Source organism: Neolamprologus multifasciatus, chromosome 11, assembly GCF_963576455.1.
Source record: "Neolamprologus multifasciatus chromosome 11, fNeoMul1.2, whole genome shotgun sequence".
Lineage (NCBI taxonomy): Eukaryota > Metazoa > Chordata > Actinopteri > Cichliformes > Cichlidae > Neolamprologus > Neolamprologus multifasciatus.
This window is the reverse complement of record NC_140449.1, coordinates 24,839,680-24,966,866: the sequence shown is the minus strand read 5'-3', so window position 1 is coordinate 24,966,866 and position 127,187 is coordinate 24,839,680. Positions and strand designations below refer to the sequence as shown.

At 40.1% G+C, this 127,187-nt stretch overlaps 2 protein-coding genes and 2 long non-coding RNA genes across 9 annotated transcripts; 2 read left to right on the top strand and 2 right to left on the bottom strand.

Annotated features, from left to right (window-relative positions):
* Positions 1-59,374: 59,374 nt before the first annotated feature.
* LOC146508583 (polycomb protein SCMH1) lies at positions 59,375-90,896 on the top strand. 6 transcript variants are annotated; one of them, XM_085177164.1, is made up of 17 exons: positions 59,375-59,509; positions 60,092-60,224; positions 61,765-61,833; positions 62,073-62,150; positions 62,407-62,477; positions 62,575-62,809; positions 64,484-64,572; positions 64,726-64,972; positions 76,168-76,412; positions 77,548-77,760; positions 79,000-79,126; positions 79,234-79,434; positions 80,558-80,728; positions 81,331-81,453; positions 83,559-83,690; positions 89,761-89,894; positions 90,039-90,896. In XM_085177164.1, the coding sequence occupies exons 3-17, from the start codon at positions 61,809-61,811 to the stop codon at positions 90,156-90,158; spliced, it is 2,211 nt and encodes a 736-aa protein (XP_085033290.1). In that variant the 5' UTR covers positions 59,375-59,509; positions 60,092-60,224; positions 61,765-61,808; the 3' UTR covers positions 90,159-90,896. The 6 variants fall into 6 exon arrangements, with proteins under 6 accessions (XP_085033290.1, XP_085033295.1, XP_085033289.1 ...); XM_085177169.1 differs by having other exon boundaries at positions 59,377-59,601; positions 64,729-64,972; XM_085177163.1 differs by having other exon boundaries at positions 59,377-59,601.
* Positions 83,697-88,683, top strand: LOC146508584 (uncharacterized). Its single transcript, XR_014876839.1, has 2 exons — positions 83,697-86,262; positions 86,768-88,683. It is a non-coding gene; the product is annotated as an uncharacterized LOC146508584 (long non-coding RNA).
* Positions 90,897-97,755: 6,859 nt separating the features above from the next.
* On the bottom strand, positions 97,756-102,382 carry cited4b (Cbp/p300 interacting transactivator with ED-rich tail 4b). The gene is made up of 2 exons (XM_085177171.1): positions 102,144-102,382; positions 97,756-101,199 (listed from the first exon to the last, which is right to left on the bottom strand). The coding sequence occupies exons 1-2, from the start codon at positions 102,147-102,149 to the stop codon at positions 100,426-100,428; spliced, it is 780 nt and encodes a 259-aa protein (XP_085033297.1). The 5' UTR covers positions 102,150-102,382; the 3' UTR covers positions 97,756-100,425.
* A 23,505-nt stretch (positions 102,383-125,887) lies between these two features.
* Positions 125,888-126,880, bottom strand: LOC146508581 (uncharacterized). Its single transcript, XR_014877032.1, has 2 exons — positions 126,545-126,880; positions 125,888-125,962 (listed from the first exon to the last, which is right to left on the bottom strand). It is a non-coding gene; the product is annotated as an uncharacterized LOC146508581 (long non-coding RNA).
* Between the last annotated feature and the right edge of the window lie 307 nt (positions 126,881-127,187).

Below are 127,187 nucleotides of genomic sequence, written 5' to 3'. Positions count from 1 at the left end.
TATCTTTAATGAGAAACAAATGACATCTCATTCTAAAACAGGATATTGTCTTTTCTAAATTCATTTTGGCAGTGTGCAAACTACTTCAACCGTTGCTTGAAGGCTTGTATAAGAAGTCGGCTGCAGTTTGGATTAAATCCAAAAGGATGAATATGAAACATTGTGTGCATAAGGGGTTCCAAAAGTCTTCAAGTAAAGGTTTAATGTGTGGCTTAGAGAGCTGGCAATCTGCATTAAACTTCAAAGTCTAAGATTCCCCTCGCAAGAGTGTCCATAACTAAGATCCTGACTTCCTAAAAGCTACAGGATCCCTATCAAGACTTGCTCACCTCTCTATGATTGCTGTAGGGCATGGGTTCAATGATCAGTAAAAAAAAAATAGTTTAACAGCAACTTTCCAAGTATACTCTTAAAGACCAATCAAACACACTTGTACACTCATTTCAGGAACACTTACACAAGTTGTCCCATATCGTCATCAAGCTGGATGATCTGTGTTTCCTTGTTTCTGTGCTAATAGACCTTTTAACACAGCAGATACTTTATTTTGTCTTGTCACAGTACGAAAAGAAATAAATTACAGGCGTAATTAATTATGGCTCAGTTTCATTAAGGTTCCCTGTAAGCCATGATAGTGATGCACAAAACCAGAACCGCCACTAAGTCGAGTGCAGCCATTATACTATATACTTCTCTACTTTCGCTATTGTGATTAAAAAGGGAACGTCAGTCTAGTCTGTTGAAATTCTCTTCCAGTCACTTTCATCATTGGAAATGTGTTTAGTTTGTTGCATGGCCATTCATCTAAAGCTGTATCCATCGTGTAAGCAGAAGACCTACAATCTTACTAAAAAGTGCAAATCACTCAGTTCTCAGCACAGCAGCAGTTCTCCACTTTGACTCCAATCTCTCTCAAAGGCCACATTGCCATTAGTTATATCTCAAAAATAGCCTCCATAAATTAATTTCAAAGTGCCTTTAAAAATAAAACTGATTATGTAACACGTCAAACATCCCTTGGGTGTCTTAGACTACAGATTTTTTTGTGTGTGTGATGAAAGGAAAATGACCTACCAGGAAATCCTCCTGTCGCTCTCCTTCACACATTATTAAACCTATCACCGTCCTTAAAACTCCCAACCATCACCCTCCTAACTCTTAGCTCTTGTCCCCATTTTACCCTCTTCCAAGTGCAGAGACAGACAAGACAGATTTAATCAGATGTTTTCTCTTCCCCTCTGCCGTGATCCACTCATCAGGAGTGGGAGACAAGGAGAGCTGTGCGTGTGCAGCAGGGGGGTGACCCAAAGCGATGATGACATAATTAATGGCAAATTAATGCTCCACCTGAGCGCCAACATCACCTCATCTCCCTCTTGTATTTCTTCTCACCTTCACCTCACTATCTCTGGCTTTCCTTCCTCTCTTACTTCGTTATTTCCTGCCAACACACATCGAGCCTGATTCATCCATCCTCCCTCTTCTTCTCCTATCTAACCGCATGCGGCCTAATCTTACACATGGGGGAGCTCATTGCAGCATTGTGCTACTGCGCAGCAACTAGCTTAACTCACTTGCACACAGTAAGGTGTGGAGTGCTAATAGGGAATGGGAGGCGTTGGGGGTGGGGGGTGGGGGGAGGTCTGGCAGAGCGGGGGCCTGATTGGTGTCTCTAATTATGGCTTGATACTAAAGAGTAATTAATGAGTTTGTGGCTGATGGCAGCAGCTTTAGAGCATCAGACTCGATCGCAGGAGATAAGCGCTGTTTCTGCTGAGGCCATGCGAGATCCCGGGGGACAAGCATAGATACAGGCACACAGTCATGCACAGATGCAAACTGCTAATGTATTCATGGAGCATGATGCTGAGGTGATTTCTGGATAAATAACATATCTTTCGATGTCCTTTTCTAAACCAATCGCCAAGGAGGAGTGAAAAATGAATGTATGGTACAGCCCTGCTTTTGAGTGGTGGATAGTTGATAGCCTGTAGTTCAAACCAGATGTTGGAAAGCATTTCCAGTGTGCGAAGAACCTCACCACCTGAAGGTCACAAGTTGTAGCCTACCATTTTTATACCATACCATTGCCATTTTAAGCTTATTTTGGCACTATTTGCAAGTGAACATCACATGCAGTACTTTGGGCAAAAAAAAGTACAATAAAAACATGGATGGAAGAATCCGCTATAGTTTATGAGGTTTTGGACTGCTTTTGAATGTTTTTCTGTCTTTTACTTTAAGGCTATAGCGGCATAAACCTGCCCAGATAAAAACTGAATATAAGACTTTACATTTATTTCAGACTGAATGTGGTGAATAAAAAAGTGTTTATCCAGATACGTAAAACCTGGACTTCAACATCAAATGGACCATTCACACATAGAGGACACCCCAGTAGTTCAATGCAGCCCTCAATGCAGTTTGTGTACAAAACACATTCTTGAACTTAAGCTAGAAAACCCCCTCAAGACAAACAAGTCTATTAAATAACTTAGAAGACAAGAAAACTAAGCCATAAGAATACTAAGACTGGTCTAATAATCATCACATATATTTAGCATGGTTTGCTATGGTAGCTGTGGAGTCTGTGATGTTATGCCTGTTGAAAAATTGCTTTACTACTATTTATTTCCATCAAATTGATTTGAAGATTTTATTTGTGGTTAACAATTTCCCACCATTATTGAAACTTGGAAGCATTTTGTTTAGAGCACGTATTTTGTTTTTCTTCCGATAATCTGAAAATCTGCAGCAAAACTAAAATCATGAATTTTGTTATTACTGTTATTCGTTATCCTACTTGTAGCTTTGTGAGAGAAAGTTGAGCGATGCTGTGAGGGACAATATCTGTGCTTTTGGCAGTGTGTGTGTGTATTTAGCTGCAGGAGACAAAGACAGAGGAAGCTTAAATATGTGTGTGGTTGTGGGAGACAGGGATAGAGAGAGAGGGAGGGAGAGAGAGAGAGACAGCGTGCTGAGGAGCGTCTCTAAAACAGGGGCAGCTGTAGTGTAGTTAATGAGCCCTGCAGTCGAAAGCCCAGTGAGCGAGCATGTTGTGTGTGTATGTGTGTCTCGCAGAGAGATAGAGACAGTAAATGTGTGTGTTCTTATGTGAGCTAGGTGAGTTACCCAATGTGCAGTCTTGCTTGACCCTCAGTCATCCTGTCACCTGGAACCAACGGGCCTTGGAGAAGAGAGGGCGGGAGGGAGGGTGTGGGGATACAACAGAGACAGTGAGGAAGAGTTTTTGGCGAAAAAAAAAAAAAGGCGGCGCCTCCCAGTCAGCTGAATAACTGGAGCAGACTTTCAGCATGGCTGCTAACAAGCTCTCTGTCTCTCTTCCACTCTCTCCCTTTCTCACCCACAGTTCTCTTTCATTTCTCTCTGTCTCGTTACCCCTTAGTTTCTTTGACCTTTCCAAAGTGGCACTTTAATGAACAGAGAGTGTGCATTCAGTGACCAGGTTACCATAAGAGATGCCTGACAAGAGCTCCTTATTATAAAACCTATGTAAAGAGACAAAGAAAGAGTAAGAGGAAGGCCTCTGGTGAGATAAGCTACTGCTTTTCACAGTTCAACCCCACAGGGAACCGAGCTGACAGGCGATATGAAGCCCGCTACCTTCATAGGAGCATGCTAGAGGCTAACAGCTGCCCCTTCAGTGGCTCCTTAACCTGTGAACGCCAAGTGTATCATAGTCGATACATGAGTTTTTATAAGTTTTTGAGACTTCTACATCATCAGTGTGATTTGTTTTCCCCTAAAAAACTCAAATAAATTGCAGAAAGTATTTTTAAGCTATAAACTGCAAAAAAAGGCCTCACCTTACTAGCAAACATGATACGATTAAAATATGACACAATTTATTTATTTTTAACAGTGACACTGGGAAAAAATAAATCTACTTCATGTTATGTGGAGACGCAACTGAGCATTCGCAAAAATATGCTAATTCACGACATGGTTACATGTTTTAACTTATGTTGTTATCGTGAATGGAAGCTACTGAGTCTGTCTGCTGAATTCTATCAAGCTGTCTTGTTGACAATGCATCTTTTTTTATATATTCATTGTGAATATGGGTTTAAGGGCACTATTCATCACAGAATTATTATTTTCTTTACCAAAAAAAAGGAAGAAAAAAAAAGAAGAAACACAAACTATGCCCTGAGCTGTAGTTCACTAGAAGACTGTAACTGACACTGGCAACAACAAACAAAAAAAATACAAATAATACATTTAAAAAAATGTTTTTAGAGTATACTTGTACAGATTTAAACAGTGACGGTCTTTAAGCTGATCTATAATAAGCTCTATACAAATAAATCGCTCATTTATCCATCCATTTCATTGAAATGATTGAACTAATTTTCAGTGTGGAAACTTGGCGAGTCACATAAGGATATCTAACATGCGTAGTTGGTGGATGTTTACTTTTAATTCGGGAAATGTTGAAACATCCTATAGAATAACTAAACATAGTGGAAATGCATATTAGCAAACACACAAACTGGGTATTTCTAGTGACTTTGCCAATGGAGAGGTCTCTTCAAAACAACAGCGGGCCCCCTGGTGTTAGAGGTTCCTGTGTTGGAGATCTGCCATAGGCCTGCCTATCAGGACATGAAATGGGGCCTCTGCAAGCAGAGTGGGTATTCTTGTGGATTTGGAGGGCAGATTTTTTTTTCAGTCTGTGAGAGTAGAGCCCTAACAGGCAATCACAGCAGAGGAGGGTGTGTGTATGAGGGCATCCATCATAATATTGTCTACCTAAGGGCCAGTTTCTCACACACTTGAATTACAGGGATAGCACACTGACAGCGGCACACACTGTCACTCACAAACAGGAGAAACACACAGTCATTCCCCACAAGTACCCCTCAGAAACACATATACCAGTGGGTATACCAATGCCTTTCCACACTGCTTCCACACACCTCCTAGACACACTGCCTCATATGCACCCCTCAGTCACATGCTGTCCGCACACACAAACCTTGCCTTTTGCTATTCCCTGAGCTGGAGCAGCAGCAGCACCACCAGGCAGGCAGACAGGATACGGTGTCTCGTACAGAGGAGTGCGGTGTGGTGGTGGTGGTGATTCTTTGCTGAGAGGATTGGTCCAGTCTAGACGGAGGCGATAGACATCTCATTAGGCTCTCGCTTGCTCTCTCTCCTCTGAAGCACCCGTTGGCTAGCAGCCTGTCCTCACACTGAAGGCCAGAAAAGAGAGGAAAGGAGAGAGAAAGAAGGAGAGGTGAAGGCTTGTATAAGAAGTGGAGGAAAGGAAAGGTTGGAGAGAAAAGGAGACAAGGAGAAAAATTGTAATGGAAAGAAAGGAGGGAGAGGCAGATGAAATGAGGAAGATGGGAGGAGGGAGCAAAGGAGGGGAAATTAGACAATGATAATAGCAATAATAGTCTTGATCCTCCAGGAAGCCCACTCCCAGAGGCTCCTTTTCTCTCTCTCTCTCTCTCTCCTTCTCTTTCTTTCTCATGCTCTTTCTCTCCTTCAATCCCTCTGCTACCCTCCCTCATATCTTCCCTCCTGCTGCTGTTTCACTCTTAATTAATTTCTCACTACTCACCAGAGCCCAAAGCTGTAGCTCTCCTCAGCCGGCCTCGGAGACTGCTCTCAGATCAGCACTTCCATTGCCTTGGAGCTACAGCAGCTCATCTCTGCTTATACTTTGTTGGGCCTCAAATTATTGCTGAAGGTAGACCAACTCTGTGACATTGCCACGAGGTATAGATCTACACTTAGATCAGTTTCAGTTGCATAAATTACTGTTAGATCTGGCGCTGTGGCTTTACGGAGGTCAGCTGACGCTCTGTTTAGTGTGTGGCAAATTCAAATGACCTGAACTCAAATCAGATTGTTTTCCAGGTCTGAACCAGTGCCATCAACCTCATCTGTGTGCCTGACCTGATGCAAAGAAATCCAAACAAATTCCACAAGAAGCAAACTTTTACAAAATGCCTCTTAAACTACCTCACTTAGAAACGAAAGCAACTGAATGTTGGTGGATATTAAAGGATTATTCTGCTTAATTATAACTGGGAAATCCTTCTTTTAAGTTAAAATCAAGATTTTACTGAACAACATTGAAATGAGCACTCAGATGGACATACTTTAAAATATAGCCCACACCATTCATCGTATACATTAATGATCCCTTGCAGCTCTCTCATCCAAGTTTCTAGATTTTATATGAAGAGATGAAAGTGTCAGGTATTTCATAACAAAGAATTTTGTTTTTAAATGAGACAATGACATCCAGGCAGCACCTGAGCTACAGCTGTGTATGAATGAAAGACAAATTATAAGGCGCTTTCTCCAGCTAAGGTTGAGAAGTGTTATCCACGTGCATTTTGCTTTATCATCCCTTTTATCTTTAAGTGCATAAACCCCATGATTAGAATTTGCTAGTGTACTTCTACCACATCTTACAGACTGACTCCAATAATCAACATTGACTGTGTATGGTGTACTAATTATGCACACATTCAGTTTTTATGTGTAATTTGGATGTGGATGTTGTTTGGATGTGCTCATTTACTGTTTTTTTCCCTCTAAATGACGTGGTATAGATAATCTAAGTAAACTGCTGGTTTGTGCGCAGCCTGTCCAATCATATGTTTGTGTCTTTTTCCTGTGTCACTGTTTTCCCAGTTTTAGCAGCAGACTTTATCATGGTTTCACAGTCAATACGAAATGGAATAATATAAAAATACTGCAGTAACAACCAGGTTGTAATAAAATGAATTACTCCTTGAATCCGTTGCACTCTAATGACAAAATACATTTAATCTTTCCTTACATCAGCATCTAAACACAAACACGAGCGCACACACACACACACACACCCATACACACTTAGCCCTCCGACCTTTGCCTTTCTCCCTAATTCCCAGCCCATGGTAATCCTAGCCCAGGGCATACCCTTAAGTGCTCACTGAAGCTATTCCTGCTAGCTTCCTTAAGCATTAAGAAGAGAGAACAGGCCCTGACCCAAGGTTTACCATCATCCACCCACACTCTCTCTCACACACAGTCTATCTTGTACCCCTGAGCACCAGGTCTCTTCCCACAGCAGAAACAGAGATAAAGAGATTCCTTCATTTCTGTTCTTCCTATAGCAGTAATTGTTCAGTGAGTTTGAGGAAGCTTGGTAGGGCCAAAGAAAGCAAAAAAAAAAAAAAGCAAGAAATTCAGCAGGCATTCTCAAGGTCGCTCTACAATGTGTGTAAAAGGGAGACAGAGGAGGAAAAAAAAAGGCCATCCGTGTATTACATCCTTCCTTGGGGAACTAATCACTATTGGCCTTTAGGTCTCACCTTTAACCCCTGTGACCACCAAGTGGGCCACGTAGTAAATCCTATAAGGTATCTACACTCACAATGTTTATCGCTCCCCTTAGAGACCACCTGGCCTATCTATCCCAGTGAGTGCATTTGATTTGCATGGATATTCTGGGCTTTGAGCAGTAACCTGATTATCTTAAATGCCACGTTACGAGAAACCTGCACCGCTAAGGTGGAATGAGCGGTGAAGACAAAGATAGTTAGCGTGTTTTTAACACAAATTTCTAGACTGTGGTTTTGTCTATATTGGACTGGATTTAGACAAAAACCTCAGACACAAAGAATACACGTAGCAGCTCTGTTTGTAGGAAAGGAAGGATCATTAATCAAGGTAATGTGTTCTTCAATTCAAAGACTGAGTAAAAGTGAAAAGTTTATATACGTCTCTTTCCACTGCTTAACAGTAAACCGTTTGTAACATTCACATCCATGCACACAATAACCAGATTTTGCTCTATAATTGGGTTTCCTTTGTGCATGTAAGTGTACTCATTCTCTCCATTTGACCAGATCTTGTCCTATCCAGCTTGCGTTAGACAATTGTGTTTTGATTGGTGGTTGTTTTTTTTAATTTTTTAAGAGAACCTTATACAACCTCCCTTTAATTATTTGTCTATTACTTCAGCCTCTATATCCACTTCTCCTCTCCTCTGCTCTATCCTCTGCTTCCTTCCCTGGTTAAATGAGCCACAGGGGAGCATCAGACAAGCCTTAACCTAGCAGATGGAGCTTCCAGCTGGGTTAGAAGGGGAAAGAGAGAAACCATACCTTGTAATTGTATAGATTGTGCAAAGAAGGGCTCACCAGAAAAGGTCCTTATCTTTAAAGTCAAATATGTTTGTTGAGTTTGTACACATTTCGTAGTATGCATTAGACCCTGTTTTCCAGTTTTCTATACCAGTCTTTCACAGTTTTAGAACACCCTAATATATGAGCTGTAGTACTCTGATATAAACCACAATGCTGTGGAGAGGAAACACATTATCTAGGTGTCTGGTACCTGTCTGAAAAAACAGATTAGTCAGAATCCAGACAGAATTAGACAGAATCTTGTAATAGTAATCTACATGCTGAGGCAAAAGCTTACACTGGAAATACAAAGGATAAGCAGGGTCTCACTTGTTGCATCCTTTACTGGGGAAAAATAAACTAAACCCATCAGTGGGATTAGATGCATCAGTACTAATAAACCTTAAAGCTACAGTCTGTTTGTCTTGTGTAGAAAATACTTCTTCACTGACCGCACGCATTAACAGGGATTATAAAATAGTAAGGTATACGGAGAAGCAAATAATAGACTTATTAATTCGTATTCCGGGAACCTAAATACTCATTGCGGCCTTTTCTGTTATATGTACTTTGTTCTGCTTGTTCACCGGTTCCCTGGAAACTTAAAAAATCACTTCTATTCCCATCAGGGTGTGACCACATGACAAGCAAGGACCATATCCAGGGATTTACTCTGTCTATTATTTTGCACAAATTGTGCACATGTGTCAAAAATACTCCCTTTGATTGCACTTCTTACAAAGCAGTTGCATGAGACAGGTCCCTGAACCACACCAAAGGCATACCTAATACATGTGAACAGACTTTCTCATAGTTCTTGTTGTGTCTCCTAACCTGATGGAAATTAAGCTGATGACAAATTCCCAGATACAATTTCTTAAAGTCATATGTCATCTTATTAGCTTCCAATTACTACTTTAATTTGAAACACATGTGGGCATGGTTATATTTGAAATCACAAAAAGCTATTAACTTCAGCATGATAGCACATCCCTGCATTTCAGTGTAGCCTAAAGCTGTCATTTGCACTATATAACAGTTCTTCAGTAAAAATCTAATAATTGGAAGAAATAATAGAATATGTTAGTCATACGGTATGAACAAATTGTGCAGGACTGAACCAATGAATGAGTCGATCACTCTGCTGGCTAAGTTGGAGAAACTATGTATCTTGTACATGTGATGACATGATGTCTATGGGTATACTTTTAAAGGTTAAGTAGAGGCATGTTGATACAGATAACCAAAAATATGCTGCTTTTTATACCTTGAGATATACATTTGCACACCACTTATGTGTTAAGATGATTCAGTAGCTGAATTCACACAAAAGGGCTAATCTGGTACTGTTATTGTCCATGTAGCTAAGTCTTCAGTGCCATCTGTGCAGAATGAGGCATCCCACTACATCTTTACTTATTCTTCTTGTTCTCACATTTATAATAACACCATTATAACCTACTGTATAAGAAATTTTATTGCATCAAAGTGCTGTCAGCGGTCTACAGCGGCATCTCATTCATTAAGATTTGAAAAGCCCCGAGGTGAACTAAAATCAGAAATCCTATTGTGTACAGGGGGGCTGGGGGAGGGAAAAGGTAAGGGGTTCCACAGTACAGGCTTAGGGTGAGCAGACAAGTGGGCCGAGTAGACAGGGACTGCTCCCTAACCTCTCACCCATGAACACTGACACTAATTGAGAGGTCCATGAAATATAGATCATCTCTACAGTGGCAACCCCTCGGTCTCCCTCTCTATCTCTGTTCCAGTGTTCCTCGTGTCCTCCGTCTGCCCGCTTGAGTGACTCGAGATCAAGATTGCATGCAGACGCCGTGTTGGCATGTGCATGCCTCGCTTCACACTAGGTATATCAGGGATGGTCCAATGGGCATGATCAGCCAGGCTAGATGGTCAGTGTGTGAGACAAAGAAATGGACAGAAAGGAAGAAAGTAGTCTTGCATGACTGCAGTAGACAGTAATAAGGGACTTGAGGAAAGGAGAGAATATTTTTTTAAGTATCTAAGAATATCTGCTTGTGTGTTCCTACTTGGTCAAAATTTCTTTGCATACAATTTTAGATCTAAGTTAAGGTTGTGTGTGTGTGGTTTTTTAAAAAAAATGCATTTATTTATTCTGAATGTTGTCTAACACTGTCCACATCAGAAGGAGCGTCTTTACCACCAAGATGTTATCGTGGGCAAGAATGTGATGGGATGAAATGTAGTAAACTGGAAACATATGACCCAAGAGGATGCGCACCCAAATTCTCATAGTGTTGTTGACAAATTTGGGTGACACTGCACTTGCCACCCACTGTACTAGTGGGTGGCAAAGAAGGCTGTGGGAAAATGTTGAGAAGTTCTGACTTGCAGTCTCAGTTGAGGTCAAATACACCACGTCGTTTTGGTAGTAAATGGATTTTGGATGCACAGAGTGCCGCAGTATACTAAGAATGATTTTGATGTTGAATGAATATGCAATTGTTAATTTTACTGCTGGCACAGAGTTATTTAGCCAAGCAGATAAAAAGTTGAGTTTAGTGGATGGGCATGTAGCCTTTATAACTTCTCTTTCAGACTTTAACTAACAGTGTAACATTTTGAAGATACTGCTTGCTTATTTGGTTTCTTGAAATCTTTATGAGAGCAGCAGCCAGTTATATTAGCACAAACAGCTCAAAACTGGCATATTGCGCTGCTAAGGAGTGCGTATGACTCCACTGGGCCAATTTTACACTTCACTTATGAAACAAATTTAATATAAGGTGTTAATAAGTGAGTTTCAAAGTGCTGGAAGGCAGATGTTACCTTTATTTTGTTCAGAGCCGGCCGAGCTATTTTCCCTGCTTTCAGCCTTTGTCCTTTGTCAAGCTAATCTGCTTTTAGCTGTAACTGTGCTCTACAGTCAGCTTTAGGACAGGTGTCCAGTGAATGTTGATTATTATTATTATTATTTTTTTTGCCAGACAAATTTCTCTTGTGACATTTAGTGCAAAATTCAATCATATTTGCAAAGCATGGTCCAGATTGGGTGGAAATCACATCAAACGGACATTGTCAGAAGCACAAGAGAGCCCGTACACAAACGTTGGTAACAAGTCATGACTCTGTGGATTCACTGGATTCAATGCCTATGTGTGGATTCAGAATGCTTGTGTGGGGTGAGTTTTGTAGTTCAAGGCCCTACAGCTGAGTTTGCTGTGTTACGAGTGGATGTTAGTCTGTAAAGGTGTTTTTATGTATGTGCTTGTCTGAGGACACAGAAGGATGAAGAGTTCACTAACCTACAAAAGAGCTGCTTTAAGGCCAGTGTTAGGATACAGATGGAGGACAGCTTCCACCGTGAACTCCACACAAAACATGCCTACATCACATTTACTGGGCAATTACAATATAACCTTAACTCTTCTGCCCTTTCCTCTGCTCTTTTAATCCATCTGTCTTTCTCAAATAATCAAATTTTCAAATAATTTTCAAATAATTTCCTTTACTTCATTTCAAATAAATTCTGATTGGTTTTATGTATAAAAAAAATCTTTTCAAAAAGTACGATTAAGTATTAGACTTGTAAAGCTGTCCTAAACTGGGTATCTCCAGTGCATACACATAACCTACTGTCCCAGCTTTCGAGCATTCCTGGCAAATGTTGCTTACCATCAGCACTTTGCCTTGGCTGTCAGTCGTCTCCCTGCTCGCTCCGATGGCGGGCTCACACGCAAGTGGGAAATCATGCCTGTGTGTTATTGTGTGCACAAGTGTGTGTTTCGCAGCTCTCATGTGCAGATGTACTTGACTGTTGGAGCACATGTGTGTTTGTGCATGATCAGCTGAAAAAGCTGAGCATCATTGTGGAACCGGTACAATGGAACAATTCTGTGTGTAGCTCGGTGAAAGAGCTCACTCTGTCTGGGAATAAGAGATCTTACTTTAGATGGAATACCCATGCTCAATTTTGCCCTTTTACAGATGATAAGTGACATAAGCTGACACTGAGGCCAGCCATGCAGTCAATTGTGGAGCTGTGGAAAGCCATTCTGGCCCACTCCAGCAGTGTTAAGCCCCTTTAAATCTCATTATCTCCCTCATCGGAATCTGCAGTGCATTTTCCACCAAATGTCACATTATAATTTGTAAGAATCCACATCAGTCATACTTTTCTTTACAGGTAAGTGTGAGAAAATTAATGTAGTGAGCTCCTGGAGAGAGTCGGGCTATGGCCGAAAGGAAACAGATGGATAGTAGCGAGTGCTTGGTGTCACTGTCCAATAACTTCTTCCTTCATCTATTTTTTTTTTTGTATTATCAGCTTTTCTGTATACTGTGTGGAAGCTTCATATGGACTACTGTACATTAAAATGAAATATTCCAAGCCTTTGTACTTTGATCCTCTTTTGCTTTTTAAAAAAATATATTTTATCGTCTCTTTGCTGCATATGTTTCCATATGCTGTAACGCTCTACTGCAATAATGAAAACAAATATAATAAATCTTATGCAAGCCACTATATCATTATCCTCTTTCCTCATTTATTTAGGATCTCAACATGCTTAGGGTGGAAAATACCCAGAGAACAGAGTGTAGAAATTAAACTACATCTGCTTTAAAGGCCATGCACTGCCACACAAGTGTTTTCAATTACCCTGCTGATTAGACCTCTAGTTAGGTCAAAGCTGGGTGGATCTGTGCTGGGAAATACTTCATGTGAAATAAAACTATGAACCATTGGGGATGATAACAGTGTATATGCAGTGTTGGGGAGTAACCGAATACATGTACCGCCATTACGTATTTAAAATACAAAATATGAGTAACTGTATTCCGTTACAGTTACCGTTTAAAAACCGGGTATTCAGAATACAGTTACTTTGTTGAAATAAGTGGATTACACAGCGGTCTTTTCCTGTTTGATATGTTAGGCTATCCCCTCTCTATTTTTGGTAATTCCACGCCGGTGGAAACCCAAACAAAACACGCATTAAGAGGCTCAAATGCTTGTGTCTCAATCTCACGTCACATAATGACGTGAAGAAATATTTTTTAAAATTATTTAATATGAAGGCAATAAGACAGTGTTACAGGCATCGTCCTAAAGAATGTAGCCTCATGGGCAGTCACCGAGCAGAAACGGGAGATGGAAGCATGTAAATATAATAATAACCACTGCAGCCAAAAAGAGTGCCTGACGAGCCCAGTTGTAAATAAGCTATTAAGACTCGACTGTACACTTTTTCGTGTTTTCCTCTGAAACATTAAGTTCAGTTGGAGCAGCCTTTCAATGCCTCTCTCTGTCTCTTGCTAGCAAAGTTGACCCAGACAACAAAGTAAAGCTAGTTTTCGACTACGAGCCCGACACGGAACTCGATGTATTAGCCAGAGGTCCCTTTACGGTTTTACACCTTTACGGTTCGGAGCCGCGGACCTGTTACACGCGGAATAGTTTTCTATGCGAGATCGCTGCAAAAAGTGCAGCGTTACCTAATGTCCACCCTACTGTTACTCATTTTATATTAAGATTTAAATATCTAGTTAGTAATGGTATGGCGAGTAACCTTCAGTAATAGTAATAAATCACAGCAATAGTACATTCATGTAGTTGTAAAAAAGCATGATAATATGTTAAATAATCCAAAGTATTGAGAATACGTTACACTCATTGAGTAAGGTAACAGAATACGTTAAAAAATACACTTTGGGGCATGTATTCTGTATTCTGTGGTGGAATACTTTTTAAAAGTAACCTTCCCAACACTGTGTATATGTGTAAAAAGAAGAAAGAAGTAGAGGCAAATGAAGACCAGTTTTCACATAACAACAACACAATCCAAGATCTAATTAAGTCACAGACAGTTGAAGGGACTATGATTAGACCATATATATTAAATTAGCTAATTACCCTGTAAATGGCCGGATCTGTTAAGTTACCATACATGAATTTAGCACGTACTTTGCACTTGCAATATTCCGAATAACCCTTAAACCTAGCGATATTTCTCTTGTTTTCTTGAGTAAACAGGAGAAATGTGTTTTTTAGTTTTCTTGATATATATGTTTTTTGTTGTTATTTTTTTTACAATGCACTATTAAAGGGTTTTGCAGGCTCTTTGGAGTTCTCCCCATGTTTTTCTGCTAAATGGTCCCTCTGACTTGTCAAAGCATAATAAGCTTTATTATAACTTTTCACCTGCTCATTCTGCCCTTCTGACAGATTCACACCCTTTGCTGCTATTTTCACTAGAAATATTGGATATTTTGCACATCCAAGTCCTGGTGCTGAGCTAGTAGATTGGACAGTTTATATTTTGGCTAACTTCACAGCAAACTTTAGTGTATTTTACCCTTTTTGTGTTAAATCATGCTACGAATATTTTCTTTAACTCAGTCTTTCAATACTAAATTAATTAAACTCTGTCTTATGTTGTAGAATAGGGTATATGTTCTCATCCAAAATGTAAATGTATACAATAAACAGCCATTCTTCTATACTTTTCTGTAATGCCTTCATTCAGATGGTTCACAGTTTAACCCTGCATCACTGAGATTGTCAGTTTTTTCCTTCACCGATCCCCCCTTTCTTTTTCTCTCCGATCCCAGTTCTCCAATTTCCTTCTCTCTCTCTCCCCTCATCCAGGTTTGTCGTCTGCCACTGTGGCATGCTAACACTCTGACAATGCAGGGCGCTGAATAATTGATGTGTGGATGTGAAAGTTTGATGCCTGACTCGCGGGCAGATTGAACCTGCAGGCAGCGTGCCTTTGCCCATCAGCCAACTCTCTGCTCTCTCTCCGACACTCAACACACTTCTCTCCTCTACACACACACACACACACTCACCTCAGCAAAGAGTACACATATCTCCCAGTGGAACCCCTTCACTTCTTCTCACAAACTCATTGTGAAAACTCTCAGATATTTGCTGCAAGATCCTGTAACTGTTACATATAAAAGCTAAACTCGGACATGTTGCACTTTGCCAAATACTTGCCCTATATCCTTATATTGTCCTGATTTATAGCTGGAATAAACAAATGATGGTTCAGTAAACACCACACATGTGAAAGAGCAAAGAAGTCATTTCATAAAAGTAACCAAAAGGATTTCAGAGCAGAAGTCATATAATACAAACCTTATTTCAGGATAATGAAACATGCAAAATCAGACAGTGTTTCACTGGGTGCTTGATATATTACCTCAAGAGTCAGTTCCTCCAGCAACAGCAAACCAGGAAATGTCTTTTAAATATTATTTTCATAACTGGCCTGCAGTGGACACTATATTATTATAGCTAAACAATATATTTCCTCTTGACAGCTTCACGACCTCTGAAAAAGACCTCTGCAGTTTTGTGAAATCAGTTTTGCGATTTCAACAAACTGCAGAAATCACAAAGAGCTGGATATAAACGATTTACTACAGTCTGAGTAAATTTACATTTGACAAAAAGACAGGATGTAAATAACTGAAATTTAAAAGCAACCCATTTATAAATCTATATACTCATATATATACATTAAAGCATTTCATAGATTTGTGAGTTGTTTAGGCTTTTTTCAGATTAGATTATTGTTGAAATCTAGCTGCACACCTTTGCTGTTCTTTAAAAGATATTCAGCTATAACCAAAAGCTGATTAACTCTTGTTATCACAGAAGACAACTAGTGACCGCTTCAGCAAAATCATGAAGCATTTGGTTGGTAATTATATTTGAAGGAGACTTTTCTCTTTTCTTCTAACACTCAGTACGTGCAGAAATTAAAGATGAAACCAGAGCTAAATTTAGGAACACATCTTTTACAGCTAAAAATAACTTGGTTGCCAGCACATTATTATATTTAAATGATTGTTTTCCTGAAGTAGGGTGTATATCTGGGAGGTGTATATTACATACAAACCTTCTCAGGTTACATAGTTCTTCCAGTCACAGGGTTAAAGTTATACAAAGTAATAATTACTGCCTCTGTGAGGAAAGTAGCCATGATGCAACGGATTGGTAGGGAGTTTGTGCTGCTGCTGATTTCCAGGAAACACTATGTGAGGAATGGGTGGGGAAAAAAATACATTTTCCAATTAATGAATTTGTTGATTATTTTGTCTGTTGGTTACTTTATTATTCTATGACATCTTGAAATTGCTTGTCAAGAATTCAGCTCAAGATCATTTAAAACAAAAAAGGCTGAGAAGCTGCAGGGTTTTAAAAAACAACAACAAAAAAAAACAACTATTGGTTATATTTTTGGACTTTACTCCAGACTGCTGACTGCATATATTCCTGCTCAACTGCTCAAATATCAGCCAAACACATGGCAGCAACCCAGTGAATTTAGGCATGCAAGCATGGTCAAGACAACCTGCTGAAGTTCCAACTGAGCAACATCCGAATGGGGAAGAAGTGTGTTTTTAGTGACTTTGAGCGTAGCATATTTGTTGAGTATTTCATAAATTGCTGATCTGCTGGGATTTTTCCACACAATAATCTCCAGGGTTTACAGAGAATGGTCTGAAAAAGAGAAAATATCCAGAAAGCCACAGTTCTCTGGGCAAAAAAACCTTGCTGATGTGAGAGATCGGAGCAGAAAGGCCAGACTGATAGAAAGACGATAGGAAGGGAACAGTAATTCAAATAACAACTTATTACAACCAAGGTATGCATAAGAGCTCAATGCACAACACATCAAGTCTACCTTAGGGATGGACATGCTGACCATGACCACAGTGAACCCAGCTTCTGATGGCTGCTCCAGCAAGGTAATGCACCATCTCACAAAGCTAAGATCATCTCAGACTGGTTTATTGAACATGACAGTGAGTTCACTGTACCCAAACGGCCTCTACAGTCACCAAATCTGAATCCAATAGAGCACTTTTGGCATGTGGTAGCCCCTTATGGATGAGCAGCTGACAAATCTGCAGCAACTGTGTGATGCTATCATGTTAATATGTGCCAACACTTCTGAGAATTGTTTGCTGCACTTTATTTAATCAATGCCATAAAGAATTAAGGCAACTATGAACGTAAAAAAATTGGTCCAACCCATTACTGGAATAATGTACCTAATAAAGTGACAGGTGAGTGTACATCCATAGATAAAGCTTCTAGTCATCTTTGTCAGTTACCACACCTGCTAGATACTAAGAGGAAAAAATAATTTATGATTATCACCAGGAGTTACATACATTTAAAGTGCCTTGATGTGAGCATTAAAAATATCTACCAGGTCTTCTGAGTGCTTGTACTGCTTTAAATATGATGTGAAAATCACAGTTTATGCCCTACGGATTTCTGTCTCATATTGATCCCTCGGGTCAGAACTGAAATGAGTCCAGAACTGAGCTTCATCTTAATGGAATCCAGATGGCTTAAGGCAGCAGGTGACGACTCCAGGTGAGTTTCACCTGCTAATGACGATCCTAATGGTAAACTACACAAAGTGAGTTCTTGCTTTGTTCTGAGGCTTGACTCATAAATGTTTCTCTTTGATATTATACTGTTACTAGTTTTTACTTTACTCTCTTGAATGTAACTATTTTGCCGTACATTATGGGGCAATTTTCTTCTTTGTTCTTTTTTTGGGGGGTTTTGCAGCTTTGCCTTTGTGATATATCATGCTGGGGAATCGTAATGTGTCATGCTCCATCTTCATTGTAAAAATAAGATGGTTATGTATACTGTAAGGCCAAAGTTACTTAGCGTGTCCTTGACACAGTGTTTTTTTTATCCAGCTAAACCAGTGAGTGATGTTGCAACCATATAGTTGAGGTGAGTTTAAACCATGACTGAAATGCATGTAATCATTTTGTTGTCTGATCAATAAATATTTTAATCATCTGTCAGAGTAAATTTTTGAACTATTATTAACATGTAATTGTTTTCTGCTTCTAACGTGTGACAATTTGCTGCTTTTATCACACGCGACAGCAAACTGAACTGAATATCACTGAAGTTTGGACTAAGCAAAAACTTTTTAGACATCTTGGACTTTTATCTTTAAATTTCTAAACAACACAATTAAAAGTAAAGACAAACCCAAGGCGAACAAGGATTCCTGTGGTGCATTTTGATCATGTCTGGTTATCGGCATTAAAATTCTGTTACTGGCAGTACTAAAGCTAGGCAAGAACCATAGATCACAATGTTGAAAACACCCATCCATCCATTTTTTAACCACTTATCCAATTAAGGGTCGCTGTAGCCTATCCCATCTGTCATAGGGTGAACAGTGGGGTACACCATGGACAGGTCACCAATCTATAGCAAGGCTATCACAGCGGGACAGATAGATGTTTGCACTCACATTCACTGATAATTTAAAATCAGCAGTTAAAATAACATCCATGTCTTTGGAATGTAGGGCTAGAGTACCCCGAGAAAACCCACAAGGAGAACATGCAAACTACACACAGACAGGTGAAGACGCATTGAGATTCAAACCAGGAACCTTCTTGCTTTGATGACTGCTTCATCGTGTTGCCTCAGTCTGCTGAATGCACCTAAACACACAGACACAACTTTTATGTGTTAATGAGAGAAGGTCTGCATGTATGCACTGCTACATGTGCATTTACACATACACAAAATGGAAAAAAGGATCGGGCCACACTTCTTAATCTTTGAAATCAGGTGTTTTTGATCCCACTGTGACAGATGTAAATCAAGCACCTACCCGTACAGCTGTCTTTACAAACATTTGTGAAAGAATCAGTTGTTTTAAAGAGCTTATTGAATTTTTGGCGCAGAAATAGGTACCTTTGTGCGTGTCTGTGTGAGACCACATTACGTTACCGGGCAGGGTTGCTGTGTGTTGAGCAATTAAAGGACACAAATGCTCTGGTAACTCAATAACCCCCTCTGACATTAACATCAGCACAAAAAACGTTCACCGGAAGCCTCGTGGCATGGTTTCCAGCAGCAGCTCCTGTAGGCGTATGTGTAGATAACCAGTTACTGTTCATTTAGTGTAGGTGGAAGAACTAATTTCATCACATATCATAAGATGATTATGACATCATGATAGATTATGTTTGTGACATGGTATGTTTGGTGGAATGAAAAGTTGGACCACATGATTTCCTGTGGGAAAGTCTCTGGCTACGTTTACAATTATAATTGGTTTTAAAGTCTAAAGAGAATAACACTGCTCCCAATAAATGCCTTAATCAGAATAAACAGAGCGCAGATTGACTGAAATTTCAACAGGTTGCATTCTGGCATTTTTTTAATTTTTCAATTTAAAATGCCAGAATGATGGCAACTATACAACTAAACAGACAATAGATACCCACCTTCACTGAGATTACCAAACACTTGCCAAAGAGATAAATGGATATCAAACTAAATGCTGAATGAAATATCTTGGCACAAGCAAAAATGCTAAAATCTCACCCCATGTTGACCCTAAACATCTAACTAGACTGATTTAGATGATAAAAATCATGAAAAAAAAATGTGTATTTAACAGCAGCCATTGTGTAATGGGCTAGCACTGGGGGCTGATATCAATCTGTTCAGCAACATAGGGTGTGGAGTGGAATGTAGGAGGAGGTGTCTAGTTTCTATTGTGGGTGACAGTTTTGTTAGCCAACGTGCGTGGTTGCTTTGTGTGTTTTCATTTGATTTATTGCTATGAATTTGTTGTTACACATTTGACAGTTACAGTAGCAAAGCCTAGTTGCCAAGACAAACGTAAACCTGCAGTCAACGTGAAATGAGTTTTGCCCACTGAGTGTGGAAAGTTCTGATGTTATTCACTTAAAGGCCACAGAGACACATTTCACATATATATATATATATATAGGTATATATATAGTTGATTAGCTCTATATGTGTGGGTATTTTTTTTTCTCCTTTTTGTCTAACCATACCTATTAGTGACTATAATTAAGTGATGAGGAATAGGTGGGTGGATGGAACAGGAGGCAGACAGAGAAGGGGGCGGCTGGAAAGCGTGATTTAATTTGGTTATGATCTAATTTGCTTTGATTAAAAATGTATGCAAATCCCTCTTAGCATAAGGGATCAGTGAGGAGAGGCGACACCTCTCCTGCTTTCTCCCTCTCTCTCTCTTCCTCTCTCACTCCCGCTGTCACCCCTCCTCCTCATCCTCTACTTTTAGTCCCCCTTCTCCCTATGTCTGTGGCCACTAAAGTGAGATGTGTGAGTTGAAAACTGCGTACATGTGTGGATGTGTTGTTGGTGTGTGTGTGTGTTTTTTTTCCTTTCTTTCTTTCTTTCTTTTTATTTTTAAGGCAATGAGAGGAGCCCACTCACATTGGGTGTTATTGCACCTCATATCTATTGGCCAGGTGTCTGCTACAAGCTGGATCTGGGTGTCAGGTTGTTCTGTGAGATTATGTGTACTGCATGTTTGTTTGTCCTGACCCCGTCTGCCAGTTAGCCCTGTGTGGGAGTGACTTTGCCAAGCAGCCCATGTCTCCCAGAGGTTGATCCTCCCCACAGCCCAACACTGAAGGTCACATTGCTGAACAGCATCTCCTCTGTTCATGTTCTTTCCCTTTTCTCTGCTTCTTGTTGATCTTTCTTTTTTATCATCCTTAAACACACACGGTGCCATGCCCTCCACCTCTGGCCACCAAAAAAAAGAAGAAACCTCCAACCTAAGAATCAAGCCTCACACATGCCCCATGCACCGTAGATGTTTTCCTCCATGTGTTTGTTTGCCAGCTGCTTTCCATTGTGTGTGCATGTTTGTGATTCTTCTGCTGTATAAGGAGCAGGCCATCTAGGTAACTGCATCTATTTGCATGGGGGCTCAGAGTATTCATGTCACTCTCAATTTCTTCCCGTCTCTGCACTCTCTCTCAGCCTGTCACCGCTGCCTCTCCAAGTTTACTGTAATGAACTCAGGTTTGCCTCTGTGCTCCCCCTTCTTCTCTTCCGCCTCTCTCTTACTCATCGCCTGACTCCAAGCACCAGGCAACCAGCCAATCAGTCATTTAATCAGACACCCATGCAACCACTGTGCAGTGTCAGTTGGCCAACTATCATGCCAGGAGTAAGGGTAGATATTTGGTCAGAAATACCAAGCTGATTAATTCAGTAGATGGCTGTAATTGTTCATTCAGTTATAGATTAAGTCTTGGACTTGGTGTTGACTGTGGGGAAAATAAATACTGCAGTGTATGGTGTTTGAAAAGAAGCATCTTTAATACTACTTAGTGAATACATTTTGCACATTCAAATGTAAGTACTGGAATTGAAATAGCAGTGGGGGGGGGGGGAAATCCCAATTGGAAACAGTAAAAAAATGTTACTTTTCACAAGGGAAAATGTATTATTTTATAATCAGGTAAGGATTTCACTGCAGAGCCATCACTTCATCTGTGCTGTTTTATAAAGTCCTCTCCCCAGTGAGTTTCTCTGCAGAGTTTACCTTAATTTTCTTACCACCTCTTGCAAACATTAGCATAAAGTTGGGCAAAAACTCTTTTTTTCAGAAATGTCCATTTTTTTTTTTTTTTTTTTTTTTTTTTTTTACTGAATCACAAGTTACAGAATTTTGCCTGTAACTTTTTTCCTTACATTCTCTTCATTTTTAGTTGAGAACCGATGATTTTTACAATAAACAAGCAGCAGAAAAAATAGAGGAATAAAATACAGGATTGGTCTGGACTGGAATGAAAACAAACATTGAGTTTACGTCTTAAGCAGCAACAATTAGTTGACTAATAAGAATGATTATTAAGTGACCACATTAATCAGCAGCAGCAGAGTTTGGTAAATGTTCTTAATAATTACTAATTTTTCTTTTTCTTTGTGTTTCTGATGGGACTGAACTGAATACTGAGCATTATCAGAACAACATGCATTTTCACTGTTTTCTGACATTTTACAAATAAAACAGTGAACAGGTTATGAATCTTCTGTGTACCTAAGCTAATGCAGTACAAAGACAGACAAGCTATACAGTCATGTGAAAAAAAAAAGTTTTACCAGGATTCTAAGCAGTCTTATGAAAAACTAAATGGACCTCATGATTCTGGACTTTGACTGCGACATTAGAACTCTACATTACATTAGATTCTTTTCTCTTTCAGTCATTTTATTGTAGATTTACTCCTGTGCATGGGATCATTGTCAAGTTGCACCACCCAGCTGAGCTTTAGCTGTCAGACAGATTACTCTAGAATACTTTGTTACACAAAGAAGTTCATGTTTGACTTAGTGACTACAAGGTGCCCACGTCCTGTGACCTCAAATCATCACCTCTGCACCATTGTGATTAACAGTTGGTATGAGGTGTTTGTGCTCATACGCTGTGTTTGGTTTTCTTTGCGTTATGACCAAATGTCTCCACATTTGTAGTGTAATTTGCTCAGATGCAACTTTGCAAACCTAAACTGTGCTGCCATGTTCTTTCAGAGACAAGAGGCTTCTGCCTGGCCAACAAACTATACTTGTTTGGTCTTCTTCTTATTTTCCTGGTACGAGGTTTAACATTTAACATGCTAGCTGAGGCCTGTAGAGGCTGAGTAGCTCTTTGGTTTTTTGCAGTTTCTCTGATCTTGGCTTGAATTTGCTGGTACATCGCCTCTTGGAATGATTTTGGCTTCTGACACTTTGGCTATTATAGAGGTGCCCACACTTGCTGATGATCAATTAATCAAATACATATGATTAGGAGCACCTGGCTTACTCTCAGTTCCTATGAAGCATTAAAGGTGCACTTAGTTTTTAGTTTTTTTGCAGGATGGCACAGAAAGTAAGGAATTGCTCATGTTTAGATACTCCATTCGACCAGTGTACACTAGCTCTTTATCATTACTGATGTATTTCTGTTATTTCTGTCTAATGTCTCCTTTTAGCATTGGAAAAATAACCAATTTTGCAGTCAAGATAAAACATTTTTACTTCACTTTAACACTGTTCTGAGTGCATTAGTGTCTAATGTAATGGTGCTGCCAAGCTGGTAAAATAAGCCTGAAGTTCTGTCTAAACACATAATAAATCTATCTTGTGTTATTATCTGTACTTTTGTATTCTTAATATGTTTTGCCTACTAACTGTAAAGATTTAAAACTATGTGCTTGTTCAAGTTAAATCTTGACATTTATAACCATCTGAAATCAGACAGGTAGTCAGTCACTTGAGTCAGGGAGTTTTTATAAGTCAGTAAATCAGACAGCTTATTACTGAGTCAGTTGGTCAATCAGTCAATAACTTAGCCATTCATCCAGTCAGTCAGCTAACTTGGCTAGTCAGCCATCCTGGCCGTGTCTGCTCTCTTACATAAGCAGGGCGACAGATGCTGAATCATCAGCTGCCCGCTGGAATGCTTTCTCTACCCAGAGGGTGCCAGGAGGAAAGTCAACGCACACGCACACATGCACTCGTGCACGCACACAGACACACACACACACACACACACACGCTCCTGAAAAATGCACATACATACACTTGGCTATCTGTGCGCATTCATGCAAAAACTGTGCACATAATGGCATGCATGTACAAACACACACACACACATACTGTGTGTCATGCACTATTTCACATGGGAGTCAGTCCTCAACTCCAGAGGGAAGATGTAAAAGAGAGAGAGAGTGAGACGAAGTGAAATAGAGGGACGAGAGAAAGTGATGAAGTGTGAGAGAGGTTGAGAGTGACACAAAAAGAAAGACAGGCTTACAGATAGACTGACAGAGAGTTCAAGAGAAAGGGAGAGAGAAGAAAGAAGAGTGAGATCTTCCCTCAGCTGTCTGTGAAGGTTTAGATGTGGTTTAAAGGGCTTTTCATGTTATGCAACTTTGAAGATGAAGCGTTTGATGTTTAGTTTGCTAGTTTGTTAGCTATTGGATTAATCTCTCTACCATCTACCTCTCTTTCCCTGCAATTTATCTGATTAGTGCTCGGAGCTTGCGTCACCCTCTTTTTGCCTTTGTCTAGAATGATACTCGGAAGGGTGTTTTTCAGTGTCTCTTCAGAAACTTGGCACCTATCATCTATTTATGGGAGAAGCAATTGAAACCGGAATAACGCTGCTATTTGCCCGCCTGTCTAGCCTTTCAAAAACACGACTGAAATGCTGATGGAACAATGACAACTATTTCTCCCTTTTTTCTCCCCCCTTCTCATCTCCCCGTTTCTCTCACTACTTCTTCCAATCTCGCCTGTCCACGTCCCCTCAGCATGGGTGATTCATTTGTCTCCAACACAATATAGCACAACATGGGCTCGCCGCAGTCCATATTGTCACAATACTTATTTGTTGAATGCTGAGGATTTCATAAATGTATTTCCACACTCTCTCCTCCCAGCATTTTCCTCCTTTGCCCTTTGTCTTTTCCCCTCTTTCACTTATTTCCTTTTCTCTATAGATGCAACACACTCTTTCTTAGCTTCTCCCCCATTTCTATCTCCCGCTCCATCTTTTCCATCCCTCTTTTTTCCCCCTCTCTCATCAGAGGAATGTAAGAATAGAACAGGGGAAGCCCTCTCACCTCTCTCTGCACGTCGGCTAATTAGCATATTCATGAGAGGTTCCATAAATTATACATGAGATCCGGAGGGGAAACAGAGGCAGAAGAATGAGACGTGGACACACATTCTTACACATTAACGCACACACATGCACGTGAATTCACTCTCTTATGCAGGTACGCACACACACATTCTCACTTACTCCTCACCTCACACCCTCTCTCAATCACACGCCGCAGACTGTGAGATACAGACAGGTAATTGGTGAGAAAGAGTACAGTACATTGGCAGTGTGCAGGGGAGACGATACACACAATATTGAAAAGGAGAAGTAGAAGTCACTCTTAGTCAAATAGAAAATGCAGCGCACAAACAGCCACAATGCTCAGACTGGCTGTATTTTTCGCCACACTCAAAGGTAAGAGGGTTTAGCCACTAAGTAATGTTAATGCAGCCAGAGTCGGTGCTAAAAGGAAAATGTAAAAAAGATACTGTTAGATTAAGACAAATTCTGAGGCGATAGAGGGAAAACTAAATGGCTTAAATGTCCCAGGGATTATTCCAAAATGTGGTCCCTATATTAGAGGGGGAAAAATACTGCCTGAATAGCTGGAATGCAATTAAAGTTTAGCTGGTTGTTGTCTTTTGCTCAGGAAAGAGCCTTTAAGTTATTTACAATCCTTCACATTGTACCATATTTGTTTTAAATCCAATTAATGTGTTTTTCTCTCTTACATGATAGATTTCCCAATTTGGAGCCAGATTCTGACTCAGCACCCTGACAGAAGACTAGACATCTTTATCCACATTTACATATGGTCCAAAATAAATGCAGTGAGATGAAAGCTGACAGGAGACTGGAAAGCCTCCAAGAAGCGTGCTCTTTTGGATCAAAAGGTTTTTCCATTATATATAACATCATCACTGAAATAAAAAATAATGGTTTTGCTTTATGAGATTACCGAGGGAAAAATTGATCTGGTTAAACTTACAAATACATTAGCACAAAAAAAAGATATTAAGGAATTTTTTTTTGTTTTGACATACCAAGCATGTTGATCTATAAAATTTTACAAAACTATGGCACAATTAAGAGCCTGTTATAGCTCAGATTTCCTCATATTGCTTATTTTCTCTAACCGCAACCTAAAGATATTTACTAGTTACACATATAAAGAAAACTAGGGTTATCATTTGTACTTAATAGTTAATTAATTAATTTAAAAATACAGTACACCTCATTTCTTTATATATATATATATATATATATATATATATATATATATATATATATATATATATATACACATACATATATATATATGTGTGTGTGTGTGTGTGTGTGTGTGTGTGTGTGTGTGTGTGTGTGTGTGTGCGTGTGTGTGTGTGTGTATAAAACACCTTTATTCTTCAACACAGCCTGAACGCTTGTCCTGAGCTCTTGTCATGTCTTTAAATGTCATGTCTTTTTGAAGACGGCTGTAGCACTCTTTGTTGTATCTCTCCTAATCTCCTCCACACATATTGACAATCAAAAAAAGTTCAAATCTAGCCTGTTGCCACTGACTGTCAGTGCAGTTTTGGTATAATTTTCTAAGACCTTTGCATATTACTGTAACACTCTGACAGAAGTTAAATAAATTATGTGGATTCCTACATGATTCTTACGAGATTTCTCCTACTGTATTTTTAAGCCAAAGAATTTTTAACACTTCTTGATTATTACAGCAGAAATCAGAAAGAATTCTGTTCAATCAACTCTTCATCACACATAAAAGGCAGGTATAACTAAAAGGGTAATTAGTCTGTATCTCAGAGGAACACATATTTAGTGGCTATACTAGGCATAGTTTACACATGTGTAAATAAAACCACGTCTAATTTACACATTTCAAAAAGTGAGATCTCCTCCTTTCAATACAGACTCCAGATCAATATCAGCATTTTAATAACCAGACCAGGCATTTATGCTTTCCATGCCAAAATAACTACACTAAATTTAGATTTCAATGCACAGATGTGTTGTCACAGTTTCTTTATTCAGTAGGAATGATCAAATATAAACAAAATCATATTAGAATTGTATATTTGTCACTTCATTTGCACTTTTTTGAAGAACTGCAAACAGGTGACAGTCTGTTCAATAAAATAAACTGAAACCTGCACAGTTACATGACAGTCATCATTCCACTTCATTTGCATTAAGAAAGATGTGCCGAGGAACTAAGTAGATTATATCAGAGCAAGATGTGCTGTTACAGGATAACGCTGTGCATTGCCATTTGTAGATCCATATGGCACTTAAAGCAGACAGCTAGGCATGACTGGATGATGAAATCTCTATTGAAATGGCAATAGAGAACCTGTTGTGGAAAGCAATGATTTTAACCTTGCTGGCATCATAATTGAAAAGGAAAACCATATCATAATCATATATATGTGTGTGTGTGTGTGAGTGTGTGTGTGTGTGTGTGTGTGTGTGTGTGCACTGTAGTGTTCACTTAAAAGCTATTCCTCTTTTCTTTTTCATAAATATGAGTAACTAATTCTAAATGTGTGAGAATGTGCGCCTCTGTGTCTGCCTACAAATGTGTGCACGCCTGTGTACATCTGTGTGCTTATGTGTGTATGTGCTCCCTTAGTGCGGGTGGCAGCAGCTAATATCAGATTACGGATGTAAATTGGCAGAGTGGCTCTCTCTCATTATCACTAATAAGACTATGGCCTTGCTCCCTGCTTCCACCCACCACCAACCCCCCACCCCCGCCCCCATCTCTGAATGGTCGGTTAAATGAGAGAGAGGTGATCAGAGAGAGTGAGAGTGCGCGAGAAGGAGAGAGCGGAAGAGGGAGAGAGCCGGAGAGAGCTCTGCACCTGAATGCAAACGATTAAGAAAAAAGAAAAAAAAAAAGGTCCACATGTGCATGTTGACACATGTTGATACAACACACACTAATGTCAACCGTTAAACACCAATAGCAAAGCTTCACTTCACACTGTCACTCTAAAAATGTCTTAAAAGGAGATTGATTGAATTATGCAGTTTCTCATGTATAGATGATTTTTTTAATAATCACCTCTGTAATTAAGCCTTTCTTTCTTTCTTTCTTTCTTTCTTTCTTTCTCCTTCTTATCACTGTCACACATACAATACTGCACATTAAACGGTGCACTATTATACAAACTTACAATGTGAAATGCATACAAAAAGGTTTGCACGTGTTTGTCTCAGGCAGATACGCATGTATACACACCACCATTCTTCACACATCAATCTCACTACATTACACTTAATGAGACAGAGATTTATATATAGTCACAAAGATATCTGAGGCAGAACTAACGTTTTCCATACAAACCAGCACAATTATTTTCCCTACTTACTGTCAAAAGTGCACTGTGCTTTATAATCCTTTAAGTGGCAAATCACTTTAGTATATGTGTACATCACTGAGCATATGCATTATAATTAACAATGGCAGAAGGAAACTTAAGTTGTTCTAATGACACTGCTGAGTCACCCTCAATGATGTAGCTGATTGGATATAGGGAGCAGTTCAAACAGATCTCTGTAACTCATTCAAACAAGTGCATATGCTTGTTTGGAAATACACAAAGCAGCAGAATGCGTGAGTGTAAATAAATGTTACAGATTTTATGTATGAATACATTAATATATGTATTTCCTAGCACATAAACCTTGAAAATTGGGTTTAACCATGTATTAATAACTTTGTTCTAACAAAGAGACTCACTCACAGACCTAATATACTCAATGAATGCAATTGCATTATTTTTTTTCCTCTGTATTTCTCTCGCTCCCAGTCTCTGCTTTCCTCTGCGTCTTACTCATCTCTCCACGGACCGTATTCACTCAGTAATTACATTTCAGCCATTATTCTCAGCTGACATTTCTGTACAGTTAATCATGCCCATTTTGCCATCACGTACAGGTCAAAGTGTGTGTGAATGAGAAGGGGGCAAGAAAGGGAGAATGAGACAGAGATACAACCTAAAAGGATGTGAATGTGAATTGTGATTGCCAGCCACTATGTCTGCTGTTAGCAGCCTCTTGTATATTATTTGCTGCACTTATCCATTTAAAAAAGAGTGTTGGTGATATATGTAATTCTGCATGTGTGTTTGTACTGTTCATCCCTGCACTTTATCATGACACAATATTAGACCAGGGTAATGATGTGCAAAGTAGTGATGTTCAGCCTTTCACTCTCACCAAGAGGGTCACAACCCTCGGCCTTGGATGCACCCTTGTATACACTTGTTTTTGTGTGTTTATGCGTGTGAGTGTGTTTCAAACCAATCCGACTGGCGTCTGCTCATTCCTCTATCCACTGCAAGCCGTCTGCTGTCTTTTATTTTGTCTTTAATGACCTATAAAGGGACTGTTACTTTTTAAATAAACCATAAAGCAAGGTCATAAAAGGGGAGTGCAATGCTGGGCAATGGCCAAGCGCTGAGAGAATTGTGTGTCTCTCAGTGTACGCATTCTTGGGTGCGTGCGCATGAGCGTGTGTGTGTTGGCATATGTTACCAGTGTGCCACAGTATGTCAAGCTGAATTTCAAACCAAGGTGATATCACAGTCTGAAAGCGCTGTGGATCAACTATGTGTTAAATGCAAGTCTGTAAATTGATAAAGATGCATAAATGTTAACCTTGCTTCACATAGAGATGAGTGGGTGGGTGAGGAGCAGGTCCAAGGCTAGAGCTTTTTTTTTTCCAAGCCACTGTCTTGGAGCTGCTGTAGTGGGTGTAGAAAGAACCGAGCCTGGGGCGGCTTCAGCAGCGCTTCGTACATTGAATAAACCCCTTTACAACAACTTGTATCACGGCGAAATCTTTTATATTCCCACGACTGACACAGGAAGCTTATGAAAGTGCACAGAGATGCTGAGAAGTGGTTGAGGCAGGTTCAACCAAGCACTACTGACAGTAATATATGGGTCTTAATAGGTGCATGCTGGTGAAATCTGCAGGAGGTGTAATTTCAGTAATACTTGTAACAGAAAAAAGCAAAAAAGTTTAGAAAACGGTGAAGTGCCTGTCTTAGAAGAAAGGTCTTTGCACCATGCATATTTACGTCTTAGTTAGAGGAATGTGTGGGTGCAAGTCATCGCTCCCTGTCTCTCTCCTCTACCACCTCCTTATGCGCTGCGATTCCAAAGCCGAACATAAAAAAAGGGGGAAAAAAATAATTGCCCGTTTTAGCAGAGTGTAACGTTGAAAATGTGTGTCGCTCATGCAGAGCTTCAAACGGGCTCGGCGAGGAACAGAGAGCAAATCTTAGCACGCTGCGTTTAGGACATCAAACGGGCCGCAATCAACCGCTTCGCAGTGAGGAGGAGGAATGGGGAGGCAGGAGGGGCTCCGAGGTGGTGCCGGCAGTGGGGGCTCATTTCCTTTGACGTTCATGCACTTCTTCTTCACTCATAAGAAGAAGTTTAGGTACTTTAAGCATCTATTGAGAGAAAAAGAAGCACTGAATGCCAGACAAGGTATTGGGTTATAAAGATATACACAAACGAAACAAAAGCCTGGAGGGGCTACATAGGTTGTGATTGCCGGTAAATTAGAAGGACAGAAGTACGGACTATGCGGGGCAGCAGACTGAAATCCTCAACTTTTTAAGATATTTCCCTGAGATGTCATCATCTCTTTGCAGCATTTTCATAATTAGAAGTCAATCTTATTTTCCGTGCAAGTGACAAGCTAGAGTGATTTTGGTTTTGGATTCAAGCAGCTTTTGTTGCAGCGACCCTGCAAGTGGAGCTGTTCTGGTGGGAAAGCTTCTTGTGCTATTTTGGAATAGTTTCAAATTCAGTGACAAGAAGAAAAAATTTATACACTTAGGAAAAACGTGAAAACACGGTCGCATATCTGGATCTCCTAATAAGTTTTATTATTTTACCATTTAAAAGGTGTGAAAAGCAAGAAGGAAAAACAGCAGAACTCCAATACCTGTGGCACAGTGGGAAGGCTAGAGCTGTTTGTCCAGGTTTGGCAGTTCCATCTATGTGCTGAACAGTCCTTGGGTAAAACACTGAACCCTAAATATCTTCCAGTTTTGTGCATGTACGTGTGAGTGCACACTGTGCAGAAGTTTGTCAGACATAGCAGAGATTAAACAGTCAGGCAGATAGCATAAAATAGAGAAATATAGCAAATCCTGGAACCTGTAAGTACTGCATAGCTCTGGGATTGGCCGTGTTGTTCTGATTCATCCTGAAATGTCTTAAAATTAAGTCTAACAGGCAAAAATAACAAGTTAAGTATTACACCTTTTATAAATCAAAAGGCTACAGTTGTCATTGTGATTATATTCACCTGCTCAGGTTAGCAAACTGCTAACCCAAAGATGCTAGTTTAGTGATACAGTTTTAGGGTCAGGCTTACTAAAGGTCGTGTGCCAGGTCTTCTGTTACAAAAACAAAAACAAAACTGCTGTCGGTAAGAGGCACTAGTCAAATGCACAGTACTTTTGTGGTTGGTGTCATTGTATAAATATTTCTAGTTTCCCTAGAAACCTGGAGTTGCCCTTTCACAGAACAAATTTTGGGGAGGAGAGTATTTGAATAAATTATACATATGTGATTTACTAAGGTTTGCACACAGATACTAGTGCAGAAAAAAAAGGAATGAGAGCGCAAAAGCATCTGTGCAACTTTTCCTCATCAACACACATTCACACAGATCTCTCCACAAATTGACACATCACAAAAAGACTTATAGATATTTGTTGTCTGTAATATTAAAAATATTGCATATTATTACAGCTATCAAATGAACAGACATCTGAAGTGTGGAATATCAATTTCTGAATGTTGCAATATTAAAGATTGACTTAATACAACTTGCAGAAAAAAGAACAAGAGGTATGAGCACATTTAAACACATTGTGCAGTAAAAGTACATTTTTTTAACATGCAGTTGGGTTGGTATCTGATGGTAAATGTCTATTGCACATCCCATAGGATAGCTGTTGTACATAGATTTTAGGTCTGTAATAAGGCAGCCTTCCTCTGGATAAATCTTGCGATCTGTCTTCAATGTTAGGTTTATCCATAGGGCACCTATTCAAGACCCCAGACAATCCCCAGAAATTTTTAAGAGGGGGTTTGCCCTTGTATCAGAAAATATTAATACTCCATGATTTGCCTCCCATTGAGTTGAAATGCCACGCTGATTTCAGAGAGAAACACATGCATAAAACTTACACTGTATTTTTGTTAGCTTATTAGTCATCTAATCTGGTCTGCTTGCTTTTGAACTGCTAATTTACACTGATCATGGTAGATTGCATTGGTCATGATAAAAAATGAACTGGCTTCTGTGTTTATGAATTAACCTATTGTCAGTGGATCATCCCAAAAACCCTGGATTTTTGGAATTGCAATATTACTCCAATTTTAACCCTTGGTAAATCCGGTCCTTGGCCTTATGAATAAAACAGATTTTTAGTTTCATGTTATGCATTTATCACTTATAATTATAATTGTTTTTAGCAAAAATGCAAACATTTGCTTCTGAGAGTATTTGTGCTTTTCCTGAGATTAAATGATAATAATCTAAGTATCTTTGGGTTTAAACCATTCATCAACCTGGAGTACATATTGTATCCATAATACTGGAATGTCACTAGAGATACTTAACCTAAAGGGACAAATTTGTACTTTAAAGGGATGGTTTGACATTATTTGACATTGACATTTTAGACAGACGTTTTCAGCAACAGTTGGCCCAACATGAATAAATGTCTCTGCGTTTGTCCTTGAGCATCATCACGAATTGAGCCTGCTTAAAAAAAAAAAAAAAAAAACCTGTTACAAAAGATTGTATGAATGTTAACAGTGTGAACACCATTTGCAGAAACTGCAGTGTGGTTCCTCAATGTGAAAAATATCTGCTGACAAAAATAACCAAACATATTCAAAATGTCAAGGTATGACTTTAATTGCTTTCCAATGTACCTTTTTCAAACGTTACAAATTTGCCCTTTTATGGGCACTGCCAAAGTGACAAAATGTTTGTTGGAAGTTGCTTTTAAAAAGCAGACAAAACATGTACGGAGAAACCTTTCCTCTGGATGCTTACTTCGGGGTAACAGACTGTTTTTTCATAAACCTGCAAAAGATTGACAGGCTGACAAGCTGCAATAAAGTGTTCTTTGATCCTTCTGCTGCTGCACTCATTTTAGTCATCAACTTGTAACTTTTACATTACAAAGATCCTCGCCTCCAATCGCCTCTTCAAACATATCACCGCTCTGCTGGTTTCACTGTATTTTTTTCTCTCCTTGCCTCATCACTCTTTCCTTTCTTTCTTTCCCTCATTCTCAATGCCTTTCTTTCTTAATGTTAATTCACCTGTGATCTTTCACTGCTCTCTCCGCGCTGTCTTTCTCTCTTTCCCCCCTTTTTTCCTGCATCTCCCCTGCACTTCTTTTGTCCTTGATTACCTCGTAGTGAGCTCCTGGCTGTGTCTCCCTGCCACTGGGTAATGGACTATTTGCATGCAAATGGCAGTGCCTGGAAAGATTAGACAGGGTGGAGTGAATGGTGGAGGAAGCAAGGGAGGAGGAGGAGGAGGAGAATGAAGAAAGCAAGGAGACAGGCAGACTCTACTGAAGGAGAGAAACCACATGAAAGGCAGGGATGAGTGCATTCTTCTTTTTATCGTGGTGGCTGTCTAGAGGTCTAGATGATTGTCTTCGTTAAGACGCTATTATTGACAGTTACTTCCCCGTGTGTGCGCATATATGCATCTCAGCGTGGCTGCATGTTTGTGTGTCTAAATGTACATGATGCTCAAAGACTGAGAGAGAAAAGTTTGAATGTCTGTGCCTCCGTATTTGCATGTTTATGTGCGCCTAACTAGCTTAGCTCTGAACTTGGGGAAGATAGGCCACTGCAGCATCTCCTATTTCTGAAAAATTAAAGCTAGAGACCAAAGGTTTTTTGTCTGGAGAGAGAAGCCCAGGCCTCGCTGCCTCCTCCCCCTCCTCCGACTCCTCCAAATAAATAAGAATTTTTGATTACAGTAATCAGGGCCATTAATAATGCAGACGCTGTGATGATGCAGAGGAGATGAAAGATGGCTCTTCTCAACCTTTCTGTGTTAGGAGCGAGGGGAGATAGCTGCTAGCTAGCCACACATACATTTACACATGCACAAGTGAACACACGCACCCACAAGTATTCAGCATTTGTGTAGACTTGAGACCCAAACCACAACCTAAAAGAGATGTAAAGTTTTAGGGCTATTTTCATCTGACTCCCAATTATATTTGGTACAACAGTCCCTTCTCGTTTTACTGCTTAGAACAAGGGTTACATTAAGGTTGTTTTGAGAGTTGTTGATAGACATTAGATATAATATGCTGCAGCAAGTAGCTCTTTATTTTTTATGTTATTTCGCAGCGAGGACGGGAGACAAAAGAGTTGTGATTTGCAGGGTCGGATTATTCTCTTTAGGACTTTTTGAATGGTCCCTTTTGCACTTATATCTCTCATACTCACACAAAATCAGAACATTAAACATACCTCACCTTCCCCGCTCTGTCTCTGTTGCGTGCACACATACACACACATGTGTGCACGCACTTCTCACAGTGTGTATACCTTTCCTTCCCTGAGGGTGAGTTGGCAGCGGGCCAGCAGTGGGGAGAGAATGCATAAAGAGCTATTGTGGCTGTTGTCGTTAATCAGGGCCGTATGCTTTCTGACAGCAGCATGCAAGGAGGCAAGACTGTCTCTCCTATAGTCTCTCTATACACTCGCTCTTCTCCATTAGCTTATACTAGCCAGACAGTCAGTCTCCAGTTACAAAATGCTGAAGCTTAATGGCACACAATATCGAAAGAGAAAAGGAGACAGAGGGAGAGCGAGTTGTGGGAGAGAGGTGTATAGCACCAGGGTGGCATGTGCTGAATGACTCGCCAGCTCAACAGCGCCATGAAATTCACGGAGTCAAGTTGTAGGTGAGTGAGCTGTGATAAATGAGGGGTTAAAGATGGAGCAGTTTGTGTGTGACTGAGTCTGTCTGCTGTGTGTCTACATGTTGGCTCATGTCTGCAGATCCATCTGTTGGCATGTCTGTGAGAATGTATTTCGGCTGGTCACATGGATGTATTTACATCTGGATTCAGGTCCATAGCCGTGCATATGCGCTCATATACATGTCTGGGTGCTCATCACGCATCCACAGAGATCATGTCAAAGACTGGCTCCTACAGGTGTAAGCCCCGAACATCTGGCTGGCACATTTCAAGCGCTCAGAGAGGCAGGAGGGGTGGGGCAAAGCCACAGTTGAGGGTAGTACCATAGTCATTAAAACGTGGAGGACTCGGGGGTGGGGACTAGAACGGCACCACTATACCATACACCTGCTCCTTGCATGCTTGTCTGCCCACAAACCAGTATTCCTTCCACTATGTGTGTGTGGTGTTCACTGGCCACCCATGGAAACAACAACAAGGCAGACATCTGGAGCCAATCAAAACCACAACAGTTCATCAGGAGCGAAAGGGGAATTCCAGTTTAGAAATTAGGGTGCATTATTTTGATGGCAAAGGCCAATCAGTGATGATGGCATAACAAGCCATTTAATAGTAGAAATTAAAAGAGAAATGTCAATTTTCATCAGTATTGATTAGACCCTGACTAATACTTTGGTCGGCCAGTCATACTGGCCAATATTGTGCAGCAAAAGTTGTTCAGCTAAGTTAGAAATCTTGTTATAGCAGAGTTTGTCCAGCAGAGTGACACTGTTGTTTATCACACTGTCAGAACTATCTGCAGCACATGTAGTGGAGCATGAACCACAGCTAAGCAGATGATGCCAAGTTGCCAAGATCTCTCTACAGTAGTATGCTAGTCTTCTATGACTTTATAATGATGTCACCATTTTTAAAAAAAAAAAAGATATTATAATTAAATCTCCACTTTATTCCTTTTCTGAGACTAACATGCCTCTGACCTCAAATACTGAATACAAAAGTCGTAATTTCAAAGATTTGATAATGGGTTTTCATTTGCCCAGATTTTATGCAACTGTATCAATGACAGTCATGACATGCGGCACTATGCCTTCAAGCTGTTTGTCCCTCTCTCTGTATGTGCATTGATATCACTGGGACACCCTGAAGGCATTTCTTCAAATTTGGCACAAACCTCCACAGAGACTGAAGCATAACGTGATTAGAAATTGGTGGCCAAGTCAAGGCTGTTATACCCCACACAACAGATTTTGGCCATAATTTTAAAATTAACATGCTAGTTATCTAAAATCTTCAACAAATGTCTTCTTCTTTCAGCTGCTCCCTTTGGGGCTCGTCACAGAGGATCAGCTGCCCCCATCTCCCCCTATCCCTATCATACTCCTCTGTCACAGGAACCCTCTGCATATCCTTCACTATATCCAATCTGAATCTCCTATGTTGCCTTCTTCTTTTCCCCGTCTGACAGTTCCATATTCAACATCCTTTGTCCAATATGTCTAATAGAATAAAATGTAATAAATCCAAACTGCCAAAGGTCAGCTTCACTGGGAGATCATGATGGCCTATCAATGCCATACCACAGGAACAGAGAAAAGCATATTTCACACTGGACCTAGTGCTGACTGTGGAAGGAAAGGCAGCCACTGTACAATCTTTGCTAAATCAAAAATGTGGGTAATCGAGAAAGAGATTTCCATACTGGGTCAGTGCTGTTGTTCAACAGGGTGGAAATTGTGCTAATGTTAGCCAAAGACAAAGGAAGAGGAAAGTTGGAAGGCATGTTAAGAGAGAGAACGAGAGAAGTAAATGCAGGAATTTTGAGGTGAGCAGGAGCTTTAAATTTGGCGACTCTGAAGAAGATGGATACACTGGACAAACAATACTGAATAAGGAGCTGCCAGGCAGGAGGAAAAGAGGAAGACCACAGAAAAGGTTCATGGCGGTAGCGAAGGAGGACATGCAGAGGGGTGATGTGACAGGGGGAGAGAAGAGTCTGATGCTAATTTGGTGCTGCTGCTTTTGAGTTGTCATCTTGAGCCTGTTCTGACTGTATAGATCTTCTATGTTACCAGGCAGGAGATGTGTGTGTGAAATTTGTGGCAGGAACATCTACATTTCAAGCCTTGTCTGCCATCATAAATTAACTTAATTTGCCAAGCTTACACTTAATACTTTTTAAAAATCCTTCAAAGGCTTAACTGCATTTATTACATGGATATAAACTGCAACTGGGCTGGTTGGCAGAAGGATATAACTGTGAGGTTGTAATTCTAGTTTGACTTTCAAAAACAGAAAAATTGACAGTCACCTTTTGAGAGTAATTGGCCAGGTGTGGAAGGGTGTGAAAACAGACTGAGCTCCAAGCTTATTTTTCGGTTGGCAGCAATGAAGGCGTTGCACTTTCAAAGAAATGAAAAGTTCTGAGCAACAGCTGTGACTGATATAATCCAACACTTTCCTTGTTTTGCTTTAAAATGCACTCTTCAATTTGAAATTAAAGACATAATAGGAGATAGAGATATCTCTGTGTTACCTGTAAATTCAATATTTTATATTCTACACGTTGTACATTGATCTTTTATTTATTCCCTGACTAATTCTGGCTTGTTTTCTATTCCCTCGATACTACTTTTTGATTCTATATTTGGTATAATGCGTGTTTTGATTCAGCGGTTTCACTTTCGGAACTAGGACCTTTCAAAAAATGTTATCAATGTTTTGTGAAGGTTGCGAGTTTTATTATGGGAGCCTCTGTATATCTTGCAGTGTAAACATCATGTTGATGCTTCGAAGACATTTCTGGAGACTCTGACTCTGTGATGTACCAACAGCACCGCTACTGCAGTATGCAGAGGATTGTAGTTGGCTCTGGACAATATTTGACCTGTGTTAGTTTCCCGTTACATCATCTCCAGCAGGGATTAATGCAAAGTACAGATACACAGCATACAGCTTACACATGGATGACAGAAGCACAGTGCTGGATTTAACATTCACACTATGGGCACTTACATGTCAGCACACATCAGCTGGAGTCAACTATGCTCATGGTGTACGTGATTCACATGACAGAGCGGAGAGTTAAGCTCAGAGCAAAGATTCTCTATGTGGTCTGAAGCTTCGGTCACGTCAGCTTCAATCGAATCTGGGTGAGTCAGGTTGAGAGGGTGATGCATGGCTGGACTTTCAATGCTTGTTCTGTTCGATCTCTCATTGAGCCAGCACGAGTTTTGAGTCGAGCTGGTCCCAATTTACCACCACGCCTGTCTGGATTTGGCTTATAGTTGCTTCTGCCATGATTCACACTGATTCAGACTGGACGTCCACTCACTTTATCATCTGTTTTCATTTGACAGAGAGTCACTTTATATGACAGAGGCGTCTCTCCACCACGACTCAGCATGAATGTGCCGGTCCAATCTACTTCAGTCACAGGCCGTGAATCGTGTAGCATGTCATCTGATGCCTGCTGTGCCTGCAGATGCCAGGGCTGCCACCTCTGTTGTAGGGTAGGGCACAGGTCACCACCCTCTGGCTCTGTCTCCCCTCACCACCCCCTTTAACAAAAAAAATAAATCTTTTACCTTTCCCTCAGTCTTCCTATCGCCCACTTCCTTTCACTTTCCTCCCTCTTCTCCCTTCTGCTTCCTCTCCCCCTCCCTCGCTCCCTCCTCTTTTTCACTCCTCTGCACCGACACGTTAGTCAAATCTGCCCATTATGCGCTTCGTTGGTCATGCATCGCTTTTTATATCTGGCATAAAGCAGTCAATGACACTGAAAAGAGAGAGCACATGAAAAGGAAAATAAAAGTCCACACAGAGAAAGGAGTCTCTTGGTTTGGTAGCCTTTAAATGTGAGCAACTAAGAGTAGGCATCAGTCATCAGTGTCACTGTTTGTTTTTTCTGAATGTCTCCTCGTCATTGGTGTATACAGGGTAAGACAGAAGGCTTGTTACAATAATTATACACTCTGCTGTTCGGCATATCATCGGGCACAAAAGACAGGAGCATGTGTCTCAACAGGACCAGGCCAGAACTGTTTTACATAGAAAACTGTTTGTGTGGATGATTTTGGTTGGTGGTGCTCCAACTATATACAATTATTATACCAATAATAAATCATGTTTACATAGAGTTTTCTCCACAAAGTTATAAATAACAACTAATATCACCCACAAATTAAAGATACAATGAATAGCATAACGTAAAAAAAAAAGACGTTTTACAAAATAAGTTTTTACTGAACCTCCTCACATTAAAAAAACAAAAATTAAATATTACAGTTTTAATATCTATCATATTTTCTGCATCTTGATTTTTTTTTTTGAAATTGCAATGATGCAATGATGAATGAAATCTCAAAAACTCACAAAAACTCCTGTATAAAATATAATACACTAGGCGTTAATGGGTTAAATCACACAAATATTTATTATAATACTTTTTTGAAAATTTAAAAACAATCAAAAATACCACCCAGTTGTACATATTTTATTTACAGTAGGAAGCTTCCCAAATTTAAAGACTCTAATCAAAGTTAAAAATAGACTAGTCCTAGTCCTGTTAAGCATCTTTTGTAGTGTGCACTAAACTGCAGTATCCAGCCTTAGGTGATGGATCTATAAGGCTTTCACAATCATCTCCTCAAAAATTAGACTACACTTCAACATTTAAATTTGCTTTAGAACAGGGTAATCCTCAATCTTGAAATCACAATATGCTATGCACAGTAGTATCAATATATTAGTTCATACAGGTCCCATTGGGGCTGAGTGCTCTATTTTTAGGCCAAGCTGTAGGTTTCAAAGCAATTCTGGATCCTGCACAGTGTTGCAACTTTTTGAAATATAGGGCTTTGGCCGTGGCTATAGTTGCCTGTGATGAGAGTGAGCTGTGAAAACTATAATCAGTGTCAGCTCACACAGCCAGACCTGACACCGCACACTGCGAGATGCAATAGTGCTCTCTCGCTCTCACAGACACACACATATGTAGCCTTCATGCACACATGCTCTCTTTTTCAATCTGTCTCTCCTTCTCCCCGTCTCTGTCTGTCTCAGTCTCACACCCACGCTTTCTCTCCCCCTTTCTCCTCACTGTCTTGCTCTTGCACTCACACACAAACACAGATGGATGCTGGGTACCATTACAGGGACTGACCAAGCACACAGACATGGGGGAAGACTGGACAAAGAGATTGTCACTCCACATTCAAGTGTGTGGAGTGTGTATTGCTCTTACCGGCACCAGAATGGCAGGACTTATGTCTGTCTATGTGACAGTGGATATGATTCCCAATGAAATGTCTGTGTGTGTGTGTATCTGCCTGCGTATGCTTGTGCATCTCCTTTTATCTGGGTATAGCCTCAGAGCAATTCACAGCCTGTCACTCACTCTCTGGGCTTGGAACTAAGCGTAAGAGGGGAGGAAAGATGGATTGGAGAGAGAAAAAGAAAGCAAGGAAAAGGAAGAAAAGAGAGAGACTAACAATTGAGAGAAAGAGAAGGGCAGTGAGGAGCTCGGGGGGTGGGGGGAAGTGGGGGGAGCAAGAGAAGGAACGGAAGGGAGGGTGATATAGAGAGTAGCAGAGCCTGTTTGGTCCCTTGGGTGCATAGGTTAGGGCAGCCCGCAGGCGCAGTTGGCATGCAGCTGGGCACACTGTCGCTCAGTCCCTACGGCAGGCTGTGTGCTCGCAGTGCCCTCCCTTAGAGAGCAGAGGTCGAAGGGAAATAGGAGTGTATGTGAACATGTGTGTGTGAGTGTGGTTGTGTGTTTGTGTGTGTTCATGGCTGCTGCCTCATCAAAAATGCCAACGCTGCTACGCATATCTGTTTATAGGCTCATTGCTCAGTCCTGTTGTTGCTCAGGGGGACCATTTGCAGTCACACTTGCATAATGATAATAATAGGGTGACTTGGAGTGGTTGCAAGTATGTGAGCGTGCGTGCGTGCGTGCATGTGTGTGTGACTGGGCGTACATGTTTATGTGCATATTCTATCCTTCTTTCTTTTGCCCTGACAAATACATTTGTCCATCGTTGTCTGCTCTGCAGTCCTGTTCTCACCTGATCTTATACTTATCTTATTAAATCCTTCTGTCTTCGTCCTTCTTCTCTACTCTATCAGCCCTCTAAGTTTTCTCCACCCTGTTTCTTCCCAGTGCTGTTTCAAGCACCAAGCACCCTACACACATGTCCTGGAGTGACCCCGTTGGCATGCCGCTAACGATCCGGGCACATCCCTCTTTAACAGTACGCCGGACGAAAGGTGAACATCGCATCACATGCATCGCTGGTCTCCTTGCTCTTCCACCGAAACCAGCACCTCACCAACCCATCATTAGTTCACATGCCACATTGGGCGCGCTCATTTTTCTTCTTCCCCTTTTTCTAATTTTACAGGGCTGGGATCATTTTACACCCAGTGCGTTTTTTCTTTTTTTGTTAACCGCAGGGTGGTTTGGGCCTGCAAAGTATTTTACTGAGGGAGAGAAGCGAGTGAAAAACAGAGTGACAGTAAGCAGGAGGGCCTTGTGTATATACTGTAAAATTAAAAATCCTTTTGACTGTCAGCTTTTATACTCTTTTCGTGGGATTATATGTGTTCGCACGGATGGCAATTAATTTTTAAACATACATGAATCACCCAAAAATTACATCCATATTTTTGTTTGTTTCACGTTGCTACAGAGAGTGCGTGTAAATGGTAAATTGACTGGGAGTTTAAAATATCCTCTCATTTTAAGGGTGTAATTTAGGTTTTATCATTTATTTCATACAAACTGAGACAGCGTGTGTTAAGCTTACTTCACATTATTCATTTCAGACGTCAAACCCGAATATGTTTTAGTGGCTTTATTTAAACAGGAAGATTTTTATATTTCCTCCAAAGTAAACTTAAGAGTCTCATAAATATAGTGTGTGATTTGTACGCTGAACACTCCACAGTGGCTGTACAGGTGTCATTGATGCTTACAAGGACTGATTTCCTCTCTCAAGATGCCTCTACTCATTCTCAAGGCTGTTTCCAAAACCCTGCCAGCATAACAAGAACAGGGTTGCTCATCCTGCTAATTCAAAATCCTTCTCTTGAATAGATGAAGGACAAATTTTTTTTAAAGATGGTGTGTTTAATCACATCAAACCTCGTCACACAAGTCTCGCTACGGCACAGTTTGCATGCCTCCTCTTTTACCTAACTTGACCTCGTACCACATGCATTTTCTTTTAGCATGTGTACGCGCCGTCCATATTGTTGGAACATCTGTGCCCACATATGAATCAGAGAGTCCAAAAAATATATGTGTGTCATGGCACATTCCTGCCATCTGACTAACCACATTCCTGCCATAGCCTGGCAATTAAAAGCTGTTACCTCCAAATCCCCACCACATAGTCAAAGCCAGCAGTGAAATAAGAGCACAGAAAGCCCATTAAAATGGGAAGTGCATGCCAGCTTCTTAATCGAAACACATGTAAGCCATTAAGAGTACACTTTGAATTCTTCTCTCTGAGCTAAGGGGGGAAACAAGACACAGGCAGAGAGAGCCAAAGACAGACGTCAACCCACTGAGGAAATTTGGGATTCTCATCTCACTTTAAACAACTTCAAAGTCAGTAACAGACGGAAAGAAAGGGAGATAATAGAAATAGAGACAGTGACGAAAGCACAGACCATGTAAAGAGAAACTAGGAGCTTTGATTAGTGGGCTGGATGCTAGCAGTATATGCACTCTTTAAGCACTGATTCCACACTGCTGGGTCTTAGCATCTTCAAACCCCCCACCCCCTTCCACATCTTTCAAATGGTTTGGCTGGGGGTTCTTTGAATTGGGTCCCTATGGCGACAGCCCGGCTGGCGGCCAGAGCAACACTCTTTCCTGATGCTGTTTGGAAGTGGCAGGGATCACAGAAGGCCACTTCTGAGCACTGACTCTGCAAGGGTTTTTCTGTCTGTCTCACTGGCTTTCTCTGTGTGTGGAGTGATACCTCTGGTAATTCAGTTATGTATAAGATGATTTTCTTTTTTACTTAAAATAAACATGCATATGATATTTTTTTCCGTTTAAAAACTTGAGCAGTTTTAAAGCCCTGTCTTACTTATGCTGTATAAAATGCTCTGTCTGTGGTTCCTTTCTGTCTCATTTTCTCTGCTTTATTCTTGCTCTCTTCCTCAATTTGTAATTCGAATTCAACCTCCCACTGACTATGTCTTGTGGTTGTTACATAAGTGAACCCTGCATCACACGCATATGCACACTCACACAGTAGAGTTTTCATTACTTCAGAGGACATTATTGGCTCGTGTTCATGTTCTTGAGGCAGCTAATACTTACATAAACCTAAATGTAACTCTACAACCGTAAACCGAGATTTCATTGCAAAATACTTACCTTAAGGGAACTGTGAACTGCATGTCACACATGCTTGTTGACTCACCTGTACAAAACTCCATTCATAGACTAAACTGATTGTGAATGGCACACACATTTATAGCATCTCTGTTCAGGTGTATCTGTTATATAAATATATGCACTGCTACGTTACTCTTGCCAATGTTTAGTCGAAAAATGTAACCATTCTCCTGCAAATTAATTTTCAAGTATTTACTAATTTACTGTGCAGGGTTAAAATGTGTCTGATGTAATAATTTCACACTGGCCTGCAGGACATTTTAATTTCTTTATTATGATTATGATTATTATTACTTATTTCCTTTTTTTAACCCTTGGTGTTAATCAGGGTTTTAATAGTTTTGCAATTTTCATTAGTTTTTATTTTTATTTAGTTTTGACTTCAGATTTCCAATTTTATATCAGTTTTAATTAGTTTTTACCAATTGTTTGCTAGTTTAGTTTAGTTTTTATTTTTTTGAAAATCCTTAGTTTCAGTTTAGTTTTGATTAGTTTCAGTTATAGTTTTAGTTGTGTTTGCAATAATTAAGTGTAACAAAATCCCAGTTTCATCATACAGTCATTCTCTTCTGCTTATCCTTGGGTATGTTGCTATTCCAGCTACCATACCCTGCACCCTGGACAGGTCGCCTGTCTGTCGCAGGGCTAACATGCAGAGACAGACAACTCACATTCCCACCTATGGGTTCTTTAAATAAATAAATAAAGGCAGATGAACAACCATTGATACCAGGCAACTATAAAATGTATATCTTGGCCCCAATGAGACTATTAACTCTTGCAGCACCGGGTGTTCGTAATTTTGGTTCAAGTGAATTGATAAACTTTTTGAAGGTAATTGACTCACACAGTTGTGTAGATATCCCAGTCCTGTTGTCTCGGGATGCATCACGCTGCCTTGCCTGGGGTTAGCTTCTGTTTTCTGGGGATGAGGGTTGAGTGTGCTCCCTTACCTTCTCAAGGTAAGCTAGCTTAGCCTTCTTGTGTGAGCTTTTCAAGTGCACTTTAAGGTTTGTGGGATTTTTTTCCCTTTAGAAATGTCCCTCATAATTTGTCTGTTTCCACTACAAGACACTTGCTTTATCCAAAACACAGTCATATTCAAAGTAATCCCAAATTGGACTCTGGCGCTTTCTTCCGACTTTTCCTGACATGATTCTGCGCGTGGATGGAGCAGCAACACAGACGACTCGACTAACGTACTTGCCACCTGCTGGCATAATGAGACACAGCAAGAAAAAAATCTGGAAACTAAACTTCATTTTCACCCTTGACTATTGTATGACACGCACACGTCAATGAAAACTAAACACATTTTTGCTATAAATTCAGTTAATTTTACTTCGTTTTGTGAACACTCATTCCAGTTTTAGTTAGTTTTCCTTTTTTTGTTTTTATTTTTATTTCCGTTAACGAAAATGTTTTTTCACTTCTACTTTTCGTTATTTCATTAGTTTTCGTTAACGATAATAACCTTGGTGTTAATGTTTCCCTCTGTGAAATGTAAAACTTTATTTATTAAAATAATGAAAATCATGAGATTTGTCAGCTGTCCCAGTATTCCAGTACAAAAGTCCATACAAATACATTCTTTTGGGTCCTAAAAAACTCTGCAGGGCATAAATGGTTTCAGCACTGGCAGCTCTGTGGTAAACATACTACATGTGCACAAACACATATGTAATGGGCTGTGGTCAAAGTATTATTCATCCTCCTCTTTTTATTAGATATTTTCTTCACTCCTTGACCTGCTTATCAGTGCTTCTTTCCATTTGTTAGATCCCCTTTTTCCCTCATTCTTTGTCCTCTGTAAGCTCAACTTCTTTCTATCTACCCTCAAACCTATGTTAAAAAAAACACTTGGATGCACCTGTTTTTCTCTATATGGTTCAGCTTACTTTCATTCTTCCTGATTCCCTTCCTTACATCGTCCTCTGCCCATTTGTCCCTCATGTCTTTCCCTCCTGCTAGGCTAACTCACCCCTTAGTGTCTTTGATCCTGCTGGCCTCTGTGTTTGCTGGGCAGGCAGCCCTGCTGTGGGCTTATTGACCAGGGTCACAACAGAGGAATTCCCATTCAACCCTCTCCCTCTCAGTGCAACATAGGCAAGTTTAGCACACTGGCTCAATTACTGACAATGAAAATATCACTTGATTTGCCATCCATAATTACAAGAAAAAGAAAAGAAGTTCAAGGTGAAGTATGTGCCTGTGTGTAAATTTCTTTTTAACAGGGTACATTTGTTTTCTTTTGATCGGGCGTGCATGTACATGCATGGAATTACAGATTCAAACCAATCTTTGTGGGGATGGTGTGATATCCTGCATTTATACAAATAAAATATTCTCATTGTCTGTGGACCTGAATTAAATTTGAATTTCATTCAAATATGTTTTCAGTACAGGCATTTTTCCAGTGTTAGAATTTAATAGTGCCAATGAACCTCAAACATACAGATGCTGCTTAAATTTTTAGCTCTGCTTTGTATCTTCATCCACTTAAGCTGGGCATACACTGTGCGATTTGTGGCCCATTTTGAGCGGATTTTTCAGTCGTGCGACCGTTTTGGTGATTGGCCCGAGTTTGGCCTTCATCGTGCGTCGCAGCGTGTGATCTGGGCACAAGCGACGTAGGCACTTGTAGAACTTTGGAAAGCTCACCTGAGCCTTTTCGATGTGGCCTTACAAAACGATCACGACCACAACAACCGTGAAAATAATTGAATGGACATTGCTGCTCAATCACAGCTGCCTGATCAATGTTTTTCATTAGCAATTTAGCAAAGTTGATGATGGTGGTGCGTGTCTGTGTGAGTGAAAGACAGAGAGGGAGAGCGAGCGACAGATTTTCTGTTATAACCTTCATTTTTATGGACGCACAGTGTGAGCACTCAGGTCGCATCAGAGCATTGTGCCGTATAGTGTGAGACCCTGCATCGTGACCTACGAACTTCTAACCTTTGCGAGTCAATCGTACAGTTTGAGCAGGAGCGGAATCGCGCGACTGAAAAAATCGCACAGTGTATGCCCAGCTTTAAGGCTCAAGCATTCTCCCAACTTGGCTTTCTAGCTCTAATCAATAAATAGATCAACCAGTCAGCTTACTTGACACACGGGCCCACGCAGCACTCTTTTGCCATTTGAATGCCATGTAACCTACAGTCAAATTTAATACCATTAAAGGTAAACCTACAGACATGTCTTGAAGTAAGTGAAGTAATAATCCATTCTTTAGAAATATATTGATGTTTGTGACTGGGGAAAAGAAACACAACCAGTGATCCAGTTGTGAGTTGTTTTGGTACCACCTGGTTGAATTCATATGACACTGAAATTTTTTTGCAGCTCTCTCCTCAGTGTTTCCCTCAATTCTTTAGCTTTTGGTAACTGCATATTTAGTAAAGTCCTGTGTATGCATGTTAACCGTTTGTGTTCTACTGGCATAATATTTGCAGATTTAAAGCTTTTTCTACTTCATCAAAAAATAGCACAATCCTAATTCTCCTTTTGGCCCTACAGGTCTGTTTTGCATGCTGCCTAGAGTTATCGTCTCGTTTCTTTTTTGGGCATTAAGGGGTAAGGGCTTTCTATCCCTTAAAATGGCTCTCTTACATTTTGTTTGGCATGCTTACTGACCACTACCTCAAAATAACCTATTTTACCTTATTTTAAGAGACTGTGCACCACAGGCTTTGTGGTTTGTGGTATCTTTCCACTGAAATCTGAATGTCAGGTGACATGTCCAAATGTCAGGTCAGACAGACAGCCCAAGTTTAGAAATAAGGTAAAAACAAAGGAAGACGCAGATAATAACTGCCCATTGACATACCAGATGTGTAATTGTAGTGACTGGATTCTTCTGGAGCACATATATGGCACATATGCATGCAAACTGTGTTTTGTGCAGTATGCATGTTTGTACAGCATACGTATGCATGCAAGGCTGTGCATGTGTGTACATTGCTCCCACAGGCAGACACATGGGAGCCTGAGGAGCGGTGAATATTACAGAGAAGTGGACCACAGAGGGACCAGACTCGTAGCCAAGAGACAGGCCCCACTCATAAATCCTCTCCACACTGACGCCTTTCCCCTCTGTCTCTCAGTCTCTCTCACTCTCTCTATCACTGTCTTTTCTCTTTTCTCCACTGTGCCTTTCTGTTTTGTCTCAATCCCGTACTTTGTCTGGCTTTGTCTCCATAGCTGGGAAAAGGGAGTTTTCACTTGTGAAATATTCAAAAACCACAAGTCTATCATATGAACAACTTGCAACCCTCTAGGTTTCTGAACACGAGTTCATGGATTAATTTAGGAAGGAACAAGAAAAAAATGGGCCCATTATACTCCACTGGTATCTCAGTTGGAAACCCTACACAACGGCAACAACAGATCAGTGTGCTTAAAATATTTAACATTTCGACCGATTTGAACCCTTTTTACAGTTTTATTAATACTTTTGTTTGTACACAGGTGTCTAACATGCTACATGTATCATAATCAGTCTTTATATGTATTGTTTCTCCATGCTTTAACAACTGGATATACTGGAGAGAGTGCAAGAGACATAAGCCTGGATGCACAAGCTCCAAGCCATAATGAAGCAATGTCTAAATGAAATATCCAAAATGTGAATCTTTCAGAACTGGAGTCATTAGATCTAAATACAATCAATATAGAGAACTAAGCTCTCTGGGATCAATCAAGGTATTCTTATTCTTATTCTTAATCTTAACCTAACTGAGGCCATAAAGGGGTGCAAGAAACAACACTGTGGAAACTCTGAAGAAATTATATTAAATAAGTGCCCTGCAAAACAATACAGAAAAACAACTTCACCACAGAGGACTGCTACACTTTTCTGCTCCAGCCCATTTGTACACCTTGACTTCCTCCCTTTTCTCTCACCAGCTGAGGTGTCAGAGTGGCTCGGATCTTTTCAGCAAGCAAAATGAGTTGTGAATAGCAGACATAAGATTGATTTTAATCAGAGAGCCTATAATTACATTGCTGTTGTTGTCACTGATGCTGACAACAGCCAGCCCTCCTATCTCCCTGTCCTTCACTATGACTATATCTTTTTTGTCTCTTGCCTGAAGCCTGTCTCCTTTTCAGTTGGACTGCATCTCACTCTGCTTTTCAGGGTTCTTCTGCTGCCTCTACCTGTCTTTTGTCTGCTTGACTGTCAGCCAGACTTACAGCATTTTCTCACACCTATTTTTATTTTAAATGCAACAAAATAAAAAAAAATGTTCTTAATTGTTTATGTCGCTTTCATTTCTTTGAGTGTGGGAATATCTTTCGGTGAAGAGGAAAAAGCCTTGAAATGGCAGCTGAGAACAAAATAATCTTGGTGTGACTCAGAACCTTCTCGTGAAGTCAGGCGTCCTGTCTGGTCTCAGTGTTTGCTTCCCCTGTCTTACTTTGTATGAATGTACCGGCTGCTCAGTAAATCAGTGGCCTTATGGACCATAAAAGTTCCTTTTGTACAGCGTCTACCTTCAAGGCTCCCTTTGGGGCTAATCAGTCAGAGAAAAATATTGACAGGAAAATCTATATGGAAAATGCATACAGATGATGTGCATGATTTCTGTCTATTTTTTGAGGGAAGATTGATGAAAAAATCAGAATATAAATTAAACAGTACAAGACTAAGTGGTTAAAACAAATAGTATATTGCTGTACTGCAACACGCGTTAGCATTGCATTATAAAATTTGCAGTGGCAGCAGTTACATGTGGTGGTCATAACTCAGTGGCTGGCTGATCACAATCTCTTTCTACCTTTTACAAAACTAGAGTTTTTAAATTACAGATTCAAAATAGCACTGGGAGTCAATAAGTAATCAACCAAATCCACAAAACATGATGTCACACTGGGTGAAAATTTGGATATATTTATAGAAAAGAAAAACAAACCACGGCATTGTTAGTTTATACAATTTTGTAAGTTCAGTGTTTACTGTAAAGCATAAGAAACATTTTGAGGTCGATGAGTCAGACATATAGTTAAGCTGGATGCTGACAATAAATCAAGTACCTTTAAACTTTTCCACTGCATTTGAAAAATACACAGCAATTCAACATTTAACAGCAGAATTAAGAGAACTGAAATATTAATCAGAAAAATAGTTTTTATTATTAATATTATTGTACTCTAGCTTTGTATAATGCATGAATTAATGCAGATTTAATTAACTCATTGATAACTGCTTTTTTATTTGGTACAGGGTTAGATATTCAGCAGTAAGAGCTGTCTGAGCTAAAAAGGGATATATTTAAAGTAAAACTGTGGCGAACAATTATCTACTTGGTTTCATTTTTCAATGGTTCAGTTTTGACCTTCAGCGTTGGTTGCTCAGTTGGCACTGAACAGTAACACTGGAAAAGTGTTTATAGAAATATTGTTAATTTACCTTATGCACAGCTGGTTTGCTTGATTTCCACCATGTCATAGTGTTACTGTAGGAAAGCCTTTTAATTCTCTCTCTTTCTCTTTTTTCACCCTGGAAAAAAAAATTATCCGATTATCCAAGTAGGACCTGGTCAGGCCGAAAGGTCCTACTTGTTCAGAAGCCTGTCGGTCTGTTGGTCCACTTTTATGTTTGACATGGCAGGAGGCAGTGTGCTAAACTCTGTTGCCTGCTGGCTCAAAGGACTTGTGACACTGCTCGTCCCCACGCGATGCATAACATGACAGGATAGTATAGGTCAACTCCTCTCATCCCCCTCCATCACACTGAGTTCCAGCAGGCAGAGTGGACCCCCAGTTAAGTGACTGTGACTCCTTCATAAACATGGTCAAATGAACTGGAAACAGGGAGGAGGAAGGGGGGGGGGGGGGGGGGGGAGAGATCATGCATGAGAATGGACAAAAGAAGCTAAAGGTGAGAGGATAACCACATACAGGTAGAAATACAGGGATCACGTGAGTATAGGGAGAGGGGCGGGGGGAGAAACTGGAAGGGAAAAAAAGAGAAACAGAAAGAAGGGGAAAAGAGAGGGAGATTTGAGAGACAGAAGGAAAAGGCAGTATTAATATTCACAGACTCCCAGCGCTTCCTAAATATTTTATTACTTCCAGCTGTTTGATGTTAAGGAGACTCACCAGAGAGACCCCCCACCCCCCCCACCCCCAAACAACTAACACACATATACACTCACACACAAACTCACACTAATAAAAGTAGATACATGCACACACCATCACAAAGCCACATCGACAAACCCACATGCAAGTAAATACCAGCACATGCACACAAACAAAAACTCGCCGCCACAAACTCACACACAACACGCACGGAGACACGAACGCCAGCATATGGGTAGACGTACTTGCTAGCATTAAAAAAAAAAGGCACGCTTAACTCCCCAAACTGTCACACACAAAGTACCATGCAGCGTGGATCCCCAAATGTAAAAATTTATTTAGAAAAATTCATGCACATCCACAAATTGCACACTACCTTGTGTGCATCGATCACAGTCTGTCTTTCACGTTTATTCATTTATTTATTGGCTTATTTATTTATCTGCGTATTCATTATTCGTTGGACTGACTTTCATTTTTATTTGCAAGCTCTGTTCCAAAGGGAGAGCGGGAGAACATTCATCTTGTGATGAGAGCAGTCATTAATTCAGAACAGGCCCATCCCTCCTTCTATTCCTCTGTCAGACTGTCTCTTTCTCTCTGTCCATCAGACGGGCTCTCGCTCTCTGTCTCAGCCCATCAGTCCGACTTTCTGCCACCGTCTCTCCCTCTGTGTCAGTCTGTCTTTCCCTCTCTATATTTTCCAGACTCACCCATTCTTGGCCAGTGCCTCTCTCCCTCTCTCTTTCTTTTTTTCAGTTTCCCAGAAATGCTTTCTCCTTATTTTGCACACTCTAGCCACACTGAGCAGACTAATTATGAAATCAATGCGTTTGCAGCTCCACACCATTGTTTTCAGGTCATCTTCAGAAAGATCTCACATGACCACACATCCCTCGCCACCTGATAAAATGTGTGTCAGACACAGTCCCGTGTTTATTCCTACTTTTTGAGTTACATAATATAACTGAACTCAGTATTCAGTTGTTTTCTTATTTTTATATGCAACATAAATTAGAATATTTCCTCATCATTATTATTATTTGTGTGTGGCTCTGCTGAAAATAAAGTGCAATCACTACTAGATGGAAAGAGGAAGTTTTTTTTCTGAAGTTTACTGTTACAAACCAAGATTTTATCATTTCGATTTTTACAAAACCCACATTACTTTTAAGAGGATGTGTGTATATGTTGTGTTAAAATGAAAAAAAAAATATTCAAAGCAGTATCATGGAATGTCAAAAATAAACGTGGAGCTGATTAACAGTTTCTAGAAACTAAAGCTAAAAATTTTGTTTAGCCTTTTCTGTGAAGTTGTACAGCATTAGCATGCAGACTGGATTTGTTTCCCAAAAGCAATAACTTGAGTCTGGAGATTTTAGATTTTAAGTACTTTGGAGAATGTCCATGCTACATTTGTATTTCTCACAAAACAGACCCACAACCACTTAAACAATGCACAATAGCCTGTATTAGTTAGTGTTTTTATTTGTGAGGTGGAATCATGATCAACTCCTCTAGTGTTTATTGATTATTGTAAAATTATGGCCTTTGCATTGTATTTCCAGTTGTAATAACCGCCCTTGGAGTATTAGGGACTGCTTTGAAGTGCACAAAGCTGTGGATTACAGCTTTTGCCCTCTGCACCCACTGTGATAACACATTTATCTCAATGAAATGAGGAGCTGCCAATTTTTTACACATTTCTATTTCGGTTTGAACATAGTCTTACTGTGGACATATTCTAACTCGGATCTTCCCTTTTTCCTTTTTCTTTCCCGCTCTCTCATTTCTCTGCTCTCTCTCTCTACTTCTGATCCATCTACCCCCCGTGTTCCCAAGCCTGTTAATCAGCAGATTGTTAATGAAGGCCCAAGTTCAAAGACACACACAGTGAGAGAGCGCACAAGAGAGAGTGAGAGCGGGCGCAGAGCAGAAAGACAGGGAGGAGTTTTGGACCAACTGTCTGTTTGTCAAAACATGTCCACCCGTCTGTCTCTTTGCCTGTTATCTCTTCTGATGTGAGTCCCTCAATGAGCTTCCCGCAAGGACCACAACACAGCACTCGCTCTTTGGGTTTCCCTTTCATGTTCCATTAAATGTGAGCAAGTAGGAGACAGAGAGACAGCCAGAGAGGGTGAGAAAGAGATTAATTACATGTTTCAATAATGGAGATTAATTAGTATTATTTAAACATTGACAGTATCAACTAGTTGTCAAGCATTTTGCGAGACACACACAAGAGCTGTGGCCTTAATGGGTAAATTCATGTCTCACTGTGGCAGCCTAAAAGTCATCTCTTCACACTTTTTCCCTCCTTCCAAAGCCTTTTCAATACTGTACATCAACTCCACTGGCATCTGAAATTGTTGTTTTTGTGCATATCATTTCATGTTTATTTCTACCTATATTAAGATTCACCAGCTAGACATAATCTTCTTGACATTTATTGTTTGCTGCCTCTCCAGTCCACAGACAAAACACTGCTTTTATGACAGACAGCAGCACAGAGAAAACTCTGAAAGTGAAAATGGTCAAGTTCGGCTAACAAAACATACCCTCCCCCTCTCGACGAACGCTAACACAAAAGTGAAAATCCGGAAAGAGAAAAATCAGACTTAGTGGAAGACTAGTCACTGTCCCTGAAAAACACCAATTTAAATGGGTGAAAGGAAACGGTGAGGGGAGAGGGAACGACGACGGAGAGCGTGAGCTTTCAAACCACATCCCGACACCACAGGCCGACTTCACCCTTTTTAACAGCGCTATATTTCCCCAAAATGTATCAGCACGGGACAGCATGTGAAAGCCAAATGGCAGTGAAATCTCTGATAAATCAAGGGAAGTTTTACTCTAGAGGGAAGTTCTGTCTGCTATAATCATTTACGAGGGAGTGACTGCAAGATCTGCAAATTATCACAAGTAAAATTAACTTGGACTTGTGGGCACAGCTTTATGCTCATGCAACTGCGTACATATTAATGCAAACACGTACATCCACCTACAGCTAAATGGGCAAGAAGTAGCAGCAAAATATGTTATCGTCGTAGATCCCAAAATAAGGATCAGTCGCCGTTTTATTTGGTAAGATGTTACATCTTCTTTTCCTACTTGTTTTTCCAGCTTTGCTCATTCCAGGAGGTAGGCGTGCGTTTCCTCTACACTAACCAACTTCACATTTGTGCTGCATCCATGCTCTAACACCTGGAAACTGTCTGGTATTAGCTTAGGTGTTTTACGGTGAGCGCTGAAAATGAGGCTTATCTCCGTTAGAGCTCATACAGGCTAGGTTTGTGTGAGTGTTTTAGATGTATACTAAAGTAACAACATCTCTGGTTGAACTCTCAGCGAGGGAAGTGAGAAAAACCAAACAGCGGGCATCCGCCTCATACTTAGCTCTACAGGGTGCGTGTGTGCGTATTTCTGCATGTGTGTTTATTAGTGTTTGTGCCTGTATGTTATGAGTGTTTGTGCATCCTTTCTCCAGCAGGACCCCCAGATCAAAACCGCAACCCACTCTCCCTCCCCATGCCTCTCTCTTTCTCTTTCTGTCTCTCTCTCTCTTTCTCCATCTCTCCACCCCCTCTCTCATTAAAAACTGCAGGCCCTGGCTTCTAATTAAATCCCACTTGAAAAGTCTTAAAGTCAGCCTCAGATTGATTCAATTTGCATTTCTGAACAGAGAACATTGCCTAAAAGGATTAATAAATTGGACGAAAAAATGCCTTCTTTCTGCGCCATGCCGTCAGAGCTTGTAAGACAACATCCAAAGAGAAATATCCCCCCTCAACAAACGTCTATCCAACATATGCTCTTGCTCGCTCTCTCTCTCTCTCTTGCATTTCCCTCCCAGGATGCCAGCAGAGTTGGGAAATGTGTATCAGGACTCTGTGAGCGTGTGCGCATGCATGTCCTCGTCTGTGGAAAAAGTGCAGAGTCCTCTGAGGCACGGATGGGAAGGAACACACGCAATGTGACTCTCGCTATGCGTACGTGTCTCGGTGTGCGCGCGCATATGTTTGTGTGTGTCTGTGTGTGAGAGGGGCGACTTTGTTGGAGCGTGCCAGAGTGCCGAAAGTGACAAGGAGGCACAGTGGGAAAAGATCCTTGCTGTACTGTCTGTATGTGCAGAAACAGTCCACGGTGGTGGAGCCATGCCATTGGCTAGTGTACACCTACAGGCAACATGTTTGGAAATCTAAAGACTCGTTGCCAAATTTGAGAGCCAAATTCAATTAGTGCGATAAAATGAAAAGAGCAAAAGTAAGACATTCTGAACAGACCAAAAACTGACACTGCTTCAAAAGAAAAGAGCAAAGACTAATATGAGAATTTAGATTCTAATAGACACAATGGGTTGTTTTGAAATTGTTCATGTACAGATTTGTTGTATTTATTGTGAAACAAAATAAGGGAAGATTACCTCTGAAATTTCTTCTAAGTACAGCTATCAAAGGCATTTGTATCTGCAAATAAAGTGGTGCAATTTTTTGAATAAACGTTTGCATGTGCTTTGAGTATGTACAATCAAATATTCCAGTGTTTTCAACTCAAACGTTATTATAGAAAAATGGCCTCAGATTATGTTGTTTATCTGGTTTGTATTACCTTTATCAAATGTCTGTTTTCATTATGTGGTTACAGTCACATACTGTCTTTCTTATAATGTCATTTTTTCCCTTATAAATTCTGTCTTTTGTGTCTGAAGAGGTTTTACTGAATCAGCAGACAAGTGGTTGTAAATATCACAATTGGTTGTAAATATCACTTTGTATTTCAGTAGATTTTTACTGACGTTTTCGAAAACTGTACTTTCATTGCGGGGGGGGGGGGGGTATTTATAGAAAGCTGACTGTTGAGTGGGACACATTGTCACTGTTGTTATTTGCCAGTCAAACTAGCTTGTATAATGGCTGATGGGTTTTCATAGACTTCCCAGTGGCTCAGTGGGTGAAGCCTTATTAAAAAAATAAAAACCCTAAAACCACATGGCAGAGAAAAGAACTCAGTTTACAGTAGACATGGCCTGACAATACTACAAGACAGCCAGAGAAGTTAGAATGTGAGATTTGAAGTATATGTAATAAATAGCTATTGGAAAAGAAAACCAAACCAAAATATTTTAACTACTACTAACTTTTTTTTAAAGGAAAATAAAAATGCACAATCAGAATAAATTTTAATGAGATTTTAAATGATAGTGAGTGGCAAAGATAAGCTGTAAAATCCAGTGGCCAGAGGAAAGCCAGTTTACATTATGATGCGATGAGAGCTTTCCTCTGGTAGAATTATTTGCCCCCGCCTTGTATAAAACAACACTGACCCCTAGTGATAGTGGTGAGGATCGTCCTGCAAGTGATTTGCATATTATCTAAATCCAGACAACATGCATGGACATGGAGAACAGCAGTCCAGTATTTCTTTCTGAGTGCGTTTCTGTCTCTGTGTGTGCAGATTGTGTGCATGTGTATTTATTCTTCTGCATGTGTACATTCATGTGAGTGAATAAGAGTGCAGAATTAAAGTACAGTCTGCGTACAGTGCATGTCCATGCGCCAGTACATGCATGTGTGTTTCTGCGTGTTCTAATAATGGTGCCTAGTAGACTGGGGCTGTCTTTGATGCGATGAAGGCTGACAAGCGTGAAACAGGTCCAATCAGGCACGTGGGCGCTGCCAATTAACCCTTTTCACCGTGTGAAACCAAACATAATTGCCTGGGGTGCAGGGGGCCACTGGGGCATGGCCTGCCCAGCGTAGGCTGAAATGGGCATTAGCAGTACTGCCAGGTGACCATTACACACAATTGAACTGCTGGGTGTTTCTCTTAATCGCATGGTTACAGTTGCTACCCAGACCTAATTGGTATGGCATTACCAAATAGCTTCTATTTCTAATTTTGACATCTACACAATTTGTCTAGAATTTCTTTATACTGTGTGTTATTATTGTGTTAGAATGTGTGGTACAGTACTGCACTTCTGTTATGTTTTTGCTCTGATTTCGTTGTGGAAGAATGTGGATTTTACTGTTTAGACAAAAATAAATCCTCTATTTAGTTTTATATGCTGCCACAGTTATCTTCATAGTGCCGTAATAATCTCAACTGGAACAAATAGTGGTTATTAAGCAAGCTTTGCGTGCTTTGATAATTAAATTTTATTCATTTTATGCTCAAGACAAATACCCCACATCTTTAGTCAAACACCCAAAACTAGATCATTTCTCTGTACTGAAGCAGAAAGATTTTCTACTCCTATTTGTCTTCTTTTAATATTCTTGTGACCAATTAATTATCACAATAATTACCAAGAAGTACTTCAAGAGCGCAAACCTCCACCAAGGCAGCTCTCTCGCTCTAGGCAGTGTTTACATTTAAGGGAATAGTATTGAATAGTATTGTATTAGTATTGTATTTTGTTTTTTGTTTTTTTCAGAAGTCAGATGTGATATATGTTGAATCATTATATATAACTTTCTATATTTTGACAATGCATACCACACTTGTATTAACCATAGTTTCTAACTTTGTGCAAATTTCTGACCAATAAATCATTAAAAGTACAGACAGTATTAGTTTGAGGTTATTTAAAAGAAAAACTGTACTTCTAAATATATATAGAATTATATGTAATTACATTTTCCAACAAACTGATGTATTCTTACGAGCGTGCCATATAGGGACATTTAAATTTGTCCCTGCGCCTTCAGACTCAAAATATGAAGGTTCATATCTATTTTTTATGTATTATGTATAAAATGTAATATGTATGTAGTAGGAATATTGTGTATTATGTTCATACCCCTTCACCAACATACCTTCACCAAAGGAACAAAAATGTGAAGGAAAGAGACAACTACCAGCATCTTAATAAAATGTCTCTTCTGTCTAAACTTACACCTCCTCTAATGAATTTAACTCAGGGCTCTAAGCAAATGTACATAAATATGCTTATTTATTCCAGATTTACTTATTTATTGTTGCAATTACTTATTGTCAGGTGTCAGGTGATTAGACATGCAATCACCTGTCTGTGAAAAGAGCAAGCTAAACAGCAGCAACAGCTGCTTATAAGCTAACATTATGCTAGCTAATGTTAGGCTCGAGTGTCCTAAAAATAACACATTAATAATAAACAGTTTGATTACATTCTCACATTTGTCATCCATTTCAAATACAGTTTCACTAAAGCCAGTTAACAGCAGCTATCAGAGGTTAACAATACCTAACAGCGACAAAAACAACAGCTAACCAACAGTTTAGCATATCCTAGACAACTCACCTCAGTATAACCATATCGGGCTCCTTTCAGAAACTTTTACAGCTTCTTAAAATAAATAATAAAGTAAATAAAGTAAATAAACCTTTAGTAAATAAAGGTGGTCCTTAGTTGACATTGACAGCTGAGGTAAACAGTGGACTGACAGCCTCCCACAGGTTGGGAAAAGCTTCTGGTTGCAACCGGATCCAGTCCAAATAGTAGCAGAAACACACCAGCCAGTAGGAGTCATTGTGGGCTACAGTCTAAATGTAATGTTTTTGATCTCTCTTTGTTGACTAAAACATGTTTGTCCTACAGCAGCCATACTAGGTAGGACTATGCGCATCCAAAACTATATTTTAGAAAGAGTTATGTTTGGCGTTGATGCGTTTCTAAAATTTGAACAATTAATTACATTCAAAAACAATAAATAAAGGGTGTTATAGAGATGTGAGTGTTCCCAGGTGCCTATGGTTGATGAACATTTGTCATTTTATTTAGTACTAAAATTCATCCACAAACAGGAAAACAGGAAAATTTATAATTTAAAAAAAAAATCTGCATGATAAGTGTCATTGTAGTGTAAATACTTACTGAATACAAATAGTGAATAAAATGTTTGAATAATTTTGCCTGTATTAATATTGATTACTACTACTAGCTTATTGAAAATATGCCGGTGTCATCCATGTCTGCGTCATAAGATATGAGACAAAAAATGCATATAGGACTTAGAGTCATGTGCTGTGTTTTTTCCCCTTCATGATTTCTTTCTTTTTTATATAAATATATTTGTCACACGTTTTAAATTTTCAACTTAAATAAATAATAATTAAATAAATAATTTATATAAATACGATTTGGCAGTAAAAAAAAAGCTTCTCATAGGTTTAAGATATTCAAGATATTTAAAGCTAAATAACTGGTTGCACCACCGTTGGCAATAAGAACTGAAACCAAGTGTTTGTGACAAGTGGCTATAAGTCTTTTACATCAGGAGGAATTTGGCTCTTTTTTGTAGATCTGCTTTAATTCAGCCACATCTGAGCATGAACAGACTGCTTAAGGTCACGCCAAAGCATCTCAGTCAGATTTAAATCTGGAATTTGATTTGGCTACTCCTTTTTTTATAAGTTTTTCTTTTATAAGTGCGGTTGAGAGTTCGGACACAAACCATTAGCCAGCCATTCTCCTTCAGGATTTTATGGTAGAGAGCAGAATTTATGGTTCCATCAATGATGGCAAGTCGTCCAAATCCTGAAGCAGCAAGGCAGCCCTAGACCACTACCAAAACCATGTTTTACTGTTAGTATGATGTGTTTTTTATGAAATGCTATTGGTTTTATGCCAGATTTAACAGGACTCAAACCTTCCAGAAACGTAAACTTTTGTCTCATCAGTCCACAGAATATTTTCCCAAATGTCTTGAGGGACATCGAGATGTTTTTTGGCATTTGTGAGATGAGACTGTGTTCTTTTTGGTCAGCAGTGGATTTTGTCTTGAAACTCTCATGGATTCAGTTTTGCACAGTCTCTTTCTTATTGATGAATCATAAACTGTCAAGTCATTGATCACTGATGCAAGTTCTTTAGAGAGTGGTCTGGGTTCTTTTGTGACCTCCTAGATGAGTCATGGATGCACTCTTGGAGTAATTTTGGCAGGCCTGCGAAATTGGCTCTAAACATGGTTTGCTGGAATCCCAAAGCCTTGGAAATATATTTAAAACCCTTTCCAGACTGATAGATGAGCAGTGACTTTGTTTCGCAACTGTTGTTTTAAGATTGTGGCATGATGTGTTACTTTTGCAACCTTTAAGCCTAGTTCATTTTATGCGACAGGTTCTATTTGAGTGAAATCGGTTTGATGATCTGTAACATATAAGTATGTAAAACAATAATAATAATAATAATTATTATTATTATTATAAAACATTTTCACTGCATTTTTAACAACTACTTAAAATACCAGCTTTTGCCGCTAGGGGTCACTGCTGTGCCGTTTCCCCATCATTAGCTCGACTTGCCCGTCTGCCGGACTGTCTACCAGACAAGAAATGTTGGCAAAACACCCCTCCTCATCGTGTAGGGAAAAAATGGCGGACCCACAAAAGCGCTAGAAACAAATACACACGTTACAAAGCAAGGTAAACATCCTCGGATACACCAAGCGGCATCTCCGTTAAGGCTCGACTTCAGCGCTGAGCCGAAATGACCGCTAACTAACCTCACAGTGCTGGTACGCTCCCGTTTTGCTAATGCTAATATTTAAAATCAGGTCGGCGAACTAGCGTGCCACCTAGCATGCTAAGCTAGCACGCTAAATCCGTGGGCATGTCTGTGAAGCCGTGCGTAGCATAGCCTGCTGGATGAGATGTCTGCACTGGCTTCATGCATGTTTGACTTTCATTCAGTGGTGTTTGGAGAGGTTTGTGCAGCAGGGGTTGCTGTTAAACTCCTGATTAATACAGTTAACGCTGCTGTCATGTAAATGAGTATTCATGGAAATAAAGCGTAGGAGAGGGCGGGGAAGAGGGTCCCATGTGCTGGCTTTGTGTTTTGAATGAAGCTCAGTAAATTTCTCCATCGTAGCCGGTGATATTTTGTTTCTGAATATAAAGTTAGGAGCTCCATTTATGTGTGAAACAACTGTTACTCCCTGGAGTTTGCAACAGGAGGGATGTGCTGCTGCCGATCACTGATGCCAGTCCTCCTGTCACTTTTTTCAGCCTGAAAAACAGGGAGCCGGTCGCTTTAATTTGGGAGCCGTCCCCCCTTTGGCGGTGGAAAAAGGCGCACTTCTATTGAAAGGGAGCTCATCCGATAAGGAGAAACGCAGCAAAACGGTTATGAAGTTATAAGGTAGGCGCGTTTATAATATGAACAGCCCATATCTGGTTTAAGCGACACTGTGGATGCTCTGCCTTTGCTCTTTTACATTTTCCACGCAAGCTCGGTTAATTTATAACAGCCCTCATAATAAAGCGGGAATATTTTTTCTCAGCAAATTCAAATGTTTGGCAGATGGTTAACATCTGCGTTGCGACTGTTACTAACGTCCTCACATTTCTGGCTTAAACTACTTAAATATCGGCCTTGTTTGATTACTTTGTGGTAATAAATGTCGCAGTGGGGTGTGGGGAAACTGCAGAAGCAGCCACTTGAAGCACTTGTTTATATCCGTTGACCTGCTGACCTTTGTGTTGTGTCTGGTTTGTAGTGTTTGTGAGCCCGGGTTAGGTAACAGGGGTCACTGAGCCTTAAAACATGTTGCTCTTGCCGTAACCTTGGCCTGCTGACAGACGGCGAGACATTCATGAACATTCAAGACACTATGCGTTATATTATGGGCAATAAACCAATTTTTTGTAATCAATACTAGTTGTTTTTTTTTTAAATTAATTATTAAATTATTTGATCAAAGTTGAATGGAAAGTCATTCATAATATTTCCAGATGTGAGCTTTTTAAAGAGGAGAAGACTTAAGTATATGATTTGTTTCTGCTGCTTTAACTGAGAGACCAGTGTCATGTTTTTGGGATAAATCTCTTACATAAGCAGTCAATATCTCAACAAAGTTATTCATTATGATCTCACAATGTATGTGTAACATGTGAAAAACTCCACAAGTCCACATGCAGTGCACTTTTGATCTTTGTGATGAACCCCTGAGAAGACAAGTAAGCTTTAGTAAAGTCTCCAGTTCTCTGTTGCCTTTGAATAACAATAGTACATTTTATATGTAGTAGCTGAGCCTTTGGCCTCAAGAATATATTATAGAATATATTAGTGTGATTGGTTCTTTGTCAGTGATGTAAATTAAGAGTTGTGCATTTTGATGGCCTTAGTTATCTATGATTTTAGAAATATTCCGCCATCTGTTAGTATAATTACAATTTTTGGGGAATGTCTATGCTTAATAGAGTGGTGCAGAGTAAAGGTTTCCTTACTGAAGATAAATCCCGGAATTTCCTGTTTATTTCTGGTCATTTGAGAAACAAAATGTTTGTTGCACTTGAGAAAATGAAACTCAATTTAACAGGTTAAAAACAATATATTTTATCACAGTGCTTGTAAACTAGTTCACTTGCCTCAAGGTGTTTCTTTTGTGCGGTAAAGACACTAGAATAATACAGTTCCATTTAAACTGGCTGAAAATTTCAAATCCAACGTGTGTAAATGGATTTATTGAAGTTTGATGCTGCAGTGTTGTATCAAAGGCATCATGTTAGCTGATTTATGCCCAACTGTCTCCAGACTTCAAGGTGACATTTTGTGTGTGTGTGTGTGTGCTAATGTTTAGAATGTGACTCTATTTTTTAAATCGATAAAGGAAAAAATTGCCACAAACATGCGTGACTAAGCTTTAACTCAGTTTTTGTGTGTTTTATTGCCTTTACAGTGGAGGCCACTTTTGTTTTGTTAGTTGGTCAGTATTGTTGGAGCATGAGGAAACCTGTACCACAGAAAGGTGAGTTTGTTTTATGATTAATATATTTCTAACATGTTGTATTATTTCTAGATTGTAGGTGAAGCTAGAAATATGTAGCATGTCATCTTTTATGCCCCGAAAATGTTGTTATGTTGTAATAGTCCTCTAATTCCTGACATTGCCTGGAGCAGTGATTTTTGCCAGGTATTGCAACGTGTTGACTGATGAGAAGATTACCCATAGTTAAAGGATTTTCTTGCCTTTCTTGGCTCTTCTAGCGATAGAGTGGAAAGATGCCCGAAGGATTAAGCATGCTAGGAGTGGACGGCCTTCCCGCGTGCCCTCACAGTACCAAGGTATATAAAGCAATGGTAGATGAAGTAATTGTTCACCAAATGTAAGCAAAAACAATGTGACACTGTTTTTGTTTCAGTATTTTTATTAACTATTCAGACATTTTTTTACATAATTATAAATATAAAAAATATATATATATTTTTTGTTTGTTTGTTTTGTCATGGTAAAAATATAAATCTTGTACATACAATGTAACAAATGTGGCAGTGCGCGTGACTGGAAAAAGATGTATTAAAGTTTCCTGTTATTCTGCAGGGCACTTCAGTTGGGAGAAATACCTGAAAGAGACAGGCACTATTGCTGCCCCTGCCTCATGTTTCAGACAGGTATGTAGATTCATGGCTGATTGCAAAGTGTCATTTTTATAGGTCTTCATTCCTTTTTCTTTTTTTTCTCCATATTTTTGCTATCATCACTGTCCAGAGCCTAACACCTCCCGTAAACGAGTTCAAGGCAGGCATGAAACTGGAGGCTCAGGACCCGCGAAACACCACGTCTACCTGCATCGCCACAGTGGTGGGCTTGACGGGTTCGCGGCTGCGGCTGCGCTTGGATGGGTCTGACAACAAAAACGACTTCTGGCGCCTGGTGGATTCCTCAGAGATCCAGCCTATCGGCAGCTGTGAAAAAAACGGAGGCATGCTGCAGCCACCGCTTGGTGAGGACACAAGCACAACCACACATGAGCATCTTTGCATTTTCACACAGTCATGAATTAACTTCACAAACTCTACTGTTGTCTCTGCTCTGAGAAAGCGACAGAGCAGAAATGGAGTCGAATTATGATGAATTAAAAAAAGCTTAGAGACAGTTTTCATCAATGACTGTTTCTTTTCCCCCCAAAACAAGAAGATAACTAAATAAAAACTAATGCATGAGGACCAAAATTATGATGACATGTATTGACACTTTGGAGAGACAAGAGACAAGATCCAATCAGGGCTAATTAAGATGTGTAGATAGGCGGGACTAGTTTGGAAGTGATCCAATCAGAAGTGATTTTCTTCTGATTGGATCTAGATCCTAGATTTTCCTGTCTAGCTACCTTTGTGAGGACCGAAATCTGCATTCTACTGTACTTGTGAGAACCAACAGGCACTTGTGAGGACACACTCACTGGTCCTCACAAGTTTGAAGGCCTTTTTGAGGCTCAAAATGGGGTTTTAGTGTCAGGGTTACAAGTAGGTTATGGTTAGGTTTAGAGTAAGGGTTAGGGTTAGGCATTCATTTTTAATGGTTAGGGTTAGTATAAGGGGCTAGGGAAACCATTATGTCAATGAAGGTCCTCACTAAGATAGCTGAACGGGCTTGTGTGTGTGTGTGTGTCTCTATGTCTCTCTCTCTCTTTCTTAATCCTGAACCCTAACCCACACACATTCAAGAACTCCAAAAGCACTACGACACTTTTTGCCAATTTAATAAAGAGAGACTTTGTCATGCGTATCTCTCCACAGTGTGCCAACAGTGTGTGTCAGTGGAAACATAGGAAGAGGACAGGGACTAATACCGTAGGCAGCATTAGTGGGCAGAGGTCTGGTGTACGGGTTCTTACTATCTTGGTGTAGACCGAAATCTGAAATTTACTATACTGGTAGGGACCAACAGCCCTCATGTGGACCAAAATCCAGGTCCCTACGGGATTAAAGGCACTTTTCACACTCAAAATGTGGTTTTAGTGTCAGGGTTACATTTGGGTTATGGTTAAGTTTAGGGTAAGGGTTAGGGTTAGGCATTCATTTTTGTTGGTTAGGGTTATGGTAAGCAGCTAGGGAAAGCATTGTGCAAATGCGATGTCCCGAGGATAGCAAACCCAGACGTGTGGGTGGGTGGGTGTGTGTTTGGGGAGATTCCCGTGCTCCATGATTCTCATGAAAGAAACAAAATGTCAATGTGAGGAAGGAAGAGAGGAGTAAAACAGTTTACTTTTTTAAATTCTCCATTAAAAATCAGTGTGGAGCAACTTTGAGTGGTTAAGAAGATGGCAAACTTTTACACTTTATATTTTAGTCGACAGAACCAACTTCAGATTTAGTCTATGGTACTCTTTTGATACGTGGTTGACTTAAACTAAATGACTTTAGATGCATAAATCGGACTAAAACGAAATGATGTTTTAGTTAAAAGACCATGACTAAAACAGAATCAAAATTTGCTGTCAAAATGAACACAGCCTACTACTTTTGTAGTGATTATCCTTGATGATAATGAATGATTCTTTTCACTCTTGCTTAATTTACAGAATAATTTCATGATTCATTGTTTGATTCATGGTGATTCAACCTTTTCATTTTGAAGCTGGTGTCGTAATGAGAATATTTGTGTCCTTATTCAGGTTTTCGACTCAATGCGTCCTCCTGGCCCATGTTCCTTCTGAAAACACTAAATGGAGCAGAGATGGCTCCCTCTCGCATCTTTCACAAGGTACCTGTACAAGGCTCACAAGCTCAAAAAGCTCAGCATTCACAAAGATGGCCAACTCTTCTGATGTATGACACAATAAGAACATCTATCACACGGTTTGACTGTTTGATAACTACCATATCTGACCCTTTTCTTTCACTCCATATTCCCCAGCAGGAGCCTCCCGCCCCAGAGCAGAACTCCTTCCAAGTGGGGATGAAGCTGGAGGCTGTAGACCGGAAAAATCCCCACTTTATCTGCCCAGCGACAGTAGGTGCATTGCGTGGTGTTGAGGTGCTGGTCACCTTTGATGGCTGGCGAGGAGCCTTTGATTACTACTGCCGCTATGACTCAAGGGACATCTTCCCTGTTGGCTGGTGCACCCTCACTGGAGACAATCTTCAGCCACCTGGCACGAAAGGTATGAACCTCATAAATACGGTGATACCTAAGAGTGTAAATAATAACTATAATATTGGTGATCTTCTAAAACGGTGAACAGAGCTTGAGTTATCTCTATCCTGAGCAAGTGTTCCATCATTGAAAATAACTGATGGTATCTATTAGGGATGAACTGATCCGATATTACGTATTGGTATCGGTCCGATACTGACCTAAATTACTGGATCGGATATCAGAGAGAAATAAAAAATGTAATCCGATCCATTAAATATCACAAAAGCGCCTCACAAAGCCCAGCTCGTGACCTTAGCACGTCGGAGCAGTATGCGTCACGTGATAGAGCGGCTGTGGCGTGCGAGACCTGTCAGCGATCTGTTTGAGCATTTGGAGCCTCGCTACCAAACCATCTCCGAGAAAGTTATCCCAGAGAAGTAAAGCAAGCGTCTAAGTTAATCTCTGAATGTTTGTAAAGCATTCCCACGTTAAGCTTAACAACCGAGATATGGAGCGACTGTCTCTCATTCTCTCCCCCTCCATCTCTCTCTCTCTCCTGCTGCTACTTCAATCATGAAACTGATCAATGATCAGCTGATCGGCTTTTCTGTCGCAAGTCCCGTCTCTCTTGTTTGTTTATCGCCCACTTTGCGCCAGAAAGAGGAAACCAGGGGGTAAACAACAGCAGCACGTTTAAGCTTGATAAGCTATTGTTAGAATTTATTTAATATTACTTTCTACACCAGGATCCTTTTCTACACCAGCTGACAGCTGATAACTGTGCAGGGACGTGTCTAGCAAAGTTTTGCCAGGGGTCCAGGTAGGGCATTAACAGCGAAAAGGGGGGCACAAAGAAATACTTTTCTTTCTTATTCTCATTTAAAATGTCTAGCTTTTAATAAATAATTATCTGAATCTTACAACCAAAGTTTTCATCTGATGTAAAATGTATAGAAGTCCATTATTGTATATAGTAACTATTAAATCTAATATACCCTAGTAAGTTATAGTACTGTTTCTTTTGAGAAGGTACCATCTGTGCAGTCTGCAATTCTGTTGAAGAATCTATTTAATTATTGTAGAAAAATAATAGTTTTCTGTGCATCTGTTTTACGCATGCATTAATTACGATTACGTCAATTAAGCATCACGAGGCGAAGGGTGGGGGGTGGTTCCCTATTTTTTTGCTGGGAGTTGGCAACCCTATTAGTTAGGTTGTTTAATATGTCCTCTAAGTACTCTTTAAAATACCAGAATAGGGAGGATGGTGCAAGTTTAAGTTTATTAGATTGATCAATATTGCTGAACTATGAAATCTTTGGGGTGCAGTGTATTTTTTGCATACAGGTATAACAGAAGAGCTTTAGTGTTTGGTTTTTTAAAACTTGAGTATTAACTTATACAAAATACAGCAAGATATTTAAAAAAACAGTTTTATTGATGATAAAATACACTATATCGGATTCATGGGTAGAACTGCGCAATTATCAGGGTTTTAATAGTTTTGCAATTTTCATTAGTTTTTATTTTTATTTCGTTTTGACTTCAGATTTTCAATTTTATATCAGTTTTAATTAGTTTTTACCAATTGTTTGCTAGTTTAGTTTAGTTTTTATTTTTTTGAAAATCCTTAGTTTCAGTTTAGTTTTGATTAGTTTCAGTTATAGTTTTAGTTGTGTTTGCAATAATTAAGTGTAACAAAATCCCAGTTTCATCATATCAGTCATTCTCTTCTGCTTATCCTTGGGTATGTTGCTATTCCAGCTACCATACCCTGCACCCTGGACAGGTCACCTGTCTGTCGCAGGGCTAACACGCAGAGACAGACAACTCACATTCCCACCTATGGGTTCTTTAAATAAATAAATAAAGGCAGATGAACAACCATTGATACCAGGCAACTATAAAACGTATATCTTGGCCCCAATGAGACTATTAACTCTTGCAGCACCGGGTGTTCGTAATTTTGGTTCAAGTGAATTGATAAACGTTTTGAAGGTAATTGACTCACACAGTTGTGTAGATATCCCAGTCCTGTTGTCTCGGGATGCATCACGCTGCCTTGCCTGGGGTTAGCTTCTGTTTTCTGGGGATGAGGGTTGAGTGTGCTCCCTTACCTTCTCAAGGTAAGCTAGCTTAGCCTTCTTGTGTGAGCTTTTCAAGTGCACTTTAAGGTTTGTGGGATTTTTTTCCCTTTAGAAATGTCCCTCATAATTTGTCTGTTTCCACTACAAGACACTTGCTTTATCCAAAACACAGTCATATTCAAAGTAATCCCAAATTGGACTCTGGCGCTTTCTTCCGACTTTTCCTGACATGATTCTGCGCGTGGATGGAGCAGCAACACAGACGACTCGACTAACGTACTTGCCACCTGCTGGCATAATGAGACACAGCAAGAAAAAAATCTGGAAACTAAACTTCATTTTCACCCTTGACTATTGTATGACACGCACACATCAATGAAAACTAAACACATTTTTGCTATAAATTCAGTTAATTTTAATTAGTTTTGTGAACACTCATTCCAGTTTTGGTTAGTTTTCCTTTTTTTGTTTTTATTTTTATTTCCGTTAACGAAAATGTTTTTTCACTTCTAGTTTTCGTTATTTCGTTAGTTTTCGTTAACGATAATAACCTTGGCAATTATGACTAAAACAGCAATCCCTGTGATATTGATTGATATTAAAATTACAGTAATTCATTAATATTTTTTTGTGACAGAAATGTTTTATAGCACTTTCATGCAAATATAACACTGCCTTCACATTCATGCTGTCATGCATTGCTGCTAATGTAAACTTTGTTGCATTAATTAAAAAAATTTGGTCCTGCTCATTCATATAAATAAGTGCAGTTATTAGAAGAAATTAAAAAAAAAAAAAAAAGCAAGCAACACTTTGAGAGTGCAATCCTCCGCCAAGGCAGCTCACTCTCTGGGTATTATTTAGGAAATAATATTGTATTTTGTATATATTCATTTTGTTTTCTTTGTTGTTTTTAAGCGTACCTTAAGTTTGTGGTACAGTGAAAATAGTGCATTTTGGGGTTTAACCTGAAAGAAAGGTAGATGTGAAATATAAAAGTGAGATCAGCACTCAAATGGGACATGAAATTTGGATGCAAGCTATAATGTGATATTTAAAATTCCTATTTTCTAGTAGGGGTGGGCGATAGAAACGATATACGATAGAAACTATATAAATTAGGCCAACGATAGAGATAGAGATTCTACCGCGATAGCGCATGTTGATGATGTCATCAAGCTGCGCCTGTTTTAGATTAGGTTCGATTAGATTAGGTTTTAGACCCCTTGAATATGTCAAGCCTCCACTGTACCATATAAGAAGGTAAAGACCATGACGCCATCTCTGAATAAAGTTTTATTAGGATCATTTAATCAGTTGAGTTATTGTTAAGTGTATGCAAACTTCTTAGCATTTAGACAGTTTGGTGATTTTTATTTTTTTAAAAACAGAATAAATGAGTTTCTCACCTGGCCAGCAATTCTGTCCAGATCTCTGGTTCCCTGGGAAGTCAGTCTGCGACCACTGATTTTAAAAAAAGAAAGCAAGAAAAAGCACAAATTAGCTGATACAACAGAATACCATTCACCTCTAGAAAAATGCTTAACACTACAATAATGAGTTTATGCCACACTAACCACAGCATTACAGTGAAGAAGCCACTGAACAATTTTTCTCCACAGAACTTAATTTTCTTGCTCACTTCTATCCCAAGCCAATCAATTAGCCCTGTTGTTACAGAGCGATTAAATCTTTACTGCAGTCTCAAAAAATGATTTCTACCTTATGCATTTACAGATTTCAGTTATCCACATCACATAAGCTGGCCCATTTCACATCAGCAAAAGCAATAAACAGAAAACTGAGACACTGTTACTAAGTTTTGCAAGAATGAGTAACAGCATGTGTAGAGGCATTGGTGTAGGTGTGTACCACTGTGCCCATGTTACCCATAAAATAAAACAAGAAAAAAAATCAATTCAAAACAATATTGTGGCATTTTCTTGAGCTCACCAAGTATCAAAATATCAACTGTCAGTTAGCTGGCATCTCCATGTTTTATCAGCAATAGAAAGCTGTGCAAAAGTATGCTACTTAGGGGATTTAAGCTTCATACTCCAATGCTGCAGCTAGGGGTGGGCGATATAAACGATATACGATAGAAACGATATAAATTTGGCCAACGATAGAGATTTTGACTATACCGCTCTATCACGATAGCGCATGTTGATGATGTCATCAAGCTGCGCCTGTTTTGGTCAAAAGCATCGCAGCAGCTAAAACCATTATCATCTGCAAATTATGCTGGGCGACAGTCATAGCAAAGAGATGAAGCACTTTTGAAATATGGGGAAAGCCAAAAACTGCGCTTCCTCCACTTCCATAACATTGATTCTTTAATGTTGAATTCTCTCGCAGCTGTTCTATTCCCATGTTGTTGCAGTATCTTAATAACTAACCTCGATGAATTATCTCAGATGTTCTCCTGACTGAAGTTTGGCCCATTTATAGCATCCTGCTATGCGATTGCATTTGTCCCCAACCACCAGAATCCCTCACGTTAACTTTTAATGAGTGGAAAAAAAGTTGGCGTTTATCCTCCAGCTTCACTGTGCTAATGTTATGCTAACATAGCTGTGTCGCTAGCAACATTATATACCAGGTAGTCCAACTTCAGTAACCCTGCAAACGCCACTAATGTTTAGTTTTCTCTCTTCATTTATGTTGGAAGTGGTAGCAGACCTGTACGTTTTATTAGTTTCAAAAATCTCTCAGTCAGAACATGGAATGAAATGTTTAGGTGGAAACTAGCGAGCTAACTTCCTGTTAACTTGTAACTCCGTTAAATTTAATCAATTCTGTTTTCATGGATGCCTGTATGTTAAACTTAATTGTTACACCTGGTAAAGCAGCAACGCTGATGATTTTATTAAAGATGAAAGAATTTAGACCGTTTTTAACTCTCAGTGTTCGTTTGACTTTGGGACCTGAAGTGGACGGAGTTTTGGACCCAGATTACTCCGTGAAGCTCCTCACTACTGCAGCCGTAATGCTCTGACAATCCATCGAGCCAGTGCGGCTTACCAAAGTTGTACTAAAACATTTTTTAACAGATTTCTGCACGCCAAAATCAGTTCGAGGTCAGTAAGCACAACCAGAATTCATACATAAGGCACTCTCTCGATTTTTGAGAAAATTAAAGGATTTTAAGTGTGCCTTATAGTGTTGAAAATACGTTATACAGAAGAAAAGAATCATATCGCCCAGCCCTATTTTCTAGTATCATTTCCTATAGGGTTGCCGATTAAATTATTTAATTTTAATTAAATAAGGTTTTGAAATAGGTTCTGTTTTTTTTTTTTTCACCTGATCTAGGTGAACTTCCTTTAGTTTCTAGGAAGTGCACTTCCTAGAAACTAAATATAAAGTCTATCACTCCTTTCATTGTATCTACATAATGGATGTGAATAAAACTCATAGTACTCAGTAGCCTTGTGTTCCTCTAAATTTCCCCTGTAATGTTTTGCACATAATGCAGGTATTTTTACTTTGATAATATATCTTTTGTCCAGTAATTTGACTATTTTCCTGAAGCCTTTCTCTACTCACCACATATTTTGGACACATATCTTTGGACACTATGTCAGTGATTCTAGTGCATCTTAGTGACACGTAGTACGCATGTGTTGTCTGAGTTGATGTTGGATGATTGATTTTAATAATCATTGCATTGTTTCTCTAGTCCTTTGTGCATTAATTATACTGCCGTTTGTCTTGTTTTCAGGTGGTTGAATAATATAGTTGTGTTGTACAGCATTTGCTGCTTTCTTTCTTGGTTAATGTCCATTTACACGTGGGAAGCTAACGTCACAATCAAGATTAAAATTAGTTATCAAATGGGCAGCCCTGGTCCTGGACTAAAGGGTGTTTTTGACTGCAAAGCTTGTCATGCAAGAGCAACTGCTAGTCCCTACCTGGTGCACGTGAGGTTGACGGGTACAGATGGGGCCTCTAGGGATTGCACAGAAGCTTTGGAGAATGACGGCAGACAAAGCTTTTGCCGGCTCTACTCCAAAAACGGCTTTTACTTCCTTAGAGGTTCTTTCTCTGTCATCCTGATTATATTTGCATTGTGACACCAAAATTGTAATTCCAAAATAAAATGAAAATAACCACGGCTGGGTGCTCAAATTGCATTATTTTACTTTAAAAGGTTTATTTATGTGCAGAAATTGTATGGATATCAACGTAGTTCATCAACACATCTGTGGCTAAGTCTGGAAAAAAAATTATAACTCTTGATAAATGCATTATTTATTCCTGACTCATGGATTAGATTTCACTACACTATAAGATTTCTGCTTTTATTTTGTCCATCTGCTGTATGTCCACATTTACACTGCATATGGTTAAAGTGTTGTTAAAAATTTCCTTCCTATTTGCATGGGGTTTTTTAAGTGCAAAGTTGGCTCTCAGTGTCCATTTGTATTCAGTTTGGTTTGTAAAATGTTGAAGTAGGCATGCCTGCGGTTTTTACTTCTCTTTTAGAAGACTGTTTACAATGCAGCAGTTCTTTGTGATATATTGCTTCCTTTGTGACTTGTGGTAAAAAATCATTGCTCTTGTAAAGCAGTTATATTTCAGACATTGTAGCTGTCTTAACTTGTTTAACATCAGGAATAAAAGCCAGACTCAAAGCTGGAAATGTGTTACAGAAGAACCACAGAAGGTAGAAGTGGCTTACAAGGGTTATCAGCCACGGGGTCAGCTGTCCTCGTGTGTAGAATCCACAATATGTGAAGGAGCCGATTGAGAGAGGGAAATGGAGGATATGTCTTTGTAGCTTGCTAGTGTTTTATGTAGGCCTGGCACTTGCCCAGTTAGCAGAATCAGGGCATGACGCGGGTGAAATGAGTCTGTGTGCCCCACCACAGGCCTCTCATTGGCACACTGGCTGTCGAAGTCTGATTAGACACCTTGGAAAGATTAAAGAGGCAGAAATCAAGAGAAAAGACAGGCATAAGCTGTGAAAAGTGGATTGTTTACATTGTCAGTAGATGTGGGAGGAGAAAAGAAGAGAAGGGAGGAAAAAGGGAGAAAAGGAGGAGTCAGAGGAAGAGTGGGAGAGGAGGACAGGGCAGGAGGAGAGGGTGAATTTGAGGACAGCTGTGCTGACAATCAGACACTTTTGACTTTCGTTTGAGACAGACGGTGAGTAAAATGAATGAAATTACTGAAATGCAGTCATAGAGCATTAGATCAAAAGCGCTTGAGAAGTTATGTTGCTGTAATATGAAGCTGGTAGTGGTGGCTTTGTGAACTCGGTGAACTCAGTGCACTCATGGGATAAAGAAAAAAAACAAGGGTTTGCTTGTTAAGCGCTTGCTTGGCTGTATTTACAAGCAGTGCAATTGATTGTAACCTCAATCTCTTTACACCGTTAAACATATTATCTAGGATTTGTTCAATCTGTTTAGGATCAATCAGCTGTCTTGTTTTTTTTGTTTGTTTTCCTTCCCTCTTTTTTTCTCTTTAGCTTCTCTGTGACTTCTCTGTGAAACGTAGCAGTAGCCTGCAGACTGTGTGTTGCATTGATTGGTCTGTTTGTGTGAACGTGTTTAATAAATACAGCCCCGCTGGCCAAGACCTGTGTTAATGAATGTGGCCGCTCCTCTCGTAAATCTGTCCCCAGCTGATCCAGGATGAATACCAGCACACTTTAGGTTGTGCAGTGTGTGTGTGAAAGCGTGTTTTAAATCGCAGGTGCATATGAAGCCAGATATTCCGACTATACTGTGGCTCTGTGTTTCTGTGCGGTTGTTTTTGCATGCACACATTCTTGAAGTTTTGCCAGCTGTAATGGCTTATGTAAAGTACACGGATTGCTTGGTTGTTTTCTTGTATTTAGTAGAGGCCCTCTGTTAATGTTTTTAACATGCGCCTGTTCTCTGGGGATTACGTGATTTCAGAAGTGCTTCACATTCAGGAGTGAAGGGCCGTGTGTTCATATTCTGGAGATATGTTTTAGCAGCAGCTTGCTTCATCATTTGCGTTTTAATTCTTGTGCTTTTTCTATGTTGCTCCTTGTTTTTTTCTGGCCAGCAGAGTCTTAAAGGTAGAAGAAGAGGTAACCAACTTTTGTAACCTCTGTATTTAACAACTGCTTATTTTTCTTCTTACAGTTGCTACCTGATAGCTTTTAGTCTTTCTTTTGCTTTTTCTTGATCTTCGTTTTGCGGGGTACAGTGGATAACAGTTTACAAAGATAACGCCTGATTGTGTGATTTCATTATGTTATATATGATGTAACACCAAATTGATGCATATACAGTGGGGCAAAAAAGTATTTAGTCAGCCACCAATTGTGTAAGTTCCCCCACTTAAAATGATGACAGAGGTCAGTAATTTGCACCAGAGGTACACTTCAACTGTGAGAGACAGAATGTGAAAAAAAAAATCCATGAATTCACATGGTAGGATTTGTAAAGAATTTATTCGTAAATCAGGGTGGAAAATAAGTATTTGGTCAATAACAAAAATACAACTCAATACTTTGTAACATAACCTTTGTTGGCAATAACAGAGGTCAAACGTTTACTATAGGTCTTTACCAGGTTTGCACACACAGTAGCTGGTATTTTGGCCCATTCCTCCATGCAGATCTTCTCAAGAGCAGTGATGTTTTGGGGCTGTCGCCGAGCAACACAGACCTTCAACTCCCGCCACAGATTTTCTATGGGGTTGAGGTCTGGAGACTGGCTAGGCCACTCCAGGACTTTCAAATGCTTCTTACGGAGCCACTCCTTTGTTGCCCGGGCGGTGTGTTTTGGATCATTGTCATGTTGGAAGACCCAGCCTCGTTTCAAGTTCTCACTGATGGAAGGAGGTTTTGGCTCAAAATCTCACGATACTTGGCCCCATTCATTCTGTCCTTAACACGGATCAGTCGTCCTGTCCCCTTGGCAGAAAAACAGCCCCATAGCATGATGTTTCCACCCCCATGCTTCACAGTAGGTATGGTGTTCTTGGGATGCAACTCAGTATTCTTCTTCCTCCAAACACGACGAGTTGAGTTTATACCAAAAAGTTCTACTTTGGTTTGATCTGACCACATGACATTCTCCCAATCCTCTGCTGTATCATCCATGTGCTCTCTGGCAAACTTCAGACGGACCTGGACATGCACTGGCTTCAGCAGCGGAACACGTCTGGCACTGCGGGATTTGATTCCCTGCCGTTGTAGTGTGTTACTGATGGTGACCTTTGTTACTTTGGTCCCAGCTCTCTGCAGGTCATTCACCAGGTCCCCCCGTGTGGTTCTGGGATCTTTGCTCACCGTTCTCATGATCATTTTGACCCCACGGGATGAGATCTTGCGTGGAGCCCCAGATCGAGGGAGATTATCAGTGGTCTTGTATGTCTTCCATTTTCTGATGATTGCTCCCACAGTTAATTTTTTCACACCAAGCTGCTTGCCTATTGTAGATTCACTCTTCCCAGTCTGGTGCAGGTCTACAATTCTTTTCCTGGTGTCCTTCGAAAGCTCTTTGGTCTTGGCCATGGCGGAGTTTGGAGTCTGACTGGTTGAGGCTGTGGACAGGTGTCTTTTATACAGATGATGAGGTCAAACAGGTGCCATTCATACAGGTAACGAGTGGGGGACAGAAAAGCTTCTTACAGAAGACGTTACAGGTCTGTGAGAGCCAGGGATTTTCCTTGTTTGAGGTGACCAAATACTTATTTTCCACCCTGATTTACGAATAAATTCTTTACAAATCCTACCATGTGAATTCATGGATTTTTTTTTCACATTCTGTCTCTCACAGTTGAAGTGTACCTCTGGTGCAAATTACTGACCTCTGTCATCATTTTAAGTGGGGGAACTTGCACAATCGGTGGCTGACTAAATACTTTTTTGCCCCACTGTACTTTACTTGCCTGTACTTTTAGTGGGATCTGCCTAAAGAGATCATTTGTATCTGATCAGATTTTGAGGCATATCAAATACTACTCCACTACCACCAGTGATTAATTTTGTTTAATAAACAGAATTAACACTTTTATTAAACATATCCGCAGACTTGGTTATTTTCATGGGAAATAGTTTATATAAAATAAATGTAAATTTAAAAATAAGTCTCTGTTTGGCTTTCAACACAATTATGCAATCTGCCACATTGAATTTTATTGAACTTGGTTTAGAGTTATGGCATGATCAAAGAATGAGCCGGATCTTTGGTAGATTGTTTATTAGTCAGTTCAAAAATAATTTCTCAGCCCTTGAGCACCAAACAAAACGAGTGTGTATTCTTTCTTCTGTGGCTTAATGTTATTAGAGGCTTGGTTACCACTCAGTGGTGATGCCGTACTGGAAAAGAGTGCAAAGTCAAATTGCTGTCAGTTTCTCAGCAGTCTTGAGTTTTCTGATTTTGTTTGTGTGTGGAAAAAGATGACTGAAAGTTTAAATTCAGTCTTAAAAATGGAACTTTTTGATGTGAACACTGTTCTCTTTTTCTTCTTTTTGTTTTTTGCTCGCTACCTGTTCCCTAAGACTGCAAAAAGTGCTTGAGTGTGAGAATTGCACTGTGGTGTCCTTGGGCTTATAACTGAAGGACGTAGTTTGAGAAAGAACTATTTTGTTGCTAAGAAAGTTTGACCTTCTTGGCTTTAGTGCCACTGAGAGAAGTTCAGATGTTGTAAACAACCTGGATTTTGTCATCCATTGAAGTTAACACGCTTTACCTTTAGCTTTTCAGAAAGTCTTAGAGTAGAGATCAGAAAACCAAGTACCTTCCACATGCACAGAGAGTACTTAATGTCTGTGCGTGACTCAGTCAGCTTCTTATTTGGCTTCAATTTGAAGCATGTGAGGACATTGCAGCCAACAGCACAAAGGCTACTTGAATGCATCAAGCACATGACTCATTCTGCTATGTGGCAATGTTGTGTGCATATTGCACAGCAGGTGTTTGGTGAAGTTGATTTAGGATTGTGACTGAACACGTTGCCCTTGTTGTTCACATAACATAACCACAAAAGGCGTTCTAGATTTAGACTTCTAAATTGTAGGCTGAATACCTGATGTGAATACCTAACTGAGAGGCACAGAGCAATAACTCTTAATTAATTTTGTTGCCGATACCAAGCAGCTTTTCAACTTCTCCCATTTTCTTTTCTCTCTTTACGCTTACAGTGGTGCTGCCCAAAAGCCTTGGAGCATTGACAGACGGAAGTGTGGAGAGCCCAGTCATGCATCCCAGCCCCACGGTGGGCAGGCCTCCAGGCCAGAGAGGACGCAAGCCAGGCCGCAGGAAAACCAAAGTGACAGGGCACTGGAATCAGAAGGGCTCTACACTGGGACCACAGAGCATCCAGCCAGAAAAAGTCCAGGAACCCGTCAAAATTCCCAAGAAGAGAGGACCAAAACCAGGCAGTAAGGTGGGCATGAAAAAACAGATTTTTACTTTTGTGTGATAGTGAAGCAGTTATGACACTTACATATAGTATACAAATAGTTTCTGTCCAGTGTAGCAGAGACAGTGTTTCTGAGACAACGTGTTGCTGTTGAATCTTTCAATTCAATTCCAAGTGGTAGAAAGAATTTCTATAGCTTGTTAATAAAAGAAGTAATGGGTAAGTGAATTTTTAACCAACCTTTACAAAACTATGAGACTGGTCACTAGGGCTGCACGATTTTGCATAAAATGAGAATCACGATTTTGTTTGCTTAGAATTGAGATCACGATTCTCTCACGATTTTCTTTTCCAGTATAAATATTTATTGCGCTTATTAACTGCACATCAACTTCGTAACAGTTGAGACTGAACATAAAAACAATAAATAAACATAAAAACAACAAATGTCTCACATTTTGTCGTTGCCGCAAAATGTTGTACTGCTTGAAATTCCGTCTCCACCGTTGCTCGACACTGCGTGTATAGAGCAGGTAGTGCAACAATAGAAAAATAGTTGCGGGACGGCACTGTGTAGCATTTGTCTAGGGTGTTGATCATTTTCCTAAATCCCTCGTTTTGCACAGTGTTGATGGGGGGCATATCTTTGGTCAGGTGATAAGTAATAGCCTCCGTAATTTCTTTGTTCCTGCGGGAGTTCGACGGGTATAGGGAAGCGCTGTATAAGGTTCCCGTTATTGATGTTTGGGTGGTTGACCGGGACGGATTTTCTCCAGTCACTTTCTCGTTATCTCTCACGTGCTCTCCATTGTTTTTTCCCTGACAATTTTAGCAGCCAGCTTCTGTATCACGTGGTATAAGGCTCCGCCCTTGTCATTTGTTGAGCAGGAAGCGTGAGCGCTTGTTTTCATGCAGATTACGTCCCAGATCAAAATGCGGTACAATCGTTGTCTTTTTTTTCTTTCTTTTTTTTAAATCATTGTCATTTGGAAATGAGATCGCACATAAGTATGAATTGAGATTGCGATTTTCTAACGATTAATCGTGCAGCCCTACTGGTCACAATGGCATCCTAGATTAGTTGTTTTGTGTTTGAGGGGCATTATTAAAAAAAGCAGCATCCCTATTTGACTGTGTGTCTTTTGCTCTTTGTTTGCAGCTGGGGTGGGCAAAGAGAGCTAGCTGGCTAGAGGATTCCATGGCTGGGCCAGGGCGGCCCGTGACAGGCCCAGGGCGGCCTGTGACAGGCCCAGGGCGAACCAGGGGCAGACTGCCTGCCAACTGGGCGCAGAGGATAACTTTGCAGCAGGGTCAGACTCAGGCAGAACCTATCAAGATCCCAAAGAAAAGAGGGCCGAAACCTGGCAGCAAGGTAACCGTCCAGTACAAAAGAACCCCACAGCTGTCATTAGACAACTTCATGTCACATAAACAGCTGCCTGCTTGAGAAATGCTGATGAAAATGTGAAAAGGGAAACTTCTGCAGTATAATTCTTGGAGCACAAATCATTGGAGACTTATCCAGTGTTTTTTGACTATATTTGGATCATTAAGTTATTTAGCCAGAAACTAACCTGTTAGGCTACATTCACACTGCAGGCGAAAGTGCATCAAATCCGATTTTTTTGACCCTATGCGACCCATATCCGATCATGGTATGACAGTGTGAACAGCACAAATCCGATATTTTCAAATCCGATCTGGGTCACTTTCGTATCTGGTACTGAATCCGATACATATCTGATGTTGTAGAAAGCGACTGCTGTTTGAACGGTCATGTCGCATTAAATCCGTCCAATTATCAGCACCCGAGAAGACATTGCGAACGCTTCCTGGCCATCCAGTGTAGATGTCAGTGAAACTGTTGGGAAGACAACAGTTTCACTGCAACTATCCTTTGAAGCACTGCTCCTCTAAAACAGCAATAAGGATAATTATTAGGTTATCTACATTATTATGTAAATAACAAAATAACTTAAAGCAAAAATTGGGAAACGTAAAGTCCGAAGTCTTTATATTAAGGGCCATCAGTCAAACAATATTGTTTGCTCTGGGTCTAAACAGAGCGCGTTGTGTGTGACATCTTCTTTTGCGCATGCGGGCCGCTTTGAGGGTTCACACTAGAGAACGTTTGCTGTCGCATTTTATTTCTAGTGTGAACAAGCAGACAAAAAAATCGGATTTGATCAAAAAATCTGAATTGAGCATTAAGACCTGCAGTGTGAACGTAGCCTTAGTTAACCCTCTGATCTGACAAAGCCCGTTCCTGTTTCTGTTATCATAAATTTCCTAGCTAGTTAAACATGCCTGCTCATTTGTAACATACATGCTATAAAACATTTTTAAAAGCCTTGGTTTCATCATATTTATGTCTTTATAAACGATATAGTTGTTTATGGGTAAGATAGACTGAGCTGGTATCCATTTGTTAAGCGCAAACAGTTGCAAAACCACATTGCTCAGCCATTGGTAGTGTTGGCAGCATCCGGTTTGTATCTTTGTTTAGTTTTCCATTACCATTTACAGAAACAGACAGTACTTAGCTCAGTTCTTTTATTTGCGTTTCTAAATATATGTACTGATTGCTCTGAATTTGTGTATTTGCATACAGAGAAAACCACGAGTGGTACCTAATCCAGTCCCCACGTCTCCCACCAGCAGTACCCCAGAGCCTGACACCAGCACGGTGCCCCTGGACAATGCTACCATCCCCAATTCTGCACTACAGGCTCCCACAGGTACACAGCGTCCACAGGCCTACACATAATCCACATTGCTTTTTGGGGGTTTTGCATCAACTTTTTCATTCAGTGTCATTTAAGGTCATATACCTTTCGCCTTTTAGTTTGTGTGTACCTAAACAAGTACGGCAAGATGGGACCCCATTTAGACCAGCGGCGTATCCAACAGCTGCCAGACCACTTTGGGCCAGGCCGAGCCTCGTCGGTGCTTCAGCAGTGTGTCCAGGCTTGTGTGGACTCTGCTCACAACCAGGGCACAGTCTTCTCCTGCCTGAAATCTGGACAAGGAGGAGAAGTCATTTCAGGTGTGCATTGGTCTAATTAGAAAGTAAATTCACTTTCTTTTCTTAAACTTAATGGCAGTAAAACAATTCATTTAATAGGCACCAGATCAAAACTGACTACAGTTCCAACCAGTCTTTCGTTATCCATTGATAACTCTGTTGTCACACCCTCCCCTCAGGTTAAGAGTCTTGGTGTCATTCTCGATAGCACTCTGTCCTTCACAGCACATATAAATAATATCACTCGGTCTTCCTACTTTCATCTCCGTAATATTAACCGTCTTCGTCCCTCACTCACACCACACATACTTGTCAATGCTCTTGTCACATCTCGTCTGGATTACTGTAATTCTCTTCTCTATGGTCTACCTCATAAATCCCTCCATAAATTGCAGTTAGTTCAAAATACAGCTGCTCGTATTATTTCCAGAACTAGATCCACTGAACATATAACACCTGTTCTTAAACAGCTCCATTGGCTCCCAATTCACCTCTGTGTCAATTTCAAGATCTTACTTCTCACTTTCAAAGCGCTTCATAACTTTGCTCCTCCATATCTATCCGATTTTCTCCATACATACTCGCCCCTTCGTACACTCCGCTCTTCTTCAGCTTCCCTTCTGTCAGTTCCACCTGCTCGCCTGACTACCATGAGACTCAGAGCCTTTAGTTGTTCTGCCCCGAGACTTTGGAATGCACTTCCACTTACTCTACGGACTACACACTTTCTCACCACTTTTAAATCACTACTCAAAACCCATCTGTTTAGAATTGCATACACCTGATCTGTCTTAGGCCAGTTTTTATATTTGCTTTTATACTTTTATGACTGTTTATGTCTAAATTTCATCTATCATGTTTGCTATATATACATTTTTCTTATGTTTTTTTATAGTATTGTTTACGCGCTACTGTAAGGTGACCTTGAGGGTCTGAAAGGCGCCTATAAATAAAATGTATTATTATTATTATCATTATTATTATTATTATTATTACCCTTTCTTCTCTTTGATTTAGTGCTTATGAATTTATTGTGGCAATGCTCACTTATCCACGAGAACATCAAGAACCAAAAAAGTACGAAAATTTATTGAATTACACTTGAATGAAGCAGCTGAATTAATATCCACCATGTCTTTTCCAGCCTTTTTTGACCAGCAGCAGCACACCTTGACCCTGCCAACTGTCAGCAGTGTCACCTATGTCCTCCGCTTCCTGGAAAAACTTTGCCACAACCTGCACTGCGATCCTTTGTTTGGCAGCCAGCCTGTAGCCAGAGGGGGTCTTCACTACGACAGTCACACGTACACTACAGGTCAGGGTCGCTGTTTGCCCACTGTGTGTTCACGTGTACAGTGTTCATTTATTTTAACATAGCTGTTAGAACCATGCTCTTACATTGAAAAGTACCAGTGTCAAAGACAGACGCTCACTTTTATTACATTTAATGAAAAGGCAGCTAAAGTTTTATAATAGTCATTGGGCTCTTGTGTCAGGTGGAAAAACATGCTAAGCTTAGTAGGAAAAGACTGGTTTAGACCGTTTTCTAAGTGGTTTAGGTGAGAGGAAACAGCAGACTATTATGTGTCTGCCTTATTTATGCAGAGATGTTGGCAATATGCTTCTAGAAAATGAATCCTTATTTGCTGTATTGTGGAAAGCAAGTAATGTGTTTAAATTGTAAAGACAGGGGTAGTGAAGAGAACTAGGGTTGGGCAGTGTGGCCTAAAATATGCTCTTTTTTTCTTAAAATGAAAGATAATTATGTAACACACATTCAGCGTAATTGTTAGAGATCTAAAATATCACTGCTCCGGTACACAGACTTGCATCTTTGTCACATCCAGCTTCTTGATTTTCAGTTAACATGGCACAAAAGCCTCCAGCTGTTCTTCAACCCATGTGTGCTTGTTTTAGAGAGGAGAAGTTTTGGAGACAATCTGAAAGCGGTCCCAGTACGAAGCACAAAACGGTTCCTTCAGGACTTCAGCAATCCTCTGTCTCCGAAACTGCCAAAAATCCCACGGCACTCCACTGATGGTAAGCTGTTTCATTCATTCATAATCTGTTCTTATTACTCATACTACCATTCATATAGAATTTGTTTTCCTTTTATTTAGAGCTAGGGAAAATATATATTAGTCTATCCATGAAAGTCTGTGATATTATTAGTCGGGTGACATATGTATTGGTAGATCATTAAATGGCATTTTAAAATAACTGATCAGCTCAGTACTGGGCTGCCATTGGCTGATCACCAGATCATGAGGCTGGTTAAAAAAAAATCTCTTTTCTGTGTGGCTGCTGTAAAGTAATATCGGTGCTCCCCCTTGTGTCAGTTTTTCTTCCCATTATAACTCAATGCTTAAATGGTGAAATATGCCGGTGTTGAATGTAAAGCTACCTGAAATGAACAAATTTGTAGTTTACAAAACTGTATATATTATTGTATATATTATATATCTCTTAAAAAGATAGAGAGAGAGATCTTTATAAGGCATAGAGGTGTTTGCAGTGTGCACTGCATTTTAACTGACATAAAGTTGATCATTAAATAATGACCACCACACTGCATAGGTACCAAGTGTGCATGCTTCGTCTCAGCAGCGTGTGTATATGTATGATTAATGATTTATCATTATGATTTTAGATTAGATTATTATGTTTTTATCACTTCTCAAAAAGCATAATTTAACGTTCATCTAGTTGCTCTTTAGTAGGCTCATGCTAATTTGCTCCATACTTTTATTCTTGAATTTGGACTTTACCGGCCCTTAGTGGATCAACTACAGAGCTGTACTATCTCAGACAAGCCCTTGTAGCTTGTGTCCCTTTAAGACAAATTTCTTCTGTAAGTTGGCTGCCTTTTACAAATAAAAGGTTTGAATAGCAGGTCGATGGGGCTGCTGTACAGTAAGCCAGAGCCGTGTGCTATTAAGATCTCCTCTCTTTGACATCACAAGTATCAAAGAGTGCAAAAAACTGTGTGAAACAGTGTGTTCAAAGTGAAGCCATGGCCACGTTTGACCACGTTTAAAGTTAGCATTCATCATGGTGACAAACAGAAATTAAGTTAAATAATAGATACACAAATAGTATCAACCATTCAGGAAAAAAAAAAAGCCATATTAGGCGACGCAAGTCATGCTTTAAAATGTTAGCACCACATTTTTTGGAGTAGTTTGCACTCTAATAAAGAATTAGGCTGTTTATTTGGAGGCTTGATCAGTAAAAAATTATTTGTGAACCTATTTGTTTTTATTGTGGGCACACACTTTGTTGAACATTGTAACTTACTAAACGGTGGTACCAAATACAGTTGTGTATTAAAAGAGGGAGCCTTTTCAGAGGAGAGGCTGACTGCATCCATAGGAATTAAGAGGCTAAGTAGCAGCCAAGTGTTGCTAATCAAATGCCTTTGATTTATTGATCATCAGCAAGAAGGCAGAAGTTTTAGCAGTTTGCTTGTCTGTAGCATTCAGGTGTGTGTTAACAAAAACTTTCCTTCTCACATCACTGCGTGTATGTTCTGCCTCTGGTAAATTTCTCTTTTGTAAAATGCTTTTAATCATGTTTTTCTTTGTTCTTTATTTGTGTGCAAAAATAACTGGAAATAAGCTGACATCAAAGGATTCCGCTCATTTAGTATCAGAGGCTATTCAAAGTGGAATCCGGCATCATATTTCTGTCAAACATTTTAATTGTAATAACTGGGTGCTCTGACTTGTCTAGTAAAGCTTTCTGTAATCATTTAAAAGGAGGTAGTTAAACAGAGCTCAAGAGCGAATGCTATTAAATTCTGGGGCAGGAGGTTAATCATTTAATCATCTTTCCATTTCCTTAAATTTTAATTAAGTTAATGTAATATTGGAAGATATATGTGTAAAAGGGGTAATATCCCCTTCAAAGTGCCCTTATACTTTTACAGAATGCCATAACCCTGTTAAATCACCGTGGTATTCTCTGAGGGGTACAGCAAAATCGCTGCGAAGCACAGTGTGTCTGACGAATACGCTGTCAGTTGGGCCTCTTTTTTGTTACTTGTTATCTTTTTTTTACTACATTGGATGTTTACCCGTGGGACCTCTTTTGTTATTTTGCTTCTTTTTTTTAGGTACTAGTATAATTGTGTTCTTTGTTCCCAGGTGAGTCCTTCATAGAGAACAGTGTTGCCACATCAGAGCACTTAAAGAAGAGCCCCCTTTCCCAAAACTCTACAGGACTGACTTCTGGCCTGAGGTCCTCCTCCAAACTGCTGCATCATAACAACTCTACAGGTAGGAAAAGAAACAACATTGTATCTATGAAAAGCTTCTACAAATCTGTAAGTGTGAATGTATTACTTCTGCAAATGCTAATATAGTGACATGCAATCCAGTAAGTTTGGTTTTAACTAAGGTTATTCACTAAATTCAAGTGTGGTGCTGTCAGTGGTGTTATTGCAAAAAAAATGTGAAATTTAAGAACAGCCTCGGAGTGGCAGGACAAGTAAAGCTATCAAGAGGGATCACTGAGGACTTAGGAGCAATGTGTGTAACAGTCGCTCTGCTGAGTCAATTATATGCAGAGTTCCAAACCTCCTCTGTCATTAATGTCAGCACAAAAAGTGCACCGAGAGCTTCATTGCATGGGTTTTCAAGGTCAAGGTTATCCATATAGTGCATATGTAAATTTTTCTCTGCTTTATGTTTACTTACACATACATAAATGTCTTCAGCGCAGTAGAAATGTGCCGCAGATCTTGTAAAACTTGTTTAGAACTACCCCCTTTTTGTGTCTGCATTACAGGAAGTAAAGTCAATTGTAGTTCTTCGACCTCTGATGTTGTAGTTTGTTGTTTGTTTGTTTTTTAAAGCATATATTGCCAAATGACAGATGAGCTCATGTTATGCCGAGGCGTTCATTGTCTGTCTGTCAGTTCACAATTCACAAGAACCAGTATTTGTCCTGAAGCATCAGTCAAACACAGTGATCGCCAATAGTCTTCATCAAAACTGTGCTCAAGTCGAGGTCATCTTTGTAATTTTCACTAGTTTGTGCAATACAGCCAAACAGTGACAAGAAAACTTAACACTTCACTTGTTACATTAACCTGAGAGTTCTAAGGGACTCTGAGCTGGATGAGCGAGTATATCATTGATGGAGGATCGGGTGCAATTACATCACTGCCATGTAATTAGTAGCTCTTCACATTTGCCTTAAAATGACAATCAGTGAAACCAAACACACGAGTGACTGCAGTGGTATTTATATAGCAGCTTTTTGCCCTTAATAAGCACTTAAGCTGTTCTTACACTACGAGCTGCACTATGGTATAGGTCCATTCAAGAGGTCATGAGAAGAGTTTGATCAGAAACTGCCTCTTCAGTGGCTAAATTGCTACTTTGCCAGATATCAGTAGTGTATTTTCTTACCCTCTGTGCCACGCATGCCACTTTTATTTCATTGGAAAGACCCAATTCAAATGCTAATAGCAGTTTGAAGTCTCTAACAAAAAGAGAGGACACAGAGCTGGAGGTGGCAGAATTGAAGATGCGAAGGTTTTTCATTGGGAGTTAGAATGGAGTACATCAGAGGGGAAGCTCAGGTTGAGCAGTAAGGAGATAAGGAACTCAAGGCTGAGATATTTTGGAGATGAGCAGAGGAGGGATAGTTGATGTAAAGGAGAAAGGATGCTGAATATGAAGCTGCCATGCAGGAGGAAAACAGGAAGACCACAGAGAAGATTTGTGGATCAAATCAAATCAATTTATTTATATAGCACTTTTCACAGGATAAAAACCACAAAGTGCTTCACAGTAATATAAAACAGAAATACATAAAATACATTAATAATAAAACACAGCACAAATCTAATTAAAAGCCAATCGAAATAAATGAGTCTTAAGTTGCTTTTTAAAAGAATAAATACAATCAAGGCAACGTAATGATGGAGGGAGAGCATTCCACAACCTGGGGGCCACCGCTCTAAAAGATCTATCACCTCTGGTTTTAAAATATGTTCGAGGGACTACCAACAGCCTTTGATTAGAAGATCTCAGGCTGCGAGAGGGAGCGTGGGGTTCTAAAAGATCAGAAATGTAAGCAGGGGCATCACAATTCAAAGCTTTAAAAGTCAGTACCAAGATTTTAAAATGAATTCTAAAATGTACTGGAAGCCAGTGTAATGAACGTAACACTGGTGTAATGTGCTCTCTTTTTCGTGTCTTAGTTAAAAGCCTTGCAGCAGCATTCTGGACTAACTGGAGACGGTCAAGATTCCTTTTGCTCAAACAAAGAAAAAGGCTGTTACAATAATCTAAGCGAGAAGAAATAAAAGCATGAATAACCATTTCTAACTCAGACTTAGACAGCAAAGTTCGCAGTTTGGAGATGTTTGGAAAAAGGCAGTTCCTAATTAACTGGCGAGAGTGTTGTTCTAGGGACATGGCAGAATCAAAGATCACACCAAGGTACCTGAGGCTCGGGTGAACAGATGAGCCAAGAGAACCAAGATGCTGTTTGATTAGAGATATCTGGTTGTCGGGGGGCAATAATTAATGTTTCTGACTTCTCAGAGTTCAACTGTAAGTAGTTGTCACCAAGCCACTGTTCAATGGAAGCTAAACATTTAATTAAAGAGGACAGTTTATGGACTTCCATCGGCTTAAAAGAGCAATAGAGCTGAATATCATCAGCATAGAAGTGATAAGACACCTCAGGGAACTACCTAATTATAAGTCCTAGAGGTAACATGTACAAAAGAAAAAGAATAGGACCCAGAACTGAACCCTGCGGTACCCCACATGTCAGATCTTTAGAATGTGACATAAACCGATTCGCAAAAACACTAAAAGATCTGTTGGAGAGGTATGACTAGGGATGCAACGATACCAAATTTTTCAAACCGATATGATACCGATACTTGGATCTGAGTACTTGCCGATACAGAGTACAAAAACCGATACTTCTACCACACACACACACACACACACACACACACACACACACACACACACACAAATGCAATGAATTGGAAGACAGGTTTTATTTTATTCTCTGCCGATAATAAATAATATCTTAATAAAAATGACCACAAAAAAATTTCAAGTGAAAAATAAGCACTTCTGTTAAATTGTTGCATTGTCTCCACGTTGTAATTTAACAGAATATCACTGAACTATTGGCACTGTCTCTAGGGGATGTCCCCCTAGTGGCCAATCTAAAAAACTACAACAAAAATGACAAGCCACCCTCTGATTTATGAAATAAGCTAGTATCGGTTCATGGTATCGGTTAACTTTTACAAGTATGAGTACACGCACATTTTAGAGTATCGGCCCCGATACCAGTATCGGTATCGGTGCATCCCTAGGTATGACTGAAACCACTTCAAAGCCAGACCGGACACACCAACTACGTCCCGGAGCCTGTTAATCAGGATGGTATGGTCAATGGTGTCAAAGGCAGATGTCAAGTCCAACAAAACCATAACTGAGGAGGCTCCGGAGTCAGCTGACATCATAATGTCGCTAGAGACTTTAAGTAATGCGGTTTCTGTTGAGTGACTTTTACGGAAACCTGACTGAAATTTGTCATAAATTTCATGTTTTTCTAAAAAAGTGGTAAGTTGATCTGCAACTACTTTTTCCAGAATTTTCGATAATAATGGAAGCTTAGAGATAGGCCTATAATTCTTAAGCTGAGTTGGATCCAAACTGCTCTTTTTTAATATTGGCTCAACAACAGCATGCTTACAGAACGTAGGGACCACACCTGTTAAAAGAGAGGCATTGCATATCTCTACAATAGAGGGGCCAATGACAGAGAGAGCATTTTTAAACAGCCCAGCAGGTAGAATGTCATTTGCACAAGTGGTAATTTTCATTTTATCCAGCAGGAGTGAAAGGTCATGTATGGTCATTGGGTTAAACACTGACAGTAAATGAGGGGGAGGTGACCCAGAGACACAAACAGATGGTATTGAAGAACCAATGCTCATACGGACATGATCAGCTTTATCCACAAAGAAATTCAGAAACTCATCACTCTCAGATATAGATGTCACAGGTACTCGGTGGACCACGGGGGAAACAATAGAGTTTATGGAGTCAAACAGTACCTTGGAATTTCTCTTGCTTGATGATATTAACTGAGAAAAATATGCTGATCTGGCTGTTTTTATGGTTTCATGTAAGGAAACCCAAAGTTCCCTAAGGTGGAGCCTGTGAACTTCAAGTTTGGTTGATTTCCAAAGGCGTTCTAACTTTCTACAGATTCTTTTGACCTTCCTTACATCATCATTTATCTACAGATGAGCTCTTTGGGGCAGCAATGACAGATTTCATAGGTGCCACTGAATTTAAAATCTCCAAGCAGTGATTATTAAAACACTGTGTAGCAACATCAGCATCAGTGCAGCCATTGATCACATGAGGGTCCAACATATTAGAAAACTTCAAAGCAACATCCTGATTTATGAACCGCTTATGGAACGAGATTAGAAGGTGGTGCGTACAGTGGGAAGCTAAGACTAAAAGTAACACAGGAATGGTCACTCACTTGTACGTCTTTAACACAGACATTAGTTATGTCTAAGCCAAGAGAAAACACAAGGTCCAAGGTGTGGCCTTTAACATGGGTGGGTCCAGAGACATACTGAATAAAACTAAAAGAGTCTGTAATGGATAGAAAGTCAGAGGCCATGCTACAGCTAAGATCATCCACGTGGAGGTTGAAATCCCCAATCATTAAGACTTTCTCCAGTTTAATTATGGAAGATAAAAAGTCCGTAAAGTCTTTAATAAAAACACCAGCGGGGCCAGGAGGGCGGTAAATTAAAACACAATAAAATATATCTGAAGAACCAACCTTAAGAAGTTGTGACTCAAAGGAAGGGAAAAACTCAGAGTCCATAGTCCTGCAAGTGAAATTGTCTCGGTGAATAGTGACCAGACCACCACCACGACGGTCCAAACGCGGAGTCCCGATGAAGCGACAGCCGACTGGGCAGAGCTCATTAAGGTGGATAAATTCATTCTCCCGCTGCCAAGATTCCGTGAGAAACATGAAGTCCAGACTATTACTGCTAAAAAAGTCATTCAGTACAAATGATTTGTTGGTTATGGAGCGAGCGTTCAGGAGAGCGATCTGAAGCGGAGGTGACAGGCTGACGTCATCAACAGCTGATTGACGGGGAATTGACAGCAGACACCTGGAATGAGGATGTAGTCTCCCGGTACCTCTAGCTGTGGAACTGTGGTCTTGTAGAATGATAGGCCAAAGTGAAAACATCCCGCATCTCCAGACAAGACGCCGATCCAGGTAATCGTTTTGTTCGCCCGTGATGAAAAGCCGGGTAGGTGGTAACCGATCGGCCTTATCCGCGTCCTGGAGGGGAACCGGTACCAAATACCGGAGACGTTCTCTACCATGGAGCGGAAGAAATCCCCTCTGTCGGGCGCGTTTCCTTTTAGCCTGGACACCAGACCTACAGCCCCTTCTAGACGATCTCCTTAACCTTGTTTTTGCTCCTGGGTTATTGTTTGGAGCTAAGAACAGGTACCGGTAGTCGGGAGAGGGAGGAGGGCAGATAAACGGCGGAGGGAAAGCCTGGTGGTAGCTCTGCCAGCTGTCTAAAGTTTTTTCCATACATATTTTGATACTCAACAATGTATGTGAACTGTAGATCCGAGTAGCAATTAGACCTTCATGATATATCACAGATGAGATGACAAGATAAAAAACATTATACTGAAGCAGTCGACAAAAACACGGAGCAGCAACAGCGGCCAAGCCGAACACAGGCGCCATGTTGCAAGCCAAGGTGTGTAAATAAGCCAGACACAGAGCAATGACCATGCTATGATATAGTGAAGGAGGACATGCAGAGGGTGACAGAGGAGGATAATAAGGATAACGTGATACAGAGGATCCGCTGTGGCGATCTCTAAAGGGAGCAGTTGAAAGAAGAAATGGTGGCATTTGAGTGTTAGCTTATAGTAGGTGAAATATGTGTAGTAGACAGTGACACTCCATTCACTGCTGTTTGCCTCTGCAGCCTGTGTGTTTGAGTTAAAATAATACCCTTGTAGTGGTAGCCCAAAAACACACTGAAATTTATAATCACACAAATGCAAAAGGTTTAATAGAGTTTTGTCAAACTACATACATACACTACATTTTCAGGATCCATCATTTCAGCTCAGTTGTCAAAACAGATGTTGAGCCTGTGCAAAAGACTGCTGCACTGGGACAGTGATAAACATGTTTGGTTTTTTTGGGCTTTTTATTGCAGACTAATACATGTGGATGAACCACTCAGTGAATAACTCTCTTATAAATCTGTATTTGCGCATTTGCTCCCAGGTTCAGGTAGTTTCCGTGAGAGCCCCAGGCCCAGCGGTCAGGATCCCAACCTGTGGACAGTAGATGAAGTCATGCAGTATATCAGGGATATCGACCCAGTTCTGGCCCCACATGCTGACCTTTTTAGAAAACATGTATGTATCCATTCATTCATTCATATGAATAAATGTATAGTGAATGTTTCAAACGTGTCAGTTTTATTCATCACTTTTGAGCAGCTCTGTTTAAAAGAGGAAAAAACAAAAAGGTTTATTTTTCCTCTGATTCCTCTGCTACAGGAAATTGATGGGAAAGCCCTTCTGTTGCTGCGTAGCGACATGATGATGAAATACATGGGTTTGAAGCTCGGCCCTGCCCTCAAACTCACCTTCCACATTGACAAGCTTAAACGGGCTTGACGACATCAGTCAACCAGACGCAGCCTTCTGAAGGACTTAACTGTATCGCCACCTCCATGTTCTAGGTTCAGTATATCATGCACTTCATAATGGACATATGCTGACAATTTACATGTAGCAACTTCCACTACTCCATCCAGTATACACGCCCTTGTTCTGACCTCATTCAGTCAGGGATGTTTATTTTGTGTAGCACAATCCAGCCCTAAGGCAGCATGGGATAGGGGTAGGATCAGCCACTTGTCTGTCATCAGTTTTGCATTTCAGTCTAACTTGAAGAATCATATGTGGCCATTTTAACTGTAAAAGGCCTTTTGGCCTGCTTTTATTATGTTACATTTTATCTGTACATTTCATATTTTGTACTTCATGAATACAAGTATATGGACTTTTTCAGTGTTTTGTGTTGGAATACGCTAAAAAAAGAAAACCCTAAAGGAAGAAAAGAAATGCTACATCCCAATAGTTGGGATTTCTTCCGATCAGTCTCTGTTTGAGGCATCATTTTGCAACTACAACAGTAATAATTATGATTAGAAAAACTTGTTTTATAAAACTTTATTCTGAGAAAAACTGCCATCAAGATGGGGTTGTTCTCTTATTCTGGATGTTGTTTACAATGCCTTGTCTTGTCTTTGTTATTTGTACTTTTTTAATTTTTTATACTATATTATTAGAGTTCCTACATGGAGAGCCCTATCATGCTTAACATTGTTCAATAAATATATAATAATTCAAGTCTCCTTTTTCTTGTTTTGTTTTGTTTGGTCACAAATTCCTATATATATCCTGCATTAACTGTCTGCTGTTACACACATGACGCGCAACATTCAAAAAGCTGAAACTTGAAAATCGTTCACAAGAATAGATAAACTGTATTTTGATGATCACATTTAGTTTGTTGAGAGTTTTGCCCACCAGCAGAGGGCAGCATATAGCTGTCAACCTTTTTTCGGTCATGTCCTTACGTCTCTCCTAGAGACACTGCCATGCACTACCATGGGTGGGCATATCTCCATCTGTTAGACAGCATGATAATATCAGTGATATTTTTAGACCATGTAAGGCCTATTTCACATGGCTGCCTCTGTTATATGTTCACATGTTTCTTCTTTGTTAGTACCATATCCTTTTGTACATGTTATTTCATTAATCCTCCAGTATTTAAAAATGTCTTATGGGTATTTAAAGACAGACTCATTTTTATTTCTAAAGCAAATAATATATGCACAAATATAGTCATTTCTCCAAGAAAAAGGTGATCAAAAGAAAATTAAAAACCATAAGTTTTAACTCCTGGGAAAAATGATAACAATCCTTAATACAGTGCAACTTCAGAAATAACACAGAAACTCAACAGTTTCAAATAAAAATGTTAAATTTTAAAGGAAACCATAATTGTTTAAAAGAGATTAAAAGATACTTGGCAAATCGAGTTCCTCAGGAAGGTTGTTCCCACAATTTAGGAGCTCTGTAGTTGCTTTGTTGCCTTCATGGTGAAGTGGGAACTGTTTCCTGCCTGAGGATGTCAGGCTGCTCACTAGCAGTAAAGAGACAGTAATTCTAAAACAAATGGGCAGTCAGTCCAGGCTTCAACTAACATAGTTATCATTTGTGTTTTTTTGTTTGTTTGTTTGTTTGGTTGGGGGTTTTTTTTGGGGGGGGGGGGGGGGGAGGTGTCTGATTGATTATCTGATGAAAGAACATTGCAGCAATCTGGTCATGAAGAAATAAAAGGTTGAATGACAGTTTGTGTGTTGCCAAATATCACTATGACATCTGTACCTTCTCCCTTGATTTTAAAAGGTTTACTGACAAGGACGTGGTGTCTCCTGGTTCACTGAAATGTCATTATCAGTGCTTGTGCAAGGCAGGCTTCAGGTTTCCACATAACGATTGCATGGGTTGCCTTTAAATGCTTGTAGGTCCACACCTTAAACTTAGCCTGTTTGGGTCGACATAGAGCAATTAGTAATATTCAGAAGAATAATTTTAAATTGTGTCAAACTCTGAACATGCATTCATTTATGTGGAAACAAATGGCTGTTTTGATATTTTTAGACAAGAAAACATCTGATCCTTGTCGATATATCACCTTTGGATTAACATGTTCTGCTCTAACGCCACAATAATAGCTTTGCAAACTTTTACTGAACAAAAATGTTAGCAGATGTCAGTCTGTGGAAAAATTTACACCCTTGTAAATGTACCAGCATTTATAGCACACTGCACACTACAAGGTACACACACACTTCATCTGCCTCACAGCCACAACCAATTTGATTCCACCAATTACATGTAAACATATGTGTTTTGGCTGTGGGAGGAAGTCAGAGTACCTGGAGGAAACCCCCAAATGCATAAGAACATGAAAACTTCAAAGAAAGACCCCAGCTGGGTTCAAGCCAGGAATCCCCTTGCTGTGAGTCAACAGTATTAACCACTGCACCATCCTGCTGCCTTGTCCGCTGTAGCAAGATTCCTTGCATAATATTCCACCAAATTCCAATTTTTTTACTCTTCCATGCAAACTCCCTTCTGTTGCAAGATGTTTGTTTGTTTTTTTCATTCTTTCTTACATGCATTGTGTGTTTTGGATATCCCAACAACATTTCAGTTGGATTCAAATCTGGGCTTTAATTAAGTCATTCCGTAAGCCTCCGTTTCTTCTTTTTTGAACCACTCTTGTAGATTTGTCAGTGTATTAAGGATCGTTATCTTGTCGTAAGGTCCACTTCCAACTTAAACTTTGGGACAGATGGCTTCACTCTTTGATATGATGCAAATTTCATAGTTGAATCAATGACTGCAAGCTGCCGAGTATTAGAGACTGTGGAGTAAACCAAAATCATAACTTTTCAATCACCACGTTTCACAGTTGGCATGAGAAGCTTCTTCCAAAGAAGCTGTCTTTGGTCATTGCCAAACATGTCCTTTACTGTGGCCAAACAGCTAAATCTTTTCATTAGACTGTCCACAGCACATTATTCCAATAGGCCTGGTTTTTGCCAGTATGTTCACTGGCAAACCATGGCTTTGTTATACGGTTCTTTTTGGAAAGCAAAGGGTTTTTTTTTTTCTTCTTAGTTTGCCTTACATGCTGCTCAAATATGTGCATGTATTATTGATAGTACATGCATGGACTTCTACAGTTGCAAATGAAGATCTTGTGGCCGGGTTCTTGGAAACTTCTTTTAACGTCAAAATCTCTGCCAGTTGTTTGAGATCTATTTGGAGAAGATGTTCGTTTCAGAGAAATTACTTATTTCACAAAAATGTGGAAATCTTTTCAAATCCCTTACCAGAGTTACACACATCCACAACCATTTTTCTGAAGGCCCCAGAGAGCTCTTTAGATCTTGGCATGACAGTGCACCCTTCAATAGCTGAGAAAACATCAGACCCTCCATGTCAAAGGGTTTAAATAAGATAGCTTCCACCTGTCGACCCCAAAGGAGGATATATTCATTGGGAGTCAATCTGGAGCTCCCAATTTACGATTTGAAAGTGTAAAAAATATGTGTACTTATTTTTTGCTTGTAAGTTTTTTCTTTGATGACTTTTTTGCAGGCATGACTGTTTAGTTGTTTAAATATGCTGAAAAGCGTGGTACACATGTTTTATTTTGTCCTGTGACTGCAAATCATTCTGCACAATTTAAGTCAAACATCAGTAACATTAACCAAAACACATTATGTTTTAGTGAAAGGTGACCTTAAAGACCATCCATCAATCCATTCATCTATCCATTTTTTTCAACCTATTGTTCATTGTGTTTCTGGTAATTTTGCTGTCACCGTTCCTGTCAGACTGACTGGATTAATGGGCACGTGGGCACAAAATTACTTCTACCAAAGCAACACAGCAGAACACAGAAAAGTCTAACCACATCCTGCCAGTAAAGACAAGAAAGCAAATCACATAAGACTGAAAACAGTGACCAAACCCACCCTGGTAAGTGACATCAAGAAGGATAAAATACATTTCCATGTGCATGCAAGCATATGACACAGAGTCTGTGCTGTTTGTGTGTTATGCTCAGGCACATGTGACAGGCTCAGAGCTTGTGGCTGATGCTTGTGCTTGTCGGTGTGCTATACTAGCCAATATGTTGTGCGTGAAGCCAGCGCTATTTATAGAAATAACAGCTCCGCGTGCTGCATGTTGTGTTTATGAAGGCTGTGAAGTCAGTTTTCACTTTACTTCTTAACACTGCTGTGGGATTTTTTTTTTCAGGTGCCATTGTTGTTTTTCTGTTAGGGCAGCAGGACAAGGCAGCAGGACAAGACTTTAAATATCATAGTGAATAACCAACATCTGTGGCTGCCTCTTTGGTATGACTTAAAGTGGTATTTGGGGAAACCCTGCAGTTGATGTTTACCAATAATGCCGTGCTGAGCTCCTCAGTACTCTTCTGTCATTGCTAACAGTCATACGCCATTGAGCAGTGAGAGAGTTTCGGTATGCATGAAAGGAAGTTTTGTGGGCTTGCAGATCAGTCATAACTGAGAACAAAAAAAAAACGCTTTCTCAGATTTTTGCTTTGAGTGTCACGTTATGGCACAGATATGCCAACTTTTCTGTCGAACAAGCATGGCATGCTGCTCTTTGCAACAAAGTGTGGGCACAGCTGGAGAGAAACAAAACAAAAATAAGGTGCTCGGTCCACCACCTTCTCTCCATCTGATAGAAGAATTTCCAGCATGCATTTGGGCAGTCAGTTGAGGTGCTTTCAGTGAGGGTGAGGGTCCTGCTGTGCTTTCAAAGCCCTAAGACCTCAGTTCTAGAAGAATGTACTTGTATTTCTTTGATTCTTTTAACTCCTGGATATAACACGTCGGTTCCACACAACAATGCACAAATTCTGCAATATTAGACACTTCCATGTTTGACTGGTCGGTCTTACAATAGCATTTCTTGTGGATTATATAACAAGTTTAGAATGGATAGAGAAGAAAATGGGTTCACACCTCAGACTCACAGGAAATATTTCCAAAATATATCCTTTTTTTGTTTACTGCCATCCATGTCTATGTACGGGCGGGCGTGGGGGTGGGTTGTGGCTTCAAGGTCGCTGAGTTTCTTCTGTGGTAATACACTCTGAACCCTGTGATGGTGAAGATCCAAAGGCAAAATCTGTTTATCACCTTACTGATGAGTGCAAAGAAAGCACAAATGCACAACAGCATCGATACAGCAGTCGCCTAGGTGAAAATTCACTGTAATTAACATTTTATCAGAGGATTTCCCCCAGCAGGATAACACATGAATGGCTGGACAACAACTGTTCTGTTGCAGTAATTCCACCCACAGCCTATGGCTTGTTACTCGGCCTTTGGTAGCATGTGCTTGCCACTGTCAACAGATTAGCACACAGGCTTAAAGCCCTGTTCACAAAGACACTGTGTACAGAACTAGACTGCTTCCCTCTCATTCCCTCTCTATCCTATGAATCTGTAACCCTCCTGGACTGACCCAAATAATTTCCCAGTTGACACTAAACAGGTCAAATAAAACTGCAAATACAGAAGTTACTATATAACCCACTGATGATAAATAAATAGCAGCTTAAAATGTTGACGCTACGTCCCTATTATTAGAGCTCACTGTACAATATATCTAACAGTCTCATAAAGGGTTTGTTTCGGATGAGGCTACATAAGTGTCCCTGTGATCTTTCATTTCAGCGCCTTCTAAATGTTAGTACCTCTTAGTGTACTTCTCACATTAACCTTCAAAACAAGCGTTTGAAACGTATAGCTGACTAACGTCTAATCTGCGCAGTTACCAGACAAACAACAACAAAAAATGAACAATGGAGTGCACAAAAATGTCAAGTTCTGCTTTGCGTTATGCACACTGACACACGAGTTAACTTTCTAACAAAATTGTGAAATAGCAACTGCTCAGTTTGGGTCAACTGTGTAAATCACACAGCCCCTAAATATTTACCACCTTTAGACATTGTTGGGACACCTTGATGTGTTTGAGTCGGCTTGGCTGAGAAGTGTCAGCTGCGCGCAGGAAAATAAATTATTTACACCCCCTCCTTTGACTTCAAAGGGCTGGCAAGCCATTCAACCCCAGATTTGGGGAGGTGGGGGTCGGAGGAGGAGTTGCTAGTCACTAGGCAACATCTGTCTCACCTGCCCTAACATGCCAGAATTAGATATTTACCTCTGAAGGATGTATGCACAGGGTACAAAAGGTACATATAGATGACAAATTAAAACCGAATTTATCAACTCCTACACGGCGATGGCTCTTTTTGTGAAACATGGTTTGAATTTACTTTTTCACTTAGAAAGACAGGTCACTGCAAATTGTACGATGTGGGCTTTGCAGCTAGCGCATCTCAACTCAATTAAACGCCTGCGAGAGATGCTGGACTGACATGTTAGAAGCAGCTCTTCAACATCATCAAAATTACAAATGGGACAGCATTACACCAGTGAAGTTTCAGAGACATGTACGATCAGTGTCACATACTGAATCAACGCCTTACTAAGACAATTTATGTTGCTTTTTTGCTTAAATGTATTACCCATCTGTTCTTTTAAAAGCTTTGTCAGTATGAGTCATGTAGAAAGCTGACTGGCTAGACTGTTGTGTCCAGAAAACAGTGTGACAATGTGATTTTCCTCCTCATGTGGAAAACGGTTTTGTTGCTTCTTTATTGCGCAGCAGCTAGCAGCTACCCTAAGACGGCCTTTTGCGTTGCAGTATCTATGATATTTTGGCTGTGCCAAGGGAAGTACAGGGAAGAACAGTGCACAATGAAACTTCGTGTCAAGTGGCAACACAAGGTGACCGTTCAGCTAGAAAATCAGGAACTTTGGCTTGAGCAACATGGCCACTGTATGAAACCTGCCCTAAGGGAGCCGTTGTTTATTTACCCTCTGCCAGCACGCAGACACAATGTTAACACAAAGCATGCCAAACACCACCAAACTCTCTCGTTAAAGCAGGCAAGTTCAAGCATGTGCCACCATCACACAGTATTCACAGAGACAGAACCAGTCTTCTTAGTGATTATAAATAACTCGTTCATTCATCTGGGAATCTCAGGTTAATATCCTGTTTTGTTTCTCTCAATCATGTCTTCACATCTCTTGCACTGGTGGGAACAATAGTAACTCGACTTTTTATTTCAAAATTAAAACTGAAGAGGAAAAATGCTTTGCCATTGCCATTGCTTTTACATTTTATGAATGTTTCTCACTACCCGCATTTGCACAAGTACTCCAACATAATCCGACAACACAGATGACGTTTTAAGGATCACAATGACCAGAGATGAGACATAAAACCTTTATCTTCCCATTGCTCCACACTGATACGTAGGTAGCCCTGTTAGCCTGTTTGATCAGGTTGTGTGCGGATGATGCGCACGTGCGTGCATGTGAAGACCTGGCCATGCGTGACAACAGCAAATGACCACCTATCCGTCACTGGCACTAGGGCCAAAGATTAACATGAGCTTAGGCTTGGCACCAGCTGGACCACAGCCTGGAAAGAGAAAACTAGACAGTACTTAATGCAGACATGGAGATCTGAAGAGAGGAACGTAAAGTATTTTTGCATGATGTGTGTGGGGTTTTTTTTAGTTTATTCCTTTTAATTGGAATCATAAAAGTTATTTGGGAAAATCCAGCTAAGAAATCCCCGAGAGCAAAAGCAAAAAACACAAAAAAAAAATCCCTCCACCTAATTTCTAATTGTAAACTCAAGAGATCCTTACAATTTCTCTCTCTCTTCTTATCTTTTGTCTCTTTCAATTTGCCTGTCTGCACGTCTTAGAATGTGGCTTTTGGTCTGTGACTTATATTGAGAAAACAGCAAGCTGCCACAGGAAGACTGTGTTGTGCTGAAGCAGTTGCTGTGGGTGGGCTGAAAACGAGAGAGCAAGAAAAACAGAAGTTAACAGTAAACGTCTCCGTGTGTCCCACCCTGCTTAGCCTGCGTCTAGACTGGCCTCCGTGAGGCAGGCGGCAGTCATAACAAGGGATTCAGAGAGCAAACAGGGCTGTTTTGCGTAGTTAGCCACTCGTCTATGGAGTTGCAATCAAGAAAAAAAAAAACCTCTACATTTAATTGGGGCTGAACAAGAAGCTCACAGTGCAACGTACAATTACGAGATATAAGAGGAGACAGTTCTGAGTTCTGACGGTGTGCCAACATGCCCCATGTGCCACACACACCAGAAGACCATCTCACCAGATTGGCACTGGGCAAAAGGACCTGCAACCGTTACTAAGCACTGTGCCAAGGCTGTTGGCCTACTTATGAGCTGTTCTCATGTTAGTGTCAAGCCAAGAAAATCTACACATACACACATGCACCCTTAAGCAAGTCTTTGTTATTTAAAACATGCCCTGCATTTAGGCCAAGATATTTCAGCTTGGCCCATCCATTATACCATGCTTCAAATTGAGCTTGTTGGTCTTTAACACAATTGGACAACTGAACAGAGGTGGCTGTTTGAAGAGCTGCACTGACTTCAAAATTGAGCAATCAGCTAACACTATTTTTGCAACCATGCTCTCATTTCCCATCCTTGTTACTGATGATGCCACTAAAGATGCCTTTGTTGACAATGTGAAGAGCTAACTGTGGTGATGACATTCCCAACATGACCTCAATCAAGCATTTTCATAGCCCGGAGGCACAAAACAATTCAACAAACTCAGACACCGCAGAGAATCTCTTTACCCTCATTTTTATAATGAATGCAATTATATTAGGAAAATTGTTTTACTCCTCCAACAGGCAGTGGCCCTGACTAGAGAGGGGCTGTTTTGAATCTGTCATTTGTTTGGTTACTGTTTACAGTCAATTGTCAGTTTCTTTGACCACCCTCTATGGACGGCACCATTTCTGAATTACAGTTTATGCGCATAAAGTCAGTTAAAACACAATCAAAAATAACTTCAATACTCTATACAAAGAATAGAAAGAATTGGATTCAGCATTGTAAGCTGAATGCACACCACCCTATGACTGGATATGTTGTCAAACACCTTTAATGTCATCTAAACACTTATTTTACTTAATCACCAAGGGGAGAAAAATGCTGAATATCATTGGTCATTGAAATGTACATTAGAATAATACACGCTAGGCAGCAGAAAACCGCAGTTATCACCATATGTCAATCATGGTCTTATCAGTGATACTTAGTTTTAGCTATGAAAAGGTAAATTAAACCGTAAACTCAGGAGATCTGAACCAGATATCCACCTCTAACTGCACAAATAATGTATTTGTCAAAACATTCCTTCTCAGATTTGAAAGAAAATCGAGGTTTCACCCAGAGGTTAACCTAAGCACTGCCTGAGGGAAGAGCTATGCAATGAATGGAAAAGCAGGCCACACATCTATCCAGGCCATTTTTATTGATCCTTGAAACCCCTTTCACAAAGACCGTCCCACCCCCCATCTTGACCACAAAAAGGGGACAATATAAACAACCAATAAATAAGAATCTGCGTGATTAAGGCGGTTCTACATCTCCAATAGAACACAACAGTGTGGACATGTTGGAGTTATACAGCTTCATACAGTACAAGCAGTAGATTTTTCAGAACATCACATCTAAAAAGGCAGCACTTCATGAAAAGTGAACCATTTTTAAGTTTGGATGAAACTCCCATTGTAATGAAACAACATTTTACTTCTGTAATTTAAAAAATAAAAATAAAAACCCATGCTCTTTTAGATGACACTGGCATCAGAGCTTATTTCAAGACTATGCCACATAGAGTTGGGGAAAAAAAATAGCAGAAAACTAATTGTATTTTCCGCCCCCAACCTACGTTCAGAAAAAGATCATTAAACCACTTCAATCCCAAAATGGAGAAGCTGGTTGTTCTTTATATCAGGTTTCTCAGATAGGAATAAATAAATACACTTTTTAAACTGGTAAACTGTCTTGGAGTCCAGGCTTGGGAGGCTACATAGTGTCATAGCATTGTTCAGAGTGGCTTTTAAGAACTTCAGCATTTCTTTATTACATTCATGTCCAGGAAATAGGAGAAGTGGGCCCTAAAGCCATCCACCCTCTGGCCACAAGTGCACAAGACGCATGCCCTGTGCATTCAACGCAAATACCCAGAGTTCTCCTTTGTGCACCCTGCACAGCATTGTGGTATAGTCGTACGGAGAGGTGCTCACAAAATAAAAAGTGAGGAAATGAACGCTCTTCGTCTCTTCTGAACAATTCTCACTCTTCTGTCTCCATTTTTGCACAACTGCAAATAAGGTCCTCTCAGCAACTAACAGTGCTTGGCTGCTGTTTGCTGACAAAGTCCGAGATGAAATCAAATTCATTCTGGCCCAGGAAGAGTTCTGGCAGCTCCTGGACTCGGTCTAAGCCCAGCTCCATGACCAGTGAAGTCAGGACATCTTCGTCAATCATATCCGCATCCATGCCATTCAAGGCTAGTGCCGGGCTAGCCATGTGCTGCATGTTAGCCAGCTGAGCTGGGCTCATGCGGTACTGGGCCGTGGGCCCCATGTGGTTCCCACCCATAGGACCCAGCGGATGTCCATGGTACTGGGTGTTGAGTTTCTGCAGTTGCATGCTGGCCATTAGCTGCTGAGAAGTTAATCCTCCATTCATGAACTGTTGTTGCTGTTGCTGCTGCATATGCTGGGCCTGCTGTTGGTGCTGTTGGTGCTGTTGCGGATGCATGTGGTGCTGCTGTTGTGGATGATGTTGTTGTTGCTGCTGGGGCTGGCCATTATACATCATGTGACCAGAGGTCATTTGATGGTGACCCATCTGGGCCCCATTCAGCTGTCCATTCATGGGTCCAGCCACCATGCCCTGTCGCTGCCTCATGGCGGTCTCCATGTTGGCCTGAGTGCCACCATAGTGCATCATCTGGCCACTGGGCAGCACCCTCATGCCCTGCTGGTTGGCATGCTGCTGGGGTCCTGCCTGCAGGCCGCTATTCATACCCATCCTGTAACCGTGGAGACTGGCACCCGCTGAGTTGTGATTCATGGGCATCATCAGATGATCTGCCATGCCTCCTGTCTATGGACAGAGAGGAGACACTGTTAGAACAAGGTAAGGGGCAGGCAAGGTGTTTCAAAGCACTAAGAAAATTTAGGAGAACACCAAGCAATATGGAATGTGCAAAGCTAGCCACCCATTTAAACCAGTATCAAACTGGTTAAGACAACAACAGAAATAATGTCACCATGTTTTAGGTTTTACTTGGCTGTGTAGTCCAAACCGGAGTCTCTATATAAATACTGACTTCTTTTACAGTCACCACGCTCTTCACCTTCATTGAAAAGAAACAAAGATACACGCTTCCTTACAATGTCACGATTCCACCTCGAGTTAAACCACCGAAATCGATTCCGGTGGAATAAATAAATAAAAAATCTGCAAGGTTGTTTTGCCCACTGGCTAATACTGAGAAATACTGGTGTGTTTAGTCTTCCTAAAACCTGCTCTCTCTTTGTGCCAAGGAATGAACGCCCAGGTTGAAATTACAGGTTAACGTACACTGTTTGGGTACATTTTAAAGCCAGATAATTCATCCATGACGGGATCGGCAAAACAGAGGCAAAATGCGTGCATCGCGTAATGCACAGTTTAAAATCCTATATATGTTGCATGACAGCTGAGGCAGAAAAATCTGTTACATTTTACGCACGTAAGGTTGCAACAAAGAACACTGACATCATGCAACATCTCCCCAACAGCTGAATCACCACAATTCTAACAAGGTATAAAATTAAACAGAGGCTCCCGATTTCCACCAATTACGGCGATTCGTTTGTTTAAATGTTAGTCTCTGATAATATCCCCCACACTCTAGCCTAGTGTTATCCATTTTCGTAATCTCGACTTTGAAACAAGGGAATGCAAACAATGGAGCAGCAGCAGCAGCAGCAGCAGCCCCCAAGACCACCACAGACTAAAACCCCAATTTCCCCAACAAATAAATCCGATAAAAAATCACTTACCCGCATTCACTACGTTTCCACAAAGTTGCGCGACTTTTCTTCAGCTCCGGCTTTTTGAACAGTTTTCCTCTTGTAAGCAAAGCTCCTCTGAATTACAGCGTGTATTCCACAGGGTTACGCTTCATGCTCAAGCGGGGACGGTGTGCACAAAGACTGCCGCATCAGATCTTGAAACGACTGCCTATTTTCTGGGTCAACTCAGGGATTATGTACATCTAAAAAGCTCAGAGGAAGGCAGTCGGGGAGAGGTGGAGCCTCGGTCCTGCCTCTTCTTTGTTCCTATTGGCCCTACTTAATATAATTGTGCATGGGCGTAGAAAAAAAGGGGGCAGTTGGAGAGTTGTGACACAGTAGCCAATTTAAATACCCTCCTCCCCACAGTTTCTTTTTGAAAGATTATTTAGACATCTTATTTGTCATCAAAGCAGGTTTAAATTTCCTGCTGTGCTTGCAAAAGGCGAATAAAATACTAGAGTGACAAGGGATAGATAGATAGATAGATAGATAGATAGATAGATAGATAGATAGATAGATAGATAGATAGATAGATAGATAGATAGATAGATAGATAGATAGATAGATAGATAGATAGATAGATAGATAGATAGATAGATAGATAGATAGATAGATAGATAGATAGACTATGCACTCAGCTTTTCTGCACGTACACTTCATCTCCAAGATCACTGAGATCTCTGTTGGTCCATGTGAGCCATAGTTTGCTGTGTGCTGGCTTCAGTGAGGGAGGGCGGAGGAATGTAGACTGTGTGCTATTCTCAGGCTGTAGCGGCAACGTAACTACTGCTCGATGCGCTGCACGTGTGGGAATTTCTGCCTGTTTGTGTTTGGGTGCATGTGCATTCACTCTTTAGATGCACACATCTCTTGATTGGCCACTCCAGGACGACGAACTCTTTCCTGCAATTACATTTGAATGCAGCCACTTTGGGAGGGAGAGCCAACCCATTGTCCAGGGAATTCATCTATAAATGGCCAACCACTGGCAAAGGCATTTGTCATTGTTTGACATTGTCCAGCAACTTTAAGCTAATGTAAATGAACCACTCCCAGGTGTGAGCGCTGGGAGTGGAATCAAGTTTCTATTGTGATTTTCCCAGAGAAAGTATGGTGTAATTGCATTAGAGAGCACAGATAATGTGTGCAGACTCTCTGCAGTTCACCAATCACATCACTGATTCTGTTTAAAATTCAAGATATTTGCATGAAATCCCAATCAACCAGGATTGCAATGAAAGATGTACACATTGTAATTATGTGATTGCTGCTTGCGTTATTGTAAGAATGTTGAGGATCTACTTGTATTGTGTCCCTTCCACACGGTTTTTCCTGCATACTGAGTGTGTTTATTTATGTACATCTTCCTGATTGGTTCATGATTTTGGGGAGGGAACCGTGACACACCTTACCGTAGGCCACTTTCTAATTTTTATGCTTACGTGCGAGCGTACATCTGTGACTGCCTTTCAGTGAAAAACAGGAAGAGAGAGAGTTAACGTGACTGTGTTTGTATGAGCAATAGGCTGTAAGTTAGACACACCCCTGTCCCACACTAAAATATGTATTAGAAATGCTGCAGTTACAGGATAAAATGATCACACACAGGTTCCACCCTCAAACAGGTTAGAGAATTAGTCATATTTCAACAGAAATTTGTGTATTCACCTATTCTCAACCAATCAAAATGTGCTTCTTCAAGCTTTGATAAGCTCCCCCACAAATGGCCTCAACATTCCTCATTGACTCAACATGTCAGAAGACTGTCCACAGCTCTGCCTGACCTACACAAGCTTTGTTGTAGCAGTTGACCTAAGACCCTTACCATTGTTGAGTCACATTGCATAGACTGTCTACAGGCTGGCTGTGTATGAAGCAGTGAAATAAACTGAATTTTTGCTTTGCACACCATATTTCATGAGGTAAGGTGGAATCCATTTGGACAATAAGACAGTTTTCATAATGTTACCTCTGTGCACCACCGTAGTGGGTCTGAAATGGGGCATTCAAAATGTAAGTGCAATGTAGACTTTCAGAAATATTGCACTAACCAATTTTGGAATCACAGGCATTTTTACATAGTTACTCTGTTTTTCCTGGCCCAAAAGGCAATATATCAAGATATAAAAATAGCATAATACACGGATTCAAATGCTCTCAAATGCAGTACGTGATGGCTGAAATTCAGAACTCATGGACATTAATAAATGCTACTTTCTTCTATTGACATTCTTATCTAGCTTCTGCTTGTTTGTGGGGTTTTCTGCCTTTACTTTGGCTTTAGCAATTGAAAAGGAAGTCCAGTTGGGCTGACGAACCGTAACATTCATTTTATTTGCCTTAGGAAGCTTTTGGGATGCTTTTCTATATGTTGTAGGTCATTGACTGAATCTGAGCAGAAATATAGCCCCGTGTGCTTCATAATTTATCCTGCTGCTTCTTTCAGCTATCGCTTCATCAATAAACAGTGACTCACTTCTATTGGCAGGTAGCTACCCATGCCAGGTGATGTGGTACATATGAGCTCTTTCTGTTTCTCTCTACTGTCTTCCAATCTGGTACCAGTTATTCAGCTTAATTTGTCCAACGCTGGTATGGTTTTCTAGTGAAATCTCACTCATTGTTACTGGTGGTTTGCATCTTTGTGATTACATTTATGAAGGAATTCCTTCAACGACATGTCTGCCTCTTCAAGAGTTTACTTGAATCAGCTAGATGCTTCAAAGGTGCTTTGTCCAAGTTTCTGCATCTCTCTAATAAATCTTTTTTACTTGACATCATCCATACAGCTACCAAGCAACAAAAAAGTCTGTAATTTCTAAATTGTTATTGTCATATTTTGTGTTAAACCCCTTTAACGGAAGTGGTGTACAGAAGCAAGAAGCAGCCCTCATGAAAATGTCACTGTTCACTTAACTTCACTTCACTGTTTCACTTAACCCAAACTCCATTTGTTATATTCCTCATCCTTACCACCATTGATGACATTTATCTTTTTAACTTTTTCTTCTTGTTTAGATAAAAGTACAACAGAAAGAAAGAAAGAAAACCCACACACACAAACATATCAGTGTAATCATATGACTTTAATATTCTTCCTGTGCATTTCAAACGGTCTTTCTACATGTACTGATGACAATATGGGCATCCATTGTATTGCATTGCTTGTGAGCATAGTAATTAAATGAGAACCGTCCAGTCGTTCAGTGCTTGTGCATAATCAGTTATAAAAATAGGCAACATGTTTCATTGTTGAAGAATTCTAAGCATGAAATTGTGAAACAATCTATGATGCAGCTTGAGAGAGAACAAAAAACAGCTGTTTCTCGAAATGTGCTGTCTAGTATCAATTAAGTCGTAAGGAACATGTAAAAGTCACATATTTTTGAGTGGCACAAAGCTGGTACTTTATTGACTTGGGAAAGCTGTCTTCCAAGAGACTCTGCTCTATTTCTAGGCATCATCTGCCTAGGCACTCTGCATGTAATTTCCACTGGCTCACGTGACTGCGCCAATTCAAGCAAACTTTGTAGCTGTTATGAAGCTGGCCAGCAAGATGAGAGAAAAGCTGCCATATCCGTGCCATCCGTGCGTCTTCAAGGGAGCCTACAGACTGACTGCAGAAGCCAGTGTTTATTCCTCCTGAACCTCCACGGGTGCCTTTGCTCCAACCGTCTTTGAAGCAGTGGCACCCGCTAGAGTCAATTGAAGAGAAAGCTACACAGAGGAATTTCCTGCTAAGTGCTGCACTGGGTACCAACTTTATCTTTGGTTCTAAAGGATTTCTGTGGAAAAAGAAACCACACCAACAACATGTGAACAAGGAAATGATGGGACAAGATATTCCTCTGACAGTGATTCAGCATATCCTTTTGTTAGGTATGGTACATGGTATATGGTACATGTTCTTCATCTTTGTCAGCTGAACGTGAGCACTGCATGCAGACTGCACAGTTCTACCCAATAAATGTAGAACTGTATACTTGCAATGCTTTACACCACACCCTCTGAGTAAACCATAATTTTACTCATTATAAAGGCAGACAGGTAACTAGAGAAACAGACTCTAAAGAAGCTACATTTCTTAGGTTTTGCTGGCTTAAATAAGTAACTTGTAATGGCTTATAAAGAAGTAGAAGAGCCTTCTCGTCAAGCTGCAGTAGTCATCTGCCAGTGGATGCTGAACCACTCACCTAAGTCATCTTTAATCTCTGTCACCATCAAGTAATAGCTTCAGATCTGAAACCAGCTGAGTCAATCCTGCCTACCTGACTAATCCTCCCTGCAGTGTCTCTGCCAGGATTGACTGGCTGTCTAAGCGTTGTATAGAGGCTTGTATCTGTAGTTTACATAACACTACCATATGTCACTGAGCAATCAGGAAATGCTCTCACATCCTTTAAATAAACGTGTTTCATGTGCACCATTACATTTCTTAGGAACCCTTCTTGTCATACAGTACACAGTCTTGTAACTGTCCAACCATGACATGAAACAGGTATTCACTTTATGTGTTCTAAAAAATTAAATTGAAACAATTACCATAGGTGTTTAAGGACATTGTATATATGGACTTCAGCATTTACGGTTGTGCACACTGAAGAGCATCAGGACTAACGTAATTGCCAAAGACATAAAATGTAAATGGATATTATACTTTTAAAACACCCCAGAAGCTTTTGCTCTAGATTCAGAGTAAAGCCATCAATAATCTATGAAGTGTACACTCTATTATCCCATTTCAGTCTACAGTTAGCTTACAGTTTCAAGGCATAGATACCTTGGCTGCAACTCTATAACATTAATGCACTGCCACTTCATTCAGTGGGACAAAGTGTGTCCTGTTATGTTTATTTCCCATGAGATGTGAAACCAAAAATCAGTTTGTCAGTTTCTCTCTTGCTCTCTTTCCCTGTCTCTCAGTCTCTCTTTCACTTGCTGTGGGGGAGGGTTGTTATTGTTCTGGTAAATGAGTGAGTCTCTATAAATACTCTGAAGGCTTCCTTCTCCATCTCAACCACTAATCAACAGTCACTGTTCAGCCAAGCAGCTGAGAGAGGGTAATAAGCCTGAGTCAAGGCTAACGGATAAGGAGTGGGGGAGGGTCGGACTCAAACAAATAGTGAAGAAGTGGATACGAGACCTTGCGGGGGGGGGGGGCGCACTGGTAACTGCATTCATGGGCCTGAAGTCACAACAAGTGGGGGTGAGAGGCATGAGTGAAAGTAAGGATTTGGCAAGGGGGGGTGGGGGCTTTCCAACAACTTTTGTAACTGCTCCCTGTGAAGTTAAATGATTATATTTCAGAGCAGCCAGGGTTTCCTTTCTGCTCTGTTTGTGTCATGGTGACATACTGATTCCTTTAAGAAAATACAAATTTTGTCTATGTGGCCACATAATCAAAGTCGGTTTTCACACTATACGCAACTGCTGTCCAGCCAAATTGGAAGGCAAAAATGCTTTAGGCTATTCAGAGCCTCTTTCAAAATGAATGGTGCACACAGTCTCCACAGGAATGCATTCATAGTGTTTCAAAATCATTGCTTCAAGTAACCATGTTTGTTGGTGTTGTTTTTGGAAAGCTCCAGAAATTGTTGTAAGCAGCTCCTCTTAAGTCAGAAAGGTGGAGGAGGAAGGGGGATTCCAGAAATTGCTCATTTCTAGAACAGAAAATCATGCCACATTTATTTTAGAATTTATTTTAGTGGAGTGACAGTAAAGTGGGGTGTGAACATGTGTGAAAGCTCTTGTTATTTCTCACACAGCTACTATACTGGGTTCAAATTGAAGTTTACCCTGATTATGGCAAAAATGGGTGTCATGACAGTGGTTTTTATGTCACATCTTGTCTCGCGGTGTATCTATGGTAGCTCTCAACATCCCAACAGAGAGATTAACATGTTGAAATTTTTATAGTGTTCTGACCAGTATGACCAACCACAGAGTGCCTGGTTAGCCAATGAGGGTGTTTTTGAGAGTGTAAACATGGAAAAAAAAGAGGAATGATGCCAGTATAACTAGGTGAAGAAATGGAAATGAAACATCCTGTATCATGCATACATTTCTTTTTCCATTGTTTGTCTAGATTCTATTCTTGGACATCACTAAGTCGTGCCTTTTTCCTGATTAAATCATGCATGCCAGCACCTCCAGCAAGAATGATTGATCATGATTTCAGTCACACAAAAAGGCGAAGCTTTATGAAATTCAAATCCACCACTTTGTTTGCTTTAGAGGAGAGAACATCCAAAGATGTGCATGTTTATCCCTATTTGCCATTATCCTCCAATCTCTAATGCCACTCCTCTCTGTGCCAACAAGCTTTTCACAGCTCACTGAAAGTTTCAGCATTTGGAAAAGGTATGACTCCTTTCGCTTTTACATGTGGTCGAATTACAATTCATATGACAACGCCTAGAGTGGCCTTAAGACACAGAATGTGGCCAGGCTAACTGCTAACTGCTAACTGAGAAAGTAAAAACCAAAAAAGATATTAGATATAAGTAATGTATTTTTTTTTTTTTAAATTGCATTATTTATTCCCCATAGAAAGTAATTCACAACACCTTTCATCGCACATTACTTTTTCAGTATTTTGCAACAGGGCACAAAACATCCTTCTTTTATTATTTATTGAAAAGGTGGCAGAAAAGTTGGTGAAAATCACCCCAGAGCACACTTACCACAGAAAAAAATGTCATGGCTGGATAGATTCTACTGTAGAAATGAGTACAAGTAGAAATGGAGGCTCCGGTGTTGCAAGCGTCACTGCACGTATTACCCTTTGAAAATTAGGTTTTGGCTGCTTGGCATTAACTCAGCTTTACATCATTCTAGGTCTGGGGTTCCTGTACAGGCCACTAGCTGTGTGTTAGCTGTATGTTGTCTGTTTGGGTGCTCTGTGTTAGCACCAGGAGGTGTTTCTCATATCATGTTATTGTCCCACTTTTTGCAATAAAAATTAAATAAAACATTTATGTTGATATCTCCACAAATTAAAAAAATTATGTTTCAGTATTTCCCCGCCCCCACCACAGGAAATTAAGTCAGCTAACTGTAGAGCATATACACGGGGAAAGGACACGCTTGATTACTTTTTTATTCTTCTATCCATTGTACAGATAATTGAAATTATGTAACATGAGTAACATAATAAAACAGCAATTACTGTGTCACAGAAAAATCTAATTTGATTAAAGCTAGGCCGACTACTTTGGAATGCACTGAGACAAACATTGATCTAAAGCACCACTGCAAAACCTTAATGTCTATAGTTGAGAATACCAAGCTTAATAATCATGTTAGCAAACTCTCCAATGATTGCTTCACACAACCTATGCAAATATGAGGGAAGTCAGTTTCATGGTACCAGGAAATGGCAATGTCAGTCATTTACAGCCATCACCACAACACCGGCTCTGTCTGCATTTCCAGCCTACATCATTCTTCGGTACTTACTAGCCTTAGGGATCATTGTTGTACCAAACACTAATTATGTCCTCTTCACCACGCTTCCTGCCTCACAGCCACTGCTGATGTTTCCAGTTACCTCTAGGAACATACACATGCGCATGTACAGTAGAGGGATAGAGGATAAATGAACAACAAGAGCCAGCACAATCTGTAAAACACATAGCTATTATAGAAGGGAAAAAAAGGAGTGGGGGACACTGGGAGAACACAGTGATGATGTGAAGAATGACCTATTAATCATTCATTATCTCCCAGCACTGTTAATGAGGTGACGACTCTTAAATAATTAGCAATGTGACTGAAGCATATTTCCATAGCAGTAGCCTGAGGACGTGGAGGGCGTTGGGGACGAGTGGGGACGGGAATATGGGATGCACCAGGCACAAAAAAGAACAGCCCCACACCAGCTTAGCAAACAATAACTATCCTGATAGGGGGCTCTGGGAGGCATGGCCAGAGAGATAGACATGCACAGAGGAGAAGAGAGGGATATAATGAAGCTATATGCAATATTGAGACAAGAATGAGCCATGTAGGAAATACTTTGAAATAGTTACATCTAAATAGTGGGGATTTAAGTTGTTCACCCAGCAGCTCTTATTATCTGTCTGTCTTGTTTCAAGAGGCCAGGCCAGGGCCTTCAGGCTTTTCTAAAACACAAGCCAACAGGGAACTCTGGCTAGCTTGTACCCCAGCCTGCCATAGGCCTATTCATCTTGCACAAAGCACACAAAAGAGCAGACCATGAGCCACATTCTTGACATCCAACCTCATCACCCCCCACCACCCTCATAACCCAAGCCCTGAGTAGCACCCCTCCCCCAGTGCCTCCCACCAGCCAGGGCAGACAGGAGCTGCTATGCTACCTACACTGGAAGGCTGGCTGGTTAGAGTTCTTTGGTGGAGGAAGGGATACACAGAAGGAAGGGAGGGTGTGGGATAGAGGGGGCAGGGATGTTTTCTCTTCAGTCAGCTAATTGACTCACAGATGTCATGAGGAGTCAGGTTTGCGGTGGGGCTAAAGCACCCATTGACACTTTTCCCCTCCACAAACAAACAAGGCGCACACAGGGGAAGACTGTGCACACTTGCGTGCACAGATACTTGTGGCCTTTCTGTCTGTATCTTTCTCACACACCTCCACAGTAAACAGACATGTATTTACGTCAGACAGGGGGATTGGAGGTGGGCTTTATTCACTTCTCCAAAATAAATCTGTAGGTATAAATATGACAGCAAGCCATGTGACGGTTTTGACTGCAACTCAAACAAAAACACTAGTCACTAACCTTTGTGGACAGTAAAAATATGGATTGTTTGGGGCATAATTTCATTTTTCTCTTTACCATCTGTGGAGCCTCCATAACTGTCGAGCGAAAGCAGGTTTCGTCCGCTGATACATTGCTGCAATAACACTTGAGGCAGTGCAAACACTGTACGACCTATGAAATGACCTATTTTCAAAGCAAGGCTCCATGTCACGCCATGTTAGCCTGCTGCAATTTCATCTCCTACATGTATGCACTGCAGAATTCAAATATCTTGTCTGAACACCCAAACCACTGACAGCTGTGTGCGTGCGTGTGCGCCTGTCATCATGTCCATGTGTTTGTGTGTTCCAACTAGACTGCTAAACAGCTGAGCCCAAATTGAAAGTCAGTGCTGTCATTCCCTATATTTACCAAATGACTCACTCACAGCAGAAATCTGTTTGGACACCCAGTTAGTATTCAAGCAGTTGGTTACAACATCACTGACAGCAGAAAATAATTAGGAGGGAAAGTGAATAGGAAACATATTGCAGAATTACAGTGGTGCACTGTTTAGCTGCTAAAAACAAGGTAGAATGAATTACCTCCAGTCTCAGGGGTGGTGGCAAAAGTGCAACCAATTTCTAAAAGGCACAGTGTTGCACTTAAAGTCTATTTGATAATAGTTGAGGGATCTGTACATTCTCAGAGACATGCATCCTCCAGAGGTAACATTCAAGTTTAAATGATTACTTTATTTAACCAGGAAAGACCTATTGAGATTTGAAATCTCATTTACGAGGGTGACCTGGACAAGTGTCACGCTGTACTACCAAGAAAACACAAATCGTGCATTTTTGAGTTCTCTAAAAAGCTCTCTGCCTGGCTGAAGTTCCCCCACCCCCGTGGCCTTTGTCCATTGGTCTTCCCATCATGAGGTCTGTTAATGGTAGAACCATATCACTATCCTGCACGGGCGCTGACAGCAATATGTCCCCATCAGGAAACAACAAGTTCTCCTTCCTGATTGAGAAGCCTATCTGTGTGCACCATGATTACCTCGAAATGTTGAGCAATGTCCTGGTGAGCACATGTCTTAGTGGGTTAACACATATGCGCAAAGCTTTAGCAGAGATACACACACACACAAACACACACACACCCGTCCTCTGCCCACTAATGCTGCCTATAGTCCGCCTGTCCTCTTCCTGTTTTTCCACTCACCCACACTGTTGTCACTCTGGCCAGGAAGCTGTGGGGGAGATACGCATGACAAAGTCTCTCTTTATTAAATTGGCAAAGAGTGTCTGTAGTGCTTTTGGAGTTCTTGCATGTGTGTGTTTCAGAGACAGAGAGAGAATGATAGATAGAGAGTGAGAGAGAGAGCACTAGTGAGATGGGGGTGGGGACCTAAGCCAAGGGCGAGAGGCTTATCCAAGATCCACTCTGGGCTCATCCCTGGATATTACTGTTTGAAACCATGAATCAAAAACAGAAGATGTGCAATAAAAACCAAAATGCCACCTTCAAACATTCATAACATCCATCCAATGTAAGACACACATTTTCTTTTATGAATGGTAAAGTGTACATTGTACATTTTTAAATTAGATATAAGTTATACAGTCACAGTCAAAGCAGAACAGAAAGATGCATAATTTAATTCCAAGTGAATCTATCAGTGGATTAGTAAATTGGCTTTTGAGGTCAGTTTTAGTAGATTTGAATTTGTGCTGGCCTGTCATTCTTGGAACAGGCTATTTATTAAATGTCCAGTTATAACTTACCAACCACTAACAGACCCAGCAGAATCTACTGAGCTATGGACTTCTCCAGATGCTGAACCAGCGTGACCTGGGTTCTAATGAGGCCCATACTCCCTGTAATCGCCATGAGAAACATTGGAGGTTGATGCAATTTTAAAAACAACCAAAAACAAAATAAACAGCACAAACTCACTATTGCAGCAGTAACCGTACTGAGTTAGCTTTTTCAAAGCTTTCAAAGAAGCTAGTGCCATATAATAAGCTAGCTGCATTCTTATATAAGGTAAAATGACTTTATCCTTAGTATATAGCAAATATCACCAGTAAGGATCAACACAGGTCAACGCAACAACATTGAGGGTGAATTTGGGTAATCTGGGACATTGAGTAACATCGGAGTGCCAGTGTGTTTATTTCCTGTTCTAACAGCAAGAATGTCACGTGACTAAAATCAGTGGCACAAAAAGGGGCAGGAAATGGCTCCATGAGCAAGACAAGAGTCTGAACTTGTTTCAAGTGTGTTTACATGTAATAGTTCTTAAACTAGTGTCTAAATTTGAGGAAGCTGAATGTCATGCTCTGAGTAATTGGGACTGCTTACTATTATAGATATTACACAATATTTTATACTTTTAATACTTTCTGAAAAAAGTCATTCTATATTTTTGCTGTTGGCTAAATCGTATCATGCATTTTTTTGTGGGGGAGAGGGAAGATTGGAGACATCTTAATATCTTATAACTTAGCAGCAGCATACTCAATTATTTGTTGCATATATTTTATGTTTACCTCCATATGATTTATTTAGTTTACAAATGAAACATGGGTTTTTAAGTATAACTGATTCAACACTTTTATTTGTATAAATTGTTATTTTTGTTTCCAGTTCTGTTGTCAGCTGTGTACAGTCTCCACGTCCGTGTGCAGGAGATAACGACAGGGAGGACAAGATAAGACATTGTGCTGTGCGGTCAGGGAGTACGCCCTTCTCTCCCTCCTCCGTTCTCCCTCCTCTCTGCTGTCCTTCTTATCTACAGCCTCTGTCTTGACCTCCACCCTGCTGCATGTTGTTAGTCAGGGAAGAAAACAGCATGGGACTCGAGCAAGCACAAGTGAACACTGTTAAAAAACATTCTCCAGTGCGCTCCTGTCAAAGTAAAACACAGTTCACAAAGCTTTCGTTTTGCATTTTTCCAAAAAAAAGAGCACATTACACCAGCAGGAGCTTTCCAGTTAAAACTTTTGGATTGTGCAATTTTAAAAACATCGCATCCTGTCAGTCAGGCATGTTCAGAAAACCATGTGCAAACAAAAGGGAAAAAAAGAGAAAAGAATCACATAATAGTTACTGTTTTTAAATTACAAAAGGGTATCCAATGAATTAGGTTTTACAGATGACACTCCCCTGGGAGGCAGACAATGAACAACTGTTTAACATGAAAAAAGTGCTGTTACTTCTAAAGCCTTTTGTGTACTGTATTTGTTATTAAAATTGATGTCTCAGTCATGAGTATTCTGTGCTTTGTTTGCAAGTGAGGTTTGTCTGTATTTTGAAATGTAACATTCTGACTTGTACTCCCAGTGTTCTCAATTCAGTTCAGTTCAATTCAATTTCATTTCTATAGCGCCAAATCACAACAGTCGCCTCAAGGTGCTTTATATTGTAAGATAGGCCCTACAATATTACATACAGAGAAAAAAAGCCAACAATCATATGACCCCCTATGAGCAAGCACTTTGGCGACAGTGGGAAGGAAAAACTCCCGTTTAACAGGAAGAAACTTCTGGCAGAACCAGGCTCAGGGAGGGGCGGCCAACTGCTGCGACCGGTTGGGGGTGAGAGAAGGAAGACTAGAAGACTCCCATGCAATGTGCAAGAGCATCAACTGAAAGAATACGGTAACTTCCAGTGAACATCCAATGTGATGCTTCAAACACTTCAGTATGAAACCTCTTTTTCTTCTGGGAAAAGGGACCGGGACAGAAAAAGGCACACCTTGGGAAGCCAAATTTCTGAGAGTCCTTAAGGGCATTTGTTATGTTGCCCTTTAAGAAAAGTAAGCTAACAAAGGAGGGAAATTAAAATATAGTTACAGTATTTAAAGCTGCACAGCCGGCCAGTAGCTGTGAGAAGTGTGAAAGCTTGTTTTGGTTGTGGTTGCTGAAATCAAATCAGTTGAATCATAGTGACATCTTTAAGCAGCACTCGGCTGGTTTGGTTTGGCACTTACACAGCACTACTAGACTATTTGATCCCAATGGACAGATTAAAAAATAGGTACCAAAAAATCAAGCCAGCTGATATATTGTCTGGTTCTCACTGTGTAATACCCACTGTAACAGAATTCCAGCAGTTTTGCCAGAGGTATGGCTGTTTTATTGTAGTAATGACCAATAGCCTTGAGCATCTAGCATCAAACAGAGATGAGGATAAAGGTCTGGTAAGTGCACCTTTCTTTAAAATACCTTTCCACTGTTGTACACTTGAGCCCCAACTAACTCTGACTTTAAAGACTTTCTGAAACCTATTTCAAAAACTGTAAACAGACTTTGAAGTCTAGTTGCTGAAGGTGATCAATTGCTGGACAACAGATCTCATTCTACAAATCTCAGCACCCATAAGTGAAAGCAAAATCTTTACTAAACCGGAATGGGCAGCAGTCAGTAAGTGGCTATGCAAGAAAAAATGCTTTCTACTTCATAGTTTCCCATTTTTACTGTTTGTTCCAGCTTTCAGAGAAATAAGAAAAATACTGAGCAGAAGATGAAATGACTTCGCACCTCCCTGTGCATTTTGGGAGGTGTGAAGTTTATTCAAAAATAGTGACATGAGGTCAGTTTGCCATTTCTGCCAAGGGGAAGACTAAGTAGAAGCCATTCCCAAGACAGCCTTAGTAACGCCTCTTATATATATGAAATAAATAAATAAATGAATACAAACCTGTGATCACTCTGCTGCTGCGATGTGCCATTTTGCCACGAGGAACTGAAACACCTACACTAACTAAACAACACTGTTGATAAGCGGTAAAAAAAAAAAAAAGCTCCACTACAATAGTGCTGTTGTCTTCTAAATTTTGATAAACACGGAACTATGCCAACAACACTGCATATTTAGCCTACATGAGAAAATATAACAATAGGTTTAATGATCCAGATTTGACAGAGACGTCCTCATTTGACTACCATAGGAGCGTAGCTCATTTTCATACCTCACCAAAAAGCCAGTGATAGTATCTCGGAAATAGGATGAGATGCCACAGGCTGCCTCCTGTTGGGATTTCCTGGCAATGTGGCGATCAGAACACACATTTCCTCACACACACAAGGCATGTACAAATATGACTGCCTATTTGGTGGTGCTTGATGGATTTTGCTTTCACCAGGCTGACAAACATAACTCCCCTGCCACCAGTTATCAAGGCGTGACCACAAGACTGTTTGACTTGTGATATATATGAGTCATGAACACGAGAAAGGTAGTGCAGAATCAGTCATAGTTGTCTGGATTTACAGGCTACCTGTTATTTGTTATGTGGCTGAAGCTTGAGAGAGTGTCTGAGTTATTCCCTTGTTCAGACATCAGGCTTTATGTGACTGATAGAGTGACAGTTTCTATAGACTACTGAGATGACAGGAAAGCAGCATTTGACAGAAATCAAAATGAAGTCTGTAGCCACAAAATACTTTTCTTTTATCTAGACAGCAACTTTACTATGACAAACCCAAATGTTTTTGACATTAAGCTGTTTCACTGTCAAACAATTTCATCTCCAAAATAGGCACATGATTCACTTTCTATAGGGTTTTTTTTTTGCAGCAATGGGGAAGCAGCTTTCTTGGTTCAACTGAGTTCAGCACAGGGGGAAAAAACTCCTCACAGCATAGCTGATGAGTCTTTGTTAGTGTCTACTTCTGACTCATTTCTTTGTTCTGTTCATAATACAGGCATACCTAGACCCTTCAAGCCTTTTCACAATCTCCGCAGCATGCACAGGAAGTTCATAAAATCAATAAACCTCAAGTGCTAAATTGTTTGTTAACCATTGATCATGTATAATCTCCATCTCTGTAATTTCACCTCCCTCAAAATAACCAGGTATTGTTTCCATTTCTTAAGTCACACAGCCCCCCCCCCCCCCCCAGCTTTTAATTGATTCCAAAGAGACTAATCTATTTATTGATGTCTCACTTGTTTTCCTTAGCAGACATGTATAGGTGTGAGCCTGAATATACACTGTAACTACGATGAAATGGTGGCGATCACTTGAGCCTGTACTCAGGCCACCACAGTCATTTTTCAGGCTGTTGACAGCTATAACGACTGACTGTGTACATAGTCAGTTGAGCTGAATCAGTGTTCCAGACTGCTGAATATACTCCCTTCATTGCATGGCCTTTAGTTGTTGGTATTGCATTTTTCCATTATGAAACCATTGGTCTATGACTTTAAAAATACATATGGTTATTGAGCATCAATTTAAGAGGTGTTGACCAATCTGCCAGTCTTAATTTACCTCATTGGCGTTATTCCTGCAAGCCCTTAATTTATGTTTCTTCACAAACCAATCAGACTATTGTGATGTTAAGCAGGTAAGCTTAAGAAACACTCCACATATAAAGAGTTACAAAGCTTGTAATCTTAGATTTCATCAAGAGTGGTTAGGTTGTGAAGGTTAATCCATTCATATAAACATACCTACATACCACTTGTGAAAGTGTTAAAATAGAAGAAGAAGAAGAAAATAATCCAAGTATATCTAAAAACAGTAAATGAGTGCTAAAATTTGTCTTTGCATGGGCATGAACCCCAGTCGCCTGGGTCATTGTTCCATATTGTTCTGCTTTGGCATTTTATAATACCTCTCACACTGGACTTACACTGGACCAATATAACCAGGCAGCCACATGTGATCAGACTTCCCTGCTCTATTTGGAAATAAAGAGATTATTTCTGTTTCTGCTCTGACCACATCCAAAACAAATCCTGCAAAGCTAAGTTTTTGCAACTGCATTCCCAACACCTCTTTTTCAGAGTTCTGTAAGTTTTCCAACCATGATTAAGAACGTGAAATACATGGTTCTATTTTTACTTGATCCCGAGACACTATGTGTCCAGGACTAGACTGTAAGACTGGCTACAAGGGAGTCGCCTGCTTCAGCACTGGATTTTTCTAGACATGACATGAGAGAGGAACAGGTGAGACAGCAACAGTCCAGTGTAGTCATCGCATACATTAGCCAGGTTTAAACTGCCAACACCCTAGTAAAAAGTCTGCATGATGACAGATTGCACTAGTATGGTAATATTTTAGGTAGCTGTCCTGTGTAGTTACCAGTAGTGACGCGATATCATGTGTGTTGCTCCCTATTTCCTGCTGTGAGCTACACAGCTACATGTCCAGAGCAGATTTTTCTAAACTGGAGAAAATTCATCAGTGAAATCAGCTCAGGGTAAACTAGATATGGAGGACTGGACTTGAGCAGAATCAGCTGAGCACTAAAATAGCCAAACGACCAGATGCCAGGTTACAGTGGGAAAGTAGACACTGATAACATTGTGAGTGATTATTGTAGGAGCAAAAGCAGAAAAAAGTGGAAAGAATGCATCATGAAAACTGTATTCCCTGTCTTAGCTTTCACACAGCCCTTTTGTTATATCCTCTCTATCCACTTCACTTAATATCCTTGTCAATTACGGGTTTATCCACGTTCTGTGATAGTCCCCTCTCTTTGAGAGACGACCACACAACTTTCACAGCGTGATCAGGGTGTGATGCAACAACTTAACATGTGAGGAAACAAGCGCAGAAAGAATTGCAGAAAGAGATGCAATCTTCAAAAAAAGAACCAAACATTTTTTGAAGATATGCCCCTGTGTATTGGAGAGATTGTGATTATTCTATCAATATTTGAAGGGAAACGTGGGTAATTTCAGGTTGACTGACATGCTGACTATGTAGCTGAAGTAAGCCTTCATCAGCGCAGTCCCTCCACACTTAAGTACACTCACAAATAATGTTATTGTTGGTGTTGTGTATTTTAAGGGAGGGTCAGTGAGACTGAGCCATTGATCAGCACTTACGGGGTATTGTGAGAGTTGGTATTATATATGCACGTGTGTGATTGTGCACACGTGTTATACTGTATTTCAGGCCACACGATCCAATCTTCTTCTCTTGTCCTCTTCTATCAAACAAGACCCCCACTCTGTTTCTCCACCAGGCTTATCTCACACTGCCATTCATTCTTGTAAGGAGCACTCTGCAAAAAGAGACATCTGCTCAGTGAGAGAATGCCCTAATTATTCATGACCATTTAACCATTCAGGATTTGGTCTGCGTGGCATATGTGGTGTTTCTCATAAGTGTGTGTCAGCCACACTTGTAGTGGCAGTTTCATTACGGTTGCCTTGTATGCTGTACCTCCAAATGATCAAATCGCAGCACATAATAATGCAGTTTTGGCGATTGATTGTTAGTTGATATAATATGCTTGACTGTAGTATTTATATTTTGTGGTTACTTTATTTTTAATTCATTTTTTAAATTGCTACATTTCATATGTTTGAATGACCCCTTTTCAAGTCTTAAACACCAGTCAGTTATGTTGAGGGCCCAGTGTTACAAGCTGTGCTATGTCCACATGAATGTGTTTCCAAAATGCAGTCCAGCAAGCTCTTCCTTTAAGTTTTGATGTGTAAAAATCTAGCATTTTATTTGTCTGTTATTTAGCACTAATTAGCAGATGCATGTCTATGTGTATTGCAATTGGACACTTTATGGATAGAGCTTCCTAACAAAGCTTGCCAATACTAGTTGCTCTCTGCCCTCTCATCCAAATGTGATCACTTCTCTTATCCAAAAACAAACAGCAACAAAAATTACTTCAGAGACCAAAAAGTGGCATCTCGGTGACTGTGCCAATCTTTTCTATACAGTCTATGGGGAAAGCTAACCAATGAGCTGTGTTCATGTAAGTGATGTTGTTCGTCTTTTGGCTTAACTCATTGGAGAAGATGGAGGTCGTATTATGCAAAGAACGTCTTCGGCGTTAAGTGAAACTGAGTGTGACAAACAATGAAAACTGTCTGCTCCAACCATTGTCTGTTCTTTCAGTGTGCTTTTTTGATCTTTGATGTTTTCTGGGGTTGTCTTCCTCTTCATGGTGAACTGTTTGTTTTCTTTGTTAAGCAAAATTTTTTAATCGGTCAGCATTCTAGCTACAAATAGCTTCATTGTAGTCAGGCTTTTTAGAGGACTGCACGGAAGTACATCTCTCTAGAACTGCTTGAACTCCCACAATCCCTATCTCTGGGTAACCAAAGAGCTACACGACTGGACACCAATGCAGGACTATAAATCCTAGCACAAAACACAATCACAGAGTTCTCAAACAAGGTCTGGGTCAGCAACATTTCCAAAAGTCTCCATTGTATGGGTCCTAAACTAGGATAGTAATTTGGATGCCAGGCAGGAGATTTTACATGTTCTAAAACTAAAATACATCTTCAGAAAGCCAAATAATCCCACACAAATAAGCGTCTAAAATACTCTAAAACATATTTATTTAGGGACTTTTTGACTTCTCTTGGATCCTATCCCTCCTCTGTCCCCCTTCATGTATTTGTCCCTATCACAACAAAACCTTGTCACCACAGTAGCTGTGGCCACATAAATCAGTCGGGCCAGCATCATCTGTTCCCAGCTGTTTACCTCCAGCCAAACAAAGAAGTCTGCCTTTTTGTTGTCGCTGGGGTGGAGTGCTGCGTCGGCTGAGGGCTGTTATTCAACAGTGCATGCTGCCATCCATCCCCCTCGCTGAAAAGGCCAATTCAACACAGACAATCAATGGAATGGGTGAGGAGACAAGGAGGGAAGATGTCACTGTGGGGGTTGTTGGACACTTAGAAACTCTGAGCAATTCTTCTTTCCCAAAGGAGGCAAGACAGGGTACAAAGGCGCACATCACAAGCAAACGCAAAAAGCAAATAAATAGTTGTGCCTCCCCTCTCTTCTCAGCTCAGGTGTATGCAGGAGCAGCTCACTGGGGAGGAGGGGATTCAGTTTGTGTCTCCAGAGGAGGCTTAGCGAGCGTCTGTGGGAGCTGCGAGGTCTCGTTTGCATCTGCAAATGAGACAGAACCCGGCTGGCCCGTGTCACCTTGGCAACAGGCCATCAGCACCTCCCTCTCTGCTATATTAGCAGCCATGGTTGTCTGTCTGCTTGTCAGTCTGCACCCTGCCTCCCTCCATCCCTCCAGTGCTGGTCTCATCACCACAACAGCAGCTGTAGCACTGTCTACCTGACTAGACCCACAGAATTAACCAATGCCCTAAATCTTTTATTGACTACGTCAAATAAAGGCCGAAAAAAAACAAACAAACAGCATTATAAAAGATGAATTCCCTAGGCTTTTGTCAATGTACAAGTGAATCCAACTCAAAGCAAAAGAATTGGCAGCGGCAACATGCTGTGGTCATGAAATTTGCATGGTGTTTCTGTGCCAAGCGATGAGAGACTGGCAGCCTGGGTTCCTTACACTTTTTGGGGTTTTTTTCTTTGCAAATATGTGTTGGTCATTTAAGCGTCTGCCAACAAGTTGCATACAGACACCAGGCAGATCTATGACACTGCAACTATCATTGTTAGAAAAACCTTATGGAGCTTATTAAAACATCCTTTGTTTCTTCAGTACTGCTCTTCTGAAGTACTCTAATGTTAGATGCACTGCTCAAAGTGAGCTGATGTTTCAGTGTCATGTGTCAGACCAATCAGCGACAAAATGCTGCACATCATGTTTCTCTCTTCCTCTTTGGAGAACTATTTTTAAAACATCCGGGAATACCAAATGCTGCCTGTCAAAATACTCTGTGACCATGGAAGTTTTGATGTCTGTCATTTTTTCTTCAACTTCATCGTTATTGTTGTTTTTCTCTAAACTCTTCAGTGGAAAAAAGCATGTATAGATTATACCTTCTTTCTTTCTTTCTAAGCTTCTTCCTCCCCTCCCCTTCTTTTGACATGCCACATGCTTCCTGTTTACTCTTCACACAACTGGAAAAGAAAAGCAGTGTTTTTGGTTTGGGTTTGGCTCTTCAGTTTTCCTCATATGCCAAAAGCAACCTGCATAATAAAAAGACAATGAATTAGTTCCATTACATGAATTAGTGTTAAGTTAAAGCAAAAGGATATATGTTTTGGTGAATGTCAGTATATGCATAAAACCTTGCTTGACTAGAATTCAGCATGTAGTTAAATCCAATGGTAGACAGAAATTTACATTGTATGGAATTACATTTCTTCAGTAATACAAGGCTTCAGCTCAGTGTTTGCTCACTTCAATAACCATGCTGAAAATGAGTTTCCTACATGAGAGACAGTTTTATTTCAAGACAAAACATACAAAGAATTGAATTTTCTTTAAATGCTTAACTGTGTAAAGAGGACTGCTCAGAAGCTCTACTAATGGTTTCACCATTTAATATAGACTTGGTCATGACACTTGGGCATGATAATTTACCCTAACTGTAATACTTAGATGTTAATGTGACCTCTTTGGGTATTCATGTAAAAACAATCCAACACCTTCTGACCTTTGAGCCTGAGTACAGAGTGGTTATGTTTGCCTTGGTGACTAGTGTAATGCTAGCCCCAGTGCTGCGGCCACAGGGTGCGTAACTTAATCACATCCGGTGTGATTGGCAACACTGATGAATGTCCACTTTGTTTGCTCAGCCCATCCATCCATCCCCCCTCATGTTAGGTGCAACCAAGACTAAATCTAATTAAACAAGGCCACCAACCCCCAGTGCTATGTCAACATTAGTAAGGGAGTCATCATGGCCTATGTGTATACTGTAGCAGGTGTGATTCCTTTTATTTTCTTTACCTCACACAAAAGGATCAGTCCTCCCACATGTGTGACCCACTTTTCAGAAATCCTCTAGGCAATGAGCCACACCTCCAGCCGCCTTGGCTGATTTTTTTTTTTTTATCACAAGTCACAGCAGTTTTTTTTTTAATGGATCCTGTGGAGTACAGCTGTTGTAGTGCTCATTGACTCTTTGTCACCGTGGTAGAATCATCTTTAGTCGTGAAGATAAATTAGAAATGGATCAAAGCAAAGTAAAGCGGTGACAGCAAGAAGACAAGGTCCTTGTGTCTTTTTGCTTTTCAGTGTGTTGTTCTCAAGTAGGCCCTTGCTGATACATAATGCGCACACACACACACACACACACACACACACACACATACGCACACATACATCCACATTGTAATGTCTAATATGGATATATATATTACAGAATATATAGATAGTCTATATTGATATATATCTAATATATATATATATATTTACAGAAACAGTAAGGGGACTTAATTTTTGTGTTTGGTTGCTATGATAAATTTGCAGTTACTAAAATGGTGCAGCTATCCTTATTATGCAAATTAAATGAAAGAGTGATAGCAGATATATATATATATATTTTCTGAACCCAGAAATTATGTAAAAATGCAACTAAAATAAAAGCTACAACAGAAGCACTCCATGCTAGACTGTGTAATGACCCAATTTGAATAACTTCCACCAAATACTGCCTCAAAGCAGATATAATTATCATCCACTAAATTTAAATGTTTTTTCAAGTGAAAAGAAACAAAAGTAGCCATTTAGATTTCATATGTATACTTACTGTTATCTGTGTCAGCATATAAACTAACTTCCCCCACCCGTAGTGTCTCAGCAAATTCTTTTTTGCATGTTTTTTTTTTCTCTTTTGTGTATTTTTATTTGTGAATTTCCCTAAATATTTGTTTTTCTCTTTTTTACAGTTTTCCTCAATCGGTTCGACTCAATTCTCACAACAGAAAAGTCATTATCACCCCTGTTAATGCATTTCTCAAAACAAAAAAATCAAAACAGTTTTCATAACACAGAGTCACCTCTGCAAAAGACACTCAACTGCTCAAAACCTTATGCACATTTGTCAAAATATGAATAGTCAATCACTTCAACTCTGTGTTACTATGCATAAGAGCATCTCTGAAAGCACAAGACATCTGACCTTGAAGCAGATGGGCTTACAGCGACAGAAGACCACATTAGGGCCACACCTGTCAGCTAAGAACAGGAAACTGAGGCTACGTCCACACTAGCCCGGATAGATTTGAAAACGGCGTTTTCGTCGAAAAACACTCCGCGTCCACAGTAGCGTTTTCAGTCATTTTCACAGAGTTGTGCGTCCACACGGAAACGGCCGAAAACCCTTACGTTCCAGTACAGCGCATGTGTGAAACGCAAGACGATTTGGTCTGCCTCATTTCTGTCGCCGTTTATTTACTTACCGGTGTTCTGACAAACCATCCTACTTTGGCAAAACGTCCTACCGTAAGTAGTTTATGTACATTTCTGCTGTCACAGAGTAATTCCAGCACAAATTTAAGTAGGTATAACGGTTTGCCACTTGACTTTGCCCATCAGAGTATGTTTCTAGTTCTTATTTACAAAGGTAGGATGATTTGCCACTGAATTTTAGCTGCTAAAGTATGCTTCCAGCTCAGATTAACAAAGGTAGGACGGTTCGCCACTGTTGTGCGCATGCCAGAAACAACGGGTAGGAATGGTTTGTCAGGTAGGATGGATTCCCAGAACACCAGCTCTTTGAAACGTGCGGCAAAATGTTGAGGAAAAGCACCGAGATTTTTAAACGAACTAACAATGAGGTGGAGTTGTTGCTGCCAGTAACACAAAAGTACAAAGTTGCAAAAGAGTGAGAGTTAAATAATTTTGAAGAAAAGCTATCTGGAGCATGTACAAACTGATATTAATCTTCAATACGGCTGTCAAAATTGAGAGCAAACAAAACAACTGCTGTATAATGCCCTCTGCTATCTTTGTTTAATTGGTCACATGACTGCATCACATGACTAAAATGCGTCATTGTTTTCGAAGGTCTCCGTTTTCGTTGTCCACACTGCGACGGGAAAGCACCGTCTTCAAATGTATGCGTGGACAGGAGGCCAAAACGGAGCGAAAACGATGCGTTTTCAAACGAAAACGCATCAGTGTGGACGTAGCCTCAGGCTACATTCACACTGACTCACCAAAATTAGAGGACAGAAGGCACTGTACTGGAATGGTCTCCACAGTCACCAGATCTCAGTCCAGCAGAGCATCCTTGGGAAATTCATGAATGGGAAATTTGAGAAAAAAAAAAAAAAAATCCAAGTGACCACAACTGCAGTAACGAGCATGGCCACTGTGAAAATCTGTGTGAAATCTGTGTATATATGAAGAAGAACATGAATAACCCAGTTCCAGTTCCCATTTTTAAGTAATAGTGCGAAGTCAGAGTATATTGTATTTAACAATGACAAATAAAGGAACCTTGAACCAGTCAAATCCTGATCCATATATATGGTCATGAAGTTAATGTTACTTCAGATTTTTCTGATTAATTATTTAATATTGACAGACATTTGAATATGTTATGTAAGAGAGCTTGAAACCAAAGGGAAGTAAAACATGAAAGATAATCTGTGTGATGATGCAGCAGAATTCCGTTTGCACACAGCTGAGAACAAACTCGGAGACTCTTGTGTGCACTGCAGGTTTTATTAAGGACTAATCACTCTGTAGAAATGAGTTAAAACAAGACTTCTAATACTGATAGAAACCCAGTGGCAGCTCAGTTTAGAACTGTATATTTGGAAGATACCGTACACAGCAAATCCAGCATGTCCAAATTAACACTGTCAGATTTGATTTCAACACTTTTAAAGTGTCTATATGGGTCCACACCAGAGAGTGTTAATTTAACTCTTTTTGGAGAGTTGGTATGTTAACTCTGATTTAGTGTTAAACACCAAATCTCTCTGGAGTTGATAATTTAACACTTGGTGTTAAGAGTTTATATATTAACTCTCAAAGAGTATTTTAGTTTAACTACGTAAGAGTTATCTTCTAATTAATTCTAAAAAGCGGGAATTTTACTGTTCTGAACTTCTAGAAATTTCTTTTGGAAATAAACATTTACTAAAAAGACGCAATGGTTTTTGAAAAACATTTATTCTGAACTGTGCACCACAATTTCAAAACATTTTCTGAAAGATGTAACAGTGTACATGTTCTCACTTTCATTAGAATTTCGTTTATCAAAAGGTCTGACATAGGTGAGCTGGTAAATGCAAATAACAGCATTCTCATCACTTATTTCAATAAATACAAAATACAATACGCATGTCCTTCATTCATCACTTTGTGGAACTTCAACGCACTTCTGCTCTCCCCCATATTCCATCTTCACAAGCATATCCTATGTGGAGATTGAATAAAAATTAGTTGACACTAATTAATGGCACAAATCAATTGCAGCACAGTAAAAGAAAAAAAAAAAAAGAATCCTTTTTGAGCCATTACTTGTGTAAGTATTTTCCCAAAAGACAAGGACACAGACAACAGGTAATACTGAACTAAATGTAAAACCTCAACCTTTTTCATTTTTACCTAAACCGTGTGCACAAAACTCTGGAGGAATCTAAATGCTAACGTAGAACTCAGTCGGGACTCGGGACGTCTGCTACTGCTGTCTGCTCGTTTTTTATGGGAGATCGTTTTCAGGCTTCAAGTAGCACCATTATATCAACATTTCACATTCTAGACATTGTTTTAAGTGTATTTGACCAAGAAATTTGACTGAAAATTCACATGCAAGCTTTTTTTCAAGGCTGTGGTATTTGCCCGCAAACAATACCTTTCAGCTAGCTAAAACAGAATATGATGCTATCAGCGAGCAACATGGCTAATGCCTTTCACACAGCTTTGTCTCAACTCCAAAGAGCCACAGAAGTAAAAGCTAATAACAATAATTGAAACAATCTTTGAAAACATGACTTACCAAGCATGGCAAACAACTCAAATATGTAGAGCAAAATGTTCTGAAACGGCTTCACTTCAGCTTCGATTGGAGCCGTGCTGGGGGCGGAGTCTGTGAATTTACTCTATTGGTGTCATAGCCCCTGTAGGAGTTCAGAGTTAAGAGGTCAAGAGTTAATGTTTCCATTGTAACACCTCCAGATTTGAAATAGAAACACTCATTTTTAACACTCGATTTTAACTACTATCATTTTACACCTCAGAGTTACATTAAAAGAATGTGACTCTACTTAGAGTAAAATTAACTCTAAGACTACTAACACCAAAACATTTAACACTTTTGAATTTGCTGTGTAGATAAATACAGATGGACACTGGAGAATTGGCTGTCTCCTTTGCACAATCTTGAGTTGAAACCAGAACAGTAGCATGAAGCAAGGAGAGACAGACTGAGCAAGTAAACAAAAAGGAAGTTTGCTTTTCCTAGTCAGCCATTTGGACTAAGGGCCAAGCTATGGTGTTAAAGAACTAAAACTAAGAGTTTCTAGGACTCAAAGGAAATGGTTAACTCATACGCATTTTCATCTGCAAACTTATCCAACTTTCTGCATCCCTAACACCAGCAGCTATAGTGAACCTTTGCAAGGCTTTGGTAATGGTGAGTA

Excerpts from the sequence above, each read along its gene's own strand:
- LOC146508583 (XM_085177164.1), top strand. The coding sequence starts at position 61,809 with ATGAGGAAACCTGTACCACAGAAAG. Across the intron at positions 76,413-77,547 it reads GACCAAAACCAGGCAGTAAG|CTGGGGTGGGCAAAGAGAGC; the intron begins GTGGGCATGAAA and ends CTTTGTTTGCAG. Across the intron at positions 89,895-90,038 it reads CTGACCTTTTTAGAAAACAT|GAAATTGATGGGAAAGCCCT; the intron begins GTATGTATCCAT and ends CCTCTGCTACAG.